This window comes from Barbus barbus (assembly GCF_936440315.1).
Source record: "Barbus barbus genome assembly, chromosome: 22".
Taxonomy (NCBI): domain Eukaryota; kingdom Metazoa; phylum Chordata; class Actinopteri; order Cypriniformes; family Cyprinidae; genus Barbus; species Barbus barbus.
The window spans coordinates 30,413,812-30,519,852 of NC_136750.1; the positions used below are offsets into that span (position 1 = coordinate 30,413,812).

General features: G+C 37.3%; 3 protein-coding genes across 9 annotated transcripts in view; all 3 read right to left on the reverse strand.

The window, feature by feature from the left end:
• Positions 1-10,796: 10,796 nt before the first annotated feature.
• LOC306888780 (semaphorin-7A-like) lies at positions 10,797-31,851 on the reverse strand. The gene is made up of 14 exons (XM_079447224.1): positions 31,589-31,851; positions 31,005-31,141; positions 30,644-30,691; positions 29,961-30,059; positions 28,796-28,874; positions 24,937-25,029; positions 24,650-24,783; positions 23,057-23,220; positions 22,166-22,271; positions 20,276-20,450; positions 19,108-19,217; positions 17,170-17,315; positions 16,107-16,135; positions 10,797-15,035 (listed from the first exon to the last, which is right to left on the reverse strand). The coding sequence occupies exons 1-14, from the start codon at positions 31,677-31,679 to the stop codon at positions 14,677-14,679; spliced, it is 1,770 nt and encodes a 589-aa protein (XP_079303350.1). The 5' UTR covers positions 31,680-31,851; the 3' UTR covers positions 10,797-14,676.
• Positions 31,852-35,749: 3,898 nt separating this feature from the next.
• On the reverse strand, positions 35,750-89,491 carry trpm7 (transient receptor potential cation channel, subfamily M, member 7; the record flags this gene model as incomplete). 6 transcript variants are annotated; one of them, XM_079446708.1, is made up of 40 exons in its annotated part: positions 35,750-36,594; positions 38,710-38,816; positions 39,472-39,523; positions 42,543-42,748; positions 45,196-45,278; positions 46,482-46,765; positions 47,973-48,038; positions 48,227-48,271; positions 48,408-48,455; positions 48,549-48,574; positions 49,320-49,345; positions 49,434-49,501; positions 52,752-52,848; positions 52,919-53,013; positions 54,248-54,729; positions 56,470-56,602; positions 56,678-56,862; positions 59,023-59,155; positions 61,803-61,977; positions 62,555-62,806; positions 63,461-63,589; positions 64,915-65,058; positions 67,314-67,463; positions 69,882-70,110; positions 70,675-70,952; positions 71,020-71,136; positions 71,768-71,908; positions 71,992-72,045; positions 72,351-72,485; positions 73,190-73,290; positions 73,935-74,007; positions 74,841-74,964; positions 75,090-75,264; positions 76,504-76,675; positions 77,938-78,062; positions 78,383-78,596; positions 79,064-79,262; positions 79,349-79,387; positions 80,030-80,109; positions 89,316-89,480. In XM_079446708.1, the coding sequence occupies 40 exons, from the start codon at positions 89,316-89,318 to the stop codon at positions 36,464-36,466; spliced, it is 5,376 nt and encodes a 1,791-aa protein (XP_079302834.1). In that variant the 3' UTR covers positions 35,750-36,463. The 6 variants fall into 6 exon arrangements, with proteins under 6 accessions (XP_079302834.1, XP_079302836.1, XP_079302833.1 ...); XM_079446710.1 differs by having other exon boundaries at positions 48,408-48,458; positions 89,344-89,472; XM_079446707.1 differs by having other exon boundaries at positions 48,408-48,458; positions 89,316-89,454.
• A 3,609-nt stretch (positions 89,492-93,100) lies between these two features.
• Positions 93,101-106,041, reverse strand: part of LOC306888110 (signal peptide peptidase-like 2A) — a 19,761-nt gene continuing 6,820 nt past the window's right edge. Inside the window, exons 8-16 of one of the 2 annotated variants that reach the window (XM_079446256.1) lie at positions 104,842-104,923; positions 104,615-104,689; positions 103,914-103,967; positions 103,796-103,843; positions 101,818-101,917; positions 100,754-100,834; positions 98,386-98,549; positions 95,388-95,421; positions 93,101-93,404 (exon numbers count right to left, since the gene is read on the reverse strand). In XM_079446256.1, coding sequence (XP_079302382.1) covers positions 93,373-93,404; positions 95,388-95,421; positions 98,386-98,549; positions 100,754-100,834; positions 101,818-101,917; positions 103,796-103,843; positions 103,914-103,967; positions 104,615-104,689; positions 104,842-104,923 — 670 coding nt within the window. In that variant the 3' untranslated portion in view covers positions 93,101-93,372. The remainder of the gene's footprint in view (positions 93,405-95,387; positions 95,422-98,385; positions 98,550-100,753; positions 100,835-101,817; positions 101,918-103,795; positions 103,844-103,913; positions 103,968-104,614; positions 104,690-104,841; positions 104,924-106,041) is intronic. The other variant, XM_079446257.1, reaches the window with a different exon arrangement.

Sequence of the window (106,041 nt, forward strand, 5' to 3'; positions counted from 1 at the left end):
CCACTCATTTCTCAAGCAAACCATCGTCCTCTTTCTTCCTCATCGACGCTTAAGGGCCTGATGTTTTTGTCTCACATTTTTGCTTTCCGTCTCAGGAAGGCGTCTCTCTCAGGAAGTACTGTGATGTTTTTAAGTGAACTCTAAGTTGTTTTTAAGATGATATAAATGGATAATCAGTGGTGAAGTACCTCAGACTCTGCTGTGGAGATACAGTACATACCTCATGCTGCCGTGATGATGGGAGGTAAACGCTCCCGTTTCTGAGCAGAATACAGAATGCTGGACGTGAATCCCTCGAGCTAGACTTTCCTTCTCTTTGTCGTCTTCTTGTGGCGAAACCAAACGTGAACTGTTGCATTTGTACAATCAGGTGGCCAAACCTGCTCACCTTAACCAAATCAAACTGCCTTCAGTTGCTGCACAGCTAGAAACCAAAGACCAGATGACCTCAGCCTCACAGGTCAAAGGTCACCGTGATGCTGTATGGTTGTGATGTAATGGGTCAGGTGACCAGGGAAACACGCTTACACACATCTCTCTGTCCGGTCAGATGCTTGGTCTGGTCCGGATGAGGTTTGAAGGCCATATTGATGTGCTTTCTGTTCATTCTCAGGACTTTGATTCTTCTCTGTTCCAGCTCTGATCCTCCATGTTTGCTGCAGCTCTTTTCTGTTTGAACTGGATTAAAAACCCTTGTGCAGATTCTGTCCCGGTTTTATATTTGTCTGTTTTTGTGTCTTATGCTACAGGTTTCAGAGCCATAAATGGTTTCCAGCATCCAGAAACAATGTCACATGTTCCTACTGATGTTTTGTATAAATATTATTTTATATAAATATTTTATATTAATTGTTCATTGACAAAAGATTGCAGCATTGGAACCTTTTATTTATTTATTTATTATTATTTTTATTGCAAGACAACAACATGAAACAGCACTGCATTGACATACAATAACAAAGCAGACAAGCAACAACAATGCAAAACAAAAAAATGAACAAGATCGATAGCATGCTCACTGCCAGAAAAATCCAAAACGAAGACAATACCTCTGTCATACCACTTGTCAATAAAAAGAGACTTTCCACGGATTAAAATACTTGAGTTATTCCAAAGAATTTCTTTGTGGGGAGAAAAGTTGTGCACATAACACAATTTCCAAGCAAGTAAAACTTATTAAAATTAGAGAGAGAAATCGTCAATTTAGACCATCTAGTCTAAATTACCACCTAATCTACGAAATATAGTATTGGGGATATAGTAACAAATTTAATTATTACTACAGAGTAATTTTTAACCAACTAATTCTAAATGAACTAATTCTTTGAAATGCAAAGCCACCCTCAGAACTCCTAATTTTATGGGCTCTATTCTTCCAAATTAAATTCTGTAACATTTTATTTGTATCATCAACAATTTTGTCACTAACAAATAAAGATGAAGCAGGATAAACACAACAGGACAATCCCTCTGCTTTAGATATAAGAACTCTGCCATAGATCTCGCTGAAGCCAAGAATTAAAGATTATTCTCGTTTCCTTTATTTTAGGAGAAAAATGTAGATGTTGACGAGTCAATTTATCTTTAGTAAGAAAAATCCCCTTGACACAGTCTTTAACAGGTATATGATGTATTGATGCTTGTTGGGTATCATAGACAAAATAGTTTGATAAATTTAAATATAAGCCTGAGGCTTCAGAGAAAGATTGGATAATATAAATACTTAAAGGATTTGATTTTGATCTTTAAGAAATAAGGTAGTATTGTCAGCAAGTTGAGATATTAAATCTTTACCAAATACAGAAATACCTTTCAAAGTGGGATTTTGTCAAGTATTAAGTGATAATTCAACAGCCAAAAGAAAAAGAAACGGGGAAATTTAAACAAAAATTGGTGCTCTAATGGATCAAATATAAAAATCCCAAAACATTATAATAGAGTCTGAATCAATATTCTCTGAATAGTCAATGAAATCAAGTACAAGTCTTATATTGGAACTAATATGTCTGTTCTTCATAAACCCATTTCGTGTTTCACTAATTATACTATTAAAACCAGATTTGAAACGAGTTGCAAATATTATATAATCAACATTTAACAATGATATTGGTCTCCAGTTTTCAATTAAAATCTGATTTGGGGATCGAAGAAATTAGTCCCTGCTTCATTGTGTGCGTCATCTCTCCTTTATAAATGCATTCTTTAAACAAACAATATAAAGGCTGCTTTAAGAGGTCCCAAAAATATAAATAAAATTCAACAGACAGGTCATCAGTACCTGGAGATTGTCCCTTTTTCATAGATTTCAGTGCTTCTTCCATTTCAGTAATAGAGAGGTCAGAGTCACATAGTGATTTAAAATCCTCATTAATATCTGAAACTGTATCACAAATACTCAAAAGAATCACATTTTTCTTGAGAAAACTGAGAAGTGTACAATTCTTTGTAAAAGTTGTATACAAAAGTTGAGATCATTCCTGGATCTGTACATAAATCCCCATTAATCTTTAGGACAGAGAGATGTTTTCTTTTCTCTAGAGCAAACAAGTAGTGTTTCTTTCACCCTTCTCGGTCCATTTTGCTCTAGAACGTATAAAAGCCCCTTTAACAATCTCTGTGTACATATTGTCAAATTAAATTTGAAGAACTCCCAACTAGAGCAAGGGTCACCTTCAATTTTACTAAACATAGTTTTAGCTAAATAAGTAACATAATCATTGAAAGGAGCATCTTCCAAAAAACAATTGTTAAATTTCCAGAAACCTCTTGAACTACTTGGCTTTCTATATTGTTTAAGGTCCAAATAAATGAACATATGATCAGTAAATGGGGCAAACTGATAATTAACAGAAATTACATCTTTCAAAACAGCATGAGAAATAAGAAAAAGCTCAATTCTAGCCTTAAGGGATCCAGATCCACTGTTAAAGAAACACCTAGCATCTACAACTGAAAGATTTCACACAACAATAAAATAATACGCATTAGAAGTAGTTCTTGAAGGAAATCTATCTTGTATGTCGTCTGGAGTTTCATTAAAATCTCCAGCTATAATCAAATAAGCATTAATAAAGAGACTTTGTATACTAAAAAGCTTTGCTCCCAATTCTTTGAACATTGATACATTGGCGTTCAGTGAGTTGTGCCCGTAAACATTACATAGAATGAATACCACATTTTCAGTTTTACATATTAAAATGATCCATCTACCCTCATCAGATAAAAATAATTCTAAAATGCCCCCCTAAATTTGTGTCAAAATTAAAGTACCAGCAGAACGGTTACATCCATGACTCAAAAAATGTAACATATTACATAAAAATGTAATTTCTTCACTGCATTTTCAAAAATTGATTGATTAACATGAATGACTTTCTTGAACAAAAATAAAATCTGCATTACTATGTTTATAATACAAAAATAAGGCTTTCCTTCTCGTATGATCTCTTAAACCTCTAACAGTAATAGAGGCTAAACTAAAAGAAGAGAACTCAAAAGAATGCATAACAGACGAATGACGCTAAATGCAGTGCAACAAAACGCAGCTGAACGGCTGGTAAACGAAAAAGTCCTTTGGCTGAGAAGCTGACTTGAACTTCCTTGAACAGGGTAGAAGGTGATCAATCAGTAATGTCTTCTATATGACACCAAAAACACTAAAGTGCATTAACGAAATCGAGGGATTTTAGCAAACAGTTTCCTTGAATCCTTGCGAACAGGGTTATCATCACTAAACGTTCAGTCTAAAGTTTAGAAGGCCTTGATTTTCTGACCATCAATGAATGCAAAAGGCCCGGAGTAGGATGCTTTCTCACCCTCCTCTCTTGCCTTTTTAACAATTGGCCATAATTTTGCACGCGCAGCAGCATCTGCAGCGATCAATGTCTCTGAAATACGTAGGCGAGATTCTTTCAAGTAACTTATATGTTGTTCTTCGCAGCCTTCCACACGATGTCTCTGCGTGATCGCGTAGAGAGTCTTATGATAATGCTTCGATGACCGCCATCCTGGTTCCGTTTCCCGACACGGTGCATCATGTCAAGTCTGTCGCTGAGCTTGCCACGGATGTCAGGTGCCACATGTTCAAGAATATTCAAAACAATCAAGTGCAGATTCTTATTCTTGGTTTCAGGAACCCCGTGCACCTTTAAACACCAACGCCGACTGTACCGCTCAAGCTGCTCAATCTGTGATCGACATCCTTGTCTGAAGATTGGAGCTCTGTAATGTAAGTCTCTTGCAATTCTGAACATCTTTTCAGAGTGCTCATTAACATCAGAAACAAGCTTCTGCACTACTTCTGGCTTAATGTCGTTGTGTTGTGATCTTATGTTTGCTTTTTTAATTGCATTGTGTTGTGGCTTAATGTCGTTGTGTTGTGGCTTAATGTCGTTGTGTTGTGGCTTAATGTCGTTGTGTTGTGGCTTAATGTCGTTGTGTTGTGGCTTAATGTTGTTGTGTTGTGGCTTAATGTTGTTGTGTTGTGGCTTAATGTTTGCTTTTTTAATTGCATTGTGTTGTGGCTTAATGTCGTTGTGTTGTGGCTTAATGTTGTTGTGTTGTGGCTTAATGTCGTTGTGTTGTGGCTTAATGTCGTTGTGTTGTGGCTTAATGATGTTGTGTTGTGGCTTAATGTCGTTGTGTTGTGGCTTAATGTCGTTGTGTTGTGGCTTAATGTTGTTGTGTTGTGGCTTAATGTCGTTGTGTTGTGGCTTAATGTTTGCTTTTTTAATTGCATTGTGTTGTGGCTTAATGTCGTTGTGTTGTGGCTTAATGATGTTGTGTTGTGGCTTAATGTCGTTGTGTTGTGGCTTAATGTTGTTGTGTTGTGGCTTAATGTCGTTGTGTTGTGTCTTAATGTTGTTGTGTTGTGGCTTAATGTTGTTGTGTTGTGGCTTAATGTTTGCTTTTTTAATTGCGTTGTGTTGTGGTTAATGTTGTTGTGTTGTGGCTTAATGATGTTGTGTTGTGTTGTGGCTTAATGTCGTTGTGTTGTGGCTTAATGATGTTGTGTTGTGTTGTGGCTTAATGTCGTTGTGTTGTGGCTTAATGTTTGCTTTTTTAATTGCGTTGTGTTGTGGCTTAATGTTGTTGTGTTGTGGCTTAATGATGTTGTGTTGTGTTGTGGCTTAATGTCGTTGTGTTGTGACTTAATTATGTTGTGTTGTGTTGTGGCTTAATGTTGTTGTGTTGTGGCTTAATGATGTTGTGTTGTGTTGTGGCTTAATGTCGTTGTGTTGTGGCTTAATGTTGTTGTGTTGTGGCTTAATGATGTTGTGTTGTGGCTTAATGATGTTGTGTTGTGGCTTAATGTCGTTGTGTTGTGGCTTAATGTTGTTGTGTTGTGGCTTAATGATGTTGTGTTGTGGCTTAATGATGTTGTGTTGTGGCTTAAAGTTGTTGTGTTGTGGCTTAATGATGTTGTGTTGTGGCTTAATGTCATTGTGTTGTGGCTTAAAGTTGTTGTGTTGTGGCTTAATGTCGTTGTGTTGTGGCTTAATGTCGTTGTGTTGTGGCTTAATGATGTTGTGTTGTGGCTTAATGATGTTGTGTTGTGGCTTAATGTCATTGTGTTGTGGCTTAAAGTTGTTGTGTTGTGGCTTAATGATGTTGTGTTGTGGCTTAAAGTTGTTGTGTTGTGGCTTAATGATGTTGTGTTGTGGCTTAATGTCATTGTGTTGTGGCTTAAAGTTGTTGTGTTGTGGCTTAATGTCGTTGTGTTGTGGCTTAATGTCGTTGTGTTGTGGCTTAATGATGTTGTGTTGTGGCTTAATGATGTTGTGTTGTGGCTTAATGTCGTTGTGTTGTGGCTTAATGTCGTTGTGTTGTGGCTTAATGTCGTTGTGTTGTGGCTTAATGTCGTTGTGTTGTGGCTTAATGTCGTTGTGTTGTGGCTTAATGTCGTTGTGTTGTGGCTTAAAGTTGTTGTGTTGTGGCTTAATGTCGTTGTGTTGTGGCTTAATGTTGTTGTGTTGTGGCTTAATGATGTTGTGTTGTGGCTTAATGATGTTGTGTTGTGGCTTAATGTCGTTGTGTTGTGGCTTAATGATGTTGTGTTGTGGCTTAATGATGTTGTGTTGTGGCTTAATGTCATTGTGTTGTGGCTTAAAGTTGTTGTGTTGTGGCTTAATGTTGTTGTGTTGTGGCTTAATGTTGTGGCTTAAAGTTGTTGTGTTGTGGCTTAATGATGTTGTGTTGTGGCTTAAAGTTGTTGTGTTGTGGCTTAATGTTGTTGTGTTGTGGCTTAATGTTGTGGCTTAAAGTTGTTGTGTTGTGGCTTAATGATGTTGTGTTGTGGCTTAATGTCGTTGTGTTGTGGCTTAATGTTTGCTTTTTTAATTGCGTTGTGTTGTGGCTTAATGTCCTTGTTTTGTGGCTTAATGAGGCTTAATTATTTGATTAATTATTTGAGGAGTTGTATGAACAGGGGCCCGTTTCAATAAGGAGGTTCAACCAACTCTGAGTTTAAACATGAACTCAGAGTTGACTTACTCTGAGACGGGAAACTCTGAGTTTTCGGTTACAAAACAGCTGAACTGAGTTAGTTTACTCAACTCTGAGTAGGTTGACTCTGAGTTAAGCGCGTGCACCATGACTATGAAAAGTCATGATCAGCGGAGCGCCGAAATTACGATTCACCATGGCAACAGCTCCCGCCAAAAAGACATCAGCGTGCGTACTTCCGTCAATGCATAACTTTAATTCTTAATAACTGCCAATAACTTAATAACTTTTATAATATCAGAGGTGAAAACTATAAATTAACTAAAATTCATTTTAATGGTATCTCATGATCACAAAAAAAAAAAAAAAACAAGAACGTGGCAGCAGCTAAAAAACTATATAAAAGTATAAAAACACAATTAAATCAAGGTAAAGCTTTAAACATGAAAGGTTCATGGGTGTTGGCTACATGACTTTTGACATTAAATATAATTCAGTGTCTATTTCAATGCGCTGCAGCTTTTTTCACATAATTAAATATTCTCTAATCCAACCTGTTACATTTCTTAATTACAGTAATAAAATTAACTACTGACTTGTCGACAGCAAGAAGGCAGAGGCTCCCAAAAAGGGGGGAGAACCTGCACCTGCACCACTGACAGATGAAGAGGAGATGGTCAAGTATTGGAAGATTTCTAAAATCCAAAAGTAAAAAAAATAACTTTTTCTTTTGTATTAGGAAATAAAGATGACCAAAAAATTGTGACTAATTTGTTTATTTAACAGCTGTGGTGGTGGTTATGGCTTATACTACCCTTCCATCTGGCATCCTTCCATTCCATAAAGTAATCGGTTTCATGTTCAGAAGGGGCGATGGTGGGGATATGCTTGTCATCAGTGCATCCAAGCTTCCACACTGGAAGTCCTGAAGGAAATTCGGATTATTGGGTTACTTCCAGACGTCACAGAATGATGTTATCAAGTGAACATCATTTATCAGATCAGCCTCATTTAAACCAATTTTTATACCACTGACTTACAGTCCTGTGAAACCGCTCTTTGACGGATTTGTGCCCAGGAAAAAATTCTCAGAATGAGTGTGAGAGGGATGCACACTTTCCTTAGAATCTGCATACAGCGGACTTATAATGTGCTCTGCATCTCCGATGTTTTAAAGTGCATTTTTCTTATTTTGCAAATTATCTTCCAATAGGGTAAGAAATTAAAAGTATTCTTGTTTCCGTTTGCATTAAGATTATTTTTCTTACCCTATGGCGGACAATTTTACTTGTTTTATGTAAAAGGCACTTAAAAGGAAAATCCCCCAGGAAAAAAGACTAAATATAGACAATTATATAAGATGCATATTAAGAATTTTTTATATTTGTACTTGAAACAAGACAAAAATACTCAGTAAGAAAAGCAATTTTGCAGCATGAATGAGTGAGGTATTTAAACTTCGCTAACACTATAAAAAGGGGGAGGAGACCGAAAGAAACTCTGGGTTTACCGAAGAAAACCTGCTCCCGACCAGGTTAGGTTCACAGAGTAAGTTACTACGGTAACTGACTCTGAGTATAAGTTACCTCTCTTTCAGAAACGGGCTTGACTTACCCTGCTTTCTCGGGTTTGACAAACCTCCCATTTTGAAACCGAAAACCCAGAGTTTCCCTGATTTCAGGGTTAACATACTCAGAGTTTTCACTTAACCTCCTTTCTGAAACGGCAGGACCATCGTTGTCTGCAGTAATACTAATGGTTTAAAATAATGCAAATATAAATCTATATGGCATGTCCTAATAAGTAAATATTTGTGAGCTCAAGATCCAGGCAGTTTATCAAGCCAAAGGCCAAAAAATGGACCACTGCCACAAAGTTAATCGAACGAGCTTGCAATTGCCAGAACTGCCAAAGAGAGAGAGATACTCTCCAGTGCACTTTTATTATGATTGGTTTTATTTGGATAACCATCCAAACTGGGGAAGGTGACATGGTCAGTTTAGTTAGATGAGAGCAGAGGCTTCCATAGGAAACAACCAGTATTGAAGCCCATTCATTTCAGTGTTTCTCAAGCACACTCGCCAGAAAGCTGAGGACATTACAGCAGTTTTTGGCATTTTAATGCATTAGTTTACCTCTCGGAAATCTGGCCTGTAGTTGTATTTTATGAAAAGCGTTTATTTTTAGATAATAGGCAGTTATGCTATATTTGCAGTTAGATAACGTGAGAAACATCTTAATAGCGATCATAACCAGATGCTAGTTGTCATTTTTAAGTTTTTAGTCTTTCTCTCCCTGTAGGAATTTGAATGAGTGTCAGTGAAGACTGCCCATTAAAGGAATACAAGAAAGAGTTTCCCTGAATGCAGTTGGTTTTCAATTTTGGTTAAATTGCATATTTGCTGGCCTTTTTTAAACATTCACTGATATCGCCTTCTTACATAAATGTCATAAAATAATACTGGGATGTGAGTAATTAATCTTTTTAAATTCAACATTTAAAAAAAGTAAAACTTATAAACATTGAGTGTTTGATAATGTCTAAATATACAATGCAAAACATAAAATAAATAAATAAATAAGACCGATTATGAAAACTCTTTACAGCAACTATAGAGTAGAGCTAAATATTTGTAAGCTATATTAAACCATGGCATCACATAGGAATATTATTTTTCTGGCCACCAAATGCCTCTAATTTGCCTCTTTGCACTGGAATCTAAAAACATTTTCTCTATTTTAACCCTAAACACTATGCTAATTGTAATATAAATAAATAAGCATATTAGAAAAAATATTAATGCTGTCTCTTCATCACTCCCCAGAATAAAATTTGATTGTTAAACGTAGTCAGTGTAGTTATCAATTCACAATCAATGCACATTATGTGTTAATAATCACTAGAAATTGCTAGTGATTATTAAACCTATTCAGCTCGAGGTGGCGCTCGTGCGCAGTGAGACTGACACGTGCTGATAGATCTTTACATCTGGCTGTTTGGGAAGCTCTTGTTTTCAGATCTCTTCGGTTTTTAGCTGCAGATTGATACCTTTAACGTTGGTTTTCTTGGTTTGAGGTTGAATGTTCTTCTATGACAGGCGCAGTCAGTGGTTTTTGTGCATGCTGTTTTAATGAAAAGGTGTAAGAGAACTTTAATGGGAATGCTTGTTGAACTGGTTGTATTTTAAAAGGCAGGACTTTACAATAAAAAAACGAGAAATGTTTGATATCAAGTTTGTTAGTAGTATAAGACGTGGTTCTCAGGGCTTTAAACATGTCAGATAACGCTTTACTTTGTATGATGAATTTATTGGGTATTTTGTTTAATCATCATGCATAACACTATAATAAATATTAAAACTCCAGGATAATCTCTAGCAAATAAAATTCTCTAGCAGTTGATATATTGCATGCATTGTACATTCAAAAATGGTGTTTAATAGGATAAATCAGTTCATTAATCCAACCCCCTGGTGTGAAAACTTAAAAATGTTGATGCATAATGAGAAGTTTACTCTGTTCCTCAACAAACATAACATATGAATTCCACACAGGAGTCTAGTTCACTGTCCATGTGGTCACTGTCACGTTCGGTTTAAGTGTTTCTAATAGGTAAATAGGTTTTGTGTATCATTCTTACCATTTGGGATTTAAGACAAGTCTGAAACTTTAACAAGTTATTTGATTATTAAAAAGATTCTTTGGATTCAAGAATTTTAATTCTTAAAGGGATAGTTCACCCAAAATTGTGTCATTTACTCACTCTCAAGTAGTTCCAAACCTGTATGAATGTCTTTGTTCTGTTGAACACAAAGGAAGATATTCTGAAGAATGTGAAACGGAGCAGTTCTGGGGCACCATTGACTTACATAGTATTTTTTTTCCTAGTCAATGGTGCCCCAAAACAGACTGGTTACAAACTTTCTTCAGAATATCTTCCTTTGTGTTCAACAGAACAGACACATTCATACAGGTTTGGAACTACTTGAGGGTGAGGAAATGACACAATTTTGGGTGAACTATCCCTTTAAATTTTGTCTCAAGAAAAATCTTAATATATGAATTTTCTTAAGAATTTTAGGGAAAACAAAATGTTTATTTTTTTCTCAAATTAGAAAAGAAGAAGAAAATCGCAATTAAGAACTTAAGAATGTTTAGTGAATCTGGCTTCTGGTGTCTAAATTATTGCGAGATCCGGCAGCCACAGCATTTCAAAAAAAGTGAAATGCATTGAGGCAGAAAATGTCAATGAACTTAGTTACTAAACAGCTGATGGTTGTCCTGTGTTACGCGATCAGTGCAGCGAGTTTCAGATGCTGTCGGTCACATAACAGAGGCGTAAACAACAGGGACATTTTCAAAGTCTTTAATTAGAAAAATCAGTGTGTGAAAGAGTAAATCCACCAACACTTGAGAGGAATTAATGATGTATTGATCATGACATGTAGAGACATTGGTTCCAGTTCCCTGGCCTTTACAGAGGTGAGGGGGTGCCAGATCCTCTGTGGTGGGTGTGTTCGCCCTTCACTTCCTCTTCTTGAAGATGCTCAAGGACACTTATTTATTGTGAAATCATTTTTTCCCTTGAGATTGGAAATTTTACAGATTCTAAGATAGTTCACAGTGCAATAAATACAAAAATATAAATACACCAAGTTATTGACTGTATTTAAGACCGGCTTTACGCATCACCTCCTTATTACTCATTCATATCTATCACTCATGCATTTCACTGATATAAATCAATCTGACTTACATAACTGCATACAAACAGTCAAGACATAACAGTATGATGTTTGCTCTTATGGAGCGTCACAGTTTATAGTGAACACTTAACTCTGAAACAACACTGAATAAATCATGAGTCAGCTGCTCACAAGACTCCTCATCCTCGTGCTGTTTTGCTCATTTTGACCCAGAGAGGCCTCACTGATCTCAGTCAACTTTGGCAAAAATTCTCAACTTTTTGTTGTATAAACAAAGCAAGAAGTTGAGAAAACTAAAAAATCAGCTGAAGCCGGTTACCTTAAACTTTTAAGTTTGCTCAACTTTTTTCTTTTTTTTCCGTGCACAAATAATGTTTTGTTTTCACTCAAAAACGGCACAAGCTCAGATCAACGAGGCCTATAATTAATCAGAAATACAAAACCTGTGCAGCTGACTGAAAGAAAACTAGTTGATAAAAAGACTAAATCCAAGATTTGATGATAATATAGTATAATACAAACCATTTTCACACAAGGATTTTCAGCAGAACAAGGGTTAAAATGAATGAAAGTCATTAGATGTTGTAAAATAACACATGAAGTGTCACTGATTGTAAAGAAAGATGCCCTTTAGCAACACGCTTTACAATCTAATCATCAAGTGTTGTGACTGATTGTGAAGTTTTAGTTGAACAGTGTGTCACAATCTTTCTTTGCAGTAAATGACTCCTGATTTGATATTTCATTGTCTAATGTAATCAAATGTAGACAAAGAAATAAAACAATCGTCACCGCTGTACATTTTGAAATGATCCTGATCAAATGAAATGTTCTACCAGTTTCTACCTATATTTCAAAATCCTAAAATATAAATTTTTAAACTTAACACTAGTCCTTTGGAAATAACGATCACACAAGGCTACACATGGAGATATTCATTACATTCATTACATAAGATAGCAGTCAAACATTTAGACAGATCAGTTCATTCATTTCCTCATGTTAGAATAATAGTTATAATCTCTAAAATTACACAAATATAAGTCTGAATGATGCGGAGATCAAAACATTATACTTATATATGAGCCTCTTTTTATTCATTCATTTTTGGTCAACTAAAATTCTTAGTAAATTGGTTTTTAAAACAATTGTCTTAAAATATTCATTTTTGTTGAGAAATTATTAGTAAATTAGTTTTAAAAAAATCTATTCAAATATTGATTTATTTTTGTCGGCTACACTGTTTAGACTCTTTTAGATCAAATAGGTTTTTTAAGATCACGAGGAACAAATTGAGTTTGTGTCCAAATGTTTGTCTGATCACATGACAAAAACAATAAAAACATCCTAGAATCTCTCCACACCCTGAACATGATGAAGCCCAAACTGATTCTCTCCCACATCGAGCTCGTGTGTTTTCATACACTTATGACTGATGACTAACTGGGCTTTTATGAGAAGCTCTGTATTGCACAAATACAGTAAACATCAGGAGTATTTACCATATAAGGACCCCGGAGCACAAAAGCAGTCATCAGTAACACAGGTATATCTGCAGCAATAGCCAACAATACATTGTATGGATCAAAATTATACATTTCTCTTTTATGACAAAAATCATTAGGATATTAAGATCATGTTCCATGAAGATATTTAGTAAATGTCCTACCGTAAATATATTAAAACTTAATTTTTGATCAGTAATATGCATTGCTAAGAACTTCATTTGAACAACTTTAAAGGAGATTTTCTCAATATTTAGATTTTTTTGCTCCCTCAGATTCCAGATTTTCTAATAGTTGTATCTCAGACAAATCTCAATTTCACCAAATTGACCCTTACGACTGGTTTTGTGCACCAGGGTCACATTTACTCACAAAATTCATGTTCCAAATCTATGAATGATTCATCTGTGCAAGTTATTATAGAAAAAAACTCTGAAATCATTAAACATCAAACCACTCACAACACTATTCTCATTAGGTATCTTTGGAAAGAAGACACTCTAGGCCTTACTATCTATCATCCAGAGTTGATAATGCTCAAAAAGTTATAGGCACTGACGTGCCTTGAAAAATATTTTTCCACACTGAATGTTTTTTTTATTTCATATACAAATACATGAAATAAGTCCTGGAGCAATCCAGAAAAGTAATGGATTGAAAGCCACATGTCTCATGAGTTCATATTTCAAATTTGAAGAAGATAGCATTAAAAATGAGATTCCTGCAATATTTTTTCTGAAACTATTTATAGTCCCCCCACCCCAGTTTGAGGAAAAATAACCACCAAATGGATTGCAGAATTATACAAGCTATTTTAGTCATTATACATGTTCCTGCATAGTTTTTCAATTATAAAATAATAGACAATTTTAGACATCATACAAGTTATTTATTTGAGCAAAAATACAAAAATAATTATTTGAGTAATAAAAAATAGAAAAAAATGCTTTGTATATAGTATGTATACTGAAGTATATATTCTGATTGGCAGACATGGTCATAGAGTCAGTAAACACACGCTGATGTGCTTCCATTCAGATTATAATCAAACAGATGGGCCATATAATCAATAATAGCTGATCATTGAATCACAATGATAGCCGTCATAGAGTCTGTAATAAACACGCTGATGTGCGTCCATACATATTATAATCATGCAGATACGGCCACATTCCCCACACAATACACACACACACACATAAAAAATGTTGAAGAAAATAAAAAACAGTTTTTTATGGATAAAGCAGATCGCTAAGTTACGCCCCGCTCAGATGACAGAAGCGTCATAGCCCGCGTCACTGCCGGCAGGAGGGAGCGCCAAATTCAAATAAACTATATTCCGCTTTTCTGAGACTGTTTTCCGTGGACGGTCTCATTATGTTTGTAAAACCGTATGCTACAACACAGTGTTGTTTTTTTTTTACCACCAAGATGCTGTTTTTGAGCGTAATTTATTCCATAACGGACGCGAACAATAACTCTCTGAAGAAATGAAACGTAAACAAAGGAATATTCATCCTTATTACAGCGTTATTGTTTCGCTGGACTAAAAGTGCTCGCTGGTATGTTGTTCTGTGGACCCTTACCTCTCTAACTAAACTGGGATTTCAGCAGTGGACGCGTTTGTGACTCGTTATTACAATGATAAAGGTACGTACGGCTTTTTTACTCTGCGTGTTTGGATGTGTACTGCTTACACAAATGTAGCAAATACATTCCTTATAAGCTTTCCATCGAAAAACAGCGATCTGTCGTCGATGCTTGAGGCTTAGACCTTCAGAATGATATATAGTTTGTCAAGATTAACTTTGTCCCGTTTCATTTATTCTATTAGAAAACAATGACACATGCAAACAAAGAGCGTTCAGTGCGCCGTCGCTCTGGTGAACGGTAACATAATTCTATATGGCAATGATAATCAATAAAATTGGTAATATTATAAATAGGGTGTGGATGATAACCCAGGTTAAAAAAAGTACTTTTTTTTTTTTTTTAAACCTGGGAACTTCAAGGCAATACTTTCAAAAGTTCAGTAGCTGGACATGATAGGCAGTGAGCAGCAGTAACGGCGCAGGAGTGAGACGTAGCGCATCTGATCGGCTCATGCTGAGCTTGTATTGCCTGACCGTCCTAGTATAGCCTTCCTCTGAAGACTCACATCTGTACTCCCCTTCGTGAGTCTTGTTCATGCTGTCAATGAGGTACAAACAGCTCTGCTCAGAGCAAACACACTTCTCACGTGTTTTCCCATGGTACCACTGGTATGAGGCATGGTTTGATGTCACCGGGCAGAGAAGGAAGTGTTTAGAGGATGGAGGGACGAGGATCACTGGAGAGTTGGCACTGATTTCAGTCTTAGACGTTGCAGCTTCAGGCTGATCTGTGGAACAGATGGTCATGGGATGCATTAGTTCATTTTTACATAAATGAGTGAATCTGTACAATTTTGTTTCAAAAACATGAGCTGTCAGCGACTCGGTTGTTTGTAGAGCAACAACCTCAATATTCTGAGATGACAGATGAAACTAGTTGATTATAAATGTATTCCATTTAATACCTATACATATAAATAGAAATATAATGGATAATTTGTCTCAAGATGGTTTTGTTAGAATGGGAACATGCTAATGTCAGACGTAGTGATTTGAGCGTTTGGTGTGCAGCGATCAAAGTTGCAGCCAATGTAGAGCGTCTCAAATCAGTCTCATTTCAGCTGCATATGTAGGAAAGTAGTACGTATTAAAAAAGCAAAACCTTATTCAAAGTGATTAGAAGACATGGTGGCCTTTCAGACTAGGGCTGCACGATGTGGGAAAAGATCTAATTGCAAAATTGTGATTTTAAAAGTTTTTTGTGCCTCTTTTTAGGGCTGCACAATGTGATTATATATCAGTGTGCTTATAAAAAATATAAAAGTAATAATTATAAATAATTAAATAATCAAAAAATAAATACAAATAATTTATTATTAATATTGATTGCTAACAAGTATAAAAAAAGAAATGGTAATACTTCACTATAAAATACTATTTTACATGATAACTGTAAAATTACAATGCTAATACTTATGGTTGTTTTCATTTTTAAACAAACCATTGATTGTTTATTTTGATGAAAAACAGCAGGAAGCCCCTGCTTCCCTTTTGTTAAGCACTTCTCATTATAAGTAAGGGAAGATGGTTGGTGTGTGTTGCATAAATGTAGGACACAAACTCAGGGCAGATGCAGAGATGAGTTGGTGTTGTAGACCACAGCACTAAACCTGAAACTGTGTAGAAGGTGTTCTGAGTTTGTGGAACTGTGGTGCGATTTGCAAGAAAAGTTTATTCAGCCCTGCCTTGTTCAGGAAATAAAATATAGTTCAGGAACAGTAACATTGAGACCAAAGTGATCGTAGGTAGTATGAAAACCAGCAAACAAACACCCAATAACAAAAACAGAGCATACTTACTGCAGTATTTCATATCCTGGACTGGGTTTCTGTGGAAAAGAAGACATAACTGAGATGAGGCTTGTTATATTCATAAATGTTTTTTTTTTTGGTAAGTGAATCATACGGTTTGGTGAAGTGACATACGGCCAAGTGTGGTGACCCATACTCGGAATTCATGCTCTGCATTTAACCCATCCAACCTGCACACACACAGCAGTGAACACACACAGCAGTGAACACACACACACACAGCAGTGAACACACACACACACACACACAGCAGTGAACACACACAGCAGTGAACACACACACACCGTGAACACACACCCGGAGCAGTGGGCAGCATTTATGCTGCGGCGCCCGGGGAGCAGTTGGGGGTTCGGTGCCTTGCTCAAGGGCACCTCAGTCGTGGTATTGAGGGTGGAGAGAGCGCTGGACATTCACTCCCCCCACCTACAATCCCTGTCGGCCGGGGACTCAAACCCACAACCTTTGGATTACGATTATCTAACCATTAGGCCACGACTTCCCCATGGTTGTAAGCTGTGTGGGGGCGGGGGAATTTTATGTTAATGTTTCAGTGGTAGAAAATAAAGAATCTACAAAAAAGGGTGCATGTGGTCGAGTAGGTAAAGTTTTTCTGTGGTTGAGATTTCAGAATGATTGTGTATGCAATCTACAATTTGTATATTATTCTTTTATTATCTGTGTCCTGTCGCTGTCTCTCTGTTGCACTGTGGAGCTTCTGTCACTACAACAAATTCCTCGTTTGTGTAAACATCCCTGACAATAAAGCTCATTCTGATTCTGATTCAAGCATCACTATTACTAGTGCTTAAAATGATTTGAACAAACCTCAAACACAAGTATGAAACATTAGCGTGTAGCTCATTCTGCAGATCACAGACCCAAACCAGCAAAAAAACACTTTATAATTACCCATAACACTCCAGCATCACTGCACAACTCTCTCAGTCTACTAAAGAACTACGACGAGCTTCAGTGACAGTGGCTTTGAGCTTTAGCCTAAAATACGTGTGTAATCAGGAAGGAAGCAGATGTGTGTTCATTGAGGTCTTACTCTGCTGTAGAGGTGCAATGCAAACCGTCCCAACCGCAGTAGGGGTCTCGAGATAATCTGCATTCGTTGCACTCATCTCCATACACATGACATGCCTGTAGGTCAATCTGAGCGACCTCATTACTGGAACTCACATACAGACGCCTCTGAGAAATAAAACACAGGATAATTAGCTGATAACATGATTTATATGCTTAAAAATTGAAGATCAATCATAGATTTCAAAGAACAAAAAGAAACAAGCCTAATAAAAACAAAAGACACAACTGAAACTCTCCATATGTCTACATTCAGAGTAATTGAAAGTAAGTATAATTGTACAGAAGCTTTTATTCAAAGCGACTTGCATTCAAAACAATAATTTCATCAGATCATGTGCTCCCTGGGAATTAAACCTATGACCTTGGTGTTGCTAGCGGCAGGCTATACTGTTTAAGATTGGCATCATTACTTTTTTAAATTTTATTATTGATTTTAGGTACTTTAGGACACTATGAAATCCATTTTATTTTTTCCCATGTTCCATTTAATTTTTTTTTTTTACTGTTTTATTTAATTGCAACCAGTTTTGGGTAAGTTATGTTCAAAATGTAATGAATTACTAATCATCAATACTGTATTTAAATTACTTTACTAATTACTCTGTCTGAAAAGTAATTTAGTTACTCAATAAGTAACTTAATTATTCAAATCGCTAATTAGGCTACATCTTAAAATACCTATAAACCTTAAAGCATTGACAATAGAAATTAAACTCAATTATATTAATTATATAATATTCTTTTTAATTATATTAATAATATAATTATATTCTTTCAATCTGAGTCAAACATAGAATAGTTTAGCCTTTTAGCTTTAAAACAACTGTAATACTTAACCTTCTTTAAACAGAAATACTCTACAAAAAAGCTGAAGAAAAGTTAAACAATACATTTCAGTTTGGCAAGATGTTCAGGAAAAGCCCAACTAGTAAAATCTGTACAGGTTTATGTAAAAATATGATGTTAACTAATGTAGGTAAGAATAAATGACAGAAATGATCTTCTCCACTGAATAAAGCCGTGTCAGATCACGCTGTTCTTCTGAGGTAAATTCCAGCTTATGCTTCTTTCAAAAACTGATTATTTTTTAATTCATTCATTTTCGATTTGAATTTGTTCATTTAAAAGTAGACACTTCAAGCTTTCAGATACGGGAAAGACTTGCTTTCATACGGGCTTTTATAATCAGGAATATTTGTTTTTGATTACTGAGTAACGTGTTACACCCAACACTGATTGCAGCCATGAAATGTATACAATTTAACAACAATTTACTAAAAGTTGGAAAAAAAAAACATTTTTGAGGACCCTATGAAATTTTTTATTTTTTCTCAAATTTTATTTTATATTTATTATATATACTTTTTTTTCTAACCAAATTCTGTGTTTTCCATGTAATTTTTTTTTGGGGGGGGGGTTCCATTTTAATGGTTTAATGAAATTTTAACAATCAGAAAGCATGTCTAATCAACTGAATTCATAAAAACGATTTATTTATTTTCCTTTGCAATAATAGAGGCCTATGATTTATTTATTTTAATCTTTTTTTAAGAAATTCTGATAATCAAATGAAGGTTAACTTAAAACATTAATTTAATTTATCCTTTAATCAAATGAAAATTAAACAAAACCTTTAATTAGTTAAATCATTCAAAACGGTGGTTTTATTCCTCTAAAAGTAACGTTTTGATATTATTCGTTTAGAAGTAGTATAGTAATATATTTCGGTCACAATTTCTTCAAGTTGAACCAAACTTTTATTTTGATGGGTTGCATGAAGATGTTTTTGCTGTGTGTATATGATATCAAGATATCAAGCAAGTCATAGGGTCCTAGTACTTCTGGCATTCCTGCTTTGCTTTGGAAGTGAGGAGTTGGGTGTTACTTTGCGTCGTACCTTCGAAGTGTCCAGCAGCATGCTGGTGATGAGTGTCCCTTCTTGAAACGGCAGATACTCCGCAATCACAAAAACAGGCTCTTCCAGCACTTTATGAACCCCTCCACTTTCTGTGAGAAAATATTACATCAGGACAATCAGTCTGCATAGGGAACTACCGAGTAAGACAGCATGCTATCCGTCACACGCACATCACACAGAGATCTACTATTCACATGAAGCTTTACATTACATGTTGCTTTTACGTGAAATAATCATGCTTTAATTACATCATCTTCACTGAGCACGTTACAATGCATTCTGCGACTGTGATATATTAGGCAGCATAATTTTGCTATATAGTGTTATAACATCTGATGACTAACAATGACATCTACTTAGCTCACTAGGGTTGGAAACTATTAGATTGTGCAACTTTGATAACTCATGCTACACTCCTCATAGTTATCATTCATTCAGCCTCAGTCGTCTGACTTTATCATTCTCCTTGTCATTACATGAACCTTTCCTGCAACAGTTAGTCACCTAAATGTGGAACTGATAGGAGAATTTAACTGGTTTAAATCAACACGAAACTGCATTTACATCCCATTTATCCTCTGTTCTGAGTGAAACAGGATGTTTGACGAGAAGCACTTCATTATAATCGACACATATGCACTGACCAATTGACCAACATTAACTGCTGTGTGATCATTTTCATAGAAATAAATTAATTATGGAACGGCAATGGCGTTCTGGTGTTTTATTTTGGCTGCGCTACTAACTTCTTTGTGACGTTGTACTGTAACCACTTTACTGTCTTCTACGGGTGAATAGATGAAAATAAATGTAAATATAAACTAATATAAATAGTAAATAAATGCTATGCTTTATGGTATGTGGGATTGTAATTGTATCTGTATCTCATTCTAAACCTTGTTTTGCTTTTTTTAATTCTGTCAAATGATTAAATGATCCATTATCCTGCTTTAGTGAGTTTTGCATTCTTTGCCTACGGCAGCTTAACAGTTTACTTCAACTTTACTTAAATGTTGGGATTAAGCAACTTTACTTCCTTTGACTATTGCTGTTCCATCAGCAGCTGCTGCCTAAAGTCCCTATTAAGCAGAACTCTAAATGAAACTGAATCATTGAATTCCTCAGGGTTCACGATAGATTCACGTACCTAGAGACAGAAGCAGGACGGTGTGGCCTTGTACCCGGTCCACCTGTATATGAGTGTAATGGCTGTGTTTGAACAGCAGGGGGCCGTTCTCTGGCATCACCCGATCCTTCATCTCTGGACGATCCTTCATAAACCCCAGCACTTCACTGCTTAGACGAGTACTGTCCTCCACACACTAAAGGAACGAGTAGTTTATTAGAACGAATGGGAAAGATAATCATTACTGTTGTTCAGACTACACACCTCAACAGTCATGTAAAAATCTCATTCTGAATCTCCATAGAGAAATGAATAGTGATGATGATACAAGCTTTTATTAAACTATCAGATGCTGTTTAGGTAGCACTCGCGCATTAAAAGCATTAGGGCCAGTTTTACTAAGAGCTTGTGCCAGCACAAACCATATTTTGGCGTTAAAATAGTACTGTGACACACGCAGTGATGAATTAGCGCTGAAAAGCCATGGACACAGTTATTTTTGCTCCTGACCTTACTGAATATGCATTTGTAGGAGTTTCCCTTTCAGACGCAAAAGTTATGGGAGGAGAGTATTCAAATGAATCATGCAACGTGTTTTACTAACGTTTGTCAAATTACTGGCATTTGCACTATTATTTAACGCCCAAAAAACATGTCTTTAACTATTTTGCACTTGAAATGGCTGCAATTGTTGAACAGAGAGCGCGTGGATTTTTCCTCATTTATTTATTTGGAAAGAACACATTATCCAAATATATTGTTTGCCAAGTCATGTTATTTTTAATTTGCTTCAGGAAATAAAAGACGACATGGAGCCCTCATGCAATATTTATCATAATTTGCTCTGCGCTTGGTTAATTTCGCTGGTCGATATGTAAATGAGATGTTGCATCTGTGTTCTCTAATTTGCATGTTGTTAGTAAATCACCCGCAGAAATTTCCCCACCCATCGGTGCTGTTTTGGAATTGCGCTCTGGCGCTAATTTGCCCTGTTTAGTAAAACTGGCCCATAGTTCTTGTGCTTTCTGACACAAAGATGTTTAAAAGCACACAAAACCCCAGACTGACTGATTACATCATTCAGATTGATGAGCAGTTAATTTCTTCCCTCATAAAACACATTAAGTACACAGTATTGCACCTTTTGTGTTTTTATTACAATATTGAATTGTCTGTGAATCAGATGCTGTCATGTGATTCATCTGGAGTTGTTTGTTTTGGCTCAAAACTCTAGAATGAATCATTTAGTGACGTGCCAATGAGAAATACTCTGCGGCTGAGGAAAGGAGGACACTTTTGAGCTCTATAATGACGGAACTGAAAGCACATCTGTGATTATCTTAATGCATTTATAGTAGGGCTGCACAATTAATCAAATTTCAAATAGCAATTACAATTGCCACAATTATATAATCCACTTATGTTATTCTGTGCTTAAGATGTGTTCTTTCTTTCTACATGTTATCGTTTTAAATTTAGTTTTAGTATAGCTTTATAATACCATGCATATTTTAACTTTTTTATTTAAAGACGAAACCAATCCAATGTATAGTTCACATTTGAGGCTTAATACTATAGAAGTTTTTCAGAGTGTTTATTTTCGTCTAAAAATATGGCATGCGGTTGCTTCAAACAATGGTATAAACATCATTCAGTGTAAATTGAGATGATCGTAAATAATAATCGCAATTATAATTTCAAGGGAATAATCGACAATTATGATCGTCAATCATGCAGCCCTACTTTATGCAAAAAAATCTAAATACTGAGAAAATCACCTTTAAAGTTGTCCAAATGAAGTTCTTAGCAATGCATATTACTAATCAGAAATTCAAAAGCTGGACAAACAACTCAGTTGAGATTTGCTGTACAGTATATTATATATTGCTTAAGTGACAGGATTAATTTTACCGTTCCAGGCCGGTGACTGGCAGGAACCTTGTCGGAGTTGAATTTAGAGGAAGTGAAGATTCTGCTGATTTCATTCATGTTATAAACGCACACAGCACTCATGTTCCTGCAAACAGAGACAGAGCTTCACACTTGAGACGCATGCAACAGCTGCACATCCTCTCTTTATTACATCAGTGTTTGTGGAACTGTGTCAAATGATGGATGTTTTCTGGACCTTTTAACACGACCGACTGCAGCATAGCATCATGTGACTCGCTAACAGTATTTTTGGCAAATATAAAAGCCCTTTCACACCAAAAGTGGAATGATTAAGCCTGAAAATGTAAATGCATCTCAAACAAACCTTTCAGAAGTGCTGCCTTTCTGGATTGCATTAAGAATAGGATGCAAGAGAAGGAAGTTCAACACTCTTACTTCAATGAAGCACAAACGTTATGTTTATTCTGAAGTCATTTTTGCTTATTATGGTTGAACTGGATCATTGAAGGTCAGCAACAAAGACATTGGTTAATAAAATTATTGCAGGTTTGCATTTCACTGTTTTTATTGACTTTGAGGAATACTGAATCTGTTTATGTTCAAGTGAGATGGATAAATGTTTGTTCATATTTAGGCTAGAGCTACTACACAACGCCTCTGCAATTATTCCCGATTTCTCTCAACATGGCAACACAAGGCTGTCAGTCAAAAGTAACAGTTACTTATTTGAAAAAGTAACTCCGATATTTACTTCTAAATTAAAAAGTAATGCATTACTTTACTAGTTACTTTAAAAAGTAATCTGATTACGTAACTTGCATTATTTGTAATGCATTAACCCCAACACTGTTAAAGTCACACATACTGATCACCTAAAATATAAAGCATGAGATGAAGTTTTTGTCTTACCAATAGTTTCTGAAAAGCGCATAAATTTTGGTGTCGTTGTCTGTGTCCAGTGTGGCCACATCTATCATCTGAGTGAATTCACATCCTCTCCCACAGAACAGACGGCTGTAAATCATGGACGTCCAGCTGTTCTGAAGCTGATTCTTAGATCCGCCTCTGTCGTTCTGAAACAGATTGAGTTGTTTAATTCTGCATGTATTCAGTGCATAGGGTGAGAGTCATATGGACTACTTTTATGGTGCTTTCTGGAGCCTGAAAGCTCCTGTGAGCCTTCAATGTGTATAAAAAAATCAGCATGAGGATTCTGCTAAACATCTGTTCTTCCACGTAAGAAAGTTATACAGATTTGGACTGACATGAGGCGGTTAACAAATAGGTTATGCATTGCACATTGATTTTAAAAAGGCTGAAATTTCACAAGAATTCTCAAATTATATAATGCAATAAAGAAAACTGAAACATAAGGACCAGGAATCTAGATCACTACCCTGATTTATGATGCAAAAAAGCCACTTTATCGATACGTCATCTTGTATGAATCAATATTTTTATAACTGCAGAAAACTGAGATATTCACTAGAAAATATCTCAAATGCATCTTTTCAGAGCTTTGATAACATCTGAACTCCCAGAACCTGCATTTGACATCATCAGCAGCTGAGCTTATAACTATATAAATGCTCCCTTTAGCACAAATGTGGCTGAGTTACAGAGAAACATCTTTATTAAACATGCAGGTGTTGCCATTAGCAAAGTGCATTTCACACCTACTAAAATAACACTTGTCACATTTAAGGAGGTCAAAGAGTGCAGAGGAAATTCTGTTCATAGTTTGTTAGAATGAGACAAAACAGTCGCTTTTTAGTTTTATATTGATTTTATCAGACGATGTCGTGATTATAAATCAGGATTTCAGGAGTATAGTGAGACTGATTCCTGGTTAACGTAGTATTAATGGGTTGTGTTTACTATTTATACTTGTTTTATGTATGACAACAGAAAATATAATGTGGACAGCTTTATTGAGCATTCAGTTGTATTTCAGTATGTGACCGTTCATAGAGTAGAACAGATCTGAAATGAACGCAAACTTGACGAAATAATATGCAAATTAATGTGATGTCACCTGCCACAAGTCTCTCAAAATCCTGTTGAAAACACTGGCCATACACACTTATTGTGTTTAGAGACAGATATGCAAAACACAAGAACATCCGACTGCATTTAGTGCTGCTTACTGACAGACATGTGATCAGATGTCGATAAATGGGCTGAAAAACAGAAGTGATACCTATACTGTGCTTCAGTTCCAAAATATACTCACAGCCTTACATGTAATATATAACCCTGACCATTTCTGCTTTTTTGTGTTATTTTATATATACTGTATCTGAAGTAAACATTAATATAATGAATATAAATATACAGTATATAACTGATTTGGAACGACATGATGGAAGTAAATGATGTTCATTTTTGGGTGGAGTATCATTATCAGATTAGGCAAGGTCAGGGCGCATCTCTAATTGCAATCATAACTTTGTGTGCTGTAGTATAACATGGCTTCATGTTTTCTGGTGTGATTCTGCTCACCATGCAGCTCTGAGAGACTCGTGGAATCCACTGCTCAGATTCACTGTCTTTACTTCTGTCTTTCTCTGTGAAGAAGGAATAAACTTTGTCTTTGTGTTGTCCTTTACCAGCGATCAGCTTCAGGTATGTTCGCTCTAAAGAAAAAAAACAGCGCTGTTTAGAATCAAACCAGTATCGTTCTGATAATGACATGAATGATTTCAGTGAAAAAGTGAAATTCTCACGATGGCAATGAACCACTTTAACACTGAAACATGTGGGTAGTATTGTTTAAACTAATTTCTCACCCGAACTAATCGACTGAGACCAAATGTTGTCATTTCTGTTGTTGCTTATCCTGTATAACCCCTTATCAGGCTTGGTAAAGTACAGCATATTACCTGAAAGAAGGAATATAGAAATCAGACAGGACGCCACATGTAGCATGTAATAAAAATAAATGACCAGAATGAAAATGTGGTGTACAGACTGTTCAGTGGATTGCCCTGTTATCTACACTGTCTTTTGACTTTCACCACCAACAAGACCCTAACAATCTCATACAGTGGGGAAACATTATTTGAGCCCCTGCTCATTTTGTACGTTTGCCCTGACAAAGCAATGATCAGTCTAGAATTTTAATGGAAGGTTTATTTGAACAGTGAGAGACAGAATAACAACAAACAAATCCAGAAAAATGCATTTAAAAAAAGTTATAAATTGATTTCCATTTTAATGAGTCAAATAAGTATTTGATCCCCTATCAATCAGCAAGATTTCTGGCTCCCAGGTGTTTTATACAGGTAAGGAGCTGAGATTAGGAGCACTCAGCTTGTTACCTGTTTAAAAGACACCTGTCCACAGAAGCAATCAATCAGATTCCCAACTCTCCACCATGGCCAAGACCAAAGAGCTGTCCGAGGATGTCAGGGACAAGATTGTAGACCTACACAAGGCTGGAATGGGCTACAAGACCATCGCCAAGCAGCTTGGTGAGAAGGTGACAACAGTTGGTGCGATTATTCACAAATGGAAGAAACACTAAATAACTGTTAATCTCACTCGGACTGGGGCTCCATGCAAGATCTCACCTCGTGGAGTTTCAATGATCATGAGAACGGAGAGGAATCAGCCCAAAACTACACGGGAGGATCTTCTCAATGGTCTCAAGGCAGCTGGGACCATAGTCACCAAGAAAACAACTGGTAACACACTACACCGTGAAGGACTGAAATCCTGCAGCGCCCGCAAAGTCCCCCTGCTCAAGAAAGCACATGTACAGCCCGTCTGAAGCTTGGCAATGATTCAGAGGAGAACTGTGTGAAAGTGTTGTGGTCAGATGAGACCAAAATCCAGCTCTTTGGCATCAACTCAACTCGCCGTGTTTGGAGGAAGAGGAATGCTGCAAGAACATCATCCCCATCGTCAAACATGGAGGTGGAAACATTATGCTTTGGGGTTGTTTTTCTGCTAGTAGGTATGCCCTGATAAACACCCTGACGTCATGGAAAGAGATTGGCGCATACTGTAATAAACAGCCCAAGGTCCTGTTCCTAAAACGAATAATAATCAAAACAATACTGTATTGTACTCAGCTAATACAGATGTGCCAAACAACACAAAGCGACTAACTTTTTTTAGCATAACAGACTGATATTCAACAAATATAATAAATATTAAGAGCCAGATTTACTAACAGCACAAACCCTATTTTGGCCTTTAAAAAAAAACTACTCTCAGAATTGACTAAAGGCACACAGTAAACATTTGTGATTGAAAGCCATCACTTTTTTTCACATCTGACCTTATTGCATATGCAGGTGATTCCCTTGATGCAACATTTATGGGAGGAGAGTATTAAATAATTGACTAATGTTTGTGCTCGAGCAATTATTTAACACCCAAAAAGCATGTCTTAATCTATTTTGTGATAACCCGGGTGTGATAGTTGCTAATTTGCACTGCTCTTGGTAGATTGCATTATAAGCTTAATAATAAGCTTTCCTGTAGCTCAAATAGTAGAGCATGGCGCTAGCAACGCCAAGGCCATGGGTTCGATTCCCAGGGAAAGCAAGAGCTGATAAAATGTAGAAAAAAACCTAACTTGAATGCAATGTAAGTCGCTTTGGATAAAAGCGTCTGCTAAATGCATAAATGTAAATGTAAGTGGTGTAGTAGGGTAAACACCCCCCTACTGTTTTTCCTGAAATAACCACAGGATAAAGTCAAGATCATTTTTTATTGTAACTATGGACTATGTTGACGAGAGAGATGTAAAAGGTTTAACTACGAAGCTTACACTGGTGATGTGATGAGAACAGTAGGGCCTGTTGATACAGAGTAGGTGTTATTAATACAATTATAATTATATTTTCAGAATGACCATTTTTTTCTCAAACATAGTGTGTGGGGTAAAACACCCCCCAGGGGGCAATGGGCAATTACTGTAGTTATTCTCTTCTGAACATCAAATCCTTTTTTCCATCAAATTAATTGTAACTAGTTGGTTGAATAAAAATAATTCGACTTTATATTTAAAACAGTACCTCAAGTTAGCATCAGGTAGCTAGTTAGCTAGCCAGTTATCGTCAACTAACTTTTTATTTTTAATTTTTTCAAATTGACTATTATGATTTTGTAATTCATAATTATTGGTTTTAAGCTAAAGCTGCCTGTACTCTGATTTTGCTGTAAATGTTTTGCACAAATGTAATTTTTGTTAAAAATCTAATAACATGAAAACTCTGGACATTTTTCATACTTGGTTTATAATTTACGTCATTGTCACTAAAACTATGAAAACTTTTCTGAACATATTTAACTTTTGTTTCACTGAAAAAAAAAGGACAATCCTTAAGGGTTATTTTTAATTTGAGCGTTGTCAGTAAATCACCCGGAGCAGAACTTTCCACTCCCATCAGGGCTTTTATGGTATTGCAATCTCATGGTAATTTGCCCCGTTTAGTAAATCTGACCCCAAATATACAGTAAACAAGCAAATAGCTATAATCTTCAAATGCACTAAACAAATTATGCAAAAAAATGATTATGCATAATACAGCAAGCTATTCAAGGTTTGGCGATGATCGTCCAAAATGCTGCACTGATGCTTTGAATTTGATTAATTCACTTACGCAACACTTGTTAGAGGCTTTTAGACACGAGTACAGCGCTTAATAATAAAATAAATACAAATACCAATCCTAATAAACAACCGTAATGTTTCATTCCTATTACAGCAGTTAACCAAATGATCTAGAGAAGCTTTTTAAATAAGGGTCAGCATGAGTCTGTACAGATCTATATATGGAGACAATCTCTAAACATCAGCACACAGAAAGGTCTGGTTCCTCTGCAGTTTCCTCATCAGCAAACCACTGATCTAAACACAACGTTACAGAAAACTGCTTGTGTTGAATATGTGCAGAATTTAGACACTTCTTGTCAGACACTGTCTGTACATACTGTAGTTCAACCAAAAATGACCGTTTGAACTAAATACTGCAAGACTTTCCAGAAACACAAAAAGAGGTGTTTATCCAATTTGGTTACTTATAACAGAAGTTGGAAATGACATGAGGGTCAAACGATTTGTGGTAACATGATATTGTCAGCTTGTCGAGTTGCACATTAACAATGAGTTCTATAGTATCAGCAATAAATGATATCATGCAAATGCACGAACTTCATTATGAGCATCAGCAGCAGTACTGGGTTTCAACACGTCTGCAGTTTCCAGAACCACTGCTAGAACAAGCAATGTTGCTTCATGTTGAAACACTATTTCATAATGTCAACTCTGTCTATTTCTACAGCACATGTGGCTCAGCAGCTTTACCCAAGAATAGTGCCCAACAGTTTATTTCACTTCTATAAACATTTCATAAGAATCTGCATTCAGAACCGTGGCAGACAGAGATGGAGAGGAAGGGAAAGTAGGAGTCTGAGAAACCTAACCAAGCGCAGTCGGCTTAATTATGTTCCTGACTCTAATATTAAATAATGTAATAATGCTCCACTGTGACAAACAATCAGATAACATTTAATAGAGATATGGACGCTGAATGCAGCTTTTCAACATCATAAATGACAGTATAAATAAAAATATGTGCAAACATGCATGCACATGAATGCATTTCAATACTCATTAAAATGTGTAATACTCACCAACAAGTAACGACGGCTCATTAATATCTGGCTCATAATGTTCTGACCTGAAGCAATTGATCAGAGAATAACTGGAGTTCTGGAACAAAAGGCATGGCTCAGTGTCATACAACCCGAATTCTGGAAATGTTGGGACGTGTTTTAAATTTGAATAAAATGAAAACTAAAAGAATTTCAAATCACATGAGCCAATATTTTATTCACAATAGAACATAGATAACATAAATGTTTAAACTGAGAAATTTTACAATTTTATGCACAAAATGAGCTCATTTCAAATTTGACGCCTGCTACAGGTCTCAAAATAGTTGGGACGGGGGCATGTTTACCATGGTGTAGCATCTCCTCTTCTTTTCAAAACAGTTTGAAGACATCTGGGCATCGAGGTTATGAGTTTCTGGAGTTTTAGTGTTGGAATTTGGTCCCATTCTTGCCTGATATAGGTTTCCAGCTGCTGAAGAGTTTGTGGTCGTCTTTGACGTATTTTTCAAATTGGTTTCTGGAAGTATTCCTGGGCCCATTTAGTAATGTCAATGGCAGAATGATGCCGATGAGTGATGCAGTGTCGTCTGAGGGCCCGAAGGTCTTCGGCCTTGTCCCTTACGCACTGAGATTTCTCCAGTTTCTCTGAATCTTTTGATGATGTTATGTACAGTAGATGATGAGATATGCAAAGCCTTTGCAATTTGACGTTGAGAAATGTTGTTTTTAAAGTATTCCACAATCTTTTTATGCACTTTCACAGATTGGTGAGCCTCTGCCCATCTTTACTTCTGAGAGACTCTGCCTCTCTAAGACATCCCTTTTATAACTAATCATGTTACAGACCTGATGTCAATTAACTTAATTAGTTGCTAGATGTTCTCCCAGCTGAATCTTTTAAAAATGTCTTGCTTTTCAGCCCTTTGTTGCCCTCGTGCCAACTTTTTTGAGATCTGTAGCAGGCATCAAATTTTAAATGAGCTCATTTAGAGGATAAAAGTGTAAAATTTATCCGTTTAAACATTTGTTAAGTTCTCTATGTTCTATTGTGAAGAAAATATTGGTTCATGTGATTTGAATATCTTTTAGTTTACATTTTATTCAAATTTAAATAAAAAGTTTCCAGAATTCGGGTTGTACTTTCACATGAGTTTAAAATGCATACAGTAAAAAGAGGACATACCAAGTTACAGCACTCTGTATTTCCATCATGCGATGTACAGATAAACAGGAGATTTCCATCCACACCCTCTCTGAGCAGAGAGATCCTGTATGAACAGTGCTGATGGAAAAACCAACAGTTAAACAGCTGTCAGTGACCTTAATGAGACACAAACTACCAGCAACCCCTGAAACAACACTGTTTATAATGTTCAATTATGCATAATAAAAGGTGTGTTCATGTAAACACATCGAACCTTAACCTGCATTTTTACTGAAGTGTGCATATGTGATATCTGACAGGAAAGCATCCTCCTGTGAATGATTTTAGGAAATATATTGGACATAAAAGACATCTTGTGCATCTGAAGGAGTATTGAAAACTGCAAATATGAGAGCAGAATAATAAGTTTACCAAAGACATTTTGGAATAATCTAGCGTTTTAATGCTTTAACTTCTACATTATTTTTACAACTCTCATAACAATTGGAAAACTCATAGGATTACACTGTGATGATATTACTAGAGAATAACCTGAATTGTACTTTTTTGTAAACATGGTCTTCTTGTTCGGGGTTATTTGCATGTAACTAGTTAAATAGTTTAGGTCAATAAACTACAGTATAAACACTGAGCAAAACCTGATCCTGTGGGAAGCGTGAATATCACAGGGTCATAAACATCTTCTGTTCTTTAATACTTACAGAGTTGCCTGAATCTTTGCTTTCATCCACACATAGAGGCACATCCACCTAAACAAGGATCCAAACATAGTGCATCAGACATTAAACAGAACAATGACGCTGTGCAAATAAAGGATCATAAGAGAAGTGACGTCTTCATGCTTGCTTATGTTCCACAAGCCACTAACATTATACTTTAAAAAGAAAAACATTTTTTTTCAATGTTTTGCATTGAAAAAGCTACATTGCAGTTTTTGCATAATTATTTTAAAGTAAAATATCATCTTTCTTCTCAACTACAGCTATCAGCCGCTGGGAACCGTAGAGGTCATTTACAGTCTGAGATCTACTGTATATACACACATGATAAATATGACAGTACCTGATGGGGTTTGGAGGCGAGTGTTGGGCTGATGGAGTAGAGGATCTTGGGTCCTCCGACCAAGGTGATATTGTTACCAGAGGTTCTGACGAGCTTTACCAAATTAATATTATTATCAAAGGAAAACCTGGTTATCCCTGAAACAGAGAGGCAGTGTGAAGTTATAAAGTGTGTGCAGTGTATTCAAACATTTGTGATTAAAAAGGTCGCTAACATCAATGACATGATACACAGAAATGCAGAAGAGAGCTGATAAGAGACTGGGGTGGTTTGGTGGGAAAATAGAGTTCTGTTCAAATGCATAAGAAAGTTTGACACATGAAGATGCGACTATAAAACGAAACAGATTTATTCTGACTGTATTGGTTTCTGCTGTAAATTCATACTAATTTAATTTCAACTATATTTCTTCTCTCTTAAAGGCTCGAGCTGACATCAAAATGGTGTATTGTTCAATATAAAAACATGCTATTAATATCTATTATATGTCTATTTCAACAAAACATGATCTAATATAATCGGTTAGTCTTTTTCTTGACATAAAGATGATATTTAGAGTAAATATTGAGTAAATATTAGCTTACCTTCATTGTTCACCGTCACTCGAGCATCATAATATAATTGTGATGAACTAACATATGAAATATATATCAACAAAACACAGAATATATCCATCTTAACATGAGAGTTGATGAATCACGGATCTTGAATGATCTGAGACGTCCTTCGTTTATTCAAGGCGGGGCTGTTATTGAGTTACACTAACACTGATTTAATAAACGCTCGTGATCACTGCGATATTATGAAGCTGCAGGCCTGCACTCACAGAACTAGCGATTTTTCAGACAGTGCCACCTGCTGTTTGCATGATTATCTAACCTGATAGATTGCAATTTACACTATTTTTCTACTATAAAATATTACGCTATGACTGAATGCATTATTATATAAAATATTACACATACTAGGTTTTAAGTCTGGTTTATTTTTATTAATTGTATTTGTAAATAGAAATTGTTCAGTTACTTCAATATTTTCATAGTCATTTATTATTTTCCTAATTATTAAGGATTTATCACATTCTTTAGTTATAGGATGAACATTAATTCTATATTTACATACAATAAATTATAGTGCTCGGAGTCATTTTCTCACACCAAACTTTATTTTGGTATTCTTTTTCATGAGGTCCTACAAGTCATCGAGCTGTAAACAATGCAGAGAAAAATGGTGAAAAAAATAATTGGGTTAATAATGCATATATTACATATTAAATAACATCAGAATCAGAATGAGCTTTATTGTCAGGTATGTTTACAAATATGAGGAATTTGTTGTAGTGACAGAAGCTCCTCAGAGCAACAGAGAGACAGCAACAGGACAGAATAATATACAAATATACAAAATAGGCAATGTACAAAGCAGCAAAAACACAATATATAATATAGACAATTATGGATGTACAGGTCAAGTATGTGCAAATTAGAAATGAGAAAATAAAAATAAGTGAGTGTGGTGAATGGATAGTGTATTATAGTTGTGTGTTCCACGTTTATTGTTGAGTGTTCATGAGATGGATTGCCTGAGGGAAGAAACTGTTCCTGTGTCTGGTCGTTCTGGTGCTCAGAGCTCTGTAGCGTCGACCAGAACAGAACAGTTCAAAGAGGGAGTGTGCTGGATGTGAGGGGTCCAGAGTGATTTTACCAGCCCTTTTGCTCACTCTGGATAAGTACAGTTCTTGGAGAGTGGGGAGGGTTGTACCAATGATTCGCTCAGCAGTCCTGACTACCCTCCGTAGTCTTCTGAGGTCAGATTTGGTAGCTGAGCTGAACCAGACAGTTATTGAAGTGCAGAGGATGGATTCAATGATGGCAGAGTAGAACTGTTTCAGTAAGTCCTGTGGCAGGTTGAACTTCCTCAGCTGGCGAAGAAAGTACAACCTCTGCTGGGCCTTCCTGACAATAGAGTCTATGTGAATATCCCACTTCAGGTCCTGAGAGATGGTGGTGCCCAGGAATCTGAATGACTCCACTGCAGTCACAGTGCTGTTCATGATGGTGAGTGGGGGGAGAGCAGGGGGGTTTCTCCTGAAGTCCACGATCATCTCCACCGTTTTGAGTGTGTTAAGCTCCAGGTTGTTCAGACTGCACCAGACAGCCAGCTCCTTAACCTCCTGTCTGTAAGCAGACTCGTCACCGTCCTGGATGAGGCCGATCAGTGTGGTGTCGTCTGCAAACTTCAGGAGCTTGACAGAGAGGTCTTTAGATGTGCAGTCGTTGGTGTAGAGAGAGAAGAGCAGTGGGGAGAGAACGCAGCCCTGAGGAGCTCCAGTGCTGATGGTACGAGTGCTGGATGTGAATTTACCAAGCTTTACTAACTGCTGTCTGTCTGTCAGGAAGCTGCTGATCCACTGGCAGACGGAGGTGGGGACGGAGAGCTGAGTTAGTTTATTTTGAAGGGTTTCCGGGATGATGGTGTTAAAAGCGGAGCTGAAGTCCACAAACAGGATCCTCACATAAGTCCCTGGTCTGTCCAGATGCTGCAGGATGAAGTGCAGTCCCATGTTGACTGCATCATCCACAGACCTGTTTGCTCTGTAGGCAAGCTGCAGGGGGTCCAGTAAGGGTCCAGTGATGTCCTTCAGATAAGCCAGAACCAGTCTTTCGAATGATTTCATGGCTACAGACGTTAGGGCCACAGGTCTGTAGACATTAAGTAATTTTGGGTTTCTTTGGGACGGGGATGATGGTGGAGCGTTTGAAGCATGAGGGGACTTCACACAGCTCCAGTGATCTGTGTGAAGATGGGGGCCAAATTCCTCAACTTCACTAAAAGAAAAGATAAATGCTGTTGTCAGAAATGTTGTGTAACACAAAAATCCAACAGTTTTTGTACAAACAAAAATTTAAAACAGACCTTGAGTAATAAATGGGGCCCTGGAGGAACACCTCTTCAGCCTCAAGCCCTGCAGCTCGCAAAGACCATGAATGATGTCCTGTACAAACAAACCATCTGGGACAAAATACACAAGTCACACGCAAATTACTTAGACAACCCAACAGAGCTCATATTGTCAATTCTACGCAGATTACTTGATATTTTGATGAAAATAAACTCAAGGCCGCATTTTATTCCAAAGATCTTATTTGTAATTATTACAGAACTTATTTCTAATTGTTACACTGTTATTGTGTTACTATTATTGTCCGTGGTAGCACTTGAGATTTGTAAAGTACAATAAAAAGAACGTGCAATATTATTTTTCTTACACATACTACTACTACTAATAGTATATATAGTAGTAATATTAGTATGAAATAATAATTAATACAGTAATATGTACAGTAGACCTACATAGTACTAAAATATGTTACAAATAATAATTTTATTATATATTATACATTTTATTTTAACATTTTTTATTTTGTTAGAAAACATATTAAGTATCCCAGAATGGTACAATAACACAAAATAAGAGCAAGCTGTAAATATTATAAAATAATGCTATCTTTCGACACTAATTTTGATCAAATCAAACATTGAGTAAGCTAGTAATAATAGGTTACACACCACGATGAGAATTATTAAAGCAGCCAAATAAACTAACCGTGTCTAAACTAACTCTACATTATATTACTCTTCTTGTAAACAGAAACTATAAGTTATTCTTGCACAACCGGAGGCTACAGATTCAGGATCACATTTATATATATATATTGTGACAGCGCCATCTAGCCAATTGTATTCCAATAGAGGAGAACTAGATCTAGATCCATGGAAATTATTCTTTTTTTTTTTTCCATCTTATTTTTAATGTAAGAGCTGGCATTAACTTGAGTCTTGAGTGCGAGGCGATGTCAGTTCATTGTGCTGCTGGATGTTGTAAACTGGTATTTGTATTCAATTTTACATTTATCAACCATTTCTGAGGAACTACATTGTTTGGGGGGATGAATAATGTTTTTAATATCATATTTTATTTTGTGAAACCTTGCTACATATGGAATAACCGTTTTATAAAAGCAATAATCCCCATGAAGCCGTGGTTTACAGTGAATTTATAACAGCTAAGGGGGTTTCAGTCTAATAACAACGCCTCTTAGCGGTTAAAAATGCACTGCAAACCACGGTTTCATGGGGATTATTGCTTTAGTAAAGACTTTTATACATAATACTAAAGTAAAGAAAGAAATTGCGCTCATGGCGACCCGAGTTCGAGTCCCGTCTCGAACCCAACCCCTCTCTCCTCCCAGTGCTTTCCTGTCGTCTCTCTCTGAAATAACAGCTCTAAGATGTTCTCTCCAGGGTTTTACCGTTTGGTGTTTTTCTTAATGAAGCTAGTAAATTAGTTCGTAAAGCTTCCAGTAATTTTGAGTAATTTCCAAAGGCATCAAATCAGAGGACCTGACACTTGTGATAAGATCAGTGTTGGGAAGTAACTAAATTACAAAATAAATACTGTAATTGTTACAGCTACTGAGAAAAAAATAAAGTGCATTAAAGTAGTTATGAAAATGTTAATTACAAAGAGAGGTTACATTTTCACACACATCCACATTCAAATGTAATTGATTTCTTTCATAAATTGACTGTTCTATATGAGACACCAATGTTTCAGGAGTTTAGGACACATGCAAGAACGTATACTTATTAGACGCACTTATTGTTCAACACACTTCACCATGAATCACAAAACACAATACAGAAGCTGAAGCTAAATGATTTCAGAGTGAGAGAAAACATATGGATGAACATTGATTTTTCAGTGTTTTATTAAATATACAGTAAAAAAAAGTGTACAGATCCATTAATATAATATCCCCCAGCATCAAATATTCTCACATTTCAGCTGATAGCATCGTGCCAGATAAATGTATCTATGAGATACACTCTCACGCCATCCTCCGACGACAGTAAAGGACAACAGTACCGTTATAAAGGTGAGTATTGACTGCATGGACTGGTTTCAGTGGTCAGCACACACTGCGCTGTCGTTTGCATTGCAAGCTGCCCATAATCGACACCAGATTCAAACACATAGGACGTCTGAACCATAAATGCATTCATAAGGCTCTGTACATAAAAACATTCTCTTGGCATACAGCTCTGTACAAAATCAGATAATAGTATAATGAGCAAGTGTTCTTTCCAAAAAGTGACAGACATCACATGTAAAATTGCTTTTATTTTATACAAGGCAACTTGTCGTTTAGAATAAATATTTAACTCTATACAGTGATATTGTACCAGTTATTAACCACTTTATAGTTTCATACAGACATAAAAACCTTTAAAAATACTTTTAAAAGCTGATAATAATTGTACAGGATAAAATGTGACTTAAAACGTCTCTAGATTGCATTTGTTCAGAGGCGACGTGTTCATATAAAACGTGCACGCTTATGTCCTCCACACACACACCGTGTCTTAGTGTCTGTCTTGTGAAGAGCGTGTGTGGCTCACAGCATTAAGCGCATTGAGGGACGCTGTTCTTTCGAGGCGCCCCCTGTAGGCGGTGAATGGGACGGGCCCTCGGAGGGGTCATGCTGCAGCATCAGTTTATCAGGAGTGTAGTCGTTCCGCTTCAGATCTGACCACAAACACACACAACTCATTAGAAACGGCCACATACAGACTAGATAATTCAGTAACACTTTATAATAATCACTGCATGCTATGAATCATTAGGTAAGCATTAGTAAATAGTCAATTCATCCTTTATAAAGCATTGTCCCAACATTAATAGGCATCAGTAAGCAATTTATAAATGCCTTGTTCTTGATTTATGAGCATATCTATTACAAAGGCTCAGTTATCTTCCAAACAGAAAAGTTAAACAAACACAACACAGAGGGATACAAAACACAGAAATATTCATTTCAAGATGCAAAAAAAACTGTACACTTGAATTTTTATTTTTTATGAAATTCATTTTATTTTTTGCATTTTTTGCATCTTGAAATGATTATTTCTGTGTTTTGTATCCCTCTGTGTTGTGTTTGTTTAACTTTTCTGTTTGGAAGATAACTGAGCCTTTAAATCACTTTAGATGAGCTCACAAGAATAGATGACTGACAACTACTAAATGTTTTCTAACTACCTGACTTAACATGAATCACAGCAGGAATATGTGTTAATGAAGCATTTAGTAACAAGCATAGCCACTATTATCATGTCTAAATAATAAGATTTATAAATGGACATTTAAATAGTTTATCGATCATTTACAAATCCAAAATAACTGGTTTGTAAATATCGTAATTTAGATATAAATTACGAAAATAAAATTATTAAACATTATAGATATGCTCAAGAACAAGTTCGTTTGAGTTTTCCCTCTTTTCCTTGCTTTTAAATGGATTATAAAAGAGCCGTGCGCATTTCTTTTTTCACTTTCAAGCTGATTCAATTCAAGCAACAGCAAAATGCACCGTCAAACTCGCAAAACTTTTAATAAAACAAATAAAAATGCTACATGCCTAATATTAAATAGCAAATTACTTTGGCTACACAAAGTTTAAATAGTTATACAAAACTGAAAATCAGCAAACACTGTGGAACCAAATAAATAACAAATAAGAAAGCTTGGAGGCACGGCATACACCTTGATGTAAAATTAAATAAAATAGTTCAGCAAACAGTGGAACCAATTAAAAAACTTCCAAAATCACCTGAGATAAACGTCAACAGGCTTTTCAAAATCCCAAGTTTTTCACAGACATGAAAATATCCAAATGATGTGTCATTAGTTAATCAATAATTATTTTTGGAAAAATGTGTGACCACATTCTAGGGTTAGTAATATGCATAAAAAACCTTACACAACATTGATAGGAACACTGAGATAAAAGACAAAAAAAACAACTATCAACGCATTTCATGAAGAATATAACATCAAATTATTATATTAGTGCTACCAGTATTACAAATATTGTATTTTTTTTGTAAAATATTAATTTTTAGTGCAATATTTTGTCATTGCAACATTTTAGAGTAATTTTCACTAACAACTGCAATTGAATTTATATTGTATACCTATGACCACACTCAACAAAACTGAGTACATGTGAATTCATATATTAATACTAGACACCTTAAAGATAATGTGGACCAAAAATCTGTCATATCTTTGTTAACATACTTTATGCTTTAATGCAGCCATCATCTTCTCAAGGTGCAAACAGGAAATAAACGGCTTTGTTCATGTGACACTGCACATATTTAACAGACACTATTTTTTCCATATTTGCAGGAAGTGCACTAAAACACCAGTCAGTAAAGATTTTAGAGCTGTATAAATGAAAAGCTTTTTTACGGTCACTATTGTGAGCGGCGGGATTAAATGGGTTAATTGTAGTGTCTGTTCTCTAACTGAACTAAATTATTTTTATTACTATAAAAAAAAATCAAAACAATGGTGGTCAAGTGACATCATCGGTGTTGTGCTTTACACCGTAAACTATCACAGCAAGCCTAAATCATATCCACCTATATCATATTCAAAGATAAAAGTTGTATAATTTTTTTTTTTAAATCAAATGTATATGCTCTACATTTCAATGCAACAATAAAGAAAAAGATAAATGAATAATGTTATGCTTCAGTGGCATGTTTTTTCCCATCCTGCCCCTTCGTGACACAGCATGGTGTGATGCAGCTTCGGCCTGCAGACTCTGATCCAGCGCCATTCTGTTAATAAACTCACCTGGAAGCTTGAGTTTCCGGCAGCACGAGTTGCAGTGATGTTTGGAGCGGAAGTTACGAATGGCATCGTCTCCAAGATTCGCAGGGCCGAAGATCATATCGTAAGACCTGTCGCAATCAAACACATAAAAACATTCATAAACTAACACTTTACAAGTTGTGCACCCACTTTTTATTAGGTGACCTTAACTACTATGCACTTAAATTTAAATTAATCATTTGATACAATGCACTTATTGTGTACAGAATCAGAATCTTAATTTCTTTGTACTTTGTTTAATGACAATCACGTGCAATCCTGTATCAGTGCAAAAAATAAGATTTCTTATTTTTTTTATATATATACATATACACACACATATTTTTACATTGTACTTCCATTTAAAAAAACAAAAAAACCTGCATGTAATTACATCTGTAATGAATTTCTGTAATTACATTTATATTTACACTGTTGACCAATCCCTTACACCTCCAAACGTGTCCCTAACCTTACCTGTATCCCACCTCAATAGCAGCAAAAGTGCTTTGCAATACAATATGAACAATAAATACACTGTACTTATATTTTGATGCAAGTACATAATAGTTAAGGCCACCTAAAATAAAGTGGATTGGATTGGCCCAAGTTGTAATAGACCTTAGTAATAGCTAACAGTACAATTCCCTAAACACACTGTACTTGATTTCATCGGTCAAAAATTAAATTAAGACTGAAGCCTAAGATCTTAAAATAGGGGTCATTTTGATTCGCGTTTCTCACCCTTTCTCTCCGCTCTTAATGACAGACGGATCTGTCAGTATCTCACCGACCCCTACAGAAAGAGAGAGAGGAAGAGAGAGAGAGAGAGAGAGAGAGAGAGGGAGAGAGAGAGAGAGGGAGAGAGAGGGAGAGAGAGAGAGAGGGAGAGAGAGGGAGAGAGGGAGAGAGAGAGAGAGGAGAGAGAGGGAGAGAGAGAGGAGAGAGAGAGAGAAAGAGAGAGAGGGAGGGAGGGAGGGAGGGAGGGAGGGAGAGAGAGAGAGAGGGAGGGAGGGAGAGAGAGAGAGAGAGAGAGAGAGGGAGAAGGAGAGAGAGAGAGAGAGAGAGAGAGAGAGAGAGAGAGAGAGAGAGAACAGTCAAACCTCATTCATCACATACATTTCTACTCACCCCTCCATCTCTAAAACAAACACAAGTTTATATAAACACCTGCAATGGTAAAATGTTTCTACAGTATGGGATAGAGTTACCCGTGTGTTGTTCTAATAAGCCTTTCTTTCTTTTTCAAACCACAGAAGAAGAAATTTAAAGCAATGTCCCGCTTGCACTCGTCTATAAAGGCAGTGGATGGGGACCAGCATCAAGATAATTCTCATTTTGGGTAGGGGTGGCTCAATACCACTTTTTCAGAAACCGTTCCGATACCAAAAATTCTGAGTATCTGCCGATACCGATATGATACCTGGGCAGTTTTTTGTTTTAATTAGTGTTGAATTTTCAGACCTCAATGTCCTTTAATGCAAAACCATTTATCTTTATTTACAGATCAAGTGTAATATTAGGAACATTTAATAATCTTGCAGAGAGTGTCATCGTCTTGACCCATAACCGAACGCGACACGCAGTTTGAACGCTCAATAGAAGATGACGACAGCTGCGGCGGAGAGAAGAGTTTACGTGAACTTAACTTAAATATTCCTCTGTACCTCACATTAATCTATGTAACGGCTTCAGAACACTTGAAATATTGTGCACAAAACCTTTGTGGTGTTTTATCATGTGTTTGTGGCTTTTGTGGGGCTTAACAACAATAGTATACGCATAATATCTGATTTGGATCGGTATCCTCTGACCCATACCATATTGGCAGACAATGCGATACCGATACTGAATATCGGATGGGCGCACCCCTAATTTTGGGTGAACTAACCCTGAAGCTTCATGAAGATACTCGTTTAGTTGAAGCTCTGATTATTGGAGTGCAGATGAAGAGCTAAGGATGCATGGATCCAAAATTCAATATCGGTATCGGCACCGATACTGGCATTTTCTGCCGGATCAGCTATCGGTCAGACGAGAGCGTTCCAAATCTGATATTGTGCCGCATATGCTATTCTGTGTTATTGTTAAGCCCCACAAAGGCACAAAAACATTATAGAGAGCCATATGTGTTTCGTGCACAACATTCCAAGTGTTCTGAAGCTGTTCCATAGTGAGGTACAGATTAATATTTAAGGGTGCTTTCACACCTGCCTCATTTAGTTCGGTTGAATCGCACTAGAGTTTGTTTTCCCTCATGGTGCGGTTCGTTTGGGCAGGTGAGAAAGCAGCAATTGCACTCGGGTGCGCACCAAAAGCGGACCAAACAAGCGTACCGAGAGCTCCTTGAAGAGGTGGTCTCAGCACGCTTTCAAACGAACCCTGGAGTGGTTCGTTTGTGGTGAGAACGCGATCCGACCTCAAACAGACCCAACTGCAAAAAGAACTGCGCATTTTTGGACTAAACCAGCTGCAGTAGTCAGCTGAGCTGTGCATTATGGGATGAGGAAGTGTTTGTTGACAGTTTGCAGTTTAGCATGGCAGGTCGTGGACAAACTTGGGGTTGTGAGGAGGTGCGGAGCCTCAAAATAGCAGTGTGCTGTCTGCTGCATTTTACTCCTGTCTTTGTTTACTTCTGGGAGCACCGTTGGAATTTTCCCGCACGCTTTTTCTGACCAATCAAAAGCAGTTTAGGGAATGCGTTCAAAGACACATCTAGCCAACAAGTGAAGCGGATGACTGAATTTTGGTTTGTTTCAGCTGGTTCGTACCAGAGCAAACAGTGTGGTGTGAAAAGGAACCAAACCGGCTAAAAACAGCTACAATGTATAATTTTTTGCCTTTGGTCCGGACCAAATGAACTGAACTACAGATGTGAAAGCACCCCAAGTTAAATTCATGTAAACTCTTCTATTCAGCGTTCAAACTGTGCGTCGCGTTCGGTTACGATTCAAAACAATGAAACTCTCTCCAATAGCGTGATGAGTTTTTGGCTCAAGGTCTGCATTTAAAGTCACACCAGAGGAGTTCAGCTGGGATCAGGACTTGGCTTTCTGCAGACCAGTCAAGTTCTTCCACACTGACTCAATCAATCATGTCTTTTTGAACCGTGTCTTATACACAGAGACACGGTCATGTTAGAATAGAAAAGGGTTCTGTCCAAACTGTTGCTTTAAATTAAAAGCACACAATTCCCTAGAATATCATTATATGCTTAAACATTAAGATTTGTACTTATAGAAATTACTAAAGTAGTCAAACATGTTCATTAGAAGGGGGGTGCCAATACTTTTGGCAATATACTGTATATTATGTAAACAAAAACTTATTTTGGATGCGATTAATTGTTTGACAGCACAAATATAAATATTCACTTTTTCATGAATGCATTTTACAACAATACAAATCGCAATGTGTAACATTTTAACAGATTTAGTCCTACACTTATTCACTTTTATTTCTTCCCCACTAAATAATGCTGTTTTGCTAAATGTTTTATAAAATCATTGTGCACCCATGATTTTTCTAGAGTAAATGCTGAATTATCCACTAACCTAGTTTACAATAGTATTTTTGTCATCAATTAGGATTACATATTTTTTTCATTTGTTATTTTTCATTAAAATGAAGTTGTCTATATTTAGCAGATTGTGTTTAACACAGAAGAGTGATGATCAGGTCAACACACAGACGTTTAGAAATTCTACACCGATTAAAAAAACTGCACTGGTATGGGATCAGTATCGATCAGTTCTGAAAAAGTGGTATCGTTGCATCCCTAATTAAAGCGTGACGTGTGTAAGTGAGACACAAACCCTGCAGGTCGAGCACGAGCAGCTCTCCTCGCGTGAATTCATACGTCCAGTGGCTGAAGGCCAGCATGGTTTCTTCTAGAAGGTTGGTCGGGACGATTTCATCCCCGTTGTTGTTATTAAACTTGCGGAAGTCTCCAGTGATGCACTCCTCGATGGCAAACCACTGACCGGCAGAGTGACAGTAGAGCAGGAACACCTCCAGAAACCTGCAGAGACACACTGCACTCTCAGCAACACACTCGACCGGATCTGTAGGGTTGTGTGTGTGTGTTAGGGTTGTGTCAGTGAGGAAGTTTATCCATGCGTGACAACACCGATAATTACTGGCATCACTGGTTACTTTCACTTTCAAATTAGTGGCAATCCAGCTTAAAGGAATTGTTAGTTTTTAGTTTGAGTTATCCCTCGCTTTCCTTCACTTTTAAAGGGATATTTTACCCAAAAACTAAAATTAGCCCATGTTTTACTCACCCTCAAAAGGATCCTGACTTTCTTCTTTCAGACGAATCCAATCGGAGTTATATTAAAAATGATCCTTGCTCTTCCAAGCTTTATAATGGGAGTAGATGGGTGTTTTTGTTCAACAGTCCAAAACAAGTCAAATAAAGTGCATCCATCCATAATAAACGTGCCTCACACGGCTCCGGGAAGTGAATAAAGGCCTCCTGTAGTGAATCAATGCATTTTTGTAAGAAAAATATCCAATTTAAAATGTTATAAATACTTTTCTATATTTATATCGATATTTTTCTTACAAAAATGCATCAATTTGCTACAGGAGGCCTTTATTCTTTATTATAAAGGAGGCCTTGATAGTTTTATTATGGATGGATGCACTTTATTTGACTTCTTTTGGACTGTTGAACAAAAACACCCATCTACTCCCATTATAAAGCTTGGAAGAGCAAGGATAATTTTAAATATAACTCCGACTGGATTCGTCTGAAAGAAGAAAGTCATATACATCTAGAATGCCTTGAGGGCGATTAAAACATGGGCTAACTTTTATTTTTGGGTGAACTAACCCTTTAAATACCTTAAAAGCGCCGTGCGCATTTTACTTTCTCTTTCGAATTAGCGGCAATTCGGTGTCAATATAACAACAAAATACAACGTCAAACTCACTTAGCTTACATATAAATCATAGAACTTTTATTAACAAAATGAATAAAAATACGCCATGCTATAGGCTATGCCTAATAACAAATAACTTAATTTAAACAGGTATACAAAACTGAAAATAAGTAAACACTGTAGAACCAAATAAATAAGAAACGTAGAACTTTTATTAGCAAAACAAATATTAAAAAAGCTCGGAGGCACGGCATACACCTTGATTTCAAATAAAGTAAATAAATTACACAAAGTACCGTATTGACCCGAATATAAGACGACCCCCCTTTTTCCAGATGAACCTTTTGGAAAAAACTTGTTGAAAACCAAATCTTGTGTTTTACGGAGAAAATAAAAATTAAATCTTAAATTATTTTCATATTGCATATTTTTCCTATTTTAATTTTTGTTTTGAAAGTATGGTAAATACTGGTAAAATGTGCCAACAATTAAATAAAAAAATACACATTTTGATATACCCTAAAAATAACAGATTGCCCATCTGAATTATAATATTTATCCATGTTCATCTATCATCTCATAGTAGCCTATACCAAAATTATATTAACAGTAGAAGTAAAATCTTATTGTAGTCTTCAAATCTGTGTACTGTCTTATGTTTTAAAATCACTTACAGAGGAAGTTTGGTCCCATCAGGCTAACATGACTTTCAATACATTATAAATAAAAGTACAATTCAGCAAACACTGTGGAGCCAATTAAATAAGAAACGAATGTTTAAAAAATTTTTTTTTAAAAATAGAAAAATAAAAGAAACGTCAAAAGTCAACAGGCTTTTCAAAATCCGAAATATTGCCAAGCATGCGCTTTTGCATTTGAGTGTGTGTGTGCATGAGTGTGAGAGCGTGTGTGAGTGAGTGTGTGAGTGCGTGCGTGCGTGCGTGCGTGCGAGTGAGTGAGTGTGTGAGTGTGTGTGCGAGTGAGTGAGTGAGTGAGTGTGTGTGCATGAGTGTGAGAGCGTGTGTGTGAGTGTGTGAGTGCGTGCGTGCGTGCGTGCGAGTGAGTGAGTGTGTGAGTGAGTGAGTGAGTGAGTGAGTGTGTGTGCATGAGTGTGAGAGCGTGTGTGAGTGCGTGCGTGCGTGCGTGCGTGCGAGTGAGTGAGTGAGTGTGTGAGTGAGTGAGTGAGTGAGTGAGTGTGTGTGCATGAGTGTGAGAGCGTGTGTGAGTGCGTGCGTGCGTGCGTGCGTGCGTGCGCGTGCGTGCGTGCGTGCGTGAGTGTGTGTGTGTGTGTGCGAGTGAGTGTGTGTGTGTGTGTGTGTGCGAGTGAGTGAGTGAGTGAGTGAGTGTGTGCGAGTGAGTGAGTGAGTGTGTGCGTGCGAGTGAGTGTGTGTGTGCGTGTGTGTGCGTGCGAGTGAGTGTGTGTGTGTGCGAGTGAGTGAGTGAGTGAGTGTGTGTGTGTGTGTGTGTGCGAGTGAGTGAGTGTGTGTGTGTGCGAGTGAGTGAGTGAGTGTGAGTGAGTGAGTGTGTGCGAGTGAGTGTGTGTGTGTGTGTGTGTGTGTGTGTGTGAGAGAGAGAGTACCTGGGTGAGTATGGGATGGTTTTGGGTCTGATCTGGTTGAAGGCAAACGTGAGTTTCTGAGCTGCTCTCTGCTGCTGAATTTCCTGTTCACAACAGAAACACAAACACACATTCAGTGGAGTCTCGCACAGACATCAGCGCTCGTTCACTCATCCGGGACGACGCTGAATGTGGCTACATCTGGGGTAAAGAAACTTTTGAGATTCAACCACAATCAGAAGGGTTTGAGTAGGGTTGGGCTATTTGTCCGATTTTAATGTAATGTTTTGCCATGATTTAATTTCTTATAAATAGAGGAATCAAGATTTTGAAAAGAAATATTACCAAACGATACACTTTGACAATATACCAATAATAACAGTAAAGAGAAAAGAATGATCCAACTGCTCTGTGTGCCGCGCTCATATCGCGAGGTGCTATTCACACAGAATGCAGTTTTGTTTTTTTACGAGATGTAGTTCATGCATCTTTCCTGCAAAGACTCCTGTCATAACTGTGCAAAGATCTGATTTCAAAAACAGTATCATAGCTACTAATCTATTTCTTATGATTTTAAATCTGTATTTAACCTCAGAATGATCTCAAAGTAAAAAGTGCTAAGATGATTTTGTGGTGGCTATGCTTTAAATTAAATAATTTTCTTTGAATCGGTGCTTGTAAAGTGCACATTTTAAAGTGATTGGTCCGATTGGTTGATTTCATTTAAAGCAGTGTTTATGAGCGGTGTACAGAGGAACCGGGGAAACAGCTATTTATAACGCTCCAGAAGCGGCACCTAGTGGCAAAGAATGAATTAGCATTTTCACTCAGACCAACACGAAAATCAAGTTTTCTCAGGTCTGCACGCAACAAGTGTGCGGCAATATGCTAATGTTTCATGTTGACGTCGGCTGAAACGGCTTGGGATTCGTTTTAAAAACGTCTCGTTTCAATGATTCAGAGTCGACTCTTTCTTTTGAGAGACAATAACTTTATAGACGGTGCACTTTCAGATTTAAAACTTTGCAGGCTGTTTTCATTCACTTAGAGCTGCTACACACTGCATGAAAGCTCATTTTCAAAAATCCATAATAGGATTTACAGTTATTTATTTTGTAATTAGACAAACCCAACACTGATTATTCTGTCTTTTCGCTTATATTTTTTTGCCATTTCCGGCCGAACGGTTTCTGAACATTTGGTGCATCCCCATGATTTCCACGATTCCGTCCGTGTTTTTCGCATCATGGAAACCCATAGAGCCCTACATGCGTTGTTTTAGAGTGTGTGTGTGTGTGTGTGCGTACCCTGAGACAGAGGTGCAGGACTGTGTCCTCTCTGTAAATGCTCTGCCAGGTGTTGACCACCTCGGGCAGGAAGGACTTGACGATGTACAGGTGTCCAGGCTTGAGGATGTCGTACTCTGACCAGGTGCAGAGCACTTTGAGTGCCCGCCGCAGGCCTCCACCCATCTCCTCCTTACTGAGGAACTCGATCTTAGCGCAGAGGCCGCGCTGAGCCCACGACGACATGCTGTTGTTGATGCTGTTGGGAGAGCTCTCCTCCAGACGGTACACTGTCACCGGCTCACCTGTGCGACACGCAAACCCCAGAACGTCACGCATAAACACGCGACTGACCTCGCAATCACACGATATCACGAAACAAATACACCGTAGGGCTGGGCGGCGCGAACTACATCTTACATCAAGCAATTCTGTGTCATGTTTTGTGGTTGGAAATTTAATGAAAAATGGTTCTGATTGTAAAACAACCATGTGATGATAAATCTTTATTTGACCCTCTAACTCTAACACTCTCCATTCTAATCATATTTTATCTATTTGATTTCCTATTAGTTTTATTAAAAAAAAATAAAAAATATAAAAAAAAAAAACACTTGACCCTCTAACACTTGCACTTAATTTTCTAACTGCTTGTTTTATTTTTATTGTATGTGTGTTTTATATATATATAAAAATCATTAGGATATTAAGTAAAGATCATAAATGTAAATCAATCGTGTAAATATATCAAAACTTAATTTTTGATTAGTAATATGCATTGGTAAGAACTTCATTTGAACAACTTTAAAGGAGATTTTCTCAATATTTAGATTTTTTTGCTCCCTCAGATTCCAGATTTTCTAATAGTTGTATCTCAGACAAATATTGTCCTATCATAACAAACCATACATCAATGGAAAGATTATTTACTCAGCTTTCTGATCATGTATAAATCTTAATTTAAAAAAAAATTACCCTTATGACTGGTTTTGTGGTCACAAATATTCAAACATTAAATCAAGATACATTTACTGGAGATGCAAAATCAAGATACGAAGTCTTGTTTTCTGACAAATTGAACAAAATGAAGTAAAACAAGAGCAAATCTGTCGATGGGGAATTAAAACTTTATCTCTCTGAATTAAGTTGATTTTCCCTGAGCTCAGATATTTGACAGATATTTGTTTGCTTTAATCAAACAAATTGTATTTATTTCTCAGAAAACAAGACTATGTTTTGTAATTTTGCTTCTTCGGTAACTGCATCTTGATTTAAGAATATTTAGACATTCACACATTTGTCTGACATTTTAATATCACTACATGTTTCTGTAAAAATTAGTGCTGTCAAACAATTAATAGCATCCAAAATAATTGTGTTTATGTTATTGGGATTAATTGTTTGACAGCACTAGTAAAAATCAATCACTACCGTCACGCCGCCCAGAACTACATGATAAACAGCAAAGCCTGATGGGACAGAAAGAGACAGAAGGGCAGTGTTGTGTCTTACCTCTAGGGGGCACTGGGGTGAATGGTATACTCTGAGACAACCTCATCAGGTTATTACGCTCCACCGCTAATACACACACACAGGGCTGATGTCAGTAAACGTCACAGGAGCCAATGCCACACACCTGCTTCAAACCCACACCACCACACCTCGGCCCTCTAAACATTACAGTCTGTGTTTGAGCGGGGCGTCGTGGGTCGGGTTCGAATCAGGACACGTTTATGTTTGCATTAGACGGAATGATAAAAACTGACCTGAATACTGATAACTCTCCATGGGCTTGAACGGAGAACCGATCGCTGGTCCACAGACACACAGAGCAAAGAATGAGCAGAACAACACACAAAATACCATGGTATTACCGTGCTCTTGATGCTATGAGTAGAGTGTAGTACTGTATAAGTGCTGAGAGAGACCAGCAGGGGTCAGACTTACAGTCCTTACGTGCCCCCAGGTGTGTGTGTCGCCCGGCGTACAGACCTGCTGCTGACACACACAGACACACACACACACACACAGCAGTCAGACTAAAGCAGGATCAGTTCAGACAATCATTAGTTGTGATGAAACACTCACTGTTTGAGATATCGTCTCCTGGACTCCTGAACACCAGAGAAACAAACAAGAAAATCACTTATAAATAATAAATCTCACACACACACACACACACACACACACACACACGTTTATCTATATCAGTGAGCTCATCTCATACACTTGCAGTATTTGTATATCAGGTTAATGATATTTTCTATGATAATGATATGTCCCAACCCAAAATCCCCCCTCACATAAACCTGTTCAAAACTCTAGATTTATATTTATGCATTAGAAAGCAACTTGCATTGCACTTAAGATACACCGTTTTATCAGCTCATAAATGTAACCAACAATAAGGATACATTTTTTAAAATAAATAATCTTCCCATTGATGTATGGTTTGTTATGATAGGACAATATTTGTCTGAGATACAACTATTAGAAAATCTGGAATCTGAGGGAGCAAAAAAATCTAAATATTGAGAAAATCTCCTTTAAAGTTGTTCAAATTAAGTTCTTAGCAATGCATATTACTAATCAAAAATTAATTTACAGTAGGAAATTTACAAAATATCTTGATGGAACATGATCTTAATATCCTAATGATTTTTGTCATAAAAGAAAAATGTATAATTTTGACCCATACAATGTATTGTTGTCTATTGCTACAAATATACCTGTGTTACTTATGCTCCAGGCTCACAAATTCCCTGGGAATCGAACCCACGAGTACTAGTAAGTGCATCAATGTTTAATCATGAAAACAATCCCTTTATTTGTCGTCAACCTCAAAACACAGATACTCACAGTTTGCTGGATTGTGCTGATTTCCCCTGAGAATGAAAGACAGAGAGTTACGGCGAGTGTGAATGTTGTTTCTCTAAAACACTTTATGTTTGTGTCGTTGTGTGTTTGACTGACCAACAGCAGATCCTCATAATGAGAGACGTCCTCCAATGAAACACGAGTCCTCTCCTGCTTACTGAGCGCTGAAACACACAGAACGCTTTCACTTCACGATCCGATCTGATTCCAAAACCATTCTTGATCTAAGTTTTTTCCTAATTAATTCCTCTGCTGTGCACATACATCTTTACAACTTTACATTTTAACCAAAATTGCAGTTTCTATGCTTCTTGTTCATAGCTGGAAGCTCTGTATGTCAGTACTGCCATGAAATAGAGTGAATCTTCACTGGTTTCACGATTCAATTCAGTTACGATCATCATGTCAACGACTCAACTCAATATCACGCTGCGTCACAGTCTCAATTTTCAATATTACTGCACGTGGCTACATTTTCATATAAATTATATCATTTATTTTGTGCAAAATGTACTTTGTTTTTTTTAAAGATATATAAGCAGGCTACTTTTTGAAATAATTACTTATTTAAAATAAGTGTTTTTTAAGTAAACTGCATTCACACTAATGCACAGATCTATTTAGATTTATCAGATGTTTTGTTCTGCTCTGAAAACATAACTGACTGTGTTTACATCAATTTCGTATAAAAGTATTCGGAAACACAAGTGCATTTAACCGCAGCTGCGATCGAGCTTCAGGACAAACAAACACAAAGCACACATGAACTGCATTCCAAACGGCAAGGAATGAAAGCATATGTAAAGTAAAACAATGAAATAACGGTGAGTGGAAGCACACACAGTCAAGCAATGCACACGTGTTTCACAACGCAAATTCTGTGCAATGAAGCCGCCGCGATTGTCTCCAGCGCACACACGTCCCATATGCGGGGAAAAATAAAAAACAAGCTCAGAATCGATTCAGAATCGCGATGCATCAGTGAATGGATTTTTTTTCTCCCACCCCTAGTTTCAGGGTTCCTATACATTTTCCATTTCAAAATGCCATACTTTTCCAGACTCAAATTTCCATACCTCTCGGTAGATTTTCAGACCATATTTAACATAAATGGATCATAGAACATTATTTTCAGCTTTATATTTGGTATATAGTACAGTCATCTGTAAATGGCATTTCTCGTTTGGCTCTGTTCGAAGGCGGTCGCATTTTCTTCCCTCCCTCCTTCCTGAACTTCCCTGCTTGCTCTCTTGTATTGTCCTGTCCTCTTAAGAGACTCTCGCTGCACTATTTGCAAAACCGAAATTATGGATCTGATCAACTGGTCTCTAAATGCAATTGACACCATTTTCTCGACTAGGAAAGCGGGATCTGGAGAACCGGAATGTCCCGCTGGGACGTTTGCTGCTGGCTACACGATGGACGCATGGGAGGGATGGCGGGTCGTGTGTCTGGCGGCTCTCTCCGTGGAGGACATTGAAGACATCTTCTTATTCGGAACAATGATAACTGGGTTTCTGCTATTTGGATTAGGCGTTGCCCTAAATTATCAGAAAATTAAGGAGACGGGACTGGCTGTCCAAAACCTCTCACGGCTGCCCGTCATGATGGAAGCTGTAGGCAGAGCGGTCGCCTCGGAGACTGAGGCGATTAACCGCAATATGGATTCAATCACGGCTAAGCTCTCGGCTTTGGAAAGAAAAATCGACGGACATGGAGATCAGAATGGACAATGAGAATAGCTGTGAAACTGGAAGACAGCTGTTCGCACTAAGACAAAACAATCTTATCTCTTTCCGGCTTCCCACAACAGATCGGCTTGGCAAGGCCGCTCTGGTATCAACTCTCCGGTGAATACTGCAGGGAGACGCTCTTTCTTCCATTCCCTCCTCCCAAAAACACCTTGTTATTGTCGGGCGCTTGTGCTCTGTCCAAGGTCGTTTCCATGGCAATTGCTATGTCGCATCACGACCTGCGAACTGTGTCGACTGGTTTGGAGTGCTGGCGAAACGGATTTCAAGGCATACGAACTCACAAGAACTTACACATACACACACTCATACACCTCCCTACCCCCATCCCACGCCTTCGTCGCTTCATCCTGTCAGGTGTTAACGGGTCCGTGGGTTTGCGCTGTAATGGCTGCTGGCCGGATGGCTGTTTCGTCTGAACTAGGATTACTATGCAAGTTATGTTTCTGTGTTGACTGTGCTTTATGCTGAGGTTTTTTGTCTGTTCTCTCACTGCACCCTCTTCCAAGGACGTAGTGGGAAGACACTTTTTTTCTCCTCTCTTTCCTCATGTTATGCTGTATCTCTTCTTCTCTATTGCATTTCGTTGCCTTGTACCTACATGTGCAATGACAATAAATTGAATCCAATCCAATCCAAATGTTTTTATTTTTCTACACAGAGTCCCTAAAATAAAAAATAATAAATAAATAAAAAATACAGACTTTTGCATGCACACAAGAAACTTTTTTGTGCCCTCGAGAAACTATTCACATGTGCATGATAATGTTTTGCATGCTTACGCATTACAATTTCTAGTTTTATATAACCCATTTCTTTTGTGCATCACTGCCATCTTACTATGAATAAAATGTTTGCATGCCATGGATGCACATGAATTAGAGATCTACCAGCTCAAAATGTTGCTTTTCTTACAGTAGTACCTCTAAATATCAAGGCCTAATGTTCAATTCAACACATCGTCGTCTGTGATGGTGGAGAAACCATGACATGAAATATATGGGCTAATAGTAGAACATTTGCCAAGTTCAAGGGTCTATAAAAAAGACTGGTACTGTAAAAAAGTGTTTAAGATTTGTCTTTCTTTGGGGCAGTGTGCATTGTATATATGCCAAGTTTAATATTTTCTTGTGTGTACACAAAATCTGTATATATTTTTATCTTTGCAAAGGTCCTTGAGGCTAATTAATACGGTGCTAAAAGTATAGGGAGAAGAAACCCAATATGCATGAAAAAATTAACCTTGAATTCATTCAATCATATTTGACAATCACTAAACAGCTGCCACGAAAACACACGTCTTGCACGATAAATTTATTTTCATTAAATTCTTAATTTTCTATTATAAAAAAAAAAATAGGGGCAAAAGTCTGGAAACAAATATTTTTCCGTACGCTGCTTTCTCTTTTCCCACACGTTTCGAGGCCTGGAAAATACTTCCATGGAATAGTATGGAAGTAAAAGTATGGAATATATTTCCATACCTTTCCAAACCCAGTAGGAACCCTGTAAAGTTTTAACATGACTAAATCAAGAGAAGAGTGTGTGTAACTGCGTTCAGTCGCCAGCAGGCAGCGTTTGTGCTCATGATGTTGTTAAGAACTGCTGAATCAGGGTTAATGTTTAAAGCGTTGTGTTGCATAATGCTGCTGTTTACACTCACTGGAGTCTGGATGCAGGAACGAAGGGTTTCTGTCGAACTCAGTGAAACCGGCGTACGAGTTCACCGTCCGCATGTGACCCTGCACTGCCGCCGCCGCCTGCAGAAACACACACCAGATTGAGCCAAAGCGGAGAAACATCATCATTAACATTCAGAAAACTACTCACCACATCGCGAGCCTTTCTGGAGGGCCTCAACTGCCGGCCGCTCACAGCAACCTCTTTAGGGAACGACCTCTGACCCTCAGGATCATCCTTGTGACCTTCGGAGAAAAATGTGTTCAAAGCATTACAGGCCAAACCACACTGACATTTACACTGGCACAAAATCTGATTTTTTGCTCACATCTGACACAGATCGGAATTTGTTGCACAGGTGTAAACACAAACATCTGCACAAGATCCAATTTTTTCACATCCGATCTGGGCCACTTCTACATGTGGATTTTACTTGGATGCATATCTGGACATCTGACCTACAGTCAAACCAAAAATGATTCAGACACCAGATATAATTTTTGATATTTTTTAAGTAGTGGGTGCAGGACACTATAGTTCATTTATGTAAGTGAGGATAGCAAAATAAAGTAAACTGACGCATTACACCCAAAAATTCTTCATACAGTGGACTACCAGTAAAAATTTGTGAGCAAAAAGTATTCAGACACTTTGAGCTGATCATGTTTTGCTGAAGTGTTTTTCTTTAATTGCTAATGTGATGTTTTTCCACCACGGACTGAACTAAATGAAGCATTGCTTGGTAATTAGTTGAGCTAAACTGGTTTTATCTAATTATGTTCTTAACTTTAACAGCTGACAGCTATTCAACACAATTCATTACATACCTTTCTATCAAAGTTATCTGACATCATCAAGATCAATTTGTTCTGACGCAGTTTAAGTGTGTAAACAGGCAGTCAAAAGATCGGATCTGTGCAGTGTAAGTGCAGCCTTAGTCACATTCATCAGTGGATTACAGTCACCCAGTTAAACACTTCCCTCCAATGACACTGAGATTTAATAACCCGTCACTAACCAAACCCTTAACCAGCACCAGCCCGGGTTAGTTTAGTCTACCGGACACACACAGCACTGTATTCACTCCCAAGGAACATTTAGTAAAAAGCAACTGGTTGAGATGAAACCACCGCCAGAGGTCACCCGTCTCACCCTCCCTAACACACACAGGGGCATGCGGATGGGGTGAGGGTCAAGGGTCACTGTTAGGCCAGCGGTGGACCGAAGCCAAACCTCCGCTCCTCTGCATGAGTCTGTTCAGCGCGCGTCTGCAGCGGCCGTCTCTCCGGAAGCGCAGAGGGCCCCGGGGCCCGAGGGAGGGGGCCAGAGGCAGGGGTGTGTTTCTCTCGGGCGGGTCGTCTTCGTCGTCAGCAAAGGCGTGATTGACATATCCCTCGCGCTCAGGCTCCCTCACAAACACCACTAGGGGGCCTCCATCACTCCTCTCATAAACACCCTCCTCTTCCTCCTCATACTCACCCACGAAGGCCCCGAACTCCACTGCGAAATGTGACGGCTCCGTGTGCGTGTCGGTGAGCTGCGACGGCGTGCTGACAAAGAACGTGGCTGGGGCCGGATCCGACCTCGATCCGACCTCAGGGCTCAGAGGAAGCTCCGCCCCCTGTAACGCTTGGTCCTTGGCTCCGCCCCCAAAGAGAGACTCCGCTATGCTGGCGGTGGGAGGCAGGAATCCCACGCTGCACCGCACCAGTGCGCTCGACTTCGAGTGTCCCGTGACATCAGGCCCTAGGTTCTTAGAGACACTAAGTTCACGCGTGATCTGGTTGTGCACTTTGCTAGCCTCGGACGCTCGCTGCGCCGTTAGCGCCTTTAGCGTGTCCACCGTGAGCGCCGACAGATCCTGCAGGTGTCCGATTTGAGAATCCAGCGTGTGCAAAGAGCGCTTGATGAAGTTCACCTTATTTCCGACCTCCTTCAGCTGCACACACATCGTTTCCACCCTAAAACAAACAAACATAGTTAACTCTTTCCCTGTCAAACACAGAATTTTCAGTGTTCTCTGTGTTGTACGCTAGGGGGCGCTATTACGCATCTCCCTAATGAGTCTAGAAAGTGCCGATCAAAACACAGACCAAGACGACGCAGAACGAGCGATCTCATATGGAAGCATATGCATATGAAAAATAATGCGATCGTCAACACTAACCGCATACAACAAAATATTCTGGTCACCATTAAATTTGACTGAAAATCAGCAAAAATGCTGGCGGTGGCTGGCAACATTTTTCAACAACGCTGGCGGGGAAAGAGTTCAAATCAAATCTCATTTGTATAACACTTTTCACTAAGGCTGCACAATAAATCTAAATGAAATTGCAATCGATATTAGGCAAAATCTGTGTTTGCAATGCGCATCTTGCCAGTAAAGCACGGTTCTGTGATCAGTAGTAAATCTTCATCCAAAGGCCAGAGAAACTCCAAATACATCCCGCAGAAGAAATCCAAGCAATCCCTATAGCAGTAGCTGAATAAACAGAAGTTTTAACAGCTTTCATTGATTCAACATGACTAATAAACACGAATACGACAATATATGGATTATCTGAGTAGTTCGCATTATAATAAAGTATATAATAATGCAATGCTAATCAATATAGCCTTTATCACTGCTTAGGATACTATAAAATGTGTTGCGTGCCTTATTCTGTGTAAGAAGCCACATCATCTCACAGAAGGATGTATTTCAAACACTGACGTTATGAATGAGTTTGGAGTAAAAACGTAATTAAATGTGGTATTTTCACGTGCTTTCAGATGGAGCAGCATTTACTACACAGAGCCGTAGATCACTGAGAAGCTACACAAACGATTATATCGTCTGCAATTTGTTTGCATAGCTTGTCAGTGAACTATGGCTCTGTGTAGTAAATGCTGCTCCATCTGAAAGCATGTGATGGAGATTTACTACTGATTACAGAACCGGCTTTACTGACGTGATGTGCATGACTATCGCATGCGATTTATCGTGCAGCCCTACATTCACCAATCATATGGTTTCAAAGCAGCTTTACAGAAAGTACAGCGGTGGCCAAAATGATTAGATCACTAGTATTTTCAGAAGGGTTTTAAGTCAGTTGTTTCTATCTTCTGCTGTAGTGTGTCAGCAGGAAATATCGGTTTACATTTCCAAACATTCATTTTGCCATTAATTGTAATAATCCAGTGAGATTTTTGTGCTCCACACAGAGATCTGATCTGATCATCATCCAGTCTGTCTGAACAAACTGAGACAGACTAAATCCAGAAGAACTGTCTCCAAGACGCTTCAAGAAAGCTGCCTGCAAAGCAACAGTACTGTTAAAAGTTTTAGGCACTTGTGTAAAAATGCTGTCAAAAATAATGTCATAAATAGATTTTCTTTATCAATGAACTTCTATTGACTAAATTAAATCAACATTTGGTGTGAGCATCCTTTGTGTTTTAAGCAGCTTTTGCCCTCTGTGCACTTGAGGATTTATAATGGAACAAATAAGCCCTAATATTAATTAGATAGTATTACTAGCCTCATAATAATAATAATAATAATCATAATCGCCTTACCATCGTCAAAGGCATCAGTCACAGGCGATATCTCTGACTATCATCGATACACGATACTATCATTTATCAGCACAACCCTATTTTGGACCCAGATGCATGAGCATGTCATTCATCACATCATTCTTACGCGGGACTCGTACCTGTCAGACGTGAGTCTGATTCTCTCTTCACTCCCCGAGTGAAACTGATCGTCTTTCTCATGGAAGTACGTCTCCACACACTGCTCCTCGAAATCATGCAGCTTCTTCTGGTCCTCCTCGGTCAAGAAGAGCTCTGAAAAACAGCAGGACAGTCAAAGCGCTGACAGAGCCAAGCAGAAGCGTCTGCACGAGTGGAGAGGTGCGTTACTTGGTCCGTAGGCGCTGCTGTCCTTCTTCCTCTTCCTGCAGATGGACGACAGCACAGACGCCACATGGCTGAACAGAATCAGCGGCGGCGGAAGGACGGGCTTGTCGTGGTACGCCATGATGAAGTGGTAACGCTGGTATTTCCACACCAGGTTGGATATGGACTTCACCTGCATGTAGACGTTACTGTGGAGAGTAGTAGTATATATTCATTTAATGCCATGTAGTGTTAAATTTGTTAACGAAAACTACAACCTGAATTCCGAAAATGTTGGGACGTTTTTCAAATTTGAATAAAATGAAAACTAAAAGACTTTCAAATCACAAGAGTCAATATTTTATTCACAATAGAACATAGAACATAAATGTTTAAACGGAGAAATTGTACACTTTTATCCACTAAATGAGCTCATTTCAAATTTGATGCCTGCTATAGGTCTCAAAAAAGTTGGCACGGGGGCAACAAAGGGCTGAAAAAGCAAGAAATTTTGAAAAGATTCAGCTGGGAGAACATCTAGCAACTAATTAAGTTAATTGACATCAGTTCTGTAACATGATTAGCTATAAAAGGGATGTCTTAGAGAGGCAGAGTCTCTCAGAAGTAAAGATGAGCAGAGGCTTTCAAATCTGTGAAAGAGTGCGTAAAAAGATTGTGGAATATTTTAAAAACAACAAAAAAAAATTATCATCATCTACAGTGCACAACATCATCAAAAGATTCAGAGAAACTGGAGAAATCTCTGTGCGTAAGGGACAAGGCCGAAGACCTTTGTTGGATGCCCGTGGTCTTCGGGCCCTCAGACGACACTGGATCACTCATCGGCATGATTCTGTCATTGACATTACTAAATGGGCCCAGGAATACTTCCAGAAACCACTGTTGGTAAACACAATCCACCGTGCCATCTGCTGATGCCAACTAAAGCGCTATCATGCAAAAAGGAAGCAATATGCAAAAAGGAAGCAAAAAAAAGGAAGCCCCTGTGGTCCAAAGCTCAATTCAAATGGACTGTTTCAAAGTGGAAAGTGTTCTATGGTCAGACGAGTCCAAATTTGACATTCTTGTTGGAAATCACGGACGCCATGTCCTCGGGGTTAAAGAGAAGGGAGACCTTCCAGTGTGTTATCAGCGTTCAGTTCAAAAGCCAGCATCTCTGATGGTATGGGAGTGCATAAGTGCATACGGTATGGGCAGCTTGCATGTTTTGGAAGGCACTATGAATGCTGAAAGGTATATAAAGGTTTTAGAGCAACATATGCTCCCCTCCAGAAGACGTGTTACTATTGCTATTACGTGTTGCTATCACAACAGCATGGCTTCGTAGTAGAAGAGTCCAGGTGCTGAATTGGCCTGCCTGCAGTCCAGATCTTTAACCTATAGAGAACATTTGGCGCATCATTAAATGAAAAAGATGACCACGAACGCTTCAACAGCTGGAAACCTATATCAGGCATGAATGGGACCACATTCCAACACCAAAACTCCAGAAACTCATAACCTTGTCTTCAAACTGTTTTGAAAAGAAGAGGAGATGCTACACCATGGTAAACATCCCCCCGTCCCAACTATTTTGAGACCTGTAGTAGGCAAATTTGAAATGACCTCATTTTATACATAAAATTTTAAAATTTCTCAATTTAAACATTTATGTTATCGATGTTCTATTGTGAATAAAATATTGGCTCATGTGATTTGAAATTCTTTTAGTTTTCATTTTATTCAAAAAAAAAAAAAAAAACATCCCAACATTTCTGGAATTCGGGTTGTATGACAAAAAATGTTAATTGACCAGCTTTTTTCCCATGACTAAGACGAGATGACAATAAGGTCAATAAACGATAACTGACTATACCAACATGCAATTTCATTGACGAAAAAAGACGAGACTAAAACTAGACTGAAATGTTTAAACTTGCAGTCGACTAAAACTTAATAGGATAAGGTTGACTAAATATGATAAAAACTAACAAGGACATTTAACACGGGACTAAGACTAAAATTGAAAATAGCAGACAAAATGAACACAAATGTCATCTCAGCATCTTAGGCGATTTTCATGGCAAAAACAATAAAAAAAAAATACAAGTATAACAAATGCAATAAAAACTAGCAAACAAACAAACACGTTATATTACACAAGATTTTTACATTAACATATGATAAAAATTCTAAAACTTTTACTGGCAAAATTATACAAAACTAAGTGAGTTCACTTCATAAACGAGTTTTCTACATTCATTAAAAGCTGGACAGTCCAATAAAATAGGTTTCGTTACTATGGAGAAACGGCACGGTCATTCTGACCAGCACCACAGACACAGTGTGAAGGGGTATGGGTCACTCACTTGAAGAAGGCGATGAGCAGGTTCACCATGAGAATATACTGGACAAACAGATAGACGGCCTGCAGCAGCGGCGTCAACCACACACCCGTCGCACACAGCGCCTTAGCGTGATCCTCGCTCGAGTTCGCACACACTGCACAACACACACACACACACCAAAAACCAAAAACTATTCAGACACCAGATATAACTTTTGAAGTTAAAGTTTGAAGGTTTTTAGTTTGAAGTTTAACCCTCTGGGGTCGGCTGTCTCGCCAACGAGACAAGTCCTTTTTTTTTTTCTTAGTGCAAAAGACACTAAAAATACTCTGTTGATTTTGGTCACACAAATAAGTGTTATACATCAATCGAAACTGTGAAGTGTCTTTGTGGTTTTGGGAAAAAAAGAAAACAAACTGCACGCGCTCCTTGTCTTCTCAGTCTCCGCGAACTGCTTTTTGAAACACGTCACTAAAATTAACTGTATCTCAGCAAATACTCAACACAGAAACATGGGAGTTATATCTATAGAAAGCTTGAAGTGTCTACTTTTAAATGAAGTAAGTCTTATCGAAAACATTCTGTGACGTAATCCGTATGAAACCAACACAGTGTTTAGTCTTTCCCATCTAACTCATTATCACTAATGCAATCCTGCCCCCTTGCGGCTCGCGCCGTTCATATGTAAATAACCACGTGAGCCGCGTGCACGTGGACATGCCCAACATAAACAGACTCAGGAGGTCACCCATCGCAGCTACTGTTAAGATTCTGGAAGAAGACGCACTGAGTAAAGGCTGGATTTCCCTCAAAATATGAGCAAGAGTTCATCCAGAAGAGAAGATCGATCTGATGAGTAAGTAATGTTTCTTTTTTGCATTAGTTAACGTCTTGTGACAAACTTGAACACGTTTAGTTGGGCTTTTCCCAAATGACAACATGTTGAATGCTACGCATCTAAGAATGTTTAGAAGAATGTTTAATGTTCACAAATAGATTTAATAGCGTGCTAAACAATAATAATTAGTTTCTCAGATATAAAACATAATTTTTTATAGTACAAAGTACATCCTTTTATAGTACAAAGCATGAGTGAGTCTATGGCTACAGCATCATATCATAGGCTACTATAAAATCATACATACTAGGCTATATGATTACAAAATCATAGTTGTTTTTTTTCCCAAACTGTAATTCCAAACTACAATGTTTGAATTATAGGCATTTTATTGTATTTAAATTTATTACCGCGCGATGATGTTTTCATGCTCTATATAAAACAAAAGTAATATGAGAGTACATTGTAACATGATGAATGCTACGAGTCCAAGTATGTTTAGAACATGTTTATGATCAATAGCCTACACTGTTCAAAAATAGATTTTAATAACGTGCTAAACAATAATAATTAGTTTCTCAGATATAAAATGTTTTTTTTTTTGCTTTACGATAGTACAAAGCATGCGTGTGTCTATAAAACCTGTATATATATATATATATATATATATATATATATATATATATATATATATATATATATATATAATGTATGACAAACATGCAAAAAAATCAGGAAGGGGGCCAACACTTTTTCACACCACTGTGTGTGTGTGTATGTATGTATGTATATGTACACACATATATATATATATATATATATATATATATATATATATATATATATATATATATATATATATATATGCTCCTGATATTAACATGCTCACAAATGTTTGTTTTGGTTGTTTGTATTTTATTGAATCCGATACCTGAACCACAGATGAATCCTGATGACTTTCTTCAAACTGTTTTCCTCTAAGAGCGCTGTACCAACATCAGATGTTCAACTACATTGATATTCTATGGTAAAACAAGATCCTTGACTACTGATTATGTTTTTTTTCTTCTTGAATCCATGGAAAGAAGCAGAAACACTTAAATAACACACGTATATATCAGGTATGATTTGCTTGTTTCACTTGTTGAACAGAATCTGTTTCAGGAATGACTCCAAGTCTGTTCACATCTCTGTGGTTAGATCAGTGTTCACAATAATGTGTCTTTGACCTTCATTATGTATGTTTTGATTGTTTTTCCAAGAGTTTGGCTGTGTAATATTCATAAAGAAATAGAAGCTTATTTTTATAAACATTTTTCAGAATCAGAATCAGCTTTATTCACCAAGTGTGTGCAAGCACAGAATTTGTTGTGGTTTTTAGGAGCTCTTAGTACACATACATATATATATATGAGAACAGAAAAGAACAATTAGATAAGCTAGACTAAAGAAAAATAAATAAATACTAATAATAATGCTGTATATATATCTGGAACGGAAGATTTATGTACAGATTTGTGCATTATTTACTGTACAGCTGTATAAAAAATATGCACATGTACTGTATTTACATATTTTTAATTTCATTTCATTGTTTTCATGTAATGGTGTTTAAGCAGATCAAAATCTCATGACTGAAATCCAAGATTTTAAAGGCAGTCCAACAAACATCTGATGTAGGAATGCTTTTTACATCATATTTTTTCATGTTGGAGTGAGAATTTGAGGGTTTTAAAAGTGTTTGATTGATGGTGTGTAAATGTTATGAAACAAAAATAAATAATTGGGCTGGATTTTAGGTTAGAAGGTGTGAGCCGGACAGGTTTTGAGATTCACTGCAGGATAGAGAGATAATGCTAGTTACACCAACTTCTTCTGAAGCGCCATCCGTTAATTTGATAATGTAGGTGTGATCATGTGGTGAAGGGTTCAGTGCTCTGTGTGCGAGTCTCCAGGTGTTTACCGTCAATCTCGTACGCGTAAACTTCACCGTACATCATCCAGTACGGCTGGAACACCACATCTTTGGCCAAAGTCCACGAAGGTTCCTCGTTTGGGTACAGAATGGCTTTACGAGGAACCCCATAACTCAGCAGCACGACAGCCATAATGACCACGATGTAGAACATGTTGGCCACCTGCGGACGATCAGAGATGTTTCAGTCAAAATAAAAGCTTAAAGTGCAGCATGAATTGCACAGTGCAATTGTTTTATGGCTTCTTCTGTCATTATTGTTTCTATAATTATTCTATTCTGATTTGTTTGGCTTTCTAAAACACCAGCGTGAATGTAATTTAGACACAGTATACCACAAATAAAAATAGGGTTGAGTCCCCTTTAAAGTTCAGGTGCAAATCAATTCACTGACTTTTTTCTGACTTAAGGTTTCTTAAAAAAAAAAATTATATATATATATATATTTTTTTTTAAGAAACCATATATATATATATATATATATATATATATATATATATATATATATATATATATATATATATATATATATATATATATATATATATGCGCTGTATATATAAAAATATATAAATACATACATTTTATATATATAAATTCCCGATTCTTCATGTCTTTTTTTTCCTTTTTAAATATCGCAATAAATATCATATCGTGGACTTCATAGTGCAGTAATATCGTATAGTGAGATCTGATATCGTTACATCCCTATCAGAGTCACTGAATGACCGTTCCCTCACCATCTTCCCGATCATCATGACGTATGGCCCGGCATGCTGATTGACAGCCAGGATATCCAGCAGACGCACATACCAGAAGATAATGTTCAGACAGTAAACGATCCGGCCCGCGATAAACACGTTCCCCGAGCCGAAGCGCAGGCCGAAGCCCACGAAGAACATCAGGAGCGCCAGAAAATCAGAAACGTTGAAGTAGTCACTGAACCAGACTTTAATCTTCTGACTGATTTTGCCTCCTTCAGACATGAACATCTAGAGAGGAAACACAAAGGTACTGATGATGACACATGAACACGTAACACACCTGTGTGACCTCTTGACCCTGGCGTCAGTCACATGACCACAGGAGAGCGCAGCTGAACTACTTCACACCGCTTTATTATTTGTAACAGAACAAACTATTTTTCACTAATTATACATATAAAATGTTGGAATTAAAGAAGACAGAATAAAGACAATTTATTTACAATTCTGACAATGTCAATAAAATTCAAGCATATAATCAAATAAAATACTAAAAATGAAAAATAAATGATTATTGTTCTCTAGCCACTAGTGGTGCATTGGCTTGCTCTTTGTGTTGGATACATAAAATATAAAACCCATATTTATCAAATAAAAATCAATGAAATGATTAAATGTGACAGGACCACAAAACCAGTCATAAAGGTCAATTTTATGAAATAAGGCACAAGATGTTTTTCACATCTTACTCCTCTAAACTGTCAACGACGCTCTAAAATCTGCAGGAAACGCAAATGTAATGACTTTACCTGCAGAGCGTGTGTTTGAGTCAATCATCAGACGGCAGGGTTAAACGCTCAGCTGGATTGTAACGAATGCTGCTCAAATAATTAAACACTTCTGACATACCTCGTTAAAACATCTAAACACACAGACACAAACCTCTCGGATCTTCTCCACCGCCAGCGTGAAGATGTAAAGAATGACGACCCATTCCTGAGGAGACGGAAACAGCTCCATTCTCACCAACACCACGTATGAATACAGCATCAGGAAGCCGATATAAAAGAGCTAGAACACATAAAACACACAGATGATCTCTAAAAGAGCTCAGATCTCCTCATAATCACACACACAGCAGACCAGGTTCAGTCAAGTCACAATCAAGGCCTCAAATATACGGCCTGCAGTCATTAGACGCTAATATTAGAGCAGTGACTAATCACAGTCAAGAATAAGACACACAAGAAACACTCCATCACACAGCATTTATTCAGGGGTCTAGAAAATACACTATTTTTTCTGAAATCAACTTTTTTTTCTGGGTTCTGTTTTTTTATGATTTAATACAAATTTATCACAAAAAAAAAAAAGGTGGTAATCAAATTAATTTATAAAACTAACCTCATATTTTAAAATGTAATCAATTAAAACAATTCTATTTTTTGTCAAATAGAAGCACAATCGAGATTTACTGTGAAAACAGATTAAATAAATCTCGATAGTTTTCTATATAAAAATTAATAAATTGAATGAATAAAAATGTATAAATGTAATAAATTCTTATTACTTTGAATCGTAAAAAGTACTCTCTCAATCACAATATGAAGTTTTTTAACTCCGATAAAACAGATTTTTATTATGTTATCATGTTTTTATTGTGTGTTAGTTAGCTGTAATGTTGGTTATTTTTTAACCTAGTCAGAATAACCCAAGATTAGTTGTAATGCACAATGAAAAAGCATGATTTCTGAGAATTGTTCAAAACGGAGTTATCTGTTTTTGTAAATTAACTCTTCATATATTTCTGCCTTCATTTCATCGTAGGTTTTGTAGTGAAGAGCTTTGAGTTCCAGTGTGAACCCATTAACTAACTTCTTTTGATCCATTCATTCCAGATTCTGTGAAAATCTGCTTTATACAGTACGTTTTTTTATTATTTGCTTTAATATGAGTGCATTCTGTGATTCTGCATTTTCTGTGTCTGGTACAACTGCACAGTTGCTCAAAAAATAAATAATTTAAAAAGCTCACTCACCGCTGGTGTGATCAAAGAATGGCAATTATTCAGATCACACAGACAAAACAATCATTATTCTCTTTTCTGACAATCTTTAATGTTTCATCAACACATTCACCTCAAACCCTTCAGCTTGCATTAGACTCAACAGATGAATGATCAACCGCTGCAGCACACACACACACACTTGGCTCTGGTTGAAATGTCACTAGTGAACCTTCCACTAATTCTGTGATGTTTATCTGTGTTTAACGCAGCAGGTTTATGCAGGAACGAGTGTCTCTGATACTATCACATGGGAACAACAACCCAGAACACTTAAAGTGTTAGAAATCTCTCACACACTCACGCAGCGTGAGAAAGGAACCGTACGTACCGTGTTGAACCAGAACTTGGCGATCGGCGCGTGGTAAAAGGCGTAGAACTTGCGTGTGATGGGTAACCGGCGGGAACGCACATGCACCTCAGTTTCATTCTTCACATCCGCGTTCTCATTGGGACGGGCTTCCTTAAACACATCCTGACAGAAACACAGATCAGAGCAGCTTTTTATTTTTTACATTTCAAAATTCCATACTTTTCCAAACCTCTCAGTAGATTTTCAGACCATATTTAACATAAATGGATCATACAGCACTATTTTCAGCTTAATATTTGGTATATAGTACAGTCATCTGTAAATATTTTTATACATTGATTTTCTTTAAGAGACTTTTGCATGCACACAAGAAACTTTTTTCTGCCCTCGAGAGACTAATCATGTGCATGAGAATTTTTTTGCATGCTTAGGCATTACAATTTCTATATTTTATATAACCCTTTTCCTTTGTGCATCACTGCCATCTTAGTATGAATAAAGTGAGAACATGGATGCACATGAATTAATAGAGATCTACTTGCTCAATATTTGGCTTTCCTTATGATAGTACTTCTAATATCAAGGCCTAATGTCTGATTCAACATCCTCTGCAGCAGCAGAAAAACCATGACATGATGGCATAATACAGCTGTGTGCATTGTCTTATTTGTCAAGTTCAAGGATCTATAAAAAAAGACTGGTATTGTAAAAAAAAAAAAGTGTTCAAAACATGGATTTTGTTAGGGCAGTATATCATATTTCAAGGCCTTAGGTCTCTTTAATGCATATTCTGTGGTGAAATGGGCTGATAGGTTCAGTGTGCATCGTCCTATATGCTAAGTTTAATGGTTTCTCATGCACTCATAAAAGCAGGGCTCTACAGTGCGACCATTTCAGTCGCAAACTACTGCGTGCGACTATGAACAAATATTTAGGAGCACCAGCGCTGACCCGATCAGCATATTTGTGTTTGTGCTGAGGGAGCTTTAAATATTTCTAATGTACTTACGTGTTTTTGCAGCGTTGAGTAATGTATCACAGACGTATTCTCTCATTATAACAAAAAAAGAGTAGACAGTGTAAATAAGATTAATTGTGCAGTGTAAGGAGCTTCGTTGGTTATAATGGAGTTTTGTGAGATCGCGATGAACTAAGATGAGTGACAAGATGAGTGCACATGTGATATTGATTTAATACAACAGTTCATTAAACAAGAAGTTAATATTAAATGACTTATATTGTCTGACTACCTTATTTAGCTCTATTTCATCAACGAAAATAGTTTCAATTAAAGTCCCAGCCAAGCCGCTGCGCATCTCCATTCAAACACAGTGTTTCGTTTATGAATGAACTGCGTTTTTAATGATTCAATTACCCATTCATAAAGACAGCCACGTACTTCATTCCTGAATGAATCAGCTGTTCGAACAAATCAATTAAATGAATGATTCAGTGATAAAATCAGTGACATACCACCACCTACCGGCAGGTTTAGTTTAATTTTTAAAGTATCTTTTCTGTTATTTAAATCATTTAATATTTCTACATTCAAAATTGTATATTTAAAACATTAACCTCAACATGAATGTATGAATTTAATTGCACTCTGAGCCTCATTAAACATCTGGAAATACACCTACAAGCCACTTGTGTTCTTCTGTGCCACCTCTGTAGTACACATTCGACTTGTTTTTATGCAGTTGTTTTAATTAGAAATGATAAAAAGCTTATAAATATACAAATTTGACAAAAGATGGCATACTTTTAATAAAGTTAGAAAATGCCTTTACAAAGATAAAAACAAAATTCCCCTGTAAATCACTTTGAGGAGTCAAATATCACCTCGTAATGGGAAGGTTCATTTTTTCTCATAAATTTTCATTATTGATTTGAAGGTGCTCCTAAATATTTAAAATTAGGAGCACAAGTGCTCCTAAAAAGAAAAGCGTAGAGCCCTGAAAAGTGTGCATATTTTTTATTTCTGCAAAGGTCCTCAAGGCCTGGAAGTCATACGGTGCTGAGAAAAACGTGAGAAGAAACCCAAAACATATTGCATAATGAAAAAGTGCACCCTGAATTAATTCAGTTGTGTTTGATAATCACTAAAGAATCACTCAACAGCTGAAATGAAAACACTTCTTGTATGATAAACTTATTTTCATTAAATTCTTAATTTTCTATGATAAAAAAAAAAAAAAAAAAAAAAAAAAAAAAAACTAAATGGGGCAAAAGTCTGGAAATGCTAATATTTTTCCATACTTTTCCAAACGGCGTAGGAACCCTGTCTGTCAATCTGTGCCAGCGCGATTGTGCAATGAGAAAACACACGCTCGTGTAAACATTGACTGTTTCTGAGCATCAGCGATCAGAACGCCAGCATTAGTACACTTCAAGCGTGTTTAATGCTTCATCCGTACCATGGGGATGTCATCAGGCTTCTGCAGGTTGTGCTCGCTGTCCTCCATGCTCTGATGGGCGTCTTGCGACTGGGGAATGTGGGACATCTCTGCTTTGGTCTTGTACTCCAGCAGGAGGATGGCAGGAGGAACCAGAATGCTCAGGATCACCTGCAAACACACACACACACATCAGTCAGTCGATCTGCCTTGTACAGACGAGTCCTCTGCACAATCTGACTCTGCTGGAGCCTAGAATTAAACTGCTGCTTTCGTCTAGCCAGAGGAGAACAGAACACTATTTCCCTTTTTAATACTGTAAAGCTGCTTTGACACAATCTGCATTGTAAAAAGCCAATTTGTGATGTACAGTATATCTCTCCGAGTTTTCATTTTTGTATTTGGATTTTAAAACATCTGTATTAAATATATATATATATATTTTACATACCGCCCAGTGTTGTCCACCAAAAAAAAAAAAGTTTAAAAGTGTAACCATGTAAGACTATATATTATGTGCAAAAAAGGGTACAAATGACATTTCATTCTAACATTGTAACATTGCAATCTAAAAACAAAAGCAATGCTTTTAAAGCAGAAGTTAAATTCACTCAACTAAAAATGAAAAGAAATAAGAACAGAAGCATATTAGGCTATTCTGATTACCCATTACAGTCCTATCAATTCAAAATACACTTCAAATATACACTTACTTGTAGGATTAAAACTCTACATGTGTGACCCTGGACCACAAAACCAGTCATAAGGGTCAATTTGGGTAATAAGAGTTAAATAATAATAAAATAAAAATAAATCTCTCCATTGATGTATGGTTTGTTATGATAGGACAATATTTGTCTGAGATACAACTATTTGAAAATCTGGAATCTGAGGGAGCAAAAAAATCTGAATATTGAGAAAATGACCTTTAAAGTTGTTCAAATGAAGTTCTTAGCAATGCATATTACTAATCAAAAATGAAGTTTTGATATATTTACGGTAGGAAATGTACTAAATATCTTGATGGAACATGATCTTAATATCTTAATGATTTTTGTCATAAAAGAGAAATGTATAATTTTGATCCATACAATGTATTGTTGGCTATTGCTACAAATATACCTGTGCTACTGATGACTGCTTCTGTGCTGCACGGACACGTGTCACATTTATTGTCCAACTACAAATATTTCAGTGAAATGTAGGCTATATTTTGGTCAGAAGTATTGCGTCCCGTCTGTTTAGAGCACATGCATGCGACGCACTCGTTCACTGAAATCTGTGAAGTTTAGTGGAGATTCACGAAGAAGGCTCCTGCATTACTGACAGAAAAATGCTAATATTTCCATGACTTTCTAACATGTACCAGCAAAATTTCTCAATACCACAGCAGAATAGGGTTACTTATAGGCCTATAAGTAAAAGTTAAAAATAAAGTCCTCAAAAATAATTGAAAAATAAATAAACCGTCAGTAATACAATAAAAAAAATTGCTCTAAGTTTTGTTTAAGTCTGAAGTATTCAGATAGCTCTACAGAAATTGAATAATCAAATGTAAAATAAAACAGCAGTCATCACTGTAAGAATTCAGCTTGCTTTGTTTGTTGCAACTTTTCCCCTGAAAAAGTAAAGTAAGGGATTACTCTATTTTATTTCTGTAATTTAATTACAGTTATGTCTTATGTAATTGAACTTAATACTGTGTTTAGAACATTTATACATAATACAATAAAATAGTGGATTTAACAACAAAATTTAAAGTCTAACCTTAAAATGCATGCTTTTTATGAACCCTTCTCACTTTAAATACTTTGGTGAGTTATGAAGAATATTGGTAACACTTTAGTGTCTAGTTCTCACTATTATTAGCATGAATATTACTGTGATATTGGCTGTTTATTATTATTTAAAAACATATTAATGTTTTATTCTGCAAGGCATTATTCTAAATCCTTAATCTGACCCAATTCTTAAACTTAACTACTTTACTAAGTAATAATAAGCAGTAATTAGGAGGATATTGAGGAGAAAGTCATAGTTAATACCCTAATTTAAAGTGTGAGCAGAATAATTTTTGTAATTACTTGAAAGAATTAAAAAGAGGTTTCACGTCTATCCTTGTATCATTAACTTGTCAAGGTTTTAGATTTAGAATGTAATTAGTAATTTATTACTTTTTTAGAGTAACTTCCCCAACACTGCCAACAATACATTGTATGGATCAAAATTATACATTTCTCTTTTATGCCAAAAATCATTAGGATATTAAGATCATGTTCCATGAAGATATTTAGTAAATTTCCTACCGTAAATATATCAAAACTTCATTTTTGATTAGTAATATGCATTGCTAAGAACTTCATTTGAACAACTTTAAAGGAGATTTTCTCAATATTTAGATTTTTTTGCTCCCTCAGATTCCAGATTTTCTAATAGTTGTATCTCAGACAAATATTGTCATATCATAACAAACCATACATCAATGGAAAAACTATTTTAGATGATGCATAAATCTCAATTAAAAAGAAACTGACCCTTATGACTGGTTTTGTGGTCCAGGGTCACATATCTGGACACACATAGCCCTACCTTGTACCAGGAGTTCTTGCGCATGTTCAGGCGGCCCATCCACATGTCGGAGAGCAGCATCTGTGTGCAGGTGTGAGCCACGAATGGCCGGAGGCGCGACGACACGGCCAGCTTCAGACAGGTGGAGTTGCTCCAGTTCTTCAGCTCGTACGTCAGCAGCTTCATGGCCATCGTCTCGTCTTGCCTGAACGACTGCTCCAGCAGATCCACCGCCAGCGTGCCGAACTCACTGAGCACAGACACAAACACGCTAGAAAAACCCTCACACGGCTTCAGACTCACTCGGACACTGAACAAGAATCAATTTCATTTGTTTGTTTTTGTAAAATGGTGCTTTCTGCTACTATCCACACATGCAAAGTTGTTTGATAACATAACTGCAATAAAGTAATAGCCTAGTTAACAATTACTTGTTTACATAGGATACATCTATAAAGCATTTGTTATTAGTGATGTCAAACGATTAATCACATCCAAAATAAAGGTTTTTGTTTACATAAAGTGTGTGTGTACTGTGTATGTTTATTATGTATATATAAATACACACACATACAGTATATATATTTTGAAAACATTTACACGTATTTACTTGTGTATATTTATGTTCATATAATTTATATTAAATATATAAACAACATTTTTCTTAAATATATGTGCACGAGTGTTTGTATTTATATACATATACACAGGACACACATATAGTTTGCATCAATTGTTTTCCTGTTTATCTCAGTGAAGCTGCTTTGAAACTATGTGTATTGTATAAAGCGCTACAGAAATAAAGATGACTCACTTGGAATACTCCTTCAGATCCTCGGAGGTGTCATCCACCACGTCGCTCTTCTTGGCCTCGTATCCCATGGAGCGCAGCAGCTTGCAGGCCACCAGCGCTTTGGCCATGGACTCCTCGCCGTGCTGCCAGAAGAACAGAGACATCTTCTGCCGCTTCATCAGCACGGCCCACACCAGCAGCTCGTTGAAGGGGTACGGGAAGCGGCGCGTCTCCGGGTCGTCGATGTCCACCACCTCCTCCTTACTCTTCTTCTTCTGCTGCTCAGAGACCGAGTCCAGCTGAGGAAGACACACGCACTATTAAACACATGCTGTAAGAGATGCGACAGACAAACACTCGTCTTACCCTGGGTTTGTAGGGCTGCGCCGTGTTGATGAATTGATTGTGTCGCGTCTTCTCTTTTTTATCTGCTTGGATGCTGAAGGACTCGTGGGAGCTGCCGGCCGTGTGTCGACCTGACCGCTGACAGACAGAACCACAGACAGATATAGAGATAAACAGACAGAAAGAACAACAGATGGACAGAACGACAGACACACAGATGGACAGACAGACAGACAAACAGACAGACAGACAGACAAACAGACAAAGACAGACAGACAGACGGACAAGCGAACAACGACAGACAGACAGACAGACAGACAGACAACGACAGACGGACAACGACAGACAGACAGACAGACAGACAGACAGACGGACAGACGGACAGACAGACGGACAACGACAGACAGACAGACAGAAAGACAGACGGACAAAATGACAAACATACAGAACAACAAACACACAGATGGACAGACAGACAAAGCCTTAGATCTTTCATTCTGATCCGACTAATTATTCAATAATAATTAAATTAAATTAAAATGCATCATTTTATAATAAGAAGAAACACTGAAAAGATTTTAAAATATTAAGGGAAAAAAAACGTTTTTATCCACATGTGATGTAACCATTAACCGGCATCAGAGAATCATGAACATGCAAAATGTGTTATTAAATTATCAAAAAATTGAATTAATCTCAAAATCTTCAAGGAAATATTTTAGTACATATTTCGGCTGACAAACACATTTGAGAAGCGCGGCTGGTTTACCCGGCTGTTCCCGTGCAGGTTGTTGTAGATGATGCGGAAGCGTTTGCGTGTGTAGTTGCACCTGTACGTTCCTCCCATCAGATACTCGATCACCAGACCCACATCGATCAGCGTGATCTTATAGTTGGGTGGGAGGTTACCCTACCAAAACAACACAAGGGAATAAAACTCAGACGGACTGCAGTCTGGCGTCAGACACTCGAGCATCAGTCCAGCAGCTTTACCTGTTTGACATCCCTCACCAGGTGATAGAGCGTCGGATTGGTTGGAGTTTGTTTCTGTGAGAATAGAAATGTTCAGATTTTACCAGTTTATGCTCAGCGCTTGAGAAGCAGTGTGTGTGTACTGGTTTAACTATACGAAATGTCCTCACTTATGACAACCCACTAGTAAGGACATTTGACTAGCCTCACTAGTTAAAAAGGCTTATAAATCAGCCAAAAGATGTTTTGATGTAGATCAAGTTTCTGTGACGGGTAAGTTTAGAGTTAAGGGTCAGGTTAGAGTATAGAAAATATCATTAACCTGATAGAAAATCAATGGAAGTCTATGCAATGTTCAATAGAAAAACAAACATGAGTACCGTGTTGTAGAGCTCCTCGAGACGCGTGATTGTGAGGAACCGGTGCATACTGACGCCATTCTCTATCAGGAGCTTAACGAACTCCACACGGTCCATCACCAATGCATCCAACATCGCCTGCTCGAGGGAACCCACCTACACACACACACACACACACACACATCAACATACACATATACACACACACACACACATCAACATACACATATACACACACACACATCAACATACACATATATACACACACACACACACACACACACACACACACATCAACATACACATATACACATACACACACACACACACACCAACATACACATATACACACACACACACACACACACACACACATCAACACACACACACAAACTTTAATACTTTGAATGAAAGAGATTGAGCTTTCATTCACATTGCACCAGTTCACCCAATAATCAACACAAGTAAATATTCTCACGAACGTCCTTTTTTTGTCAATACAATGTGTATCAATGGTGTCAATGAAAGTCATTGGCGTCCCATGTTGTTTACTTCCCAACATTCTTCAAAATATCTTCTTTTGTGCTTCACAGAATTAAAAGGTAAGTCTCTTTTGCTTCACTTTTGTTGGCTACTTTATTTTTCAACAGCAATATATCATTGATGTTCATCAAGTTATGATTTTCACAGGAAATAGTTTACAGAATATAAACATGACATGTTGAAGTGTCATGGTACTCGTTAGTGTATCAGAATGTGCTGAGAGGTCAGTAGGTCACAGTGAGTGTGTGTGTGTTTACTACAAACACAACAACTGTTTCTCTCTGTTTATCTGCACACAAACACACACAGATACGAACCAGCAGCTGTTGTCCGTAAACAAAAACATGATCTTTAGCGATGTCCACCCGATCCCACGCCAGCGTCAGGACCAGCTGATCGAAGGCTGACGCGTTTGTACCTGTGAACACACACACACACACACACATACGCGAGATGATGTCAGAGGAGAGGTGATTAAGTTTAGACTTTGATAATGTGTTTCTTCTCAAACAGCAGTAAATGTTTGAGCATCTGAACGTGTTTAATCTGCAGCAAACACCATATTTAGCCTCTGTGTGTGTGTGTGTGTGTGTGTGTGTGTGTGTGAGTGTGTGTGTGTGTGTGTGTGTGAGAGTGTGTTGGTTGCTGCAGTATCAGATTCACAGGTTTTACATGGCAGATACAGATTCAACATAGATGCATTTTATAAAATTCAACTTAGAAAAAGAATAAATTGTGACCCTGGACCACAAAACCAGTCATAAGGGTAAATTTTGTTAATGAACAAGCTTTCCATTGATGTATGGTTTGTTATGATGGACAATATTTGTCTGAGATACAACTATTTGAAAATCTGGAATCTGAGGGAGCAAAAAAATCTAAATATTGAGAAAATCTCCTTTAAAGTTGTTCAAATGAAGTTCTTAGCAATGCATATTACTAATCAAAAATGAAGTTTAGATATATTTACGGTAGGAAATGTACTAAATATCTTCATGGAACATGATCTTTACTTAATATCCTAATGATTTTTGGCATAAAATAAAAATCAATAATTTTGACCTTTGAGCAGAGCCTTCAGGATGGCCACATCGATGTCCTGATGGTCCTCCGAGCCCACAGGAAACACTGTGATCTGAAACACACACACACACACACACGAGGGTCAAACACTGACAGAACGTGTGTGTTGCTCATAAACAAGAGCTTATTGACCAAATTCTGAGTGTGTGACATCTGTGTATATATATGTTAGGGTTGTGCTGATAGACGATAGTATCGTAATAGTTATTAATATTATCATCAGGCTAGTAATGCTGTCTAATTAATAATAGGGCTTGTTTGTTGCGTTATATTTCTTTTTCTGCGTTTTTACAGTGTTGCACGTTATAACCAATCACACACGATTATGATGAGCTGATGAATGCAATGGCCAATCAGAGGCGTTCAGATGAGTCATCGCTAAACAGCGTTGTTTCGTAGTTGAATGCGCTCGCTCACTCACTCAATTCTGACTCATCATAAAAAATCTAAGTGCAGATGAACGTGTGATGCATGTCTAAGAGATTTATTCATCATACAGTGTAGATAGCTTCACTGATTATAACAAGAGCTTTTAAAATGTATAAACTCGTGCTACACTGAGCTTGTGATGATGTTCTTTGGTAATGTAAATGTTCTTTGCTCGTTTTCTGTAGCTGCTTTTTGAATGAATGAGGAAATGTAAGCATTATAATTAGTAACTTACAACATTTCTATTAATTCATGTTAAATACAAATTCAGTCTTATTAAAACATTGCTTTTAGCCTTATGCTGGAGTTGGTTGGCAATGAAACTAAATAAATTAATAAATAAAAGTAAATAAATTAGCACAATAATATCGTGTATCGGTAATCTCACAGGCTGACGATAGGACGATATGAAAATTGAGCATATCGCCCAACACTAATGTGTGTGTGTTTATTCACCAGCTCTTTGTTCTTCATGCACTCCATCAGCGTCTGGAAGAGATGCAGAGCATCGCTCTGACTAAAGTTGAACGTTTTCTTGATTGTCGCAATGATGTCGGCCTCAACTCCATCAGGCAGTGCTCTACACACACACACAAACAAACAAGGGTTTTGTCTTGACTCAAGGTCTGACTGTAAAGCTAATATTTCTACAAACGTCGTGTGTGTGTGTCTGTGTTTGTGTGTGTGTGTGTCTGTCTGTGTTACCCGTCCTGCTCCGTCTGCTTGTGTACGTAAGCCAGTATATCAGCGGCGCGTCCCGTTCCCTCACACACCACCACCGGCACCGGCGGACTCTCCTGAAGATACTCCAGCACCGTCAGGATCACGTTTGGACCTCCTTCAAAGATCAGAGCCACAACCGGAACGCCCTGACCAATGCCTGCGCAAACACACACACACACACACACACATATATATATACACACATACATATATATAAATAAATAAATAAATAAATAAATAAATAGCATTTGTACCATTTTGATCACTGAGCCTTGCACTGATGTTATTTCTGATTTTAATCGCTCTAATGTCATTCTAACATGTGATTTGTGATGTGATTATTTTATTTATTCCCTTTTTAACACCGTGCCAGCATCAAGGCTATTTTCATGGCGATCTCTGAATAAATTACAAAGTATACAATTAACAAAAGGTTATAAAAGACATTTCAGATGTACACTAGACAAAAATTCTAAAATGCATTCAGGTGATACATTTTTAAATAAATCAGTTAAACACGCCTCTGAATAAAACCGTTGTCTATTTACATTAAAAAAAGGGAAGTGATGTGTGGCCAAGTATAGTGACTCATACTCAGAATTTGTGCTCTGCATTTAACCCATTCAAGTGTACACTCAGTAGTGAACATACACCCGGAGCAGTGGGCAGCATTTATGTTGCGGTGCCAGGGGAGCAGTTGGGGGTTCAGTGCCTTGCTCAAGGGTCTCACCTCAGTCGTGGTATTGAGGGTGGAGAGAGTGCTGGTTATCCACTCCCCCCACCTACAATCCCTGCCGGACCTGAGACTCGAACCCACGACCTTCAGGTTACAAGTCCAACTCTCTATCCATTAGGCCACGACTGCCCCAAAAACAGTACAATCCAATAAAATGTCATTTTAGTTTGGCAAAAAATAAATATCCATATGTAAATCTTGTATGACCTAAAAGACATCTTGTAAAAACAACTTGGTCATACCTAGATTTAAAATTAGTAAAAAAAAAAAAAATCTTACACTAGGATTTGTTTTTATATAGCTTATTTTCATGACATTTATCCCATTCCATCTGCCACATGTCATTAATATAAGAGTTTATCACAGGTTTGACATCACAAAAAGGAATTTAACACTCGGATATATTCAGTTTGAGTGCTTCTTTTGCAGTGATATCTGTTTTCTCATTACCAGAAAACCCCATATGACCTGGAACCCAGAAGAAGAAAATACTGAAGTCTGCTTTGGCTAAAATCTTTGTAATTATGGAAAGATCAGTCTTGATCATTCTAACAGTCTGAATGAAGAACTTCCTGCTGCTGGTGTGAATAACAATGACTGCAGGATATTAGATGCTTACGACCAACTGTGTGTGTGTGTGTGTGTGTGAGAGAGTCTCACGGGCGTGGATTCTCTGCAGGTTAATGTGTTTCTCCAGCTCTCTCCTGAGTCTGACTTCAGCTCCATATTTCCCGACTGTCCCATCATCCACCAGGATGAAATGAGAGTGGAAGTTATTCAGCACGTTGAGTTTACTGAGAGGATTCAGCAGGGTTTGGTACGGCGCTACAACCTGAACACAAACAAACACAACGATTTCATACAGAAGCTTATGATTTGAAATACCAATTTATTTCTGATTTGAGGTACAGAACTTTGTTCATACTGTCCCAGCATTTGTACACGACCATTCAGGGGTTTAGGGTCATTAAGATTGACTAATTTGTCTGAAAGAAGTCTCTTATGCTCATTAAGACTGCATTTGTTTGATCAAAAATACAGTAAAAATGTTAAATATTATTACAATTTAAAACAGCTGTTTTCTATGTGAATATTGTAAAATGTAATTTATTCCGTTGATGAATTTTCAACATCATTACTCCAGTCTTTAATGTAACATGATCCTTCAGAAATCATAATAATATGCCGTTTGCTTTTCAAGAAACAGAACTGGTCGAGTGCAAATAAAGGTCAAAATTGGGCCGAACGCATGTGTGTTTGTTATAAATGCGACCTGTGCTGACAAAATGAGTAAAAATTTGCACATTTTCAAAAATTTGTTATTTTTATTTTCACATTCTCCATTAAAACACCTTCAAAATTATATATGACTTGTTGGGATCGGACAAAAAAATGCTGTTTGAAGGCGATAGTCAGCAGATCTGATTTAGAGAAAAATCAAGTTGAAATTTTCAGAAGATTCTCAAGGAAAATCACCAAGTTGCATATTTTCCTCCAATTCCTTTCCTTCCTCACATTGAGACAGATCTATATTAAGTCCTACTGTAATGCATGGATCAAATATAATGTTACACATCCGATTTTTCCACAAGACAAAACAGATTATGTTTGTGTGAATCTCATCGAGACATATTTCGCAATAATGTATTTTATAGGGAGACTGTACGTCTTATGCACGCTCTTTGCAAATATCAGTCAGCGCGATTGTTTTGTTTTCATCAGCATGGGTTTGAAAATCATATTTCACTGGTTTGGACTCATGTCATTGAGAATTCAATATGAATATTCACAAAGCTGGAATGCTGTGCTTAATTGCAACAATAGACTTGTGTTGAGAAGCAGCAGCAGTCATCCAGAAGTGAGCGGAGAAAAAGGTCCTCCTCTCAGAAAACGTTCAAAGAGAGAGAATTTTAGATGTTTAATTACTATTTGAAGCATTGGGATCATTAGAAGAGGGCTTAATGAACTCATTTTTGTGAAAACCGTAAAAATTCGACCAAAATTTAAATTTTTCACTGCTTTTGCCTGTAGCTCAAAATTAGACCGAGTGCATTCACATTCATTTTGCCGGCACGGGTCACAAATGATTCTTACGTCTCTTCCGATGAGGTCGTTCCTGTTTTCGATCACTCCCCAGGGTGCGATTCCCACCGTACAGATTTTCCGAGCCGATCTGGACATATGCTCCTTCAGAGCGTCACCCACATGTTTGGCCACACCTGGAAACGCAGTGGAAAAACACCTACAGTCAGTGGTTTACAGTGACCGTGACCCTCAAGGGGTCGTGACCTCTCTACATGTGTGTGTGTTCAGCAGTGTGTGTGTGTGTAGAGGCACTGTGAGTGTGTAAACACTAATAAGGTGTATCGACCTGATCTTTAAACTCAAATGACTGTCATTATGATAATCAAGTTAATCCTGTAACTGCCGCTGTGAGAACACACACACACACACTTGCTGAGTCTGCCGTCTGTACAGCAGGTAGAGTGTCTGGTGCTGCCCGTCTCTACCCATGATACACTAGTAAAGATTGTGTGACCTGTGTTGACCCCTCCGGTCAGGATCCAGGCCCCAGTGGTGACAGCAGCTTTGATCAGTCCTTTTCCCACCACCTGTTTGATCCGTGGATGCAGGTCGAAGTTCTGGATTCCCCCGTGAACGCTGATGACGATCTTTGGCAGCTCCATCTGCCATTCCTTCAGCATGAGCCTCAGGATGGCCTCCGGACGGGAGTCATAGGACAGACGCACATACTGCAGAGAGCAGAGCAGGACATAATTAACCCCAACCAATCAGAACACTGCACTGACTGACATCATTAACCCCGTAAAATCAGAACACTGCACTGACTGACATCATTAACCCCGTCCAATCAGAACACTGCACTGACTGACATAATTAACCCCAACCAATCAGAACACTGCACTGACTGACATCATTAACCCCGTAAAATCAGAACACTGCACTGACTGACATAATTAACCCCGTCCAATCAGAACACTGCACTGACTGACATCATTAACCCCGTCCAATCAGAACACTGCACTGACTGACATCATTAACCCCGTCCAATCAGAACACTGCACTGACTGGCATCATTAACCCCGTCCAATCAGAACACTGCACTGACTGACATCATTAACCCCGTCCAATCAGAACACTGCGATGAGTGTTATTGAGAATCATTCTGAATATTCTGTGTGTGTGCATGTGTTCAGACCTTAGCTCTGTACGAATGGGATCCTCCCTGGAAGTTGATGACTCCGTAAGCATCAGTGGGACTCTCCTCTGTGTGCTTCTCCACTGACCACTGCTCTAGATCGGACAGCTCTCCCTCGGTCAGACGCACGTCTGAGTATTTCACTGCCAGTGTGGCGGTGAAGCCCACGTGCTGCCGAACCAGACGCCCGCAGCAGCATCTATAAACACACACACACACACCTGTCAGTACACACTCCATCTGAACACCTAGACAGTCTCAAACGTTGTGTTTCATGACACTCACCGCACGAGCTGCTGACAGATTTGGCATCCTGGGAGGCATCTGCAAAAAACAAACAGAAGTCTTATTAGAGGGAAACCAGGGCCCGTATTCATAAAACATTTTCTTACCACTAAAAGTTCTCCTAAATAGCAGTAAAAGTTTTTAGCAAAGAGTTTTCCTATTCACAAAGCTGCTGAGACAAACATTTACTAAGGAATAGAGAGAAGTCTTAAGATCAGAGTCAGGGGGCGGGGTTTACCTCATTGCTATGGATGATGTCAGCATGCTTATTAACTATGCACACAGTGATTGGCTGATCTCTGTCAGAGATTTATTCATATAAATATTGCAGAGCGCAATGTTATGCTGCCATATTCAAATAAAGGTTAAAAAAAAAAAAAGTTAATTGCCCCATTCAAATAAAGATTATAAAATGCTGGCTAAGTGTCACTAATTAAACAAGTATATGTTCAGCTAATTGTCAGCCTCTTACATGTATGCTTCTCATAATTAGTGAATATGCATATGAACAGCCTTTTATTTAACAGAGTAGAATAATCATGGCTGATAGTAAGACATGCAAACGTCATGCTGTTGCACTTGAGCTTGATTCAGTCCCACCGGCGATGTTTGGACTTGTGGCACAAATGCTGCAGGATGATGCAAACTAAAGTTTGAGCCTTTAATAATAACATGCCGTACCTGTGTGGGTCCTTTGACACGGGCAGTATATAAACACATTCCCTCTTGGTGAAACTGTGTTCGATCCAGGACTTCTGGGACTGCAGAAGAAAAACAGGATCAATAAAGCAGCAGCTCATTTCAGACGATGGCATTTCACACTGAAAACATTGCATTTAAGTCTCGAGACTCTCGACTCTTTGTGACATTCATCTGATGCTGAATTAAATACACGCTGCTCGTGGTTGGTGTGAAATGAGCCATTGAAAAGCCAAACTACAACATTAAAGTCTAAATACAGATTTTGCACCAAACTTCAAGGACATTGCACAGAGGTAACAAAAATATCCTTAATCATCAATATACAATACATTTATATTGTCATGAACTTCACAGGTCCAACAAAATTACTAACAGAATATGGGCTGAAGAGTAAAATGTTGTACAAACATGAACAGCAGGAGTGATTTACTGTAGAGTTTGACTGGACAACTGACCGTAGACATTTATTTTGCTGTTCTTGCATAATTATATGTTTGGTCAAATGTTTTTATTTGTATTTAACACTGTTGTTCTCCAGTGTTGTGGGTAACACATCACAAGTAACGCAAGTTATGTATTCAGAATACTTTAAGTAACTAATAAAGTAACATTACTTTTTAATTTAGAAGGAATTATCTGAGTTACTTTTTGACTGACAGCTCGTGTTGAGAGAAGTCATGAGTAAGTGCAGAGACTCTGTGTAGTAGTTCGACTAAATATGAACGTTTACTCATCTCACCTGCACAAAAACAGATTCAGTGTTCCTCAAAATGAGAAAAACAGTCAAATGCAAACTCAGAATATTATACAAACCTGCAATAAATAATACAAATGTGTATTTAATACCATTTTATTAACCAATGTCTTTGCTGCTGACCTTTGATGATCCAATTCAGCCATACTAATAAGCAAAAATGACGTGTTTGATTGTAGTTATTGCTTTCTTCTCCTGCGTCATATTCTTCATATGATTAGTTTGAGCAGCTTTTACATTTGTAAAATAACTTTTTTATATTAAAAACAAACAAGCAAGCCCTGCCCAGATTTAAAAAGTAACTCAAAAGTAACGTAATTAGTCACTTTTGTAAGGACAATGCAATATTGTAACGCATTACTTTTAAAAGTAACTCTCGCCAACACTGGTTGTTCTCAGCAGTCTGAGAGCCATCAGAACAGAACCGGAGTGAAAACACAAGCCGAGAGCATCTGTCTGACAGAAGACCAAAGCAGAGTCCTGACGGACGAGTCCAGGCTTCAGCCGAAGGGTCCGCAGGGGTCCGAATAAGCTGCAGTTTCAGATAAAGCTCAACATTCCTGTGAGAAACTCAAACTGCAGCTCAAAGCAATCAGACATGGCCAGATGAACATTCAAACGCTGATGTGGTGTCATCCTAATCATGGGATTCTCATCAGCTAAAAGTAATTAGGCTTTTCATGACACCAAAATGTTAAAACTCAATATCACCGAGTAACTACCTTTAGTTGCCAAACATCTAACGTCACCCGCATAAATGTGACCCTGGAGCACAAAACCACTCAAAACTGTGAAACTGAGATGTATACATCATAAATAAGTTTTCCATTGATGTATGGTGTGTTGGGATAGAACAAGACAACAACAGTAGTTAACATTTGAAGCGGTTGTCTTACGACAAGAATGCATTTTAGTTTCAGGACAACTTTGATGAAAGGTTTTGATCCACTTCAGATGTTGACTAGTATATTAGAAAATCTGGAATCTGAGGGTGCAAAACAAATATTGAGAAAATCTCCTTTAAAAATGGTTCAAATGAAGTTCTTAGCAATGCATATTACTTTGTTTTGATATATTTACAGTAGGAAATTTACTAAATATCTTCATGGAACATGATCTTAATATCCTAATGATTTTTGTCATAAAAGAGAAATGTATAATTTTGATCCATACAATGTATTGTTGTCTATTGCTACAAATATACCTGTGCTACTGATGACTGCTTCTGTGCTGCAGGGTCACATAAAACCACATAAAGTTTATTTCCTTTATTCCTACAGGGCTTTATACAGATTGTGTTGTGAAATGAAACGGACTGACTGATTCTAACCTTCAGCCGTATCTGCTAAACTACCATTTACATCAAGACTGCTGGTTAAACACTAATCATGAGGTTTACAATAATAACTATAGAAACAAACACTAGATTACTACCTTACATCTGATTTAAAGATCCACCCAGAAAGAGACCAGCTTTATAAAGTTCATCTTCAGCTGTTATTTACAAGCAGGAAAGTCTTCAAAGATGTGATGAAGCTCTGAAACTTCATCAAACTTAGTGACTAGCTCCTTCTTTAGCCTTAAAACCTGTTTCAGTTTCTCATTGGACTGATATAAACCTGTTACGGCAATAGTGATCTAGACACGATCCCCTGGAAATCACAGAGCAGCCAATGAAACTGAAGCTTGATTCTGAGAAACTCTGCGAGCGAAATATTCATCAGGCGTCAGCGACTGATGTCTATCGTCACATCTATTATTCTCAGTTTACCCAAAAATGAACACTTTCATCATTTACTCCACCCTCGTGACTTTTCAAACCTGTATGACTTTCTCCAGGTGAATAGTTTGAAGACCCCACTGACTTTCAGAGGCATGCTTCAAAATATCTGAAGTTGTTCTCCACTGAAGAAAGAAATTCAGGTCTGGAACGACATGAGGCAGAGCGAGCCGTACCTTTAAAACTGAGCTCCAGCAGCAGTCCGACGGATTTAACACCAGGGATTTTTAATTAAATTTCCCAGAGTTCCTTTCTATTCCCAGCCCGAGCTCACAGCAGCCCCCCTGCGGCGTCCGAAGCGTCCGGCGAACACAGGCGGAGTACACACATAATTGAGCAGAAACACTGAAAGCCATAAACACACTGAGACGGGGTCCGTCTACCTCAAACTCCTCATCTTCATCCTTCTGACGCAGCAGCGAATACAGAAACATCACCAGATGCGCTGAGACAGAGAGAGACCGCAGGACTAGTTAGAGCTAAACTGCGTGCCTCAGCAAAAGGTCGTGACGGCCGTGATGAATGTTTCTGACCGAGAACAAGAATATTAGAGAGAGAGAGAGAGCTTACTGTGTATGCAAGTCTCTCACTGGCACAGATCGTGTTGTGATTGCAGCAGGGCAGATCAGCGTAAACATGTGTTTACACCACAAACAAACAAAAGCTTTATTTTATAACATCCTACAGAAAACAACTAACCAGAATGAGCCACAGTAACTCATCCGCTCCTACGCTGCTGCTGAGAAACTCATGCATCTGGCAGATGCTTTCATCCGAGCACTGAATTCTAGGTACAGAGTCCATCTGATCCGATCATGCATTCACTGGGAATCGAACCCATGACCTACTGCTACAGCACAGAAAAACCTAAACGAATCCGGTGAACAATATCTGAAACCTTACGCTACCAGTCAGAAGTTTTGAACAGAAAGATTTTTTAAAGACGTCTCTTCTGCTCACCTGGCCTGCATTTAATTGATCCAAAGTACAGCAAAAGCAGCAAAAACTGTGAAATATTATTACAATTTAAAATAAGTGTTTTCTATGTGAATATGTGTTAAACTGTAATTTATTTCTGTGATCTTTAGCTGTATTTTCAGCATCATTACTGCAGTCTTCAGTGTCACATGATCTTCAGAAATCATAATAATATACTGATTTACTGCTCAACAAACATTTCTGATTATTATCATCATCATCATCAATATTTAAACAGTCGAGTACATTTTATCAGGATTATTTGATGAATAGAAAGATCCAAAGATCAGCATTTATCTGAAATAAAAAGCTTTTGTAACATTATACACCATCTATACCATTCAAAAGCTTGGAGTCAGTATAATTGTTTGGAGGGGTGGGAAGGCAGGGAAGAAATTATAGAAATGAACACTTATTTAGCAAGGATGCTTTAGGTGATGATAAAGACATTTGTAATGTTACAATATATTCATATATCAGATCAATGCTGTTCTAGAACTTTGTATTCGTCACAGAAACCTGGAAAAATTGATTACGAGCACTTCTCGTTTATTTGCCTCTTTGTGATGAATCGCTTGTGGTGTTCACTTCGGATGAAACCAACTGCCAAGTAATTAAATGTAAATGACTCAAGACGTGGAATCATGAAGATGCAAATTGAGATGAATCTTCATGATTAGATTCAGTGTCTCAGTGTATTACTCCAAGCTTTATACAGTCCAGATAGTGATTTAACTGCTTCAGTGATAAATGAATTAAATGATGAGTATTTCTGATAAACTCCATGAAGCTCATAAACCATAAACGCAGAGATAACGCCAGTGACTTTATCAAAGCATCTGCAGATAACAAACACACCTGCACTGATCGAACCCCAACGAAATCACACCGATTCAGTCCTGAGGACGTGGACCAGCGAATTGAGTCCAACACACAAAATCAGCTTCCTTAAGACTTCAAACAATCCCTCAATTCCTGCAGTCACACACAATACAATAATCCCAGGTCATCAAGGGTCACTGCAGAACTACTGAAAGACTCACAACGACACAAACTACTCCGTCTGAGAGTCATTTTTATTACTGCATTTTATTTTATAATATACTGTTGTTCAAAAGATCATCAAAATGATCAAAAGTGACATTTCTAGTGTTACAGTAGATTTCGGTTTCAAATAAATGCTGTTCTTTTGAACTTTCTGTTCATCTGTGAATCCTGAAAAATAAAATGCATCAGTTTCCACAAAAATATTGTGCAGCACAACCGTTTTCAACATTGATAATAATCAGAAATGTTTGTTGAGCAGTAAATCAGTATATTATTATGATTTCTGAAGATCATGTGACACTGAAGACTGCAGTAATGATGCTGAAAATACAATGTGATAATATTTCACTGTTTTACTATATTGTTAATCAAATAAATGCAGCTTTTCTAAACAGAAAAAAACTCCAACACAGTATTGTGTGACTGAAACGACTCCTTTGACTATTTTCTCAAATGAAACGATACTCTACGCACACACTGTATATACCGCAGTGCATATATAGTGTCTGACTGCAGGATACCGGACGCTCATATGGAGGAAATCTGCTTTCATTTACAGATTACATAGTTTGTGAAAGTGGGTCAAACATCCACCGATCGTCCTTCACCTTCAAATCTGAACTCAGCTGGAGCTTTGAGTGTTTAAGCTGTGTGTGTGTGTGTATCTGTGTCTGATATCATTTTAAACAAACACTGGCCTTTACAAACACACCAGTGACTCTCTCACACACACACAGAGCTGTGCGAATGAGCTCTTATCTAGACTCTAAATTAAACTATTTCCCTATTTACTGAATGGGACTAAAACAGCGTTCCTCAAATTGTGCTGCACGACAAACAGCAGGAAATTTGGTCATTTTTAGTGCCAATCTCTATTAATTCCTTTATTTAATGACCATACACAAAACAATGACATTTAAATGCAAGACTTCCATCAGACTGAAGAAAATGTCACGTGGAACCATAGTAGCGTACGAGAATGATTTAACGTCAGAATGTTCATTGAAGCAGAACAAAAACTTTAATGTGGAGAGACGGTAGCGGGTATAAAAGTTAGCAGTGGATACATTTGTGATAGTGAATAAGATTATTAATTTTTGATCAATTTTGTTTGTTCTTTTTGCATGCATATCGCAAAGTGACAAATTGAAGCAAAGCACACGTGTGTGACCCTGGAGCACAAAAGGGGTTAATTTTTCAAAACTGAGATTTATACATCATCTGAAAGCTGAATAAATGATCTTTCCATTGAATGAAGTTCTTAGCAATGCATATTACTAATCAAAAATTAAGTTTTGAGATATTTACGGTAGGAAATGTACAAAATATCTTCATGGAACATGATCTTAATATCCTAATGATTTTTGTCATAAAAGAGAAATGTATAATTTTGATCCATACAATGTATTGTTGTCTATTGCTACAAATATACCTGTGTTACTGATGACTGCTTTTGTGCTGCAGGGACACATATTAAAATGCACACTTTTTTTCCATTTCTGAATTTGTGTTTGTAAGTGTAAGTTTTCAAAATGCAAACACAATTGCATTATTATTAACTTTTAAACAAGTCGCAAGTGATAATATAATTGCACTTTTATTTTCTCTATTTGAAAGTTTTTAATGCTATTATTTGATGTTATGTTTGTAAACTGTGATGTTAATAAAATAAGTTTATTAACTTATAGTTTAGTTTATTAATATTTATTAACATTTTGTTGGGGCGACTGGGGACAGGTGAGGCTTGGAACCCTTCTCTACCTCCAAAGTGAGAAAACGTTTGAGAAACACTGGACTAAAGGGAGTTTCTCCACAGACCGACTCAGATCGCAGTCAGATCCTAAATTACAGCGTTTGAGTCAAACTGCTGAATCTCATATTTAACACACAGTTGAGCTTCTCAAGGTAAGAGTGAATTACAGCCTCTCACACTGTCTCTCTCTCTCTCTTTTGTTCAGGTCTGGTATTACAGTAATCTTAAGCATGTGACTCTTAAGTTTCTGTGTGAAGAAAAAAATCGTACACAGTTTTAGCTGAAACACACACTCAATAAGTCTATCAGATCAGAAATCATATTTGATTGATTAAAGCACAGATGCACATGGTGAGGAACATGCCATCGGTTCATAAGAAGCTCTGTTTACCTAGTAATCAATCAGTCAAGAAAACACTGAAATCATTTTAAAAATGCAGAATTCAAAAACATGCTGTAAAAATGAGATGTGTGTATATGCATCAAACTCAACAAATTCAAGCCTCGTCTTTGGAGTCTAGAGTTCTCTGAACAGCACAGGTTAGTTTTTCATTCATTCATCTCATACATTAAGAGTCGAGTCTGACATCAGCGACGGTCAGAGACAGTCAGCATCAGTCGACAGAGACACACACGAGTCAAACGTGTTCAGAGACACTGACTGTCTTCCACAAGTCTCTTTGCATATTAACAGTGTCATTAACCTCAAAACAGGTTCCACCGGTCACTCTATTGATCTGTTCAGCTATTGACGTTTGTGCTCTTTAATAGCTGCTGTCTTTGTCAATCATGAAAAATCAAGAAAATAGCTTCAAAACTTCCATAAGGTTCAACTATGAAGGATATTCTAAAATTAAAATAAAAATGCGATTAAATCGCATCCAAAATAAGTGTGTTTACAATATATGTGTACTGTAAATATTTATTATGAATATATAAATGCACACACATGCATGTGTAGATTTCGAAAATATTTACATGCATATAATATTATATATAAATATATTTAAATATAAACAGAATATTTTTCCTAAATATATAAATGCATGTGTGTGCAATAAATATTCACAGTACACGCACATATTATGTAAACAAAACTTTTAATTTGGATGTAATTGTTTGACAGCACTCATAAAAATATACGAATAAGATCCCACTTCAAATTAGCTGTCTGTGTACTTAAGGAAAATATAAATAAATACTTATTAGCTACAATGTAACTATTGTGTTCATGTTGAATTGCAAAACACTTGCTGCTGCTGAGTTTGGGATATGGTCATATTTCTTCTCCAAAACTGAGCAGAAATATGAGCTTTGAGACAGTACTACACGCCACCCGTCCACATACATTGTGTTCTTATAGGGGTCATTAGGGTCAGCTCAACTAGTTTAGACTAAAAATTCAGCCCTAGGCCCTAAAAAACACCCAGGAGCCTGTAGCACAGGTAAATCTGGTTCTAGTCCTCTAGAATGACCACAGGAGGGAAGATCAGGGCTTCCCAGAGACTTTAGTATTCTTAACAGACACTTATACCAATAAATACTCTAGAAACATACAAGCTGATTCAAGTGGCACCACAAACATGCACTGAAGCACCAGATCTCCATCACGAGTGCAATTATTCTAACACATCACAACAAATACAGGAAGAGTCTGAGAGCTATATCTGTCAATGTTCAAATCTGGTAAACGAAAGACGGACATTCATTTAACGCAGTAGGAAATAAACATTGGTTCCATGAAGGACAGTTCACCCAAAAACTCATATTTTATCATCATCTACTCACCCTCCACTTGTTTCAAACCTGTATAAGTTTGTTTCTTCCAAACTGTTCACGGCACTCATTGACTTCAATAACAGAGAAAAAATAAAGTGGAAGTCAATGGGTGTTTGGCTGCCAACATTTAAAAAAAAAATCTGTTATTTTGAGTTTAACAGAAGAAACTCATACAGGTTTGAGAGAGGATTTTTGACAGAATTTACATTTTTGAGTGAACTGTCCCTTTAAGATCCATGGACCCTTTAAATTGACCAAAAGCATCTTTACACTAAGAAAACATGGTTCTTTTAAAGAACTGTGCATGAAAAGATATTTCGGGAAACAAAAATGGCTCTTCTATGAAAAAAAAATAGATAAATAAATAATGCCTTTATTTTAAGAGTTTTAAGTAATTTTGGTGCCGTCACGAGCTGCTGAAAACCACAGTGCTATTATAAACCCATCAGGTCTGTTTAAAAACATGAATTTATAATATTATCAGTATTTGGAGCTGCATACTAATCACTCACCATCGCTGGATTCGAAGATTTCACTTTATTTATCCTTTACTTGATTAATCGCTGGCACCCGTGAGGACACGTGACACTGACAGAACACGCGATGAGCGGCAGGTTATCGTTTAAAACATATTCAGGAACACATAAACATTTACAAAGTATGACTAAACATAAAAACAGCGCGATATCTATCGTTATAATCCAGCGCGCGATCGACCGACGCAGGTATTTCCTCAGAACTCGCGCCATTCACGCGGCGTCAACGCGGCACATCTGTCTGTGAAGCGGTTGTATTTAACCGTCGTTAATGTTATTACGACTCTCTTCTCGCGGTTATTAAGACTCGGTGACTGTCGGTGAAGCTGCGGAACCGAGCGCAGCGCGAGCGGCTAAGCTAGCTCGACTGTTTCCATAACCGGGGGCTTTAATCGTTGTGTTCTAGCGTTAAGTACGTCTGTGTGAACGCGACGCCAGGTGTTACCGACCCGCTTCTCCGGTACCGGGGCTCGGTGCGCACACGAGTCACAGCAGCTAAAGCTAGCGGCGAACCACGAGCCGGAACGCCTCGACGCGACGCCTGGTCGCAGCTCAGCTGTCAACGCGTTCGTCTCCTGCAGAAACACGCACTCGGCGCCCGCGCCACGCAAGCTCTAGAAAACCACAAAGATCCGTACCATTCTCTTCACCGTTCAGAGTCGCGACGCGCTGATCCGGGGCGTCTAGCCATCTATCGGCGCCGTGCTGCTCGGTAAGCCTCGGAAGGAAAGCCCGGTGGCGGTGGAGAGAGTCGTGTGCGTCCGCTGCAGCTCCAGCGGAAGGTGGATTTTTCATAATTGTGCGACTCTGGACTGACGCGGCGTGACGGAGTCGGTTTGAGCCCGGCCTCCCCAGCTGAGTCAGACCGCGGGGCGTCGCGTTGCGTCTCTCTCTCTCTCTCTCTCTCTCACCTACAGACACGTGCTGCTGAGAGCGAGCGTTGCTCCTGTACCATGGTATACTTTAAAACACCATGTCAGTAGCATAGTGCAGGAGCAGGAATATGGTAATAATCATCAAGTACTACCATAGTATTCCTCACTGCACAAGAACTCCAGCGATAAAGACACACACACTCACTTACACATTCGCACCAACACACTCGCACCAACACACACACTCTCTTACATACGCACACTCACTTACTTACATACACACACTCGCACCAACACACACACTCACTTACACACTCACTTACACACTCGCACCAACACACACACTCACTTACACACTCACACCAACACACACTCACTTACACACACACACACACTCGCACAGTCACTTGCACACACACACACACACATTTTCTTTTATTTGGATCCACAAGACAAGCAACAAAACCGGAATCCAAATACCTTGGGGACATGCATTCACAAGTCCTTATGTTTATAACATTTAACACTCAAGGATAGACAACTCACACACACACACACACCTCCAGCAGCCACTGACAGCTTGTTTTCAAGTGTTTTCGTGACCATGGCGCACAGCAATATGATGTGAGAGCATGTAACCACGATAGAGGCAATGGTCCAAAATCTCTACCGCTTGACAAATTTCTACTGGTTAATCATGTCTACCGGTATATCGCCCATCCCTACCCGTCTCTATGAATGAAAACGTTATACCTAATCCGTCGTCTGCGCAGTGCCACTGCCAGCATGTCAAGATAGGCACAAACAAGAGCATGCTCTCTCCGCCGGATCCATCTTGCAGCACATCTTCGTCTTTGCAAAATCCTAATTACAACATCGTATAGATGACATTGCCTCATATGATGCTGATAAGTTTCTTCATATTGCATTAGTAGCTGAGAACACCAAATCAGTAAAAGAATAAAAACTGCACTACGAAAGATCTCCATGATTAGCCTGTTTTGCACTTCCTGCTTTTCCCTGCTTGAGACTTCCTGTGCAATGAATGGATGGCCTTGGCACACGTGTGGTTTTGTTTACAATTTCTGGTCCACTTGCAAAAAGGGCAGTGTGAAAGCAAACCGCACCAAACAAAAAAAATCAATATTGTATTTGGTCCGGATCAAAACAAGTGAACTAGCGCACTTTCCTGGTGTGAATAAACCCTAAGTTCAAGTTTATTTGTATAGCACTTTTTACGATACAAATTGTTGCAAAGCAGCTCTACAGGAAATTAAGCTTCCACAATATATTTATATATTGCAGAACCTTAATATATTTAACTTATGGCAAAATTAGGTAATTCTGTATTTTGTCTGAGCATTGGCATCCTCTGAAGGGTTGGCATTATCTTTTCTCACACTCATTTACACACTCACACCAACACACACTTACATACACACACACTCACACCAACACACACTTACATACACACACTCGCACACTCACTTACACACTCGCACCAACACACACACTCACTTACATACACACACACCTGCACACTCACTTACACACTCACACCAACACACACTTACATACACACACTCGCACACTCACACACTCGCACCAACACACACACTCACTTACATACACACACCCGCACACTCACTTACACACTCACACCAACACACACACTCACTTACATACACACACTTGCACACTCACTTACACACTCGCACCAACACACACACTCACTTACATACACACACCTGCACACTCACTTACACACTCACACCAACACACACACTCACTTACATACACACACTTGCACACTCACTTACACACTCGCACCAACACACACACTCACTTACATACACACACCTGCACACTCACTTACACACTCGCACCAACACACACACCTTTTTTTTTGCATGTCACACTTTAATGTTTCAGATCAAACAAATTTAAATATTAATCAAAGATAACACAAGTAAACACAACATGCAGTTTTTGAATGAAGTTTTTTATTATGAAGGGAAAACAGAATCCAAACCCACATGGCCCTGTGTGAAAAAGTGCTTGCCCCCTAAACCTAATAACTGGTTGGACCACCCTTAGCAGCAACAACTGCAATCAAGCGTTTGTGATAACATGCAATGAGTCTGTTACAGCGCTGTGGAGGAATGGTCCACTCATCTTGGCAGAATTGTTGTAATTCAGCCACATTGGAGGGTTTTCAATCATGAACCGCCTTTTTAAGGTCATGCCACAGCATCTCAATAGGATTCAGGTCAGGACTTTGACTAGGCCACTCCAAAGTCTTCATTTTGTCTTTCTTCAGCCATTCAGAGGTGGATTTGCTGGTGTGTTTTGGATCATTGTCCTGCTGCAGAACCCAAGTTGGCTTCAGCTTGAGGTCACGAACAGATGGCCGGACATTGTCCTTCAGGATTTTTTGGTAGACAGCTGAATTCATGGTTCATTTATCACAGCAAGTCTTCCAGGTCCTGAAGCAGCAAAACAGCCCCAGACCATCACACTACCACCACCATATTGGGCAAGCACTTTTTCACACAGGGCCATGTGAGTTTGGAGTTTGTTTTCCCTTCATAATAAAAAACTTAATTCAAAAACTGCATGTTGTGTTTACTTGTGTTATCTTTGATTAATATTTAAATTTGTTTGATGATCTGAAACATTAAAGTGTGACAAACATGCAAAAAAAATCAGGAAGGGGGCCAACACTTTTTCACACCACTGTATGTTAATAGATTTTAACTACCCTAGTAAAAAAGTTATATATTTAAAATACATTTATTTCATACTAAGTATAGTTTAAATCTATTAACATATTTACTGACAGATAACTCAAGACTTACTGATATAAAAATTAGAATTACACTTTATTTGGCCTACTATTTGTGCACAATGCACATTTCTTAATATCAAGTCTAAAATGTGTTTTAATGTAACTTTTGATGAGGACTTTATGATCTTTGAATAATATCAGACTTTAAATACAAAATATTTAAAGTGTACCTGAAGTATATTTGCAATAGTTCCACTTTAGCACAAATATACTAAATATATACTTCAGCACTACTTCTGCACGATTAAAGTTCATTAAGTACAAAATTAGTTGTTCCAATTTAGTAGACGTTAAGTATACCAGATTAGTATACTAAAATACAATTGCAGGGTATTTTATTAAATATGTAAATATTTGTTATATTTGTAGTGTACTTAGCATAAATTAAATGTATTTCAAATACATTTAAGCATATTTATTTTTCACTAGGGTATGAAATAAATGTATTTTAAATAAATAAATGTTTTACTAGGGATATCAGTCGATCCGCTTCAGAGTTCATTTGATGCAGAGGTCAGTGTTCACACTTATTCAATCACATCTGTGTGTTTTAATTAAACCACCTCAAACGTTCACTTTCATTCAGACTAAAGCAGTTCATCAGCTTGTCATCCAAATGTCATTGGGTTTGACTAAACAAAGGCAACGTGAATGACTGGATTCTGTCACATAACATCTGTAACATAACTCTGCAATGATCAATCATCCTCTGTTTGGTTTCCAGATTTGTATTTATTTTGATTACAGAGATAGAGTGTTAAAATATTCATTAGGTTTTTGTCAAATATTCTCAATGTTATAAAATGATCACGTAAAAAAGTGAAAGACAAAAAACAGCAGGTTGATATGGTTAAGGCCCCTTAAAGAATCATTTTAGTAAAGTGTCCCAGTGATGATGAGATTTCTGAAACACACACAACATTCCCATCAGGTCATGAAGAGTGGTTTACAGCTGGCGTATTTCCCTTCACATCAGCAGCTCCTCACTCCTCCAGCATCTCCATCTGAAGAGACAGAGACAGACGTCACACTCAGAAGATGAGAAATCACACTCAATCACACAGAAACACTCAGATGATGTAGCGACACGACACACAATAAAACAAAAACTCCAGCAACTTGGAAAGATTTCTAGCAGTTTCTGAGTTTAACTACCGGTGGCATTAAAAAAACAAAAAATGATCATCTGTAAATAAGTTGTTTAATTTTGGCTTAGTGTTGATTTACTGAGTAGTATGTAAAAAACAATGTGTCTCATTCACTAACTGTGTATTCATGAATTTATGTGTGAAATTTGCACAAATCATGATTCATAACATACAAAAATTTATTATTGAAATCATGCCTATACATAAAAAAATAAATAAATCACGTTTTATACATATTTAATGCTTATATTTAAAAATATGCAATGCATACCAATAAAAATATAATATATTATTAAAATTTATTTTATGCATACTACTGTCAAACGATTAATCGCATCCAAAATAAAGGTTTTTGTTTACATAATATGTGTGTGTACTGTGTATGTTTATTATGTATATATAAATACACACACATACAGTATATATTTAAGAAAAATGTTAAGTTTATAGATTTTAAATATTTATATATAATATCAATTATATGAATATAAATATATACGTGGAAATATTTTTAAAATATATACTGTATGTGTGTGTATTTATATATACATAAATATTCACAGTATATACACACATATTACGTAAACAAACTTTTTTGGTTGCGATTAATCGTTTGACAGCACGTAATATTAAAATATAATATATATTAGTAAAATATATACAATAAAAGAGTAAGATAAGCTGCAATAAAGCTGGAGATGCAAAGTTCCCCTGCATGAAAATACAGATGCACACTGCTAATGAGTGGACTATAGTCTGGATCTGTATAATGAGTGTGTGTGTTTGACTTTGAGGATCCTTCTGCGCATCTTTAGAGTTTATTTTGGAGTTACATGTTTTCTGAGAGTGATGAAAGGCTGTAAAGAAGATATGTGACCCTGGAGCACAAAACCAGTCTTAAGTGTCAATTTTGTGAAATTAAGATTTATGCATCACCTAAAAGCTGAATAAATAATCTTTCCATTGATGTATGGTTTGTTATGATCGGACAATATTTGTCTGAGATACAACTATTAGAAAATCTGGAATCTGAGGGAGCAACAAAATCTAAATATTGAGAAAATCTCCTTTAAAGTTGTTCAAATGAAGTTCTTAGCAATGCATATTACTAATCAAAAATTAACTTTTTATATATTTACGGTAGGACATTTACAAAATATCTTCATGGAACATGATCTTAATATCCTAATGATTTTTGTCATAAAGGGGAAATGTATAATTTTGATCCATACAATGTATTGTTGTCTATTGCTACAGATATATCTGTGCTACTCATGACTGCTTCTGTGCTGCAGGGACACATATATTGTGCAGAAAGCAGTTATATGGAGAAGATTTGGGTGAGTTTTATACACCTCAGAAATGCAGTCCTTCATTTAAAATACTACAAATTCATTACAATGAGCTTTCAAAGCAAATTCATGCGTGTATGCTTGTGTTGTGAATCAGGCGTTAGCTGAGTGCAAATATGAGGAATCCATATATTTATTAGTGAATGAGATGCACTGGTCGGGCAAAAAAACTTCAAAACAAATCACTGTTGTCCTGTTTGACATTCAGTGAAGGTGAAGTGATGATGTTTTAGGTTTATGCTCACGAGTCGCGTGTTCGTTACATCAGTCAAGAGGCTGAGAAACCAAATAACATGCTGGAGAGACACAAGCAGCTCATCTAGGTCACACAGACAATCTCATACTCTAGCGCCACCACGTGGTGAACATGTGCACTGCAGGAAGTGAGGCGTTAGAACAGGAAACTGCAGGAACACACGCAGACGGACAGACAGAGGTCAGCACTGAGCAAGAGTGATGAAGAACGGACTAAAATAAGAGCTCAAACCTGATAACAAGGGCTTCCTAGACTCCTCCAGGACCTGATGGAGACCAAGTCACATTTCAAGCCTTATAACACAGCATACACACAAACACATATCTTTATCTCAGATAACACGTGTCACACTCATGTTTGTTTTTGTGAATTGTGGGGACTCTCCATAGGTGTAATGGTTTTACTGGACAAACTGTATTTTCTATCGTCCTACACCTAAACCTACCCCTTATAGAAAACCTTCTGCATACAAACGCAGACAAATCTCAGACATGCTCAGTTCTCTTTGCCATTAAACAGCTGTATTATTGTTGTTTAGGCAAAAATGTTAAGATTTTAAAACTTTAACTTGCTCCAAGTGCATTAACTAATTTAGCAGACTTAGATGGCCTTCAAACTTCATGCATTCTGGGAATCAAACCCATGACCTTAGAAAGTGAAATCGGTTTAAAGGCATAGTGCACCTGAAAATGACCCTGGACCACAAATCCAGTTTTTTTTTTTTAGATGTATACATATCTGGGAGCTGAATAAATAATCTTTCCATTGATGTATGGTTTGTTATGATCGGACAATATTTGTCTGAGATACAACTATTAGAAAATCTGGAATCTGAGGGAGCAAAAAAATCTAAATATTGAGAAAATCTCCTTTAAAGTTGTTCAAATGAAGTTCTTAGCAATGCATATTACTAATCAAAAATGAAGTTTTGATATATTTACGGTAGGACATTTACAAAATATCTTCATGGAACATGATCTTAATATCCTAATGATTTGTGTCATAAAAGAGAAATGTATAATTGTGACCCATACAATGTATTGTTGGCTATTGCTACAAATATACCTGTGTTACTCATGACTGCTTTTGTGCTCCAGGGTCACATGTGGTAATTTATATTCTCACCCTTAGATCACTCAAAATGTTGTTGACTTTCATGACTTTCACAACTGTCATGTATGAAATAATGTCTGTGTGCATGCGTGTAAAACAACAAACTGATGATTTATATGCTTAATCATTTGTAATTATGCAGTACATTGTTTTTACTGATTGTGGCTGGAATTTTTAAGAACTTGGTAAGAAAAAATGATCAAATACAGAAAGTTCAAAATGAGTTGTTTCTGGAATTGTATCTTTTTATCTTAATTTAAATGGACTATCTGTAATGTAAAGGTACTGTTATGTCACTGTAAGCCTACATCATTTACAGGAGGTATATTATTATGTACATATTATATATATTATTATGATTTGGCCATTACATGATACATACATCTTCAAATAATATAGGCCTATCCATCACATTGAATGTTTAACATTTTTTGACTCTACGACTCGGCTATTAAGGTCTTCACAAACATTAATGTTAAAGGTTCCTAAATCTCGTTTAAAATCTAAAGGGGACTGTGCTTTTTCTGTTGCGGCATCCCGTCTGTGGAATAACCTGCCCCTAGAGATCAGGCCCGTATTCACAAAACATTTCATCAGATCACTAAGAGTTCTCCTAAATAGCAGTAAAAGTTTTTAGCTAAGAGTTTTCTCTTAAAACCTATTCACAAAGCTGCGGAGACAAACTTTTACTAAGGTTTAGAGAGAAGTCTTCAGCTCAGAGTAAGGGGGCGGGGTTTAGCTCGTTGCTATGGATGATGTCAGCATGCTTATTAACTATGCACACAGTGATTGGCTGATAGTCTCTGTCAGAGATTTATTCAATAAAGCAATATTGTAGAGCGCGATATGTTGCCATATTCAAATAAAGATTTGTGTCAAGTATATTTTCAGCTAACTGTCAGCCTCTTACATGTGTGCTTCTCAAAAACAATTAGTGGATTACATATAAACAGCCTTTTAATTAACAGAGTAGAATAATCCTGGCTGATAGTGAGATATGCAAACGCTAAGAAATAGAAATAAAATAAAAAACACAAACTGGACACAAGAACATCTGTTACTTCTTGTCCAGCTGGTGAATGAAAACAAGGATATAACCAAAGGAAAATCTGGAGCTGGGATAACCTCCAAAACCAAAGGAGATACCTTCTTAAAAGCTCATTATCATCAAATATTTCTAAGATGTTTACGTTCAGAGGCAGATTGCCGGAAACAGCTATTTTAGGATAGTTTGTGGCTTAAGAGTCCTCTTCACTGCTCCTAACCTTTCACAGATTTAGGAACTAGTTTTAGCGGCTTTGTGAAATACTCTTAGAGCAAAAGTTTAGGAGTCCTAAATTTAGGACTGACACACCCATTATTTTTAAGATTATCTCCTAAACCGGCGAGTTATGAGCTACTTTTAGCCTGAAGATGTTTTGTGAATACGTGTCCAGATGTTGTACGACACGAGTCATCTCACTTAAAAGGCCATCAACTTGCGCAAGCTTTTGGTTGAGCTTGTTGTTTGCTGTGAGTTTTAAATGTTTTGTTAAATGTTCTTGGTTTCTGAATGTTGTTTTTATTGGAAAGCACATTGGGATTTAAGTTGTTTTTAAAGGTGCGATACAAACAAACAATCACATCCAGACTAGAGATGCATCGATCTGGTGCTCAGTATCGGTATCGGCTCCGATATTGGCATTTTCTGCCGGATCGGCTATCGGTCAGACGAGACCGACCCAAATCCGATATTGTGCCGCATATACTATTCTGCGTTATTGTTAAACCTCATGAAAGCACTAAAACATTACAAGTTCAAAGTACAAATAATGTTATTTCACTAAATGTTTAGATTTTATAAAATTGTGCACTGATGATTTTTCTAGAATATTTGACATTAAAGTGAAGTCGTCCATATTTAGTAGATTGTGTTTAACACACACAAGAGTTATGATCGGGTCAACACACAGAAGTATAGAAATTCTACATTGATTAAAAAAAATAAAAACTGCACTGGTGTCGGGTCGGAATGGAATCGGCCGATACTCAGAATTTTTCTGGATCGGATCGGATCTGAAAAATGGTATTGTTGCATCCCTAATCCAGACTGGACTAATCCATCACTGGATCTCACCTGGTAGGTTCCGGAGCCGCTCCAGAAGTGTGTGAACTCCTTGCGGACGCAGGCGAGGACGGCGCTGGTCAGGAGCGTACAGGGAACCAGGTAGAGCAGCGCCGGCTGACCCATCTTAGACAGCAGCATCACTGCGAACGTCAGCACCAGGCCCACGCTGTACGCTGCACAACAACACACACGCTAAAGGGTTAGTTCACCCAAAAAATTTAAATTCTGTCATTAATTACCCGTAAGACCTTCATCTTTAGAACACAAATTAAGATATTTTTGATGAAATCTGAGAGCTCTCTGATCCTCCATAGACAGCAAGGATCCTAACACGATCAAGAAACGTAGCAAGGAGATCGATGTCCATGTGACATCAGGGGTTCAACTGTAATTTTACAAAGCTACAAGAATACTTTATGCGCAAATAAAACAAGAATACCAATTTATTCAACAATTATTCTCTCCGAGTTACCGTCTTCTGCCATTTTGGGGAGTACCCCAGAACATAATCGATGTAATCAGCGCTGTTTATTATGCTGTTTATATCATGCGCACGCTTTCTACTGAGCGTAAACAACACTGATTATGTTGATTGCTTTCTGGGGTACTCTCCAAGATGGCAGAAGACAGGAACTTGGGGAGAAGAATTACTGAATAAATTATTAAATTCAATTCAAATTGTTGCAAAGCAGCTTTACAGATAATTTCTACATTATGTGTGTCCCTGGAGCACAGTAGCAGTCATGAGTAACACAGGTATATTTGTAGCAATAGACAACAATACATTGTATGGATCAAAATTATACATTTCTCTTTTATGACAAAAATCATTAGGATATTAAGATCATGTTCCATGAAGATATTTAGTAAATTTCTTACTGTAAATATATCAAAACTTCATTTTTGATTAGTAATATGCATTGCTAAGAACTTCATTTGAACAACTTTAAAGGAGATTTTCTCAATATTTAGATTTTTTTGCTCCCTCAGATTCCAGATTTTCTAATAGTTGTATCTCAGACAAATATTGTCCTGTCATAACAAACCATACATCAATGGAAAGATTATTTATTCAGCTTCAGATGATGTATAAATCTCAATTTTATGACTGGTTTTGTGGTCCAGGGTCACATATTTAGGAGTAGGTTATTAGTGGTGACTATGGCAGAAATGTACAGTAAGAATCATGCAGTTAGTTACCAATTACATGTAATCAAACATACGGTGAACACTATTAACTGCAATGATTATATGCTGCGATTAAACATTGTGATCAAGCAAAATATGGTGGTTTTAGATGTTGTTCCAGGGTTAGCATCATCTGAGGTCAGAGAGCTCTCAGATTCCATCAAAAATATCTTCATATGTGTTCTGAAGATGAACGAAGGTCTTACGGGTTTGGAACGACATGAGGCTGAGTAATTAATGACAGAATTTTCATTTTTGGGTGAACTATCCCTTTAAGGCCCGTTCACACCAAGCACGATAACTATAAAGATAACGATAAAGATATAGTTGTAAAAATCGTTCTCAATGTTATAGAATAGCAGAGTCCACACCACAGCAATAACGATAAAGGCATAATAAAACATTGACACCCAATCAGAATCATCCTGCTATAACGAGCCAGAATTAAAAGCGGCAGATGAGCGTGTGCTTAGAATAAACAGACGATATCGTCCGCTGGTGTGGATGCTAATGTAGTTATCTTGGGCTGGGCGATTTGGCAAAAAAATTAAATCTGGATTTTTCCAGAATGTTTGACCGATTCTCGATTTCTTGTGATTTTTAACTAGTCAACTTGAAAATGTAACTACAGCATGATTCAAGTAACGTTTTCTTTATTAATCCTCTAGTTAAAGAAAATTCTATTCCAAGTGCACTTGGAAAAATCACTTGTTGAATATCTTTGTAGAAAAGATGCATGAACTACATCTTGTCTTATACATATTATATTTTCAGAAATAATAAGGAAAATGCTTTAAAAAAAATCTCAAAAGTCCAGGTAATTCAAAATGACTGAAGTATAACAGCAGTAGACTATTATTAACTATAAATGTTCTGTAAAACAACAGCAGTTTTCAGTCTGTCACCGTGATGCAAACATGAAATATCAGACACACATTAGTAGTTCTTCACAGGTTTTTTTTCTGCTTTTTCATGCAAACCTGACTGAAAGTGTCTAATTCTAACATTTGGTAATATTTCAATTCAAAATCGCGATTCCTCGATTTCTAAAAAATAAAATAGTGGCAAAAAATTTAATTTGAATGAATCAAAATCTGAAAAATCACCCAGCCCTGCTTTATAGTTATGGTTATTGCTCTGAACTCAGCATTACTGTGAGTCCTGCGAGCACAGCAGATGATGCTCGTACCGACGACGCAGGAGATGAAGTAGATTCTTCTGGAGTTTCCCATCCACACATCAAACCTGTGGCAGTACGCCACCAGCAGACCTGCAGACAGAAACAGCCATAAACACACACTGGAGCCAAAGCCAACGTTCTTCTATAACACTGGGTTTGAGTTCATAGATGCAAACTCCTCACCTGACATAGGTCACCTATGAGACTTGCTTAGATCCAATGAGAAAGTGGGTCTTACAAGGGTACGGTACAACAGGGCTAACGGCGCCATAGACATTATTTTCATCTAAAGCACTAGACGGCACAAAAACGTGGCGTAGCACTTTCCAAAACATCCGCTTCTCAAGATGCACCTGTATATTTGACTGATCCTTCGCAAAATTGATTCTGTGCTTAATCGATCTAATATTTTATGTTTTTTAAAATGTTGTAGATTTAAGTAGCAAATGAGAATCGCTTTATCTTCTTTATGATTTATGACATTATTTTAGCTAATTGTATCAGTATTGTGTGTCTTTCACCCCTCTTGCCACTTCATACATTTATAAGATTTTTAAACTAAATAAATGACTTGTATGATTATTTATCACACAAAATCTGTAGCTCCATAAATGTTCAATACAAACGTATATATTTCTGCAATCATACACTTTGGGCGCAGTGACAAGCACTTTTATTCTTCGGATGAGCCTTTAGACCTGTTGTACCCTAGTTGTACTAGTTCTTAAGACACAGTCGGTGGTTAAGTTTATGCAACTGGCCCTTGGTTGTTTCTGATTAATCAGCCAATTAATCAGCCAATATTGTATTAAATAGCACTTCATCTTTTATAACATGGGATTTTGACCAAATACATTTAAATATGTAGTCTTAATTTTTGTAAAATGTTGCAGCAAGTGAAAAAATACAGTTTTGGACATATAAGGTAATGTTTGCATCTCTGAGTTCTGTAATTACTGATGACCTGATTTAATTTGAATGTTCCTCGTTCATCAGTAAGTTAAAGCTGCTGGCGTGAGCTCGTGCTTGCTCTTGATTATCAGATGCGTGTATGATATACGTGAAACACGCACCTGGTATGATGATGTCACCGTATCCCAGAATGGAGAACTGCATCATACACAGATTCTGAGCGACCGCAGAGAACTGTGGGATACGCATCACGACCGGCAGCTGGAAAACACACACGCTTCATATCATCACAGCTATATAGAAATACATCCTTTACCTGTATGGACACTCACATAAAGCAATAGGATACTAATCTCAGCTGCTTGATTGTTTATATCATTGGAACGTGAACCATTATCTGCTAAATGCAACAATAAGGCTTGAAGATATTATAAACATCAACATCATGATTTTTTGTGAAGCTGCTTTGAAACGATGTGTGAACAGCAAACATTCATCATTACACAAAATATTAATTCTCATTAGATTCATCACTATAGATTAAAAATAATAATAATACTTTTAAATTGTAATTCAGTAATGTCACCATATAATGATAATTTCATAATATCAGTTAAATTATGAATGTTTTAAAAATAGAATGGTTCTTTATTCACTGCAAAAAAAATCCTTTTCTTATTTAGATTTTTTTGTCTTGTTTCTAGCCAAAATATCTAAATTCTTAAATCAAGAAGGATTTTGTAGACAAGTAAAAATTTGTCTTGTTTTCAGAAAAATCATGTCAAAATTAATTGAGTTTTTGATTGAAACAAGAAAAAAGTTTTCTGTTTGAAATAAGATTATTTTCTTGATTTAAGAATTTTTTTGAAATCTAAGTGAGAAAAGCATTTTTTTTTGCAGTGTTTTTCCTTGCAAAATGTAATTAATAATTTTTTCTTCTGATTTTGAGGTGAAATTAGACTGAAATGTTCACAACGGGATTCTATATTTATACTTTTTAAAGTTTATATCTCACAAATCTGACTTTTTTCCTCACAATTATGAGAAAACATATCAGAAGAATTCTGATGTTTTTTCCACAATTCCAAGTTTACATCTCATAGTTTTTCCTGCTTCCACCACAGAATAATTGTTTTTTAAGATAATTGTGACTTTTAATCTCAATTCTTGCTTTTTCTTGCAATCTTGAGTTTATACCGTATCGGGGTCGATTCACATATGAATCACGATTCAGTCTTCTAGCGATTTGCATCGATTCACAAATTTATAAAAAATCGTTGCAGCTCCTGAGCACCACTGACAAACATCTCATGCGATCTGTAGTATATAGAGTACGTGTGATCGTGAATCTCGAAAGTGAAAGTAAAACGAGAGCGTGCATTCAAAAGAGATTTCAATGTTTTGCATATTAATAACAGCTCCCCGATGGCCGCATTTTATATACACTATAATTACCCAATGATACAATGGTGAGAGAAAGCATTGAAATATATATTTTTTCCATCTTGTACTTATTCCCTTTAGAATAAGAATCAGAATTTGCTTTATTCAACAAGTGTGTGCAAACACACAAGGAATTTGTTGTGGGTTTTCAGGAGCTCTTGGTGCATACATGCATACATTACATGAGAACAGAAAGAACATTTAAATAAGACTAAAATGAAAAAATTTAAAATAAATAGTACTAATATTGTGGTATAAATCTAGAGCAGAAGATTTATGTCCAGATTTGTGCATTATTTACTGTACAGCTGTATAAATAAGAATATGCATATGTATTTATGACACATAATTTCTGTGTTAGCTGTTGGAGATGGAGATGGCATGGGGGAAAAAACTAAAAGTGTAAAATCTTTTATTTATTAGGAAGTAAATAGTTAATAGGAAACACTGATTTCAGATACTGGTGTGTTTTGTATCAAAATACTCGTGACGTCCAGTGTGCATAAATAATTTGATTAAAAAAAAAAAGTGAATCATGATTAAAAATCGAAAAATTGTGAATAGATATTTAATCGAATCGTGAGGTACTGAAAGATTCCCACCCCTAAGTAGTACTAGTGCTGTATCTGCTGTGTGTGTGTGTGTGTGTGTGTGTGTGTGTGTGTGTGTGTGTGAGAGAGAGAGTATGTGTCTTACTTTCTCGTAGGAGGATGAGTTGTCGCCTGGAACCTCCATCGCGCCACCCTAAAACCAGAAGGTGCTGTTAGCGAGCCGCACATCATTCACACAGATCACATGATGCACTTGTGCTCACCTTCCCTCCAGCGCCGGGGCCCAGAGCCACCTGCACCATGATGCTCTCTCCGTTCTGAAACACACACACACACACACACACACTCATGTTTGTTTTTGGGAATTGTGGGACTCTCCATAGGTGTAATGGTTTTACTGGACAAACTGTATTTTCTATCGTCCTACACCTAAACCTACCCCTTACAGAAAACTTTGCATTTTTACTTTCTCAAAAAAACTCACTCTGTATGATTTATAAGCCTTTTGAAAAATGGGGACATGTCCTCATAAATCACCTTCTCCTTGTAATAGCTGTCATACCCATGTCATTATACACATTTGTGCACACACACACACACACAGTCACACACACACACAGAGACACAGTCACACACACACACACACAGTCACACACACACACACACACACACAGAGACACAGTCACACACACACACACACACACACACACACACACACACACACACACACAGAGACACAGTCACACACACACACACAGAGACACAGTCACACACACACACACACACACACAGAGACACAGTCACACACATACAACAAAGTATCTTTACTGAGAAGAACAAAAAAACTATTGTTGAGAGAACTCAAAAGTCTTACTGTCTTAAGTTGCCTTTTTTCTGTTTTCTAAACTACTTGTTTTTGATAAGGATGAGAACGAGAGCAGCCGCTGGATCCGCTGATACTCACCGTCGTCAGGAACGGCGTGATGAAGACGAAGAAGACGTCGTAGAGCAGCAGCAGGCTGAGCAGAATCACGCAGATCTGCAGAAGAGAGCAAACACACATCAGATGCTGGATTTCAAGAATTGAGTTTTTTTGCTCTTTGATGGATTCTATTGACTTGAGATTGCGTTGCATGTGAATGGAACCAAGCGCAAGATCCTCCTTTTTTCATGTTTGAACACACAGCTCACCTTAAAGTTGGACAGGCTGATGGTTTTCAAGAAGTTCAGGCAGAACGCGATTCCCAGCAGATCCTGAAGAATCCAGATCCACCTGCAGAACCGCAGAAACAACGTCAGAAATCTGATGCAGGAGTGTTGCTCTGCGCTTTATAAAGCATCCGGTTCAGTTTTACTCAGTTACCTGTGATCAGAACCAGTGTGGGGTGAAGCTAGTTACTGTAATTTAACTACTTTTCTCTTAGGAAATAGTAAAGTAAGTGATTACTCATATTTTTTCTGTAATTTAATTACAGTTACTTCTTATGTGATTGAACTTAATACTGTGTTTAGAACATTTATACACAATACAATACTGGACTTAACATAAAAATGTAAAGTCTATCTTTAAAATGCATGCTTTTTATGAACCCTTCTCACTTTAAATATTTTGGTGAGTTATGAATATAACTTTATATAACTTTAGTGTCTAGTTCTCACTATTAACTAGTTGTTTATTAGCATGAATATTACTGTTATATTGGCTGTTTATTATTATTTAAAAACATATTAATGTCTTATTCTGCAAGACCTTATTCTAAATCCTTAATCTGACCCAATTATTAAACTTAACTACTTTACTAAGCATTAATAAGCAGTAATTAGGAGGATATTGAGGAGAAAGTCATAGTTAATAGTGAGAATTGGACTCTAATCTGAAGAGTGAGCAGAATAATTTATGCAGTTATCTATTATGATATCTGATTCTGATTCTGATTCTGATTATTTATTTGAAAGAATTCAAAGAACCGTTTCATGTTTATCCTCGTATCATTAACTTGTCGAGGTCGATATAGGATTTAGAAAGTAATTAGTAATACTTTTTGGAGAGAGTAATTTGTACAGTAATCTAATTACACTGTTGAAGATGTAATTAGTAATTAATTGCTTTTTTAGAGTAACTTACCCAACACTGATTCAGAACACTGATTTTATTGGCTACTCGATTTGGGGAGAAAACAAAAAATCTCATTGTGAATTTAACAAAAATTGTGATTGCAACTTAATAATAGTGTTTTCATGACTTTCAATAAAATGTAACAAATTGAGAGAGACTGATAAGGGCAGTCAGAAGAGAGAACGATGTGGAATTTATCATCCCTCCCATAGACACGGCATTAGAAACACACTCGCATTAGCGTTTGGTTTGTTATGATAGGACAATATTTGGCT

Coding starts and splice junctions, on each gene's coding strand:
- LOC306888780 (XM_079447224.1), bottom strand. CDS start 31,679: ATGGATATATTCTGTGTTTTGTTGATATATATTTCATATGTTAGTTCA. Junction 30,692..31,004: donor TCGCCTCCAAACCCCATCAG/GTACTGTCATAT, acceptor ATCCTTGTTTAG/GTGGATGTGCCTCTATGTGT. Junction 22,272..23,056: donor GCGCTTTTCAGAAACTATTG/GTAAGACAAAAA, acceptor CTCTGTTTGCAG/GAACATGAGTGCTGTGTGCG.